Source organism: Bufo bufo, chromosome 1 (genome assembly GCF_905171765.1).
Source record: "Bufo bufo chromosome 1, aBufBuf1.1, whole genome shotgun sequence".
Classification (NCBI taxonomy): Eukaryota; Metazoa; Chordata; class Amphibia; order Anura; family Bufonidae; genus Bufo; species Bufo bufo.
The window spans coordinates 626,729,641-626,873,819 of NC_053389.1; the positions used below are offsets into that span (position 1 = coordinate 626,729,641).

Here is a 144,179-nt window from a genome sequence, read left to right on the forward strand (position 1 = left end):
GCTTTGGGGAGTGTTTCCGGAAGTACCACACACAGGTACACTTAGCATAGGGATTGCATCTCACAGGACAGGCACACAGGGCTATTAGGGCCCTTTTACTCACAGCTGCTGCAAACCTCTCCTTTCACCTGGGATAAAGTGCATAATGTACTTCGCCACATCTCTGGGCGATTTGCGCTTTGCACATTGTCCCATGGGGAAGGAGAGGTTTGTCCTATAAAGGTAAAAAAAAACATCGCCGTACTCAGGAGAAGTTGGGCAATGTGTTTTGGGGTGTCATTTTACATATACCCATGCTGGGCGAGATAAATATCTCGGCAAAAGGCAACTTTTCCCATTTTTTTATACAAAGTTGGCATTTGACCAAGATATTTCTCTCACCCAGCATGGGTATATGTAAAATGACACCCCAAAACACATTTCTCCTGAGTACGGGGATACCAGATGTGTGACACTTTTTTGCAGCCTAGGTGGGCAAAGGGGCCCACATTCCAAAGAGCACCTTTAGGATTTCACAGGTCATTTTTTACACATTTTGATTTCAAACTACTTCCCACACATTAGGGCCCCTAAATTGCCAGGGCAGTATAACTACCCCACAAGTGACCCCATTTTGGAAATAAGACACCCCAAGGTATTTCGTGATGGGCATAGTGAGTTCATGGAAGTTTTTATTTTTTGTCACAAGTTAGTGGAATATGAGACTTTGTAAGGAAAAAAAATAAATAAAAAAATCATCATTTTCCGCTAACTTGTGACAAAAAATAAAAAGTTCTATGAACTCACTATGCCCATCAGCGAATACCTTAGGGTGTCTACTTTCCGAAATGGGGTCATTTGTGGGGGTTTTCTACTGTCTGGGCATTGTAGAACCTCAGGAAACATGACAGGTGCTCAGAAAGTCAGAGCTGCTTCAAAAAGCGGAAATTCACATTTTTGGACCATAGTTTGTAAACGCTATAGCTTTTACCCAAACCATTTTTTTTTTTACCCAAACATTTTTTTTTTATCAAAGACATGTAGAACATTAAATTTAGAGAAAAATTTATATATGGATGTCGTTTTTTTGAAAAATTTTACAACTGAAAGTGAAAAATGTCATTTTTTTGCAAAAAAAAATTGTTACATTTCGATTAATAACAAAAAAAGTAAAAATGTCAGCAGCAATGAAATACCACCAAATGAAAGCTCTATTAGTGAGAAGAAAAGGAGGTAAAATTCTTTTGGGTGGTAAGTTGCATGACCGAGCAATAAACGGTGAAAGTAGTGTAGGTCAGAAGTGTAAAAAGTGGCCTGGTCATTAAGGGTGTTTAAGCTAGGGGGGCTGAGGTGGTTAAAATGGTAATTCTACCCCAATTCCTCTATGTCCTTAGGAATACACCTATTTGGATAGAGGATAAATATTTCTAATTAATGGAAAGAATAATCAATAATTTGATTTGGGGAAGAAAACGAGTGAGACTCAAATTAGAATATTTATATAAGCCACTGGAGCATGGGGGTTTAAATCTCCCATGCTTCAATGGCTACTTTATTGCTGCTCAGCTATGGATGTGCAATGAATGGCCAAATAGTACTTTTTTAAGTAGCCTAGTAAGAAGCTCTGCACATAATAATATATTTACGCTTCTGGAATCTTGGCTACTGATTAATAGGGACTGGGGTCATAAAGGGACTACGAAATTACTATCGAAAATGTGGGCTGTTACTAGAGGATGGTTGGGGGTAAAGGGATCACTTATATTCACGCCTCTCTGGCACAATATCCACTTACGTTTGTTGAATTATCACATAGTGTAGAGCGGGGGTAGGCAACCTCCGGCACTCCAGGTGTTGTGAAACTACAACTCCCAGCATGCATACTTGCTCTGCTCTTCTCAGAACTCTCATAGAAATGAATGGAGCATGCTGGAAATTGTAGTTTCACAACAGCTGGAGTGCCAGAGGTTACTGATCCCTGGTGTAGAGAATCTATCTTGGTTTAGGTATTTTCAGCTTCGCTCTGCACTTTTTTGTCTGGATGATAAATCACTGCTAGAAATAGATATATTCAAATATATATAAATTATTAATTAAGTCACGGTTTTCTGAGACACAATCACCAGGGCAAAAGGCCTGGGAGAGGGACTGCCCAAATATACAAATGGTAGCGTGGGGGAGCATTTTCACTAATCCAGATGTACTTTCTAATAACTTTAATCATGTTCTAATACAGTTTAACATTTATCACAGATTATATGTCACTCCTATTTGGTTAAACAAGTGTGGAATAAGAAATACCTCCAAGTGTCCTCGATGTGATACTGTTGGTGCGGATTATCTCCATATGATCTGGGCATGCCCAGAACTCGGGGCATACTGGAGTGGTATTAACAATTTCCTCCCCCGAAAATAAAAAATATGGATCCCTCTTGAGCCACAACTGTTTTTACTGAACGATCTTTCGACATTAAGTAGCCATAAATCCCAAAAGATCCTATTAGGTAGAACACTACTACTGGCCAGGCTCCTGATCAGTCAGAGCTGGTTTGCACGTCATGCCCCAGAGGTAAACAATTGGATAAACCTGGTTAATAAGGTTAAAATTACGAACGGATTCTTTATAAGCAGAGAGGTGGATTTGAGAAATGGGTTAAGATATGGGACGGTTGGTAGTTCTGATAGGACTGTACTTGGATATATTTGTTTACTTATATATACTTTTTTTCTCTCCTCTTCTCTCTTCCCTTCTCCTTATTTCTTTTTGAGGGGGGTTGGGGGGGAGGCGTGGGGTTGACGCATCGCAGGGTGGGGGGGGGATAATGGGATAAAGGAGAAAAATGTTAAAAAAATTTATAATAAGCTTGATTTGTATTTTGTGTCTTTGCTATCACGGTCGGCGTGGCTATCACATACGTGACACAGAGGGAGGGAACGAGGAAGGCCCTGCCCAAGTGAGAGGGAAGATGGTGACCCCTGACTCACCTGGCGGCTGGCACCTGGCTGCCCTGACGTCCCTAGACGGGTTCCTCACCCGTACGCCGATCACGTGCCTAAAGCCCTGGCTTTCCCTGAGCTGAGCCCTAGGTAGTGAACAGGGCGATGGGAACACTAGTCCGCACCACTAACTCTAAGGGAAAACACCAAGGGGAGGACAGACAACACAGACTCAACATATATTCCCAGGTGGGAGACAACAGGAGACAACAATAAGCCCAACAGGGATCCGGAGGGTAGCACTCAGGAACGACAACCAGGATTAACCACTCCAGTGGGTCAGTATAGATGTCCAGGCAGGAAGCTCTATAACTGGCAACTAGAGAAGTGTGAGGGGAGAATATAAGGAGGTAGGGAGTGGCAGACAAGAAACAGCTGAGGAGGAGAAGCTACGGATCCCTGAGAGAGACAAAAAGGATAGCAAGGCAAACACAGAAAACAATCACAAAGAAACAACGTGATCTTTAGATATAGAGCGCGCAGCCACCCGCTGCGACTTCCTGACCCCGGGTATAACGGAGTCAGACGTGGCTCTTGATACCCTCGTGACATTTGCTTTTTATAGTAATAAAGATGTTAAATTTAACCCCTTAAGGACTCAGCCCTATTTCACCTTAAGGACTTGGCCATTTTTTGCAAATCTGACCAGTGTCACTTTAAGTGCTGATAACTTTAAAACGCTTTGACTTATCCAGGCCGTTCTGAGATTGTTTTTTCGTCACATATTGTACTTCATGACACTGCTAAAATTGGGTCAAAAAAGTTAATTTTTTTGCATAAAAAAATACCATATTTACCAAAAATTTTGAAAAATTTGCAAATTTCAAAGTTTCAGTTTCTCTACTTCTGTAATACATAGTAATACCCCCAAAAATTTTGATGACTTTACATTCCCCATATGTCTACTTCATGTTTGTAGCATTTTGGGATTGATATTTTATTTTTTGGGGATGTTATAAGGCTTAGAAGTTTAGAAGCAAATCTTGAAATTTTTCAGAAATTTACAAAAACCAAATTTTTAGGGACCACTACAGGTCTGAAGTCACTTTGCGAGGCTTACATAATAGAAACCGCCCAAAAATGACCCCATTCTATAAACTACACCCCTCAAGGTATTCAAAACTGATTTTACAAGCTTTGTTAACCCTTTAGGTATTGCACAAGAGTTATTGGCAAATGGGGATGAAATTTGAGAATTTCATTTTTTTGCCTAATTTTCCATTTTAACCCATTTTTTCCACTAACAAAGCAAGGGTTAACAGCTAAACAAGACTGTATCTTTATTGCCCTGACTCTGCCGTTTACAGAAACACCCCATATGTGGCCGTAAACTACTGTACGGGCACACAGTAGGGCGTAGAGTGAAAGGTGCGCCGTTTGGTTTTTGGAGGGCTGATTTTGCTGGACTGTTTTTTTGACACCATGTCCCATTTGAAGCCCCCTGATGCACCCCTAGAGTAGAAACTCCATAAAAGTGACCCCATCTAAGAAACTACACCCCTCAAGGTATTCAAAACTGATTTTACAAACTTTGTTAACCCTTTAGGTGTTGCACAAGAGTTATTGGCAAATGGGGATGAAATTTGAGAATTTCATTTTTTTGCCTAATTTTCCATTTTAACCCATTTTTTCCACTAACAAAGCAAGGGTTAACAGACAAACAAGACTGTATCTTTATTGCCCTGACTCTGCCGTTTACAGAAACACCCCATATGTGGCCGTAAACTACTGTACGGCCACACAGCGGGGCGTAGAGTGAAAGGTGCGCCGTATGGTTTTTGGAAGCCAGATTTTGCTGGACTGTTTTTTTGACACCATGTCCCATTTGAAGCCCCCCTGATGCACCCCTAGAGTAGAAACTCCATAAAAGTGACCCCATCTAAGAAACTACACCCCTCAAGGTATTCAAAACTGATTTTACAAACTTTGTTAACCCTTTAGGTGTTGCACAAGATTTAATGGAAAATAGAGATACAATTTCAAAATTTCACTTTTTTGGCAGATTTTCCATTTTAATATTTTTTTTCCAGTAACAAAGCAAGGGTTAACAGCCAAACAAAACTCATTATTTATGGCCCTTATTCTGTAGTTTACAGAAACACCCCATATGTGGTCGTAAACCGCTGTACGGGCACACGGCAGGGCGCAGAAGGAAAGGAATGCCATACGGTTTTTGGAAGGCAGGTTTTGCTGGACTGGTTTTTTTGACACCATGTCCCATTTGAAGCCCCCCTGATGCACCCCTAGAGTAGAAACTCCAAAAAAGTGACCCCATTTTAGAAAGTACGGAATAAGGTGGCAGCTTTGTTGGTACTAGTTTAGGGTACATATGATTTTTGGTTGCTCTATATTACACTTTTTGTGCGGCAAGGTAACAAGAAATAGCTTTTTTGGCACGTTTTTTTTTTTTTTGTTATTTACAACATTCATCTGACAGGTTAGATCATGTGGTAATTTTATAGAGCAGGTTGTCACGGACGCGGTGATACCTAATATGTATACCTTTTTTTTATTTATGTAAGTTTTATACAATAACTTCATTTTTAAAACCAAAAAAAGTTTTAGTGTCTCCATAGTCTAAGAGCCATAGTTTTTGCAGTTTTTGGGCGATTATCTTGAGTAGGGTCTCATTTTTTGCGGGATGAGATGACGGTTTAATTGGCACTATTTTGGGGTGCATATGACTTTTTGATCGCTTGTTATTACACTTTTTGTGACGTAAGATGACAAAAAATGGCTTTTTTTACACCGTTTTTATTTTTTATTTTTTACGGTGGTCACCTGAGGGGTTAGATCATGTGATATTCTTATAGAGCCGGTCGATACAGACGCGGCGATACCTAATATGTATACTTTATTTTTATTTATGTAAGTTTTACACAATGATTTCATTTTTGAAACAAAAAAAATCATGTTTTAGTGTTTCTTTAGTCTGAGAGCCATAGTTTTTTCAGTTTTTGGGCGATTATCTTGGGTAAGGTATGATTTTTGCGGGATGAGATGACGGTTTGATTGGTACTATTTTGGCGTACATGTGACTTTTTTGATCACTTTTATTACCTTTTTTGGGAAGTAAGGTGGGCAAAATTTCAATTTTCTCATAGTTTTTATTTTTTTATTTTTATGGTGTTCACCGTGCGGGGAAAGTAACATGACCGTTTTATAGATCAGGTCGTTACGGACGCGGCGATACCTAATATGTGTAGTGTATTTTTTTTTTATTTTTTTTTATTCAGTGATGAATGTTTTTTTTTTTATCTTAACTTTTTTCACTTTTTTTTAACTTTTTTTTTGACCCAGACCCACTTGGTTCTGGAAGATCCAGTGGGTCTGATGTCTGTATAATACAGTACAGTACAATATATATTGTTCTATACTGTATTTTACTTACACTGAACAGATCTATGCTTTCAGCATAGATCTGTTCAGCACCATGGACAGCAGGACGCCTGAGCAGGCGTCCTGTTGCCATGGGAACCTTCCCCGTCTGCTCAGAACTTCGCAGACGGGGAAGGGTAAGCACGGGGCTGAGGGGGGCTCTCTGGGGGCTCTCTCCCTCTCCATCGGGGGGCTGCAAAGGCACAGCAGCCCCCCGATGGAGAGGGAGGGAGCTCCCTGACCGACGACAGTTAACTTTTTCCATACAGCGGTCCGTACGGACCGCGGTATGGAAAGGGTTAAACGGCTGACATCTTCACAGATGTCAGCCGTTTATACCAGGGTGCCAGCAATGTGCTGGCACCCTGGTATCCCCACTAGACACCAACGATCATTCATGGGGAGGCGGGCGGGGGATCGCGATCCCGCCTGCCGCACCGCCCGCCTCCCGCACCGCCCCCACCGCATGCGACACCCCCCCCGCACCACCCGCCGGCATAAAATCGTGCAGGGGTGCAGGGGGGGGTGAAAAATATTGATTATAGGCACTCAAAAGTTTCTGATCCCCGCGGTCAGGGACCGCGGGCATCAGAAACTGCAAAAAGCGCAGCAAACCGCAGGTCTGAATTGACCTGCGGTTTGCTGCGATCGCCGACACGGGGGGGTCACATGACCCCCCCTGGCGTTGTCACAGGATGCCGGCTGAAGGATTTCAGCCGAAATCCCGTTCCGTTTAACCCCTCGGGCGCCGGAATACTGAGTTCAAGCTAGGACGTACCGGTACGCCCTGGGTCCTTAAGGACTCGGGAAATAGGGCGTACCGATACGCCCTGCGTCCTTAAGGGGTTAAAAAATAAAATAAAATGCATCCAAAGTTCGGGTTATCGAAGAATCCCGTTATGGATTCCAAATTCCATTATGGTCCGTGGTAGCGGAATCCATAACGGGATTCTTCGATAACCCGAACTTTGGACGCAGAACTTAAAACACAAGTTCGCTCAACACTAGTGAGGAGCTGTAGTCTGCAAAAGTCCAGTCGGCCCTTTGGACATGTGAAGGTGCCACAGAGGATCCCGGTGAAGATCCCGCTACGACAGAAACAAATACTGATTCTGCCAGTGAACGACTACTGAATGGTCTGGAGGTCCTGATCGAGCCCGCTTACCAGGGGAAAACGCAGACATGCCCACTGGTAGCCTGGGTCCTCGCTATAGTAATGGATGAATGTGTGCCTGTATGCTGCCTTAGTGTCGACGACTGCGAGTTAACCGTTCCTGGGAATACCTTGCTGGCAATAGTTTGTGTCCAAGGGGGACATTCGACAGAGGAGTTTCATGCTACATACAGAAAGGAGATTGTCCTGGACATATGCCATAGAGGTCCAGCATAGGGAGACCCCGACAGTGGAGTGGAATGGCCGAGTGTTCATGGCCCGGATGGGGGTGGACTGTAAGACCCTGACTCCAGGGCAACAGAAGCCGCTGGGAGACACCCATCAGAATTTTGGTAGGCGTTCTCGAGATATGATGAGGACTTCGGGTGTGCGTCCACCCTCGAACATGAAATCCCGACCGGCGATGCTGCGCCAGTCAGGGTACCGTACTGGCATATTCCAGGAGGTAAAGAACATGATGGTCAGCATGTTGGAAAATCAGGTGATCAAGAAGAGTCAAAGTCCCTTGGCTGCTCCAGTGGTCTTGGTGCGGAAGAAAGACAGGAGTCTCTGGTTTTGTGTGGATTGTCAGAAGCTGGATGCCCAGATCATCCACGATGCCTACCCCCTTCTGCGGATCGAGGAGTCATTGTCCGCCCTGAGTCATGAGAACTTCTTCTCGACTCTTGATCTGGACAGGGAATATTGGCAGGTACCGGTGCCTGAAAAGGACTAAGTGAAGACAGCCTTCATCCTACCTATGGGACTCTACGAGTTCAAACGGATGCCGTTCGGCCTGTGCAATGCCCCGGAAACATTCAAGCGGATAATGGAGCACTGTCTGGGGGACCTCAACTTGATATACTTGGACGATATAATGGTTTGGGACCTTCTTTGAGGATCACTTCCAGAAGCTGCGGCAGGTCCTAGGACAGCTGTGAGACCATGGGCTGAAGATCAAGCCCAAGAAGTGCCAAATGTTCCAACAGCAGATAGAGAAATTTTGACACATGGTCAATCTTGAGGGAGTAAAGCCAGCCCCCAGCAAGGTGGAGGCCATCCAGAAGTGGACCCAGCCACATAAACTACGAGAGGTGCGGGCATTTATGGGACTGGCCAGCTACTACCGGAGGTTTATGCCCAAGTTTGCTCATTTGGTAGGCCCGTTAAATGAGTTATCAAGGGGCACTGCAGGGGGCACAAAGAATTGCCCCATCGAGTGGGAACGCTGGCAACAAGAGGCCTTTGAAGTGGTGAAGGAGGCACTGACCAGTGCCCCGATTCTGGCTCATGCGCGGTTCGACAACCCCATTCCTGCTGTATGCTGTACATGTCTTTGGAATTGGAGGCTGCCCAGGAAGCCCATGAGAGGAGCGACAAAACGTACAAGTGGCTCCAACGGCTGGTATACTGCCCAGACTTGGCAGGCATGGTGGCTGAAACATGTTTCACATGTCAGCCCTGCGGGCTAAGTAAGAGTACTGAACAGCAGGCTGCTCTCCAGGCCATCCGCACATCTGCACCCCTAGAGCTCCTGATGATGGATTATGTACAGATTGAGTACTCTGCCTCGGGACACTTGTACTGCCTGGTTATGACATATCTGTCACGACTGTGACTGATCCAGACAGGTCTGGGAGGAGAAGGTCGCAGCGACTTGCTACTCGCGATAGCTTGTGAGTTTGCTCCGTGGTTCAGGGTATGTCATCTGGGTTTTGCCTTGTGAACCTTTTTGTCCTGGCTGGGAGTTTGTAGGCATCCTTCTCAGGTGAGTCCTGTCTGCCACTCCCAGCTACTATATTAGTTTCAGTTTCACTTGCAGTCATTGCCAGATATAGTCCTTACTTCCAGTGCTACTCTGACCTTGGAAGGAGATCGATTGATGGTGTTGCTGTGGAGCTCTTGTCCGGCGTGGACTGTCGTGTTTGGGATCGCCTTCTCTGCTCGTGACTGGATAAGTCTATCTGCTGTAGATTGTTTGTTGTTGTCTTCCCCTGTTGTTCTCCTAGACGTGAGTGATGGTGACTAGCGCTCCCATCGGCCTTTCCCCAGTCCAGTGTTAGGGCGACTGAGGGTTTAGGCATCCAGCTCGCCGCACGGGTTCACACCCCGTCTAGGGTATCAGGGCAGACAGGTGCCAGCTTAGGGTGACTCAGGGGTGGCCATTCTATTTCCCATCCGTAGATAAGGGTCCCCCTTCCCCTCCGTCTGGTGCGACACGACTGCTGCTGGGATAGCGGTAGTGACAGTATATCTGGCCTTTTTAAAAAAAAAAAAAAAAAAAAAAAGTGACATTTCATTTTTTTTTTCTCTTTTTTGCTTGCTGTTTTGCTTTGTATTTTGTCTGTTCCACTATGGATCCGGTTTCGGTTTTGGCGAAACAATTACAGGGGTTATCCCTTGAAGTGGCAGGATTAAAAGCAACAGTGCTGCAGCAGCAATCCTTGGGTTCCACCGTTGCTACGGGAAACCAAGGTACTCCTGAGCCAAAAGTGGCTTTACCTGATAGGTTCTCAGGAGGGAGAGACCAATTTGTAACCTTCAGAGAAGCTTGCAAGTTGTTCTTCAGGTTACGCCCTAGATCCTCCGGCGGTGAGGAACAACGGGTGGGCATTGTAATTTCTCTCCTGCAAGGAGATCCGCAGGCTTGGGCTTTCTCCCTACCATCAGACTCTCCGGCCTTACGATCAGTGGAGGAGTTTTTTGAAGCCCTGGGTCTCGTATATGATGACCCGGACAGGGTCTCACTGGCTGAGTCTAAGCTGCGTAGACTTCAGCAAGAGAACCGGTCTGCTGAACTATATTGTTCCGAATTCCGTAGGTGGGCTACTGATACGTTATGGAACGACTCGGCCCTTAGGAGTCAGTTCTGCCAGGGGTTGTCTGAAAAATTAAAAGATGCACTGGCGATATACGAGGTCCCTGGGTCTCTTGAGGCTGCTATGTCTCTCTCCATAAGAATCGACAGACGACTCAGGGAGAGACTATTAAATTTTACAGAGGCCTCTATAGGGCAGGGATCGGTCTGTTATGGTCCAGTCGAACCAATGCAAATAGGGGGCGCCACTAGACGGGTGAATCCTCCTAAATTCCGCCGTAGGTCAGAGGTTTGTTTTCGTTGTGGGGGGAGGGGTCATTTTGTAAAGGTTTGTCCCTCAGACCCCAAGAGACCACAAACAAAGGAGCCGCCGGAAAACTAGAGTCCCCAGACTGTGCGGAGGAGAACAGTCTGGGCGTATTCGTTTCCTCCATACGCATGTCTCAGTTTTTGTTGTCCGCTACCGTTGAGGCGGGCAATAAAACTGAGATCTGTTCCGTCTTTTTGGACAGTGGGGCGGGGGTCAACTTGGTGGATTCACGGTTTGCTCAGGCTCTGGGTTTTACTCCGGAACCGGTATGCAGAACTATTCCTGTTTTTGCCATCGACTCCTCCCCTCTTACTCAGAGAGAGTTAACTCAGATCATCCATAATATCCATCTGCAGGTAGGGGACCTCCATAAAGAGCATATCTCTTGTTATGTCCTGGACGGTCTTCCGGCTCCTATAGTATTGGGGCTTCCCTGGCTGGTGACTCACAATCCAGTGGTGGATTGGCAGGCCGGGGAGATTGTGGAGTGGAGTGAACGTTGTAAGGACAACTGCTTGAGTAGTAGGTGCTCTACACTCTGTAACATCTTTACCTGCCTTTCTGTCAGATTTTATGGATGTGTTCTCTGAGAAGGGTTGTCAGGGGTTACCACCTCATCGTCCATATGATTGCCCGATTAATCTATTACCTGGGGCAAAACTACCTAAAACCCGGTTATACAATCTTTCCGGCCCGGAGAGGAAGGCTATGAAAGATTATATTTCGGAGAGTTTGGCTAAGGGACACATCAGACCCTCTTCTTCACCTGTGGCTGCAGGGTTCTTTTTCGTTAAAAAGAAAGATGGGGGCCTACGTCCTTGCCTGGATTTCCGGGAATTAAACCGGATAACTATCCGAGATCCCTATCCTCTTCCTCTCATTCCCGACCTCTTTAATCAGGTTGCTGGTGCTAAATGGTTCTCCAAAATGGATCTCAGAGGAGCCTATAACCTGGTTCGCATCAAAGAGGGGGATGAGTGGAAGACGGCTTTTAATACTCCGGAAGGGCATTATGAAAATCTGGTCATGCCATTTGGTCTTACTAATGCGCCTGCGGTATTCCAACATTTTGTCAACGATATTTTTAGTCACCTTATCGGGAGATTTGTTGTGATATATCTTGATGACATCCTGGTCTATTCCCCAGATCTGGATACACATAAGATCCATGTGAGACAAGTGCTGCAGATATTAAGGGCCAACAAATTGTTTGCTAAGTTAGAAAAATGTGTGTTCGCCGTAAAAGAACTGCCATTTCTGGGGTATGTGTTGTCAGATTCAGGTTTCCGCATGGATCCAGAGAAAGTCCGGGCGATTATAGACTGGGATCTGCCTGAGAACCTGAAGGCATTGCAACGCTTCCTGGGGTTTGCCAATTTTTATAGAAAGTTTATAAAGAACTATTCCTTGGTGGTCAAACCACTGACGGACATGACCCGAAAGGGATCCGATTTTTCCAAATGGTCACATGCAGCCAAAACTGCCTTTGCGTCTCTGAAGGAGAGGTTCACCTCGGCCCCTATTCTCGTACAGCCAGATGTCTCGCTTCCTTTTATTGTAGAGGTTGACGCATCAGAGGTGGGGGTGGGAGCGGTACTATCTCAGGGCCCATCCCCTGGTGAATGGCGTCCGTGTGCTTTCTTTTCGAAGAAATTGTCTACTGCAGAAAGGAACTATGATATTGGCAACAGGGAACTTTTGGCTATTAAGTTGGCCTTTGAGGAGTGGCGTCATTTTTTGGAGGGGGCGGTTCATCCCGTCACGGTGATTACTGATCACAAAAACTTATTATATCTGGAGTCTGCTAAACGTCTTACCCCTAGACAGGCTCGGTGGTCGTTATTTTTTACTAGGTTTAATTTTGTAATAACCTATCGCCCGGGGGCAAAAAATACTAAGGCGGATGCTTTGTCTCGTAGTTTTCCTGGAGGGGGTGATGTTGAGGTACCAGAGCCCATTTTGCAAAAGGGGGTGGTGGTCTCTGCATTACACTCAGGTTTGGAGGGGAGGGTGTTGGAAGCCCAGGGGGACGCCCCGGCCTCCTGCCCCTCGGGTAAACTGTTTGTGCCAGAAAATTTACGACTGGAGATACTAAAAGAACACCATAACTCCACACTGGCAGGACACCCAGGTAGTAGGGCAACCTCTGAGTTAGTGTCTCGTCAGTTCTGGTGGCCTAAATGGCGCCAGGAGGTGTTGAATTTTGTGTCTGCATGTGCTACCTGTGCTCGTTCTAAGGTAGATCATACTCGTCCGGCAGGGCGTCTTTTACCTCTGGCCATCCCCAACAGGCCTTGGACGCACCTGTCAATGGATTTCATTACGGATCTACCAGTATCAGCGGGGAAGACTGTTATTCTGGTAGTTGTTGACAGATTCAGTAAAATGGTGCACTTTATTGCTCTTGCCGCATTGCCTAATGCTAACACACTGGCTCAGGTTTTTATTGACCACATCGTGAAGCTTCACGGGGTCCCTTCCGATATTGTTTCGGATCGTGGTACCCAATTCGTTTCTAAATTTTGGAAAGCTTTTTGTTCTCGTTTAGTGGTTTATCTGTCGTTTTCTTCATCTTTCCATCCACAGTCCAACGGTCAGACTGAACGTACCAATCAAAACCTAGAGACATATTTGAGATGCTTTGTTTCCGAAAATCAGGAGGAATGGTCATCTTATTTACCGTTAGCTGAGTTCGCCATTAATAATCGTCGTCAAGAATCCACTGATAAGTCACCATTTTTTGGTGCGTATGGTTTCCATCCTCAGTTTTGTACGTTTAGTGAGGGGGGGGCGTCTGGGATTCCCGAGGAGGAACGATTTGCGTCTTCACTTTCTTCAGTGTGGCAGAGTGTGCAAGAAAGTTTGAAGAGAATTGGTGGTAGATACAAACGTGCGGCTGATAGGAAGCGCTCTGAAGGTCCGGACCTTGGGGTGAATGACTTGGTGTGGTTGTCTACCAGAAATATCAAGTTGAAGGTTCCCTCGTGGAAATTGGGTCCGAGATTTATTGGTCCTTATAGGGTAATTAAGATCATTAACCCGGTGGCTTTTCGTCTGGAGCTACCTCAGACTCTAAGGATCCATAATGTCTTCCACAGATCTCTGCTTAAGAGATATGTAGAACCTCCTGAACCATTGCCACTACCGCCTCCACCGGTGGTTGTTGATGGCAGTCTTGAGTTTCAGGTAGAAAAGATTGTTGATTCACGATATGTTCGCCGCTCTCTTCAGTACCTGGTGCACTGGAAAGGTTATGGTTCCGAAGAGAGAATGTGGGTTCCAGCATCAGAGATAAAAGCGGACAGACTCATTCGGGCTTTTCATAGCTCCCATCCGGAGAGGCCTGGTCTTGAGGGTCCAGGGGCCCCTCGTAGAAAGGGGGGGTACTGTCACGACTGTGACTGATCCAGACAGGTCTGGGAGGAGAAGGTCGCAGCGACTTGCTACTCGCGATAGCTTGTGAGTTTGCTCCGTGGTTCAGGGTATGTCATCTGGGTTTTGCCTTGTGAACCTTTTTGTCCTGGCTGGGAGTTTGTAGGCATCCTTCTCAGGTGAGTCCTGTCTGCCACTCCCAGCTACTATATTAGTTTCAGTTTCACTTGCAGTCATTGCCAGATATAGTCCTTACTTCCAGTGCTACTCTGACCTTGGAAGGAGATCGATTGATGGTGTTGCTGTGGAGCTCTTGTCCGGCGTGGACTGTCGTGTTTGGGATCGCCTTCTCTGCTCGTGACTGGATAAGTCTATCTGCTGTAGATTGTTTGTTGTTGTCTTCCCCTGTTGTTCTCCTAGACGTGAGTGATGGTGACTAGCGCTCCCATCGGCCTTTCCCCAGTCCAGTGTTAGGGCGACTGAGGGTTTAGGCATCCAGCTCGCCGCACGGGTTCACACCCCGTCTAGGGTATCAGGGCAGACAGGTGCCAGCTTAGGGTGACTCAGGGGTGGCCATTCTATTTCCCATCCGTAGATAAGGGTCCCCCTTCCCCTCCGTCTGGTGCGACACGACTGCTGCTGGGATAGCGGTCGTGACAATATCATTTCATGAAGTGTGCAGTGGCTTTATGTACCAGAGACCAGACGGCAGAGTTGGCCGCTGAAGCAGTCTGCAAATACTTTATTCAGATGTTCTGGTGTCCATGGAGGATACATTCAGATCAGGGGGCATGTTTTCCGGGTACTCTAATGAATGAACTGTATCAACTGCATGAAATCGAACATTCCGGCTCCCCCATGTATCACCCCCAGGGGAATGGGGCGTGTGAGCGGTTCAACCACACCTTGCTCCAGATGCTGCGGACTCTGGAGGACAGCTAAAATGCACGGTGGCCAGAGTACCTACCCGAAGGTTCGTACTGAGCACATGTGACAGAGTCTGGAGACGCCGTGGAGAACGTTCTGCTGCCTGCAACATCCTCCAGCATGACCGGTTTGGCATTGGGTCAGTAATGGTGTGGGGTGGCATTTCTTTGGAGGGCCGCACAGCCCTCCATGTGGTCGCCAGAGGTAGCCTGACTGCCATTAGGTACCGAGATGAGATCCTCAGACCCCTTGTGAGACCATATGCTGGTGCGGTTGGCCCTGGGTTCCTCCTAATGCAAGACAATGCTAGACTTCATGTGGCTGGAGTGTGTCAGCAGTTCCTGCAAGACGAAGGCATTGATGTATGGACTGGCCTGCCCGTTCCTCAGACCTGAATCCAATTGAGCACATCTGGGACATCATGTCTCGCTCTATCCACCAACGTCACGTTGCCCCACAGACTGTCCAGGAGTTGGCAGATGCTTTAGTCCAGGTCTGAGAGGAGATCCCTCAGGAGACCGTCCGCCATCTCATCAGGAGCATGCACAGGCGTTGTAGGGAGGTCATACAGGCACGTGGAGGCCACACACACTACTGAGCCTCATTTTGACTTGTTTTAAGGACATTACATCAAAGTTGGATCAGCCTGTAGTGTGTTTTTCCACTTTGATTTTGAGTGTGACTCCAAATCCAGACCTCCATGGGTTGAAAAATTTGATTTCCATTTTTTTATTTTTGTGTGATTTTGTTGTCAGCACATTCAACTATGTAAAGAACAAAGTATTTCAGAAGAATATTTAATTAACTCAGATCTAGGATGTGTTATTTTTGTGTTCTCTTTATTTTTTTGAGCAGTGTATAATAAATATCTAACTTCCAACTGATAGCGCTGTCTGCCATAACACATGTTAGTAAACTGTGATAGCGCCAATATTTAAACTAATATTAGAACATCTAGATCAAGCATATATTGAATATCACTAACAACCAGTAGCTGTGGATAATACCTGTCACCCCGCTGAAATACAGTGAAATACATCGAGACCAGCGCTTCCATTCAAACAACCGCAGCAAACTCCAGTTTAAAATAGCACTATCTAAATAAAGACCTATCTAGAAATACCTAATAAGCAGATATCACTGGGGATAAAGAATATTCTGCAGCCCCCTAACAGTCCGATAGTGAGTCCTAATAAATCGAAATAATGAGTGAACTATGGGAAGATCACAGGGAACGGATTAAATTTGTCCAGTCCTTCTTTCAATTAAAATCTACCCCTGCACCACCAGAAATACCTGAGAATAAAAGCAGGGAAATAATATCAAACATTAAAATTCTGGAAAGACTACTTATTACTGAAATGAGAGACCTATGGGAGGTAGCTACATTAGAGGAATATCTAAAGAAAAATATGGTACCAAAAGGGTTAAAAGTTACCAAAATATTATCAGGCGATCTAGGGGACCGTGAGACCTTAAAAGAGTGGGATAATCTATTTCATGAATTTTCAAAAAACGCAGTATCATTCATATTAGAAAAAAGAAAGAAAGGTCTAATGAGGGCAAATTATGAAATAATGAAACTGTTTGAGACAATAAGGCCATATAAATACCACCCAGAAGTAATTAAAATCTCAAATTCCATTAAAAGGAGAATCAGACAAAAAGAGGATGAAATTATAATTATGAAGAAAAAGAAGCTTGAGAGAGACGCAATCCAGATAAGTATTGTGCAGGAACAAGAAAAGGGAAACCACTCAGGGGTAGGGACATCTTACTATGACACAATAGATAATTCTAAATGTGATGATAGAGTAACAGTACATGATGTTAGTCTAGAAGACTCACCGCAGGAAGGTAGCATCATTAGTAACACGAACTCTCCTCCAATATCACCGATAGTACATATTTTGAGGAAGGAGACTAATGGCTCGATAATTACAGAAAATAGGTATGAGATACTAAATTCACTGGAAGACAAGGGGGAAGGTGAAGCGCTGATCAGTAAAAACACTCAACCAACACAAGGGGGAGCCATGTACCCTGAGGATCAGAATAAGGAAATAAGTGCTGAAGAAGTAATCACTAAAGAACTAATGAATACCAGTTATAGTGACATAGTCAAGAGAAACATTACAACAAAAAGGCATGTGGGAACGAAACACCTATCCACCAGTCTGAAGACCAAGAAGAAGACGGTCAATAAGGATTTTTTCAAGGTAAAATCCCCCACAAAAAAAAAAAAACACAAAGAGGAAGACGGGGGAAAGGATTAACCAAGAAAATTAACAAGAAAAATAATAAAAAGACAGAAGAAGGGATCTTCAACCTGAGTAAATATTCACTGAAAAATGATGAACTGAGATTGCTTGAAAAAGGTCTGAAATTCGCCCCTTCATCTAGATTCTGCCCCTTTGATGCCTTTATTGGTATAAAAAAATTCTTACGAAATCTAGCTCTTAAGAAATATTTTATGAAAAAGAAGCATAGGGAAAATAGTCAGGATAAAAGGACAGGGACTTTTTTGATGGAAAAAATAGATACTTTTACCCATACCGAGCTAAAACCGAAATCCCACTTTAATCCTGAAGGTGAATATTCAGAGGCCCTTTTAACCTTCCAAACCTTGGTAACACAGGATTTGCGAAGGTTTAACCCCAAAATTTATCAAAAAGAGAAAAGGCAGCAATTAAGGCACTACAGATCAACAATCAAATTGTCATAAGACCAGCTGATAAAGGGGGGCATTGTAATCCTCAACCAGGACGCCTATCACAAGGAGGCCCTCAGACTATTGATGGACCAAAAAACATATAAAAGAATACAATTAGACCCCACAGAAGCATATAAAAGGAAATTGAACATATTAGTAAAGAAAGGGAAACTGAGAGGTATTCTTTCCAGTGAAGAGGCATTATTTATAAACAACCAGTGCCCCAGAATACCCATGTTCTACTATTTACCTAAAATCCACAAGTGTCAATCCAACCCTCCGGGAAAACCTATAGTCTCAGGAATTGAGGGTTTGACCTCAAACCTTTCAAAATACGTTGATATCCTACTACAGAAATATGTACAGGAGTTACCAGCCTATATAAAAAACACCAAGCATATCCTGCAACTATTAAATAAAATTGAGTGGTGTGATAACTATATCATGGGCACCTTGGACGGTACCTCGCTGTACACCATCATAAAAAACACAAAGGGTAGGGAGGCAACAGAATATTTTTTAAGGAAGAATGGAAAGCTACCCGATGAACAGGTGGACTTCATAGGACAATGTATCAATTTTATTTTAACGCATAATTATTTGTACGAAAATGAATTTTACCTCCAGACGTGGGGGACCGCTATGGGGACTCGTTTCGCACTGAGTTTCGCTAATCTATATGTGGGTAGGTGGGAGGAGCTTACCATCTGCCCATTTGGCGGACTCGGTGCGGATCTAGTCCACTGGAAAAGATTTATTGATGATGTAGTTTTTATTTGGAAGGGAGGGGAATCTCGTCTGAACCAATTTTTAGATAACTTAAATAAAAAAGAATTTTATTTGCACTTTACATCAACTTAGAGCCAACAACAGATCAATTTTCTGGATCTAACAATTTTTATAGAGAAGGGCAAAATACAAACAAGAACATTCCATAAACCAACAGATTGTAATAGCTTTATACCATTGGAAAGCTGCCACCTGTCAACCTGGTTGACGAATATCCCCAGGTGTCAATTTATCAGGACCCGTAGAAACTGTAGCAATATAGCACATTTTGAGGAGGAAACAGCAGAGCTCAATAGAAAATTCATTGAAAAAGGCTACAGATTAACTGATCTAGAACCAATAGTAGAGGAAGTGAAAAAGTTAGACCGTAATGAACTAATAAAAAATAAACCAATGAACAAAGAACAAGAATCTCCAGTACCAATAAGCGGGAACGTAAAGGACATAAATATAAATATAAATAAAAATATAAATAAAAATACAAATGAAAATGGAGACACTTTACTTAAAATCCCAATTATAACCAAGTACAGTGAAGGAGATTGAGGTCCTTAAACGGATCGTTAGGAAACATTGGGATATCCTAAAACAGGACAAACTGGTGAGAGAATCCCAAAAGCACCTACCTTCATCTTTAGAAAAGCGCAAAATCTTGCATACCTAATAGCTTCATCCGTTAAAACCGTTTTAAAGAAAAATAATACACAAAATGGAACAAAAATAGGTTTCTTCCCTTGCAAAATGTGCAAAAACTGTAGGGTGACTAGACAATATAACCCCATTTTGGAAATAGGAGATGATCTAACTACTTACAAAATAAAAAAAATCATATTACCTGTGACACCAAGGGGGTAATATACTTCATCAAATGCCCCTGTCAGAAAATGTATGTCGGCAGGACTAAACGCCAAATGAAGATTAGAATAAAGGAGCATATTAGGAACATAAATAAAAAATTTGATGGACATCCATTATCCAAACACTATATAGAATATCATGGCAGTTCATTTACAGGTTCAATTTTTGGCGGCATTGAAAGGGTTAAAACAGATATGAGGGGTGGGAATTATGTTCAGCAAATGTCAAGCTGTGAAAGTAAGTGGATCTTCAGATTAAATAGTCTGGCACCAAAGCTTCGTGGAACAACGGGATCACACCACATCTCGGAACGATTATCTATCAGATACAGGTAGAGACCTCATAACCAGTGTCCTGTGTATACATATGTAATCATTTTCACCCTCCCCTACCCTCTCTGTGTGCCAGCGCCGGTATTACATACATATCTATAGCTACCAGCCATTTATTATCGGTGAGAGCAGGTTGGACACTCACCCCTAATACTAGGCAGCGGCAAACAAGGTGAATACATCAGCCTCAGAGATATACCTGACGGCAGCGCAAGTGTCTCTGTTTTTCATAAATTCAGTTGTTACATTATGTTTACACTATTGGTGTCAGGGACGCTGTTTGCTGGGTGCCGGTCTTTTAGGACACTGTGTTCCAATAATTATTGAAGGGCATTATCTGCATGGTACTAGTATTATCAGGGGGACTGCTTCTGCAGTATAGTATTGGGGAGCACGACAGGCACAGTATTGGAGATGGTAGGATGATTTGTTCAGAAGGTGGGAGGATGATGGAAAACTAGGATACTAAGATTTTTTTCTCAAACTGCAGAGACGAGAGATGGTTGAAAAATCATCATGGTGGTCTGGTCTGAATGGAGAACATGAGGAAGGGAACATCTCTATCAAAGGAGACAGCACAAGGAGGCATAACTGTGGGAACATAATTAGGGGGCACTAAAAGGGCATCTTAGTGTGAGTCACAACTAAGGTATAACTACTGAGTGGGGGAATTAGATTGTGAAGGGCACAATAAAGGGGAATAACTACCATGGAGGGGGCGCAACAGGGGCATTACTAATGTTTGGATGCACTAAGGGAGCATAACTACTTTGTGGTGGCAATAAGAGGGTATAGCTACTGTGTGAGAGCACTAGGGGGCATAACTACTATGTGGGAGCACCAAGGGAGCATTCTATTATGAAGGGATGAAGGGGGCACTAAAGGAGAATAATTACTGTGTGGAGGACACTACTGGGACATAACTACTGTGTGGGGGCACTAAGGAGGCATTCCACTGTGCGTGGGCATAATTGTTAGGGCACTAACAGGGCATTCTTACTGTGAGTGTCACTAAAGCATAACTACTGTGGGAGGGAACTAAGGCAGCATTCTACTGTGTGGAAGCACAAAGAGGACCGTGTAGGGACAGTAAGGTGTAATAACTACTGTGTGGGGAACTAAGGAGTCATAACTGTGGGGGTACTAACAGCATTCTACCAGTAAGGGGGGCACTAAGGGAGCATTCTATTGTAAAGAGCAAAAATAATTACTGTGTTGGGGCACAAGGGGAATTCTGTGAAGGGGGCATTCTGTGTGGCGGCACTAAGGAGGCATAATTGTGGGCATTCTTAGGGTCCATTCACACGTCCGCAATTCTGGTTCGCATTTTGCGGAACGGAATTGCAGACCCATTCATTTCTATGGGGCAGCACAATGTGCTGCCCGGATCTGGAAATGCGGACCCGCACTTCCGGGTCCGCAATTCCGATCCCGAAAAAAATAGAACATGTCCTATATTGATTAGGTATTTTCTATTAAGTGCCGGTGATGTGTGGTCCGCAAAATGTGGAACGCATATTGCCGGTGTCCGTGTTTTGCGGATCTGCAAAACACACACGGATGTGTAAATGGACCCTTACTGTGAGTGAGGATTACTACAGGGCATTGTACTTTGTCAGTGCACTTACAGGACATTCTTAGGCCTCTTGCACGCGACTGTATGGCTTTTTCAGTGTTTTGCAGTCTGTTTTTTAAGGATCCGTTCTTCTGTTTTTTTGTTTCTGTTGAGTTTCCATTTTCGTTCCGTTTTTCCGTATGGCGTATACAGTAATTACATAGAAGAAATTGGGCTGGGCATAACATTTTTCAATAGATGGTTCTGCAAAAACAAAACGGATATGGAAGACATAGGGCGTACATTCCGTACTTACACTGTGTTTGTCAGAAGGGATGGGATTGGCTCAGTTTTGTCAGACGGACACTAAAACGCTGCAAGCAGGGTTATGGTGTCCGCCTCCAGAGCGGAATTGTGACTGAATGGAGGCAAACTGATGCATTCTGAGTGGATCCTTTTCCATTCAGAATGCATTAGGGCAAAACTGATCCTTTTTGGACCGCTTGTGAGAGCCCTGAATGGATCTCACAAACGGAAACCAAAACACCAGTGTGAAAGTAGCCTTATCCCAAAATCATGGACAGCCAACATTTTTTACAGACAAATTGGAAAACCATAATGGATGATAAAGATTAGGCCTCATGCATACGACCGTTGTGTGCATCCGTGGCCGTTGTGCCGTTTTCCGTTTTTTTCGCGGACCCATTGACTTTCAATGGGTCCGTGGAAAAATCGGAAAATGCACCGTTTTGCAGCCGAGACCGTGATCCGTGTATCCTGTCCGTCAAAAAAAATATGACCTGTCCTATTTTTTTGACGGACAACGGTTCACGGACCCATTCAAGTCAATGGGTCCGTGAAAGAACACGGATGCACACAAGATTGGCATCCGTGATCCGTGGCCGTAGGTTACTTTAATACAGACGGATCCGGAGATCCGTCTGCATAAAAGCTTTTTCAGAGCTGAGTTTTCACTTCGTGAAAACTCAGATCCGACAGTATATTCTAACACAGAGGCGTTCCCATGGTGATGGGGACGCTTCAGGTTAGAATATACTAAAAGAACTGTGTACATGACTGCCCCCTGCTGCCTGGCAGGTGCTGCCAGGCAGCAGGGGGCAGCCCCCCCCCCTGTAGTTAACACATTGGTGGCCAGTGCGGCCGGCCCCCCCCTCCCTCCCCTGTAGTTAACTCATTGGTGGCCAGTGGGCCCCCCTCCCTCCCCTGTAGTTAACTCGTTGGTGGCCAGTGCGGCCGGCCCCCCTCCCTCCCCTGTAGTTAACTCGTTGGTGGCCAGTGGGCCCCCCTCCCTCCCCTGTAGTTAACTCGTTGATGGCCAGTGGGCCCCCCTCCCTCCCCTGTAGTTAACTCGTTAGTGGCCAGTGGGCCCCCTCCCTCCCCTGTAGTTAACTCGTTAAAATTAATCAAAATTTAACGATTTTTTTGCAAAAAAATGACATTTTTCACTTTCAATTGTAAAATTTTGCAAAAAAAACGACATCCATATATAAATTTTTCTCTAAATTTATTGTTCTACATGTCTTGGGTAAGACAAATACAAAATGTTTGCCCACCTAGGCTGCAAAAAAGTGTCACACATCTGGTATCATCGTACTCAGGAGAAGTTGGGCAATGTGTTTTGGGGTGTCATTTTACATATACCCATGCTGGGTGAGATAAATATCTCGGTCAAATGCCAACTTTGTATAAAAAAATGGGAAAAGTTGTCTTTTGCCAAGATATTTCTCTCACCCAGCATGGGTATATGTAAAAAGACACCCCAAAACACATTGCCCAACTTCTCCTGAGTACGGTGATACCAGATGTGTGACACTTTTTTGCAGCCTAGGTGGGCAAAGGGGCCCATATTCCAAAGAGCACCTTTCGGATTTCACAGGTCATTTTTTACAGATTTTGATTTCAAACCACTTCTCACGCATTCGGGCCCCTAAAATGCCAGGGTAGTATAACTACCCCACAAGTGACCCCATTTTGGAAAGAAGACACCCCAAGGTATTTCGTGATGGGCATAGTGAGTTCATGGAAGTTTTTATTTTTTGTCACAAGTTAGTGGAATATGAGACTTTGTAAGAAAAAAAAAAATAAATAATCATTATTTTCCGCTAACTTGTGACAAAAAATAAAAAATTCTAGGAACTCGCCATGCCCCTCACGGAATACCTTGGGGTGTCTTCTTTCCAAAATGGGGTCACTTGTGGGGTAGTTATACTGCCCTGGCATTCTAGGGGCCCTAATGTGTGGTAAGTAGGTAAATGACGTGTGAAATCCTAAAGGTGCTCTTTGGAATGTGGGCCCCTTTGCCCACCTTCGCTGCAAAAAAGTGTCACACATGTGGTATCGCCGTATTCAGGAGAAGTTGGGCAATGTGTTTTGGGGTGTCTTTTTACATATACTCATGCTGGGTGAGAGAAATATCTCGGCAAAAGACAACTTTTCCCATTTTTTATACAAAGTTGGCATTTGACCAAGATATTTATCTCACCCACCATGGGTATATGTAAAATGACACCCCAAAACACATTGCCCAACTTCTCCTGAGTACGGCGATACCAGATGTGTGACACTTTTTTGCAGCCTAGATGCGCAAAGGGGCCCACATTCCTTTTATGAGGGCATTTTTAGACATTTGGATCCCAGACTTCTTCTCACGCTTTAGGGCCCCTAAAATGCCAGGGCAGTATAAATACCCCACATGTGACCCCATTTTGGAAAGAAGACACCCCAAGGTCTTTAATGAGGGGCATGGCGAGTTCATAGAATTTATTTATTTTTGGCACAAGTTAGCGGAAATTGATTTTTTTTTTTTCTCACAAAGTCTCCCTTTCCGCTAACTTGGGACAAAAATTTCAATCTTTCATGGACTCAATATGCCCCTCACGGAATACCTTGGGGTGTCTTCTTTCCGAAATGGGGTCACATGTGGGGTATTTATACTGCCCTGGCATTCTAGGGGCCCTAAAGCGTGAGAAGAAGTCTGGAATATAAATGTCTAAAAAATTTTACGCATTTGGATTCCGTGAGGGGTATGGTGAGTTCATGTGAGATTTTATTTTTTGACACAATTTAGTGGAATATGAGACTTTGTAAGAATAAAAATATATATTTCCGCTAACTTGGGCCAAAAAAATGTCTGAATGGAGCCTTACAGAGGGGTGATCAATGACAGGGGGGTGATCAATGACAGGGGGGTGATCAGGGAGTCTATATGGGGTCATCACCCCCTTGTCATTGATCACCCCCCTGTAAGGCTGCATTCAGATGTCCGTATGTGTTTTGCGGATCCGATCCATGTATCCGTGGATCCGTAAAAAACATACGGACATCTGAATGCAGCCTTACAGGGGGTGATCAATGACAGGGGGGTGATCAATGACAGGGGGGTGATCAGGGAGTCTATATGGGGTGATCACCCCCCTGTCATTGATCACCCCCTGTAAGGCTGCATTCAGATGTCCGTATGTGTTTTGCGGATCCGATCCATGTATCAGTGGATCCGTAAAAATCATACGGACGTCTGAATAGAGCCGTACAGGGGGGTGACCAATGACAGGGGGGTGATCAGAGAGTCTATATGGGGTGATCACCCCCGTCATTGATCACCCCCCTCTAAGGCTCCATTCAGATGTCCATATGTGTTTTGCGGATCCGATCCATGTATCAGTGGATCTGTAAAAATCATACGGACGTCTGAATGGAGCCTTACAGGGGGGTGATCAATGACAGGGGGTGATCAGGGAGTCTATATGGGGTGATCAGGGGATAATAAGGGGTTAATAAGTGACAGGGGGGGGGGTGTAGTGTAGTGTGGTGCTACATATTACTGAGCTACCTGTGTCCTCTGGTGGTCGATCCAAACAAAAGGGACCACCAGAGGACCAGGTAGCAGGTATATTAGACGCTGTTATCAAAACAGCGTCTAATATACCTGTTAGGGGTTAAAAAAATCGCATCTCCAGCCTGCCAGCGAACGATCGCCGCTGGCAGGCTGGAGATCCACTCGCTTACCTTCCGATCCTGTGAACGCGCGTTCACAGGAAATCTCGCGTCTCGCGAGAGGACGCGTATATGCGTCCAGGAGGAATCAATCAACCACCTCCAGGACGCGTCGCTGCGTTCGGCGGTCCGGAGGTGGTTAATCATATACATAAATATGACAATTTGGGGCAGGGTAATGAGCCCAGTCCTCCACACCATAGAGCAAAGTGTGCAGATACTGCATATGTTTGGAAAATGTCATAAAAAGTTTGTAAAAAAAAAAAAAAAAAAGAAAACCTCCCTGAAATGAGAAGTGCACCTCCCTGAAATGGGTTTTTGCAGGTTGGGATGTCTATGTACATAGCACAACCCTATTTCCTCATGTCTGAAGGGAAACATTAGCAGTTACGTGCAGACACTTTGCACCTGCTCAGAATCAAGCTGCTGAGTAAAGTTTGTTGAAGGGGAAAAAAAAAAGAAAAAAAAGAGCTGTGGGAAGAGAGCCAGACAATAGTAGGAGGAAGTGAGGGAGCTGCTGCCTGCCATGAGGTTTGTAAGAACGTGGGTCGCTGGGGTTAGACTGCTTGGGACATTATGCAGCTGTTCACACCTGCTGCAATGTCTCCTCCTGTCCTGAACTTGTAAAAAAAAAAATGCTCTGAATATTTTTATGATTATGCTGATCAGTAAAGTGTAGCTCTGCAGAGCAGTGGTTCCCTTACCCATGGACTACAACTCCCAGCATGCCCTGGAAGTCCCAGACTGGAAGCTTTTTTTGGAAGACGTCCATTGCTTTAGGTCAGGGATAGTGTTGAGAGAACTTGTGTTTTAAGTTCGGCGTCCAAAGTTCAGGATTGGGTTAGGGTCTATTCACACGTTCGTAGAATGCGGACCCGTTCATTCTCTATAGGGCAGGAATAGATGCGGACAGCACACAGTGTGGTATCTGCATTTCTGGAGCGCGATCCGCGTCTCCGGAAAAAAATAGAACATGTCCTATTCTTGTCTGCAATTGCGGACAAGAATAGGCGGTTCTATGGGGGTGCCGGCCGGGCAATACACTACAGACGTGTGAATGGACCCTTATCAAAGAATCCCGTTATGGTCCGTGGTAGCGGAATCCATAACGGGATTCTTCGATAACACAAACCCGAACTTTGGACGCTGAACTTAAAACACGAGTTCGCTCAACACTAATGAGGGCTGCTCAACCGTTTCTGATCCAGTGGCCACAATGGCATATTGAACCAGTCCCAAGGGCTGCAATAAAGCGTAATGGGGTATCTGAGACATTTACGGCATATAAAAAATAGTGGGGTCATTTATCAAACTGGTGGAAAGTACAACTGCCTTAGTTGCCCATAGCAACCAATCAGATTCCAAAGGAGTTGTCAAAAATAAAAGGTGGGATCTGATTGGTTGCTATTGATAAATGACCCCATAAGTGTCATAAATGTCTGATAGGTGCAATTTCGGGGTCATGTAAACATGAGAATCACGCTACAACTCCATTTATTTCTATGGCTGCCCTGCTACACTCTGATCCCTCGTCACGCCTAAAACCGTCATGTAGACCCCAGCCTTATAGATGATGGGTGTTGTGGTCACAGCCGAGCACTTCACAACTCCCATAACCTTCTATGGAAAGAATGGCATCTCTAACTCTTTTGCTCGTTATCTGGAGTGCTGAATAGGGAAAAGAGATCTCGTTCTCCTGACATATGGAGGACCCTTCACAGAAAAACTGCACGCATTCTGCAACGTGTGCCGGTGGGCCTAAGGGTATGGCCAAATGGGGCAGATTTTATGCAGCAGAATCCCTGCTGCGGATTTTGCCATACTTCTGTGGAACTCTCCAGGGTAAATTTGCAGCTATAGGCCTCATGCACACGACCGTTGTGTGCATTCGCGTCCGTTTCATCATTTTTCACAGTTTAGCGGAGGTCCCATTCATTTCTATGGAGCTGTGATAAAAAACTGATAGTCCTCCGTTTTTTCTCCGTGTCCGTGATTCCAGTCCGTCAAAAAAATATAACCTGTCCTATTCTTGTCAGTGGAAAACGGAGAACGGACCCATTCAAGTCAATGGGTCCATCAAAAAAAACGGATGCCATCCGCGTCCGTGTCCGTTTTTTTTCTACAAGACCTTGGTGCAATAAAATGATACTTTTCATTAGCCTTCCTTTTTTCCCCCCTGTCAGACAAAAAAAAAGGAAGACACAAGGAAACACAACTGAAGCAAAATCGGACACGGACCACTAAAGCCAAATCACTGACAGTGAAAAAACACTGTCGTGTGCATGAGGCCATATCCGCATGTGTTAGGCTGGGTTCACACTTCAGTTATTTCCATCAGTGATTGTGAGCCAAAACCAGTTGAGGGTCTGTAGAGGGAAGTGCCAGATGTGATGTGTGTGTGTATATATAAATATATATAAAACAGGGCTTGACAAATTTCCTTGGAATCTAGGAGCCCCCCTCCCCGGTATTAAAATCATTGGTGGGCAGTGCGCCCCCCAATATTAAAATCATTGGTGGGCAGTGCGCCCTCTCTCCCCCAGTATTAAAATCATTGGTGGGCAGTGTGCCCGCCCCCGCGGTATTAAAATCATTGGTGGGCAGTGCACCCCCCCTTCCCGGTATTAAAATCATTGGTGGGCAGTGCGCCCCCCGGTATTAAAATCATTGGTGGGCAGTGCACCCCCCCTTCCCGGTATTAAAATCATTGGTGGGCAGTGCGCCCCCCGGTATTAAAATCATTGGTGGGCAGTGCGCCCTCTCCCCCCCAGTATTAAAATCATTGGTGGGCAGTGCTCCCTCCTCCCTTCCCCAGTGTTAAAATTATTGGTGGGCAGTGTGCCCCCCCTCCCCTGTATTAAAATCATTGGTGGGCAGTGCGCCGCCCCAGTATTAAAATCATTGGTGGGCAGTGCGCCCCCCGGTATTAAAATCATTGGTGGGCAGTGCGCCCTCCCCCCCCCCCCCACCAGTATTAAAATCATTGGTGGGCAGTGCGCCCCACCTCCCCGGTATTAAAATCATTGGTGGGCAGTGCCCCCCCGTTATTAAAATCATTGGTGGGCAGTGCCCCCCGGTATTAAAATCATTTGTGGCCAGTGTGCCCTCCCCTGTGCCCTCCTCCCCCGTGAGGAACGACGGGGTAGGGAAATTTCACAGCAGAGTTAGCTAGACACCGGCCGACACTGCGCATGCGCTGGGAGCCTCACCAGCTGTTAGGGAAGAGAAAAATTAGGGGCCAGTGCTTTTTCCCTACCCTAACCGCTGGTGAGGCTCCCAACGCAGTGTCGGCCGGTGTCCAGCTGAGAACATCCATCCGATCACCGCGCCTGCGCACTGGCCCGTAATTTTTTCCCTACCCTAACCGCTGGTGAGGCTCCCAGCGCATGCGCAGTGTCGGCCGGTGTCTAGCTAACTCTGCTGTGAAATTTCCCTACCCCGTCGTTCCTCACGTCATGTCCGGTACGGCCGGAAGTGATTAGGGTAGGGAAATCTCAGGAGGTAGGGAAATATAACTGAACACCGGGCGGCCACAGCGCATTTAAGTATATTGCTGCAGAGTAACTGGCCATGGCAGCCAGGACTTCAGTAGCATCCTGGCTGCCATGGTAACCGATCGGAGCCCCAGCCTTACACTGCTGGGACTCCGATCGGAAGTGCCGCTGCCTCCAATGATGGGGGGGGCACTGCCCACCAATGATGGGGGGGAGGCCGCCCCCTATCGTACCGCCACTCGCCCCATTTCTGAGAAGGAGACGCGCCACAGCCATGAGGAGCCGGAGCCAGTAGCGGCCCTCTTCACTGTAGTCTGGGGCGGGAAGCGTGAGGGGCGGGCCTAGTAGATGCGGGCTTCTGCATGGCGCCGCGTCTACTCTAAACTTAAAGTGCTACTGCGCCGGCTGCTGGTGTGCTGAGCCTATTTTCAAGCAGGGGCAAATACCCAGGCACCAGGACAAAATTCCTGATCGCCATGGCGACCCGGCGCCTGGGATTTGTCGAGCCCTGATATAAAAATCTCAACTACTGGGGCACACATACATATACACACACAACTGGTGGAGATATGTGTGTGTTAATCACAGGTGCCCCCACCCCCCAGCTGCTAAATTCTCCTGCAGGCACATACCAGGGCGTCTGCAGGAGAGAGATGCTGCTCCTATAACTGGACAAATGAAATCAAAGAGATCCTCTGTCCTTGTGTGCCACTGGTATGCCGGGGTGGGCGGGGCTGACTGATCACGCGCATAACAAAACACAAGGTGCATATTAAAAATATATAACACTATATAACGACTATATAAACTGACTATGGTTTCTGCTGCACTGGTCTCTGCTGCACTGTACCGTATTTTTCGCCCTATAAGATGCACCTAAGTTTTAGAGGAGAACCATAGGAAAAAAATATTTTTCATTACACCTCAGGTCAGACCAGCAATCAGACCCCCAATGTTAATCAGACCTCAGATCAGACCCCCAATGGCTGAGATCAACCCCCAAACCTTTAGCCATCTATCAGCCCCCCATGTCAGCCATAAGCCCCCCGTGTCAGCCATCCGCCCCCCCCGTGTCAGCCATCCGCCCCCCCCGTGTCAGCCATCCGCCCCCCCCCCCCATGTCTGCCATCCGCCCCCCCCCCATGTCAGCCATTCCCGCCCCCCCCCCCCCCCATGTCAGCCATCCGCCCCCCCCCCCCCCATGTCAGCCATGCCGCCCCCCCCCAGGTCAGCCATCCGCCCCCCCCATTGTCAGCCTACAATCCGCCCCCCCCCTATGTCAGCCATCACGCCCCCCCCCCCATGTCAGCCACCGCCCCCCCCATGTCAAGCCATCCGCCCCCCCCATGTCCAGCCATCCGCCCCCCCCATGTCCAGCCAATCCGCCCCCCCCCCCCATGTCCAGCCATCCGCCCCCCCCCCCCTGTGCAGCCATCCGCACCCCCCCCCCATGTCAGCCATCCGCCCCCCCCCAGTGTCAGCCCATCCGCCCCCCCCATGGCAGCCATCCGCCCCCCCCCATGTCAGCCATCCCCCCCCCCCCCATGTCAGCCATCCGCCCCCCCCCCCTGTCAGCCATCCCGCCCCCCCCCCCATGTCAGCCAATCCGCCCCCCCCCCCATGTCAGCCATCCGCCCCCCCCCATGTCAGCCATCCGCCCCCCCCATGTCAGCCATCCGCCCCCCCCATGTCAGCCATCCGCCCCCCCATGTCAGCCATCCGCCCCCCCATGTCAGCCATCCGCCCCCCCATGTCAGCCATCCGCCCCCCCCATGTCAGCCATCCGCCCCCCCCATGTCAGCCATCCGCCCCCCCCATGTCAGCCATCCGCCCCCCCCCATGTCAGCCATCCGCCCCCCCCATGTCAGCCAGCCGCCCCCCCCCCCCCATGTCAGCCATCCGCCCCCCCCCATGTCAGCCATCCGCCCCCCCCCCCATGTCAGCCATCCGCCCCCCCCCCCCCCATGTCAGCCATCCGCCCCCCCATGTCAGCCATCCGCCCCCCCCCATGTCAGCCCCAAGGTCAGCCATCAGCCCCCAGTGCAAATAAAATAAAATAAAAAAAACACTTACCTCTCCTGCTCCTGGTCACCATTGCGATCCTCTTCATTCTGCTGTCGGCTGTGTATAGCGGTGCACAGTGTGAGGTCACAGAGCGACCTCACTCTGTGCGCAGCCCTGCACAACCAATAGCCGAGCCGTGGACCATGAAGCGGTGAGTACAGATCCTTCACCGCTTCCTGGTCCTTCTGTACTAATGAAGCGCTTCCATAATGGAAGCGCTTCATTAGTACAGCGTTAAAGACTGCTCTGATCGCCGCGGCCCGGCAAACCATCTTCCAGGGCCCGGTCCTGGGCCACGGCCTGGCGGTTGGGGACCGCTGCCCTAGAGTGCCCCGAGTAATAATACCACCCTCTATTGTGCTCCAGGCAATAATTCCTGTATAGTGTCCCCAAAAATAATAGAATTGCCCCTACAGTGCCTCCCCAATAGCAACACGCCCATATAGTAATTTCCACCACACTGCCCCCCCATAGTAATCCCCCCATAGTAATTTCCCCCAAATTGCCTCCATATAGTAGTTTGCCCCCACACAGTAATTTCCCCTACATAGTAATTTCCACCACACTGCCCCCACATAGTAATTTGCCCCCACATAGCAATTTCCCCACACTGTCCCCACATAGCAATTTCTCCACACAATAGTTTCCCCCACATTGCCCCTGCATAGTAATTTGCCCCCACATAGTAGTCCCTCCCATAATAATTTGGCCCCACACAGCCCCCACATTCCCCCCCGATATACTCAATGTCCTCAATGTCTCTTCGCTAATATGTCCTCCTGTGTGTCCCCCCCCCACATGTCCCCCAAAGTAGGCACATAAAATAATAAAATAAAAAATGAAAAAAAATGAAAAGCTAAATACTCGCCTATGTCCAGGGCCAGGCGCTTGCTCGCAGAGGAAGGCGGGATAAGGCAGGCGTGCACACGTCACAGTGCTGAGTCCCGACACAGGCGCGCGATGACGTCATCACGCCCGCCTGCGCCGGGATTTCACTACCACAAAGGCCTCAGGCCTACTAGGCCTGAAGCCTATGGCGGTGATCGGCGACAGGACAGGGAGCTATGCGCTCCCGTGCCCCGCCGCAGTATGTGGGCGTTTGAGTCGGCTGCCGGCCTGAACGTCCCTATTGTAATCCGCCATTGAGTCCGGCGGTGGAGCTCTCGGCAGTTGAGCTGAGCAGCCGCTAAAGAAGAATCATCCTCCAAGACAAGGAGCACAAGCGAGAATCTTCCCCTGGAGACGAGCATTAAACCTTGGCTGGCGGAGTAACACTTTCCCTACCCCCCTAGACCAACGAGCATTATTATTAACCCTTTTATCCCTATATCCTACTGCCACCAATGGTATTAACCCTTTCCCTGTAACCCCTAGTCATGCCATACCCCTACATTGCCACATCAAGCCCTGCATTTCCTTGTACCCCTGTATTAACCCCTGCCTTGCCATCATCCCTGCTTTAACCCCTCATTGCTATATTTAACCCTTTCCTTATCTCCCTACAATACATTCCCTGCCTTAGGAGGTGGTGATGGTGAGTACAATAAAGGAATTCAAGAGGGGCCTGGATGTATTTCTGGAGTGTAATAATATTACAGGCTATAGCCACTAGAGAGGGGTCGTTGATCCAGGGAGTTATTCTGATTGCCTGATTCGAGTCGGGAAGGAATTTTTTTCACCTACAGTCAGGTCAATAAATATTGGGACATCGACAGAATTCTAACATTTTTGGCTCTATACACCTCCACAATGGATTTGAAATGAAACGAACAAGATGTGCTTTAACTGCAGACTGTCAGATTTAATTTGAGGGTATTTACATCCAAATCAGGTGAACGGTGTAGGAATTACAACAGTTTGCATATGTGCCTCCCACTTGTTAAGGGACCAAAAGTAATGGGACAATTGGCTTCTCCGCTGCTCCATGGCCAGGTGTGCGTTATTCCTTCATTATCCCAATTACAATGAGCAGATAAAAGGTCCAGAGTTCATTTCAAGTGTGCTATTTGCATTTGGAATCTGTTGCTGTCAACACTCAAGATGAGATCCAAAGAGCTGTCACTGAAGCAAGCCATCATTAGGCTGAAAAAACAAAACAAACCCATCAAAGAGATAGCAAAAACATTAGGCGTGGCCAAAACAACTGTTTGGAACATTCTTAAAAAGAAGGAACGCATCGGTGAGCTCAGCAACACCAAAAGACCCAGAAGACCACGGAAAACAACTGTGGTGGATGACCGAAGAATTCTTTCCCTGGTGAAGAAAACACCCTTCACAACAGTTGGCCAGATCAAGAACACTCTCCAGGAGGTAGGTGTATGTGTGTCAAAGTCAACAATCAAGAGAAGACTTCACCAGAGTGAATACAGAGGGTTCACCACAAGATGTAAACCATTTATGAGCCTCAAAAACAGGAAGGCCAGATTAGAGTTTGCCAAACGACATCTAAAAAAGCCTTCACAGTTCTGGAACAACATCCTATGGACAGATGAGACCAAGATCAACTTGTACCAGAGTGATGGGAAGAGAAGAGTACAGGGAGTGCAGAATTATTAGGCAAGTTGTATTTTTGAGGATTAATTTTATTATTGAACAACAACCATGTTCTCAATGAACCCAAAAAACTCATTAATATCAAAGCTGAATATTTTTGGAAGTAGTTTTTAGTTTGTTTTTAGTTTTAGCTATTTTAGGGGGATATCTGTGTGTGCAGGTGACTATTACTGTGCATAATTATTAGGCAACTTAACAAAAAACAAATATATACCCATTTCAATTATTTATTTTTACCAGTGAAACCAATATAACATCTCAACATTCACAAATATACATTTCTGACATTCAAAAACAAAACAAAAACAAATCAGTGACCAATATAGCCACCTTTCTTTGCAAGGACACTCAAAAGCCTGCCATCCATGGATTCTGTCAGTGTTTTGATCTGTTCACCATCAACATTGCGTGCAGCAGCAACCACAGCCTCCCAGACACTGTTCAGAAAGGTGTACTGTTTTCCCTCCTTGTAAATCTCACATTTGATGATGGACCACAGGTTCTCAATGGGGTTCAGATCAGGTGAACAAGGAGGCCATGTCATTAGATTTTCTTCTTTTATACCCTTTCTTGCCAGCCACGCTGTGGAGTACTTGGACGCGTGTGATGGAGCATTGTCCTGCATGAAAATCATGTTTTTCTTGAAGGATGCAGACTTCTTCCTGTACCACTGCTTGAAGAAGGTGTCTTCCAGAAACTGGCAGTAGGACTGGGAGTTGAGCTTGACTCCATCCTCAACCCGAAAAGGCCCCACAAGCTCATCTTGATGATACCAGCCCAAACCAGTACTCCACCTACACCTTGCTGGCGTCTGAGTCGGACTGGAGCTCTCTGCCCTTTACCAATCCAGCCACGGGCCCATCCATCTGGCCCATCAAGACTCACTCTCATTTCATCAGTCCATAAAACCTTAGAAAAATCAGTCTTGAGATATTTCTTGGCCCAGTCTTGACGTTTCAGCTTGTGTGTCTTGTTCAGTGGTGGTCGTCTTTCAGCCTTTCTTACCTTGGCCATGTCTCTGAGTATTGCACACCTTGTGCTTTTGGGCACTCCAGTGATGTTGCAGCTCTGAAATATGGCCAAACTGGTGGCAAGTGGCATCTTGGCAGCTGCACGCTTGACTTTTCTCAGTTCATGGGCAGTTATTTTGCGCCTTGGTTTTTCCACACGCTTCTTGCGATCCTGTTGACTATTTTGAATGAAACGCTTGATTGTTCGATGATCACGCTTCAGAAGCTTTGCAATTTTAAGAGTGCTGCATCCCTCTGCAAGATATCTCACTATTTTTGACTTTTCTGAGCCTGTCAAGTCCTTCTTTTGACCCATTTTGCCAAAGGAAAGGAAGTTGCCTAATAATTATGCACACCTGATATAGGGTGTTGATGTCATTAGACCACACCCCTTCTCATTACAGAGATGCACATCACCTAATATGCTTAATTGGTAGTAGGCTTTCGAGCCTATACAGCTTGGAGTAAGACAACATGCATAAAGAGGATGATGTGGTCAAAATACTCATTTGCCTAATAATTCTGCACGCAGTGTATGGAGAAGGAAAGGAACTGCTTATGATCCTAAGCATACCACCTCATCAGTGAAGCATGGTGGTGGTAGTGTCATGGCGTGGGCATGTATGGCTGCCAATGGAACTGGTTCTCTTGTATTTATTGATGATGTGACTGCTGACAAAAGCAGCAGGATGAATTCTGAAGTGTTTCGGGCAATATTATCTGCTCATATTCAGCCAAATGCTTCAGAACTCATTGGACGGCGCTTCACAGTGCAGATGGACAATGACCCAAAGCATACTGCAAAAGTAACCAAAGAGTTTTTTAAGGGAAAGAAGTGGAATGTATGCAATGGCCAAGTCAATCACCTGACCTGAATCCGATTGAGCATGCATTTCACTTGCTGAAGACAAATCTGAAGGGAAAATGCCCCAAGAACATGCAGGAACTGAAGACAGTTGCAGTAGAGGCCTGGCAGAGCATCACCAGGGATGAAACCCAGTGTCTGGTGATGTCTATGCGTTCCAGACTTCAGGCTGTAATTAACTGCAAAGGATTTGCAACCAAGTATTAAAAAGTGAAAGTTTGATTTATGATTATTATTCTGTCCCATTACTTTTGGACCCTTAACAAGTGGGAGGCACATATGCAAACTGTTGTAATTCCTACACCGTTCACCTGATTCGGATGTAAATACCCTCAAATAAAAGCTGACAGTCTGGCATTAAAGCACATCTTGTTCCTTTCATTTCAAATTCATTGTGGTGGTGTATAGAGCCAAAAATGTTAGAATTGTGTTGATGGACCAATATTTATGGACCTGACTGTAAGTGGGGAAAATTGGCTTCTACCTCACTTTTTTTTTTTTTGCCTTCCTCTGGATCAACTTGCAGGATAACAGGCCGAACTGGATGGACAAATGTCTTTTTTCGGCCTTATGTACTATATTACTATGTTACTATTAACCCCTGCCTTGCCATCATCCCTGCTTTAACCCCTGAATTACCTGCATTGATATATTTAACCCTTTCCTTATCTCCCTACAATACATTCTCTGACCATTAACCTTTGTCTTGCCTTCTTCCCTGCTTTAACCAGTGTATTACCATTATATACCCCTGACCCTGGTATTCCTGTATTGTTTTATCCCCTGTAGGGAAAGTTAGGGATAGGTGGTATAACTAAATATATATATATATATATTAGGGGTGGGCGATATAGGTGATTTGCGATATAAATTTGTGCCACGATATGGATTTTGCGCATATAGCCGGACCGCGATATGATCGCGCTCTCGGCGCGCACCATGGTTTCCTGAGCCAGCACAGTGGAGAAGGAAGGAGTCCCTCCCTCCCCACTGTGCGCGGCTGCCGCTGGCCACTAAGAACAGAGTAGGAGGAGGGGAGGGACTGTGGCCACTGCGCCACCAATGAATGCCTGAATACCAATGTGCCGGCCATATCCCGGCCCCTATGACTGCACGCTGTGATCCGCGTGATTAACCCCTCAGTTGAGGGGTTAATCGTGTGGATCACAGCGTCCTGTCAGAGGTCGGGTGCCGGGAATGTTTCTCTTCATTGGTGGCAGTGGGCAGTTCCGATCGGAGTCCCAGCAGTGTAATGCTGGGGCTCCGATCGGTTACCATGGCAGCCAGGACGCTACTGAAGTCCTGGCTGCGATGGTATGTTAGTGAGCAGCATTATACTCACGTGCGCCGTGGCCGCCGGTCGCTCCTTCTTCTGTCTGTGCGGCGCATTGCTAATGCTTATAGCATTAGCAATGCGCCGCACAGACCTATGAGAAGAAGGAGCGCCCGGCGGCCACGGCGTAAGTGAGTATAATGCTGCTCACTAACATACCATCGCAGCCAGGACTTCAGTAGCGTCCTGGCTGCCATGGTAACCGATCGGAGCCCCAGCATTACACTGCTGGGACTCCAATCGGAACTGCCCACTGCCACCAATGATGGGGGGGAGGGGGACCCTGTGGCCACTGCCACCAATGATTAATACTGGGGATGGAGGGGGGGTGGGTTTGTTACCAGATGGGGCTGATAAGAGGGAGAGGCGGGGAGGGGCACATGAGTGGCTGGGGGGCTGATCAGGGGCTGGGGGGGCACATAAGTGGCTGGGGGGCTGATCAGAGGCGGGGGGGGCACATGAGAGGCTGGAGGGGCTTATCAGAGGCTGGGGGGCTGATCAGAGGCTGGGGGGCACATGAGAGGCTGGGGGGGCACATGAGAGGCTAGCTGCCATGGTCAGCTCCCTGCTGTTGTGTGCACAAAAAGCACAGGGCAGCAGGGAGAGTGTAAAGTCCTATTCACCCTAATAGAGCTCTATTGGGGTGAATATGAAAAGGGTTCTAGCCCTTAACCCCTTAAGGACTCAGCCCTATTTCACCTTAAGGACTTGCCCATTTTTTGCAAATCTGACCAGTGTCAATTTAAGTGCTGATAACTTTAAAACACTTTGACTTATCCAGGCCATTCTGAGATTGTTTTTTCGTCACATATTGTACTTCATGACACTGGTAAAATGAAGTCAAAAAAATTAATGTTTTTGCATAACAAAATACCTAATTTACCCAAAATTTGGAAAAATTTGCAAATTTCAAAGTTTCAGTTTCTCTACTTCTGTAATACATAGTAATACCCCAAAAAATTGTGATGACTTTACATTCCCCATATGTCTACTTCATGTTTGAATTATTTTGGGAATGATATTTTATTTTTTGGGGATGTTACAAGGCTTAGAAGTTTAAAAGCAAATCTTGAAATTTTTCAGAAATTTACAAAAAAACAATTTTTAGGGACCACTACAGGTCTGAAGTCACTTTGCGAGGCTTACATAGTAGAAACCGCCCAAAAATGACCCCATTCTATTAACTACACCCCTCAAGGTATTAAATACTGATTTTACAAACTTCGTTAACCCTTTAGGTGTTGCACAAGAGTTATTGGCAAATGGGGATGAAATTTGAGAATTTAATTTTTTTGCCTAATTTTCCATTTTAACCCATTTTTTCCCACTAACAAAGCAAGGGTTAACAGCCAAACAAGACTGTATCTTTATTGCCCTGACTCTGCCGTTTACAGAAACGCCCCATATGTGGCCGTAAACTACTGTACGGGCACACAGTAGGGCGTAGAGGGAAAGGTGCGCCGTATGGTTTTTGGAAGCCAGATTTTGCTGGACTGGTTTTTTGACACCATGTCCCATTTGAAGCCGCCCTGATGCACCCATAGAGTAGAAACTCCATAAAAGTGACCCCATCTAAGAAACTACACCCCTCAAGGTATTCAAAACAGATTTTACAAACTTTGTTAACCCTTTAGGTGTTGCACAAGATTTAATGGAAAATAGAGATACAATTTCAAAATGTAACTTTTTTGGCAGATTTTCCATTTTAATATTTTTTTTCCAGTTACAAAGCAAGGGTTAACAGCCAAACAAAACTCATTATTTATGGCCCTGATTCTGTAGTTTACAGAAACACCCTATATGTGGTCGTAAACTGCTGTACGGGCACACGGCAGGGCGCAGAAGGAAAGGAATGCCATACGGTTTTTGGAAGGCAGATTTTGCTGGACTGGTTTTTTTTGACACCATGTCCCATTTGAAGCCCCCCTGATGCACCCCTAGAGTAGAAACTCCCAAAAAGTGACCCCATTTTAGAAACTACGGGATAGGGTGGCAGATTTGTTGGTACTAGTTTAGGGTACATATAATTTTTGGTTGCTCTATATTACACTTTTTTGTGCGGCAAGGTAACAAGAAATAGCTTTTTTGGCAATTTTATTTTTTTTTTTGTTATTTACAACATTCATCTGACAGGTTAGATCATGTGGTAATTTTATATAGCAGGTTGTCACGGACGCAGCGATACCTAATATGTATACATTTTTTTTATTTATGTAGAGTTGTTGCGATACCAAATTTTTGATTCGGTTTCGATACCATGAAAAAGTATTGCGATACTCGATACCATTCGATACCACGCGAAAAAAATAAACAAAAAAAGCCACGTGCATTCCTCATTTTTAAAAATGGCGAATCGCGCAGTTTTTATTTTATTTTTTCTGTTCCGGCATTCACCACCTAGATTTTTTTTTTATATTTTAATAGTTTGGACTTTTCTGACGTGGCGATGTAATATGTTTATTTATATATTTTATATGTGAAATTGGGAAAAGGGGGGTGATTTATACTTCATATTTTAGTGGGTTTTTTTTTTTCACTTTTTATTTAATAACTATTTCCCCCCTTAGGGGCTAGAACCTGGGATCTTTCATCCCTTTTCCTATTCACCCTGATAGATCTCTATCAGGGTGAATAGGACTCCACACTGTCCCTGCTGCTCTGTGCTTTGTGCACACAGCATCAGGGATGTTACCATGGCAACCAGGGCTTCCTGGCTGCCATGGTAACCGATCGGAGCCCCAGGCTTACACAGCTGGGGCTCCGCTCAGAAGCTGCCACTGCACCACCAATGAGGGGGAGTGGAGAGGTCCCTGTGGCCACTGCCACCAATGATTTTAATACTGGAGGGTTGAGAGGGGCCGGCGCACTGTGCCACCAATGATTTTAATGGGATGGGGGGGATTGAGGGGGGGGGGGGGCACACTGCACCACCAATGATTTTACCCCTTTATACAGGAGGCGGGTACTAGCAGATCAGCGGCAGTTAACTGCCGCTGATCGCAGCTCCCTGTCAGGGGCAGGGTGCCGGCAATGCGATTCTGCTGCCGGCACCCGCCTCCTGTATGTGTTAAAGACTGACTACTGTATATGAGTCCAGACTTTCACTATTAGGCCACACAGAGCGGCGCCCAGCGATGTCTCAGCACTCACCATTTAGTCCTGGGCGCCGCTCCGTTCGCCCGCAGTGCCCCATTACTGTCTCCTCTCCTGCTCCACATGCTGCTGATTACTATCGGAGCGATGGGAGGAGACATCAGCTTCACTAGTGGGCGTTCCTTCTCCCTGGCTGTAGCGCTGTCCAATCGCAGCGCAGGGAAAAGGAACGCCCACTAGTGAAGCTGATGTCTCCTCCCATCGCTCCGATAGTAATCCTATCATTGGTGGCGCAGTGCGCCCGCCCCTCCTCCGCCCCTCTCTTCTCATTGCCGCCCCTCCTCCACCCCCTCTCTTCTCATTGCCGCCCCTCCTCCGCCCCTCTCTTCTCATTGCCGCCCCTCCTCCGCCCCTCTCTTCTCATTGGTGGCAGCGGCAGCAGCACAGGGGGAGGGAGGACAGCTTCCTTCTCCCCGTGCTGCTGAGAGAGAACATGAGCGCGCCGATAGCAGCGCGCTCATGTTCAGAGATACTAGACTGCGCAGAAGCGCAGCCCAGTATCGAAAAAACGGAAATCCCGGTATCGTATCGATACCGGGACAAAAGTATCGATTGGGTATCGAAATTTCGATACCCGCAACAACCCTATATTTATGTAAGTTTTACACAATGATTTCATTTTTAAAACAAAAAAAATGTTTTAGTGTCTCCATCGTCTAAGAGCCATAGTTTTTTCAGTTTCTGGGCGATTATCTTAAGTAGGGTCTCATTTTTTGCGGTATGAGATGACTGTTTGATTGGCCCTATTTTGGGGTGCATATGACTTTTTGATTGCTTGCTATTATACTTTTTGTGACGTAAGATGACAAAAAAAGGCTTTTTTTACACCGTTTTTATTTTTATTTTTTTACGGTGGTCACTTCTATGGGGCCAGGGCTGCGTGAAAAACGCTGAATATAGAACATGCTGCGATTTTCACGCAACGCAAAACTGATGCGTGAAAAACAACACTCATGTACACAGACCCATTGAAATGAATGGGTCATGATTCAGTGCGGGTGCTATGCGTTCACGTCACGCATTGCACCCGCGCGGAAAACTTGCTCGTGTGAAAGGGACCTAAAAGCCATAGTTTATTCAGTTTTTGAGCGATTATCTTGGGTAGGGTATGATTTTTGCGGGATGAGATGACGATTTGATTGGTACTATTTTGGCGTTCATGCGACTTTTTTGATCACTTTTATTACCTTTTTTGGGAAGTAAGGTGGGCAAAATTTCAATTTCCTAATAGTTTTTTTTTTTTATGGCGTTCACCGTGCGGGGAAAGTAATATGACCGTTTTATAGATCATGTCGTTACGGACGCGGCAATACCAAACATGTGTAGGGAATTTTATTTTTTTCATTTTTAATCAGTGATAAATGTGTTTTTTTTTTTATTTTTACTTTTTTAAAATCTTTTTTTTACTTTTTTTTTGACCCAGACCCACTTGGTTCTTGAAGATCCAGTGGGTCTGATGTCTGCAGAATACAGTACAGTACACTATATAGCAGGCATCCTTAAAACTGCGGCCCTCCAGATGTTGTAAAACTACAACTCCCACAATGCCCTGCTGTAGGCTGATACCTGTAGGCTGTTCGGGCATGCTGGGAGTTGTAGTTTTGCAACAGCTGGAGGGCCGCAGTTTGAGGATGCCTGCTATATAGTGTTTTGTACTGTATTTTACTCAGGCTAGTTTCACACTTGCGGCAGGACGGATCCGACATGCTGTTCACCATGTCGGATCCGTCCTGCGGCTGTTTCGCCGTTCCCCCGCTCCGTCCCCATTGACTATATAGGGGATGGGGGCGGAGCTCCGGCGCAGCACAGCGGTGCACGGAGAAAGCCGCCGGACTAAAAAACCTGACATGCAGTAATTTTAGTCCGGCGGCCTTAAGCCGTGCACCGCCGTGCTGCGCCGGAGCTCCGCCCCCATCCCCATTATAGTCAATGGGGACGGAGCGGCGGCCCGGGGGCACGGCGAAACAGCCGCAGGACGGATCCGACATGGTGAACAGCATGTCGGATCCGTCCTGCCGCATGTGTGAAAGTACCCTTACACAGATCTGTTCAGCACCATGGACAGCAGGATGCCTGAGAAGGCGTCCTGTTGCCATGGGAACTTTCCCCGTCTGCACAGTTGTGGACACGGGGAAGGGTAAGGAGGGGGGCTGTCTGGGGGCTCTCTCCCTCTCCGTCGGGGGGCTGCAAAGGCACAGCAGCCCCCCGATGGGAGAGGGAGGGAGCTCCCTCTTACTGTTAACTTTTTCCATACAGCGGTCCGTACGGACCGTGGTATGGAAAAGGTTAAACGGCTGACATCTGCACAGATGTCAGCCGTTTATACCAGAGTGTCAGCAATGTGCTGACACTCTGGTATAACCACTGGCCACTAACGAATTTTCAAGAGGAGGCGGGCGGGGGATCGCGATCCCCCCTGCCGCACCGCCCACCTCCCGCGGATGCTAGAGGTCAGAGGAGAATGGGCCGACTGATTCAAGCTGATAGAAGAGCAACGTTGACTGAAATAACCACTCGTTACAACCAAGGTATGCAGCAAAGCATTTGTGAAGCCACAACACGCACAACCTTGAGGCGGATGGGCTACAACAGCAGAAGACCCCACCGGGTACCACTCATCTCCACTACAAATAGGAAAAAGAGGCTACAATTTGCACGAGCTCACCAAAATTGGACTGTTGAAGACTGGAAAAATGTTGCCTGGTCTGATGAGTCTCGATTTCTTGGCTACTTCCAGCAGGATAATGCACCATGTCACAAAGCTCGAATCATTTCAAATTGGTTTCTTGAACATGACAATGAGTTCACTGTACTAAAATGGCCCCCACAGTCACCAGATCTCAACCCAATAGAGCATCTTTGGGATGTGGTGGAACGGGAGCTTCGTGCCCTGGATGTGCATCCCTCAAATCTCCATCAACTGCAAGATGCTATCCTATCAATATGGGCCAACATTTCTAAAGAATGCTATCAGCACCTTGTTGAATCAATGCCCCGTAGAATTAAGGCAGTTCTGAAGGCAAAAGGGGGTCCAACACCGTATTAGTATGGTGTTCCTAATAATTCTTTAGGTGAGTGTATATCGCATATCGCACATGCTTAACCACCTCCGGACCGCTGTACACACAGACGCGTCCTGGAGGTGGTTGATTGATTCCGAGTGGACGCGCCGGCGCGTCCTGACGCGAGATTTCCTGTGAACGCGCGCACACAGGCGCGCGCGCTCACAGGAACGGAAGGTAAGAGAGTGGATCTCCAGCCTGCCAGCGGCGATCGTTCGCTGGCAGGCTGGAGATGTGATTTTTTTAACCCCTAACAGGTATATTAGACGCTGTTTTGATAACAGCGTCTAATATACCTGCTACCTGGTCATCTGGTGGTCCCCTTTGTTTGGGTCGACCACCAGAGGACACAGGTAGCTCAGTAATATGTTGCACCAAGCACCACACTACACTACACCCCCCCCCGTCACTTATTAACCCCTTATTCACCCTTGATCACCCCATATAGACTCCCTGATCACCCCCCTGTCATTGATTACCCCCCTGTCATTGATCACACCCCTGTAAAGCTCCATTCAGACGTCCGCATGAATTTTACGGATCCACTGATAGATGGATCGGATCCGCAAAACGCACACGGACGTCTGAATGGAGCCTTACAGGGGCATGATCAATGACTGTGGTGATCACCCCATATAGACTCCCTGATCACCCCCCTGTCATTGATTACCCCCCTGTCATTGATCACACCCCTGTAAAGCTCCATTCAGACGTCCGCATGAATTTTACGGATCCACTGATAGATGGATCGGATACGTAAAACGCACACGGACGTCTGAATGGAGCCTTACAGGGGCGTGATCAATGACTGTGGTGATCACCCCATATAGACCCCCCTGTCATTGATCACCCCCCTGTCATTGATCACCCCCCTGTCATTGATCACCCCTCTGTAAGGCTCCATTCAGACATTTTTTTGGCCCAAGTTAGCGGAATTTTTTTTTTTTTCTTACAAAGTCTCATATTCCACTAACTTGTGTCAAAAAATTAAATCTCACATGAACTCACCATACCCCTCACGGAATCCAAATGCGTAAAATTTTTTAGACATTTATATTCCAGACTTCTTCTCACGCTTTAGGGCCCCTAGAATGCCAGGGCAGTATAAATACCCACATGTGTCCCCATTTCGGAAAGAAGACACCCCCAGGTATTCCGTGAGGGGCATATTGAGTCCATGAAAGATTGAAATTTTTGTCCCAAGTTAGCGGAAAGGGAGACTTTGTGAGAAAAAAATAAATAAAATCAATTTCCGCTAACTTGTGGCAAAAAAAAAAAAAATTTCTATGAACTCGCCATGCCCCTCATTGAATACCTTGGGGTGTCTTCTTTCCAAAATGGGGTCACATGTGGGGTATTTATACTGCCCTGGCATTCTAGGGGCCCAAATGTGTGGTAAGGAGTTCATAGAACTTTTTATTTTTTGTCACAAGTTAGTGGAATATGAGACTTTGTAAGAAAGAAAAAAAAATAAAAAATCATCATTTTCCGCTAACTTGTGACAAAAAATAAAAAGTTCTATGAACTCACTATGCCCATCAGCGAATACCTTAGGGTGTCTACTTTCCGAAATGGGGTCATTTGTGGGGTGTTTGTACTGTCTGGGCATTGTAGAACTTCAGGAAACATGACAGGTGCTCAGAAAGTCAGAGCTGCTTCAAAAAGCGGAAATTCACATTTTTGTACCATAGTTTGTAAACGCTATAACTTTTACCCAAACCATTTTTTTTTTTTTACCCAAACATTTTTTTTTGTTATCAAAGACATGTAGAACAATAAATTTAGAGCAAAATTTATATGGATCTCGTTTTTTTTGCAAAATTTTACAACTGAAAGTGAAAAATGTCATTTTTTTGCAAAAAAAATCGTTAAATTTCGATTAATAACAAAAAAAGTAAAAATGTCAGCAGCAATGAAATACCACCAAATGAAAGCTCTATTAGTGAGAAGAAAAGGAGGTAAAATTCATTTGGGTGGTAAGTTGCATGACCGAGCAATAAACGGTGAAAGTAGTGTAGGTCAGAAGTGTAAAAAGTGGCCTGGTCTTTCAGGGTGTTTAAGCACTGGGGGCTGAGGTGGTTAAAATTATATCGCAATATAGATTTTAGGCAATATCGCCCACCCCTAAAATATATATATATATATATATATATATATCAGTAATAATTGATGGTGAACTGTAATATTTTAATAAATATAGTTTTATCAATATCGCCCACCCCTAAAATATATATATATATATAGATCAGTAATAATTGATGGTGAACTGTAATATTTTAATAAATATAGTTTATTTTTTATAGTTAAAATAAAGTACATAGAGTCTTTTGTCGCCGCCATAGTCCAGGGCACGCAGTTCAGGAAAGTTAGAGAAACCGAGAGAGAGAGAAATAGGCACAGCTGGTTACGTCTATTTATTAATATTAATCCCAAATATTAATAATTAATATTTCCTTTAACCGGGTAGAAAACACAGAACAGGACTAAATCTTTACATTATACTTTATATCTGAATAGCAGTGCTCCAGACTTTGGCTCCTGAACTGAAAAATTTAGGAGCCAAATTTAAAATGTAAAATACATATAATTATAATAAAGACTTGAAGGAGGAGATTAGATGCAGGTCACAGTAGTGAGCCAGCACTACATACAGCATACTGCTTGCCAGCACTATGAAACATATAGGAGAATACAGCGCCACATACCTGTGGTGTAGATGTTCTCCTTCCTCATCTCCTCCGTTTGACCCAGATCGCCATGACAAATTCTTTCAGCCACATCTCGTTTCTGCAGAGTTTGTTACACAGACACGTTAGATTTCTCAATTTTACCATCACCCTCCTCACCTCTTCAACACAAAATCCCATGCTGGTGTCCCAACAATTTCATCTTGGTGCCATTTCCAGTACTGTGCCCACTGTGCTCCCCAATGCCCCCAAATAACATACTGCTGAAAAAATAGTGACCCCAGTAGAAATAATTGGGGTCATTCATCAAACTGGTGTAAAGTAGAACTGGCTTAGTTGGCCATGGCAACCAATCAGGTTCCACCTTTCATTTTCCTAAGAAGCTGTCCACAATGAAAAATGGAATCTGATTAGATACTATGGGCAACTAAGCCAGTTCTATTTTACACTGGGGGTCTAGAACCTGGGATCTTTTGATCCCTTGTCCTATTCACCCTAATAGAGATCTATAAGGGTGAATAGGATTTTCACAGCATGGTAACCGATCTGAGCCCACACGGTTTTAAAAATAAAATTGCGGGGGCTCCGATCGAAAAGACAGTGGGAGCCACATCCCTCTGTCTTGCCTCATAGGTGCTGCAATCAGCATTGATCGAAGCCATTGAAGTCAATAAAACACTGGATTTGTTCTTTGCCAACATAAGAGAGGCATATAACCCATCAGCCCTACCGCTCCTGGGAAGATCAGATCACAATCTGGTGTATCTTCGACCTGTATACAAACCACTTGTACATAGAGAACCAAAGGTCGGCTGTACAGTGAGGATATTGTTTCAACACAACTGCATGGGCAAAACTACAGGATTCCTATGGGGAGGAAACGGGCAGGTCTCATACACTGCATAACAGACTACATCACTTTTGTGTGGACAACATGGTACCCACAAAAATGGTGAGGTGCTTTTCTGATGAAAAACCCTGGATTAACCCTGATATAAAAGTCTTTAGGTCAGACGACAAGGAAAAGCTGAGGGATGCGCAAAAGCAGCTGAGGCGTCAAATCAGAGAGGGGGAAGTAAGATATAAGGGGAAGATGAAGGAGCAAGTGAAGAAAAGCATTAATGAAGTCTGGAAAAACACCAAACAACCAAGGCCACTAAGATGCAAGCTGGATCTTGTTGTAGTGGACCACCATCTTTCCAATTGGATCCTAGACTGCCTGACAAACTGACCTCAGTATGTGAGAGTCCGGTACTGTTTGTCAGACACTGTGATCTCTAGTACAGGGGCACCCTAAGGGTACCGTTCTTGCTCCTTTCTTATTCACACTGTACACTGAACACTTCAGGTACAACTCATCTAGCTGCTACTTACAGAAGTTCCCTGATGACTCACCAATAGTGGGCCTTCTCACAGACAAGGATGACATGGAGTACAGACAAATGACTTGGGAATTTGTGGATTGGTGCCAGCAGAACCACCTTAGGATCAATGCTGGGAAGACTAAGGAGATGGTGGTGGACTTCCACAAGCACAGACATCCTCCTAAACCAATGGACATCCAGGGGACGGACATTGAGATAGTCAACACTAATAAGTACCTTGGTGTTCCTCATTAATACGCTGGACTGGGCAAATAACATCGACACACTATACTGGAAGGGTCACAGCAGGCTCGATCTGCTTAGGAGGCTGAGAGCTTTTGGAGTGCAGAGGGTACTTAGAGTCTTTTTCAACTCTGTAATGTCATCAGAAATCTTCTTTGGAGTGGCCTACTGGGGTAGCAAAATCTCAACCAGGGAAAGGAAGAGACTTGAAAAACTGATTATAAGGGCCAGCTCTGTCCTGGGGAGGCTCCTAGACCCAGTGCAGGCGGTAACTGATAGAAGGATACTACCCAAGTTGATCTCCATGCTGGAGAATAACTCCCATCCCATGCATGAGACCATGATAGCATTGGGCAGTACCATCACTGACTGACTGCTTAACTCCAAGTATGAGAAGGAGCACTATCGGAGGTTATTCCTCCCTGTTGCTGTTATAGGCTGTACAACCAACACTGACCCAAGCAAAGATAGACTGCACTCTTCACCTACTATGTTTCTGCGGCTATCATTCTATTCAGAGATTGAATTTGTTAAGCTGTGATATTTATACCCCTTGTTTTTTACTTTTTATACTGTCACTGTAATGTCTTTATATTGGAGTTTGTGTACTCTGTGCTGCTTTGGCTTTCGAGGTGCTGTATCACATGAATTTCCCCACGGTGGGACTATTAAAGCATTATGTTATCTTATAGTGCTGCCAGTAATAATGCCCCTGAACAAAAAATCCTGCTGTAATGCCCCATATAGTGCCCTCAAAAAATGCCTTGGTAATGCCCACTGAGGTGCCTTAGTCCCAAGTGTCAGCAGTAATGTCCCCAGTATTAAAAATTCCCCTAGAGTGCCCTCAATAATGCTGCCACAGTGCCCCTACAGAAGTAATAGTGTCCCTCTAGTGGTAAATGTACCCCACAGTGCTTTCCCCAGTAATATCCCCCACATTGCCCCCCAGTAATGTCCCCCATAGTTCTTACCAGGCTTTTGAGTAATGTCCTCCCAAATTATTTTTTACTGTAAGAACTGTGAAGCTGTGTTATAGAGGACGTCGTCACAGCAGAAACAGTGGACAGTTTTAAGATGGGTTTAGACAAATTCTTAAAAGTAAACAACAATAATGCTTATGAAAATGTGTAGAAATCTTAGTTTCATTTCCTTCTGGGATTCGCGTCCCCACCTATCCCTAATATAAGTTGCCAAAACTCACCCATTCACACATGTTGAGACACTTTAACCATGATTATTTACAAAAGGTCCGGAGGACCACTAATTGTCTTAGCTACATGTGCTACTAATTTGTCATCTTAAAACATAACATTTATTTCTCATCATAAAATCATTCCTCTAATTTTCATGTGCCACCCTAGAGACTACTATTTGCACTATGGAATAGACTAGCGCTATTTGCTTGCGGTGCAATGCAATCTGTAACGGTGAGGAACAATACTGTCTGTACCCTTTTAACTAAAGCCTTCTAGATAATACAGCTATTCTAATGCAGCCACATCAAGGGTGCGCACACTGTTTAAACACTTTTCACATGCTGCCGCCCCGACATGTTTCGCCAACTCATTGGCATCTTCAGGGGTTGCGGGCAGTCTGCTAGTAATGTCCCCCAAGTGGGCATTAAAAAACAAAAAACAAAACTCATACTCGCCTCTGTCGCATTTGCAGTCACTGATGGAAATAACTGACAAATAACTGAAGTGTGAACTCGGCCTTGCATAGCATGTGGTTGAGAATTTGTGAATTGTCATACACTTTGCTGGTACTGTCATTTGCTGAAAATTATTTGAAAAGTCAACATAGAGAGTTTTTGTCATTTTTGCAGTGTTGAGTTTTTTTTATTTTTTTTTCTGGCGTTTTTCTACCCCATAGGTTTCTCTGTAGCACTTGTAAAAGTGCATGTTTTAAATGTTACAAAATAAAAAATGCTTGTAGAATAAAACAGCAGCTGAAAAGGCTTGAAACGCATGGTGTTATTTTACAAGTGTTTAAAACATTGCAAACATAGTGTGTGTGAAGTCACCCATAAGGTATGTTCACATGACAAAATATGCTGCATATTCCCTGGCAGAAACTGCTGTGGTTTCTGACAAGGTTTTTCACATTGAATTCTGTGGACCTGCTCACGGTTCAGCCCCACTGAATGGAGCTAAGCTGTGAACGGACAGCCACCATGGCTTCCAGTGGCATCTGTCCGGGCACGGCAGCAAGAAAGGACATGTCCTTTCTTGGCGCGGTCACGGCTTTAAACTGCCAGCTGCAGGAACGTCAAAGTGGCCTCTCATTGAAAACCGTGGAAGTGGACACCTTGGAATCCACATCAAAATTCCAGCTGCAAAGGATGCAGAGTAAAAGGGATTCACACATGCAGATCTGATTCAGTTTTGGTGCAGATTTTGGTGTGTTTGTGTTGTAGTTGTTCCGCTTTGACTTTGGGAGAACGGCATGTAATATCCTCGGTGCTGTTGTCCATAAACGCAATCCAATGCTGCAGTGGTATTCCAACCTTACAGACCTGGAATTTTTGCAGAAGACAAAAGCTGACCTTTACATGGCAGTCTGCTTCCACCATAATTTGACACTTTTAATAGGTATCACTAATGGAGAATTTTGCACTGTGGGTTACACTGACTCATATGATGGCAGATCGAAATTTACAGCTTAATATTGGCGGTTTTATTTTCCTTTGAAGTTAATGAAAGGCGCTTTATATACAGCAGGAGCCTTCAGTGTTGTAACACTTTTACTTTTAATATTTGCCAGAATGTTGGCAACAGATAACTTACATATTAATTCATGACTCTTATAAATGCTAATTTCCTCCTACTAAGCAGAAAGTAACATTCTTCTGTTTTAGGACCAGGATCAAAAGCTAAAGCCAAATCTGACAAACAGAAGGCTCAGATTAAACTTTAACCCGACTCTTTGATGTGCAACAAAAATCAGCAGAACTGATAAAGCAGGGACATATTTTCTGAGAGGCCATCAGGATAGAGCTATGGCAGCCACAAAGCTGGGTCAGGCTGTGGAGAACCTGTCTGTTGTAGTCCATGGGGTTGGAGATCTTCGTTTGGTAAGCTAACTTCATCCACGACTAGTACAAAGTCCAGTATGATGTATTCAGTTGTCTATGATTAATTTCCATCTTCAATATTTACTGTACATACAGTACTAGAAAGCTGTAAGAAATATCTCAGGGCACTTTTGTCTACCAACGGTAATAGGGGATTTCCTTGTAGGCCTCTGAATGAGTAGAGCTGATTAATGGGTTATATGAAGAGCTTGTCCAGGAACAATGTCCTCTCACCAATGGGCTCAGGCTTTTATCTCCTACACCCTGACTGTTCCTGAGGTGCAATACCAGAAACACGCTTTCTTCTAACCATGTTCACCTCATCTTATTTCTGAAACATTAGAGGGCTTCTTAATATGTTTGTTAAGAAATCCATTCTCTATCCATACAGATTACGTATTCCAGTCATGGCTAGTCACTCAGTTATCATTAACTCGTCTATGTAATAATCGACTTTGTTCAAATGTTGACTCTGGAAGTAACGTTTTAAAGGAATTTTGAGAACCTAGGAGGAGATTTATCATCTCCCTGGGCCAGTAAAGTGGCGTAAAAAAGTTGCAACCCACATGTTTACAACTTTTTGAACGCAACTTGCAACAGATATTTTCACAAGTGCCCTTTCTATGCCACCCTCGTCACTTTCTGAAAAGGGGACAGGACCAGCAGGTTTGCCACATTTTTCTTCAGTTGCTCCTGTTTTCAGGCACAAATGAAGACAGAAATATACTTCAGCTCCCAGCTGCCGTTGATTTCACTCTGGCAAACGGACAGCCGGAGGCGCGTATAATTTATGATAAGGCCTGCTCCTCATCACAAATTATTTGCATCTTCTGGCAATGGAGATTTCAATGGCCAGGGTAAAACACCTGTTTTCGATAAATTTTCCCCATCATTTGTTCGTGGATATTTGATGTCCTCTGTAAAATTTCTTTCATTGCTCAGACTCAGGTCACATTTGAGGCAGAGGTTCTGTTAGGAGATTTTGGCAAAAAAGCAGGACAAAATGCCACTGCATTATAATCAGTGGTGTCTGTAGGATGCTGTTGGTGTCCATCAAGTGCTGAGTTTTTGTGTTCCTACACTGGAACTCAACAGATATGAAGCTTGCCTTAATGGGGTATTCCAGCCTCAGAGTATTGATAACTTGTCCTCGGGATAGGCCCTCAATGTCAGATCAGAGGGGGCCAGACTCTCGGCACCCCTGCTGATGGCTTATCGAAAAGACAACTGCACTCTAAGTGCTGCAGCCTTGTCAAGATTTACCTGTACTTGCATGACCTAGGATGAAAAGAAAGAAAGTACATTGAATTCAAACTGATAAAGCTTTATTTGACGATTTTAAAAACTATTTAAAAACGTCACTAAAGCCTGAAGATCTCATAAAAACATATATGTGAGAACCTTCCCCCACAGCACTGTTTACAATAAAAACTAAGAAAGAGGTAAAATACACCAATAAAACAGGCAAATAAAAGGTATTTCATAAAGAGATTTCATATATAAGCTCCAAATGGAGTTACAGAATAGATACTATTTAAGCCCCATATTCATTGCATATATATTCATAAGTGATGCGACATCACATGAACAAAAACAAATAAAGTACAAGTGCACAAGTTGGAAAAACAGTGAAAACAAATACCATACAGCGCTGCTTTGTCACTGCCATAAATTGTGCAGCTTCATCGGAGAGAGTGTCGCTAATGAGAAAAGCCCATTATATAGCCATTATAATTAGTACAATACACTATATATATATATATATATATATATATATATATATATATATATAAAATCCTGTCTAGAAATACAGTCAAAATATCTCTAAGGACTCATGCACACAAGTGTACTTGCTCAGTGCCCGTGCTGCGGACTGAAAATTGACGTGTGCACTCCGTACCAGGGATGCGAACCCATTGACTTGAATGGGTCGGCAATCTACAACATACAAGAAGGAACATGTGCAGTGTCCTGAAACACACTGCTTAATACTGTGATTGGGTTTCATGAAAATTTGCTTGTGCCTGAGTTCCCATAAAGTTGCACAGGGAGGGGGAGGTTCTAACACACCTCTCAATGCTGACTCTGCCCTGCTCTCTGGAGAAGGAGGAGGAGAAGAATGTGATGTCTGGGGAAAAAGCTGCACCTCAGCAGCCATTTTGCAGAGTTAGCAAAACTCCAGAGTTAGATCTATGTACCAGCCCATAGAAGGGAAAGATTACAAAAGATCCAGGCAACTCGGAGAGTTAGTGAGAATATTGGCAAAGGAAGGTAATTGTCATTTATCAGGCTCTAGTCTCCTTTGCGTTTGGTGGAGAGATTCTAAGCTACCAGCTGCCCACCATACCCAAAGACAGAAAGTCCACCTGTCAGGAGATAATATTCCTAGAGAGGATACAGAAGTATATGACTATACAGTACAGCAGAGATAGTATATCCCTCCAGCCTGGAGAAACAAGGGCGAAAGATTGATTGCTACCCCTTATGCAACTTCTGGGAACTACCTTGAGCCCTTGTAGAAGCCACCTTGCTGTAAATGACTTTTGAGCACATTGATGACCTTTGGATCAGCTTCAGTAAAGTACTGGGAATTTGTTAAGAGAACTGGTCTCCTTATTGTGCAAACTTATCACCTATTTGCACCTTATGGTGCTGGTGTCAAGAACACCAGAGACTCTTCCTCCACAGCACCTTAACCCCATACCACCAAGGACACCTCGACCACTGTCTGGCAGGAGTCCCTAGACAACAGAGTGTGCCCTGAAGGAACTGGTACTGTCCTTCCATTCACTGCACACCGGCCCAGGGAGCGCTACTAACCGGGAGTCAAACTGCTACTACCCCCATCGGCCCCCCATAACTCACACATATTGCCCCTGTGGCCCGGTCGCTGCATATGTCCTATCTTTTTGTGGTGCGGAGGCACAGACCAGAAGCCCACAGAAGCGCTTAGTAGTGCTTCAAATCTGTGCCTTTGCACCACAAAAAGATAGGTGAAGTCCTATCTTCGGTCGTATATGGCGTATGCGGACCCGTTCAAGTCAATGGGTCCGCATCACTGAGACGGAGAGCACACGGCTGATGCCTGTACATTTACAGTGTGCAGCACGCACGCTGAGCAAGTACGCTCATGTGCATAAGCCCTAAAAAAGATACTAAGGTGGATATTTATCAAACCACTTTTTTTGTGCCATTTCTGCAACATTTAGGAGACACACCACTTTTGAAAGTGGTCTATGTTTAAGGCAGAAAAGTGAGATTAGACCTGGATTATGGCACATTTACTGTCTACGACACCGGTGTATTTTTTAGTCATACAACACAATGCAGTTGCACCAAATACATGAAAACTGTGCACCAAATTTGGTGCAACCACACAATACAAAACCAGACTTAAAAGTGACGTGAAAACAATCTGAAATGATAAATGTCCCCCTCAGTGTCCTTAATCTGTAGAAGGTATAAATAAGGTACTGCATATCATGTACCTTGCATATATGAACCAGAGGGGTTAGATTCCAAACATGATAATTACCAGAATATAAAAATTACAAGTAGACCTATGCAGAACCCCACCTCAGCATCTGAGACAGACTAGCGGAGTACACAACAGAGACACGAGCAAAGCCTTCGGGAGTTATGAGCCCAGTACCTCACTGTTGCAGAAGGAGAACGGGTGGGATTGTAAAATACTGGGGGGGAAGGATAGACTGGGGCTTTACAGGTTCAGATTTTTTATGCAGTTTTTGAAGACAAAGCCAGAAACAGATCGTAAGTAGAAAACATGTATAAAGAAAAGACCTTCTGAATCCAATCCTGGCTTTGACTTCAACAACTGCATAAAAACCAGCATAAAAACCTGTAACACCAGTCTAAGCATTCTTATAGCAGTAAGTATTTGGTCAGTGATTGATCAGTGATTTCCATTAGTGATTATGAGTCAAAACCAAGAGTTAAACAGCAGTAAGGTATAAGGGAAAGATCTGCACCTGTTCTGTGTTTTTGACCCGTACCTGGTTTTGGCTAACAATAACTGATCAAACACCGGCTATGTGAAAGTGGCAGAACGCTGCACAATACGCCAAAGGCACAGTCCTCTTAATAAATTTGGTGCGTTTCCAGGCAGTCCGTGCGCCTGACTTTCAAATCTACACAAGCTGGTGTAAATGATAGTAAATCTGTCAGCAGGTGGCCACACCCCTAACACTAATCCCCTCCTACTTTTTTAACACTTTTATAGAAAGTGGCAAGAGAAGTAACATAGTAGTAACATAGTACATAAGGCCGAAAAAAAACATTTGTCCATCCAGTTCGGCTTGTTATCCTGCAAGTTGATCCAGAGGAAGGCAAAAAAACCCTGTGAGGTAGAAGTCAATTTCCCCCACTTTAGGGGAATAAAAAATTCCTTCCCGACTCCAATCAGGCAATCAGAATAACTCCCTGGATCAACGACCCCTCTCTAGTAGCTATAGCCTGTAATATTATTACACTCCAGAAATACATCCAGGCCCCTCTCGAATTCCTTTATTGTACTCACCATCACCACCTCCTCAGGCAGAGAGTTCCATAGTCTCACTGCTCTTACCGTAAAGAATCCTCTTCTATGTTTGTGTACAAACCTTCTTTCCTCCAGACGTAGAGGATGTCCCCTCGTCACAGTCACAGTCCCGGGGATAAATAGATGATGGGATAGATCTCTGTAGTGACCCCTGATATATTTATACATAGTAATTAGATCTCCCCTCAGTCGTCTTTTTTCTAACGTGAATAACCCTAATTTTGATAATCTTTCAGGGTACTGTAGTTGCCCCATTCCAGTTATTACTTTAGTTGCCCTCCTCTGGACCCTCTCCAGCTCTGCTATGTCTGCCTTGTAAAAAAAAGTAAAAAGGCATACATTGTTGCTCAAATATGGCGTTACACCACATTAATGGCGTGTATATTTTGGTAAATGTCTCTCACTATTTATTTCTTTTGAAATAATTAAACATTCTTTGTTTTGGATAATAGGAAAATCGTCCAGTACCTGAACCAGGAGCAAGCGGTGAGTGTTTATTCCCATCAATGTAATAGTATAGTGGAAGATCATTTAATGCTTAAAATAGCATGATGATTAATATATCATTAGACCACCAATTCCCTTCATATATGGCACTAAGATCTAGTTCAGTGAATGGAGCTGACGGGCAGACTCATGTGGCATACATTACTTAAATCTGCCAGCTACATTATACCACTTAATAGAAACAATAAAGGAACATCCACTGGATTTGATATATTCATCCGCTTATTTCTTTTTAGAAACACAGAGCAGACCATCAGTGTTAGAAGCTGGCGGTCCATGGTACTTAAAGCATACCTAACTTTTTAGCAAATGTTGTAGACATCAATAGTACAGTGAGTGTACATAAGAAATAACACTATTTCTGCCCATAGTACGACTTGTATCTGCCATTTTTATCAATTTCCCCTGTGTATGTCGAATATCTAGTTTGCAGTTCTCCTAGATGTGGTGGTTGGAAATTAGCTGCCCTCCACTGCACACAGGAAGTAGAGGAGAATCTGCTTCCTAACCTTATTTTACCCTCTCAGAATAAAGTATTTGCGCTGATATATAAACTTGCTATCTAGCTGCAGCAATCTAGTTGGTATCTCTCCTGGAGTCTTGTCTCAATCTGCTTCTGCTAACTTCTCTTGCCTCCCCTCTCCATAGACTTGTATTGACATGTGTAATATGCTCCTTCTATAAGCTGCTCCTGTCCTGGATATAATCAAAGCATATTTCAGAGAGAAAAGCATTAAGCAAGGGAAGGGGGAGGTAAACAGCTCATAATAACATGAGAACTAGACATTTCTCTCAGATAAGACATATTACAAAGTTTCTTATGATCGCTTGTAATACTGATTTATGTTGTCTGAAAAATTAGTGACCATTTAATGCTAATTTTATTTAGTTTTTCTTTAAAGGAGTTATGCCATGATGTAATGTAAAAAAATGAAAAGCCAATATCATCAGTACTAGCCAACTTAGATCCAGCCCATGAACCTATAAAAATAGAAAATTTGTAGCAGCACTTAAGGAAAAAGTTGCCAATACGGTGATGGTATTCAACTGGATCAATATAGCAAGTGCGTACACAGGTGTACTTCCTCTACATACTCAACTAAACAAAATGAAGTAGCAAAATACCAGTACATATATCAAGATTTATTGTATTATCATTAAAAAACATATATACATATACAAAATGTGGAAACAGAATAAAGTGACAACGTGCGATAGTTAGCATCCCTCTAATGACACCACTAGATGCTAGCTAGAGGGATGCTAACTATCGCACGTTGTCACTTTATTTTGTTTCCACGTTTTGTATATGTACGGTATATATGTTTTTTAATGATAATACAATAAATCTTGATATATGTACTGGTATTTTGCTACTTCATTTTGTTGAGTTGAGCAATACGGTGATGGTGCCAGCGGTGGTGGGTACCAATCTGTAGTTCCTCCAGTGTTCAAAGGAGACCGCAGCACTCTGAATTCTTTAAACATTCTGTATTTTATTCACCAAAATGTGCGACGTTTCGACCCTACGTGGTCTTTTTCAATCCAGAGATCTCCCCGGTCATTGCTTCAATTGTTCTGCTAGATTTATTTCAAGCTGGCAGCTTAGGGGGTGTGCATTTTCACAGAGGGTGTGTCCTTTCTATTGTAGCTGAAGGATGGAACTGAGTATATGCTTCCATCTGCGTGAGCAGGGCAGAGAAATTAGAAAAAGAGCCAACAGTAGGTGGCGCTATACAGATAGATTTCAGTTAATAACTCATTGACTATACTAAATTTTTAACTACAAGCAATTACAAAAGTATTTAAATCTAGGTGCTAGTTTGAATAATATTAAATATTTTTAATGGGACAGCCCCTAGAAAGGGAACCTGTCACTTGTGCTGCCTTCAGTGGTCTGGAATGGCAGTCAGTACTTCTAGACTACTGATTAGTATAGCCCTGCAGGGCATACTAGAGCTGCGAGGGAGAAGAGTCCAATTAGACTCGCAGCCCCCGCCCTTCCCTGCCTGCAGACTATGACTGATGGGTTTCCTACCATGTCAGTCATGCTAAGCGGGGACAGAAAGCCTCATGGGACTCCTCTCCCTCGCAGCACTGCCAGTACTCTAAAAATACTGACTGCCATCCTATAAGTGAAATACTGCTGTAATCAGCAGGTCTGCCACTACACTATACTGCACTCAGATAGCATAGTACAGGTGACAGGTTCCCTTTAAAGGGATTGTCTGGTGGGATATATATATATTTTTTTTTTTAGATATGGGGCAGAACAGTGTTGAAATAATATAAGCATTAGGGTACTTTCATACTAGCGTTTTGGTTTTCCAGTATTGAGTTCCGTCACAGGAGCTCAATACCGGAAAAAAACTGATCAGTTTTAGCCTAATGCATTCTGAATGGAGAGCAATCCGTTCAGGATGCATCAGGATGCATCCGTTCAGTCCCTCTTATGTTTTTTGGACAGAGAAAATACCGCAGCATGCTGAAGTTTTCTCTCAGTTCAAAAATACTGATCACTTGCCGGATCCGGCATTGATTTATATTGAAGTGTATTAGTGCCGGATCCGGCATTAAGTGTTCTGACAAAACGGATCCGGCTGTCCGGTCTGTGCATGCGCAGACCTTTAAAAATGCAAAAAAAAATAATAATACCGGATCCGTTTTTCAGGATGACACCAGAGAGATGGATCCAGTATTTCAATGCATTTGTCAGACGGATCCGCATCCAGATCTGTCTGACAAATGCCATCAGTTTGCATCCGGATTGCTGGATCCGGCAGGCAGTTCCGGCGACGGAACTGCCTGCTGTAATCCTCTGCCGCAAGTGTGAAAGTATCCTAATTCACTTCACTGATCCCCCGCTGCTGCCTTTCTGTTGATTGCTGGATCCCCACTGGTCTCCACTTTCTGGTTTTGGGCTCAGCACATAGGCATTGGCAGGAGGGGCCTGCTCAGCCAACCACTGGCCATAGCAGTTACCTGCCTCAGGGAGAAAGGGATTGATTGGGCATTTCCATCCATCCCTGCATGCTGATCCGTGACCAGTGAGGACCTGGAAAGCATCCCGGCAGCAGCAGGGGACTGGTGAAATGAATAATGCTTCTTTTATTTATCGGTATACAATTTCGCCTCTTATGCAATTATATGTTTTACATTATAATAAATAAATCCGCAATAATATGATTGCTCTAAAAGACCTGCAATAATGTGAAACATTGTTGAAATCAAGCTTTCAGTTTAAACATGGGTAAAGGGTCCAGCACATGGAGATGGGGGCTCAGAGGCCCTTAGTCAGTTGTGTCTCAAGCGGTTTAGTTTTTGTCAGTGTAGACATACACATCATTACTACCATAAATCAGCAGTGGCGTCGCCAGGGGGGGCCAGAGGGGGCCACGGCCCCCCCTACATCACGCTGTGACCCCCCCAACTAAAATGCCCCCCCTAAGTGAGCCGCCGCAGTCGGGCACAGGGAGATGAGCGCTTCCATTGCGCTCATCTCCATAGTCATCTGCCTGTGCTGCGGCGGGGCAGGGGAGGGAGAGGCGTGTCCCTTCCCCTTCCTCTGATAGGCTGCAGGCACTAGGCCGCAGCCTATCAGAGGCCGGCGCAGGCGGCGCGATGACGTCATCACGCCGCCTGAACCATACAGCGCGGGACACAGGCCGGAAGAGGCCTGCATCGCATCGCTGACATGGAGGTAAGTATAAGTGTTTGTTGTTTTTTTTAAATAGTTTTACAGGCACATTAGGGGGGCTCTTGTTACTGGCACATTGGGGGGGCTTATTACTGGCACATTGGGGGGGGTTATTACTGGCACATGATGGGGGGCTCTTGTTACTGGAACATTGGGGGGGCTCTTATAACTGGCACCTGAGGGGGGGCTGGACTCTTATTACTGGCACGTGATGGGGGGCTCTTGTTACTGGCAAGTGATGGGGGGCACTTATTACTGGCACGTTATTGAGGGCACTTATTACTGGCACGTTATTGAGGGAACTTATTACTGGCACATTATTGGTAGGCACTATAGGGGCATCTACTGAGGCCACAAAGAAGAGGTATTTTATATGGGGGCTCTGTACAGTAGCATTTTATACTGGGACACATTATGGTGGGTACTATGGGGAAGGGGGGAGAGGAGTACTAAGGAGTCATCTACGGGGGGCACTAAGAAGGGGTATTTTATACTTGCAAATTATGGGGGACACTGAGGGCATCTACTGGGGCACGATATATGGGGCATTTTATACTGGTACATTATGGGGAGCACTAGGAGGAAGGGGGGAGAGGAGCACTATGGGGGCATTTACTGGGGGCACTATATAGGGGTATTTTATACTGGCACATTATGGGGGACATTAGCTCAACTGGGGGCATTACAAGGGGGGATTTTTTGCATTGTCACATTATAAGGCCGAATGCACGCGGCCGTGTTCCGTGGCCGAGAGCGGTCCGTGGTATGCCGGGCTGGATTCCTGTTCAGAGCAGGAGCGCACGGCGCCATAGCAACAAATGACGCCATGCGTTCTTGCTCTGGACAGGAATCCAGCCCGGCATACCATGGACCGCTCTCTGCCACGGAACACGGCAGTGTGCATTCGGCCTAAGGAGAATTATTTCTACTGGGGGGGCATTATGGAGGGCTTTATTACTCCCCCATGGTATGACCCCCTAGTAGCAGCACCAGTCTCTCCCTGCTCTGCCCCTTCTCCAAATCCTTATTATGAAATCTTTCTCATTAGGATAAAATACAACATCAGCTCCGCCGAGCCCCCGGCCAAAGTGGTGAAGTGGCGTCCGAGATCCCCAAGGGCCAAGCCAAGTAATTGTAAGTTTTCATGTGAAATATGTTTGTTATACACATATAGCATACACTGTGCCACACAATGTATAGTATACCTCTACACTGTGCCACACAATGTACAGTATACCTCTACACTGTGCCACACAATGTACAGTATACCTCTACACTGTGTAGTCTGTTCTATAAGCACCCTTGTTCTGTGGCGGCGGACAGAAAATAATCTGGAAGTGCCCCTCCCGAGACCAGGCTCTTGATCCACCACTGGTCTGGACCGCTCACAGGAGTGTACATTTCTTCTAAACTGTAATCCGTAACCTCTGACCTGCAGAAATCAGCACTCGCTCGGTAACAACTAAGAGGCAGTGCCTGTAGGCTGTAGCTTGGCCCTGTTACCGAAGCTAGCCGAGTGGTGTAAGGTTAAGGTACTAGTAGAGATGAGCGGCCGCTGAATCCTGATTTAAAGTTAAAGTTACTGCAGGATATGGATTACAGTTTAGAAATGTCAAATGTACACTCCTGTGAGTGGCGGGGAGGGAGATCTGTGAATGACACTGTTATAGGGAGGGGGATCTGTGGATGACATTGTTATAGGGAGGGGGATCTGTGGATGACACTGTTATAGGGAGGGGGATCTGTGGATGACACTGTTATAGGGAGGGGGATCTGTGGATGACACTGTTATAGGGAGGGGGATCTGTGGATGACACTGTTATAGGGAGGGGGATCTGCGGATGACACTGTTATGGAGGGGGAAAGGGGGATGACACTGTCATGGGGTGGATCTGTGGATGACACATATAGCATAAGATGCTATATACGGTATGTGTCATCCACAGATCCCCCCCATAGCAGTGTCATCCACAGATCCCCCTCCCTATAAAAGTGTCATCCACAGGCAACTAGGACATGTTGAAATCTGAGTGATTGTTTTTTTTTTTTTTTTTTTTTAAAAACACAGACAGCAGGACTTTTCTTCCCTGTTGCGGTTTTAGGTATTGGGTAAAGTATCGCAGCATTTCTAAGCATACTTGTGTAAATGTATAGTTGTTATAGCTGCCCCCCCTACTTTTGTCCTGGCCCCCAGTGTGCCCCCCCCAAAATTTGAAAGCTAGAGACGCCACTGTAAATCAGTACATGGACACAGTGATGGTTTAGAGATCTACCAAAGTAAACCTATTTTTTAACACCATTCACTTGTAGAGGTCTTACTGCGGATGCATTCAGTTGGAATATGTGGATCAGACGTACATTACTGGCAACACGGTCGTATTGGTGATTTCATAGTGAAAAACCCTATGGTTCTCGGACATGAAGCCTCAGGCACAGTGGTAAAAGTAGGATCCTCAGTGACTCACCTGAAACCAGGTATACCACAATCACAGCTACACTCTTGAGATGTTAGATTATTATCAGTTTTCTGATTTACAAAATGGAATCTGCATATATTCACACCCTCTGGGTACAGTTTGCTAATATGTATTCTTCATTGCACATTTAGCATATGCAAATGCATATCACCCAGTCATACGCCAAGTGGACATTCTTTTGGTATATGTTCCACCTATACTTCTGGAGCACTTCCTGGTGTAGCAAAGTGAACATAGCCTTAGTCATATGTAAAAGCATTGCTTTGAATAGTTCACGTGTTAGTAACCCTAGAAATGTTAGTATGATATCAGACAGTTTTTGCAATACTAAGTTGGAAAACAATGGCAGATCTTTAACCCTTTCAGCTCTGGAGTTTTTTCATTTTTGTTTTTCACTCCCTGCCTTTCCAGGGTCATAACTTTGTTTTCCATTAAAGGGTTTCTGTCATCAGAAAAACCGTCATGTAGCTGACTGACATTAGCGATGTGCTAATGTCAGCAGAACATAACTGTATGACTTATATCTCCCTGCCTGCCACTAATCGTGCTAAATAATGACTTTTATAATATGCAAATGAGCCTCTAGGTGCTAGTGGGGCGTTGCTGCAGCACCTAGAGGCTTCGTCCTCTCACCGTTTGGCGCGCCCTTGCACAGGTGATTGACATCCTCGGTCTCCTCCGTGCCACGCAAACCCCGCGCATGTGCCGTCCATTTTAGTATTAGGTGCAGGCGCAGTGAGTGAAGGACGCTCGCCTGCTGCCGTCCTTCACTCACTGGGCCTGCGCCTAATACTAAAATGGATGGCGCGGGATTTGCGAGGCATGGAGGAGACTGAGGATGTCAATCACCTGTACAAGGGCGTGCCAAACGGTGAGAGGACGGAGCCTCTAGGTGCTGCAGCAACGCCCCACTAGCACCTAGAGGCTAATTTGCATATTATAAAAGTCATTATTTAGCGCGAACCGCGGCAGGCAGGGAGATATAAGTCATACAGTTATGTTCTGCTGACTTTAGCACATCGCTAATGTCAGCCAGCTACATGACGATTTTTCTGATGACAGAAGCCCGTTAACATAGCATGCATGAGTGCTTGTTTTTTGTGGGACAAGTTGACCTATCTAATTCCACCATTTAATATTCCATACGATGTAGTGGGGAGCTGGAAAAAATTCCAAATGAGGGGAAAAAAAACACAATTCCGCAACAGTTTTATGGGTTTTGTTTTTACGGAGTTCCCTATACGGTAAAACGGACATGTTAATTCTCCGGGTCGGTATAATTAAGGCGATAGCACATATGTATTGTTTTTTTTTTTTGCGTTTTCAAACTGAAAAAAAAAAAACATACAAAATAAACAACAAAAATTACTTTTTGATCACTTTCTATTTCATTTTTTGTGGGAGGTGGGAAAACATTGAATCGGCCATTTAGAAATTTTTTTTTTGCCGTATGGGATAAATATTTTTAGATTTAGATTATTTAGAATATAGTGCTATATATTAGTATTCGCGAATAGTGTTGATTGCGAATATTCTTATCGCGAATTTATCACGAATATCGGCACTTAGCAACATCCCTAGCAACCAATAGGAAAGTTGCCTACCCCTTAATGTTTGCGAATATTCTAATTGCAAATTTTTATTGCGAATATATTACATTGCTGATTTTCGCAATCAAGTAAATAATGACTGAAGATCACAAATTCTCCAATTTGCAAATTTATGGTGAATATTCAGCCACAAATGTGCGAAATATCGCAAATTCAAATATTGCATATGCTGCTCATCACTATTCCTGAACATAACAAAGGCTGGTCAATGTTCCCTCCATGAATACCAGACAGAAACAAGCATGGCAACTAATGGCGTCCAGGGCCGGCGCCACCAGTAAGGCGACTTAGGCAGTCGCCTAGGGCGCCATCTAGCAGGGGGCGCCCTTTTGCGGTGTAAAAAAAAAAAAAAAGAAGAAGTTGGTTATATAAGTTTGGGCGGCCGGCCGGCGGCGCCCCTCATGCTGCGCCTCCTGAGCGCTTGCCGCTCTAAAGAATCTCCGGCTCAGTGCTGCGCAGCCTGCTGTGTCTGCTCTGTGCTACTGCTGTTGTTAATGTAGCGTGGCCGAGCTCTGTTCGGTCCGCGGTACAGGAGCTTTTGTTTCCTGTACCCAGCCGGACTGACAGGAAGTGCTCACTTAGTGTGCACTTCCTTTCAGTCCGGCCGGGTACAAGAAACAAATGCTCCTGTACCGCGGACCGAACAGAGCTCGGCCACGCTACACTAGAGGTGACAAGGAAGGGAGGGAGGGGTGTAAAATGAGAGTGAGGGGGGGTGGGGTGTAAAATGAGAGTGAGGGGGGGTGGGGTGTAAAATGAGAGTGAGGGGGGGGTGTAAAATGAGAGTGAGGGGGAGTGGGGTATAAAATGAGAGTGGGGGGGTGTAAAATCAGAGTGGGGGGGTGTAAAATGAGAGTGGGGGGGGGGGGTGGGGTGTAAAATGAGAGGGAGGGGGGGGGGTAAAATGAGAGTGAGGGGGAGTGGGGGGGTATAAAATGAGAGTGGGGGGGTGTAAAATGAGAGTGGGGGGGTGTAAAATGAGAGTGGGGGGGGTGGGGTGTAAAATGAGAGGGGGGTGTGGTGTAAAATGTGAGGGGGGGGTGGGGTGTAAAATGAGAGTGAGGGGGGGGGTGGGGTGTAAAATGAGAGTGAGGGGGGGGTGTAAAATGTGAGGGGGTGGGGTGTAAAATGAGAGTGAGGGGGGGGGGTGTAAAATGAGAGTGACAAGGGGGGTGTAAAATGAGAGTGACAAGGGAGGAGGGGGGTGTAAAATGAGAGTGACAAGGGGGGGTAGAATGAGAGTGACAAGGGGGGGTAGAATGAGAGTGACAAGGGAGGGGGGGTAGAATGAGAGTGACAGGGGGGGTAGAATGAGAGTGACAGGGGGGGTAGAATGAGAGTGACAAGGGAGGGGGGGGTAGAATGAGAGTGACAGGGGGGGTAGAATGAGAGTGACAAGGGAGGGGGGGTAGAATGAGAGTGACAAGGGAGGGGGGGTAGAATGAGAGTGACAAGGGAGGGAGGGGTAGAATGAGAGTGACAAGGGAGGGAGGGGTAGAATGAGAGTGACAAGGGAGGGAGGGGTAGAATGAGAGTGACAAGGGAGGGAGGGGTAGAATGAGAGTGACAAGGGAGGGAGGGGTAGAATGAGAGTGACAAGGGAGGGAGGGGTAGAATGAGAGTGACAAGGGAGGGGGGTAGAATGAGAGTGAGGGGGGGGTGGGGTGTAAAATGAGAGTGAGGGGGGGTGTAAAATGAGAGTGAGGGGGGGGGGGTGTAAAATGAGAGTGACAAGGGGGGGGGTGTAAAATGAGAGTGACAAAGGAGGGGGGGGGGGGTAAAATGAGAGTGACAAGGGGGGGTGTAAAATGAGAATGACAAGGGAGGAGGGGGTGTGTAAAATGAGAGTGACAAGGGGGGGTGTAAAATGAGAGTGACAAGGGGGGGTGTAAAATGAGAGTGACAAGGGGGGGTGTAAAATGAGAGTGACAAGGGGGGAGGGGGTGTAAAATGAGAGTGACAAGGGGGGGGTAGAATGAGAGTGACAAGGGAGGGGGGGTAGAATGAGAGTGACAAGGGAGGGGGGGTAGAATGAGAGTGACAAGGGAGGGGGGTAGAATGAGAGTGACAAAGAGGGGGGGAGAGAGTGACAAGGGAGGGAGGGGGGAGTGACAAGGGAGGGGGGGAGAAGAGAGGGACAAGGGAGGGGGGGAGAAGAGAGGGACAAGGGAGGGGGGGAGAAGAGAGGGACAAGGGAGGGGGGGAGAAGAGAGGGACAAGGGAGGGGGGGAGAAGAGAGGGACAAGGGAGGGAGGGAGAAGAGAGTGACAAGGGAGGGGGGGAGAAGAGAGTGACAAGGGAGGGGGGGAGAAGAGAGTGACAAGGGAGGGGGGGAGAAGAGAGTGACAAGGGAGGGAGGGGGGGAGAAGAGAGTGACAAGGGAGGGAGGGGGGGAGAAGAGAGTGACAAGGGAGGGAGGGGGGGAGAAGAGAGTGACAAGGGAGGGAGGGGGGGAGAAGAGAGTGACAAGGGAGGGAGGGGGGAGAAGAGAGGGACAAGGGAGGGAGGGGGGAGTGACAAGAGGGGAGTGACAAGGGAGGGAGGGGGGAGTGACAAGGGGGGGAGTGACAAGGGAGGGAGGGGGGGAGTGACAAGGGAGGGAGGGGGGGAGTGACAAGGGAGGGAGGGGGGGAGAAGAGAGGGACAAGGGAGGGAGGGGGGGAGAAGAGAGGGACAAGGGAGGGAGGGGGGGAGAAGAGAGGGACAAGGGAGGGAGGGGGGGAGAAGAGATGGACAAGGGAGGGAGGGGGGAGTGACAAGGGAGGGAGGGGGGGAGTGACAAGGGAGGGAGGGGGGGAGTGACAAGGGAGGGAGGGGGGGAGTGACAAGGGAGGGAGGGGGGGAGTGACAAGGGAGGGAGGGGGGGAGTGACAAGGGAGGGAGGGGGGAGTGACAAGGGAGGGAGGGGGGGAGTGACAAGGGAGGGAGGGGGGGAGTGACAAGGGAGGGAGGGGGGGAGAAGAGAGTGACAAGGGAGGGAGGGGGGGAGAAGAGAGTGACAAGGGAGGGAGGGGTAGAATGAGAGTGACAAGGGAGGGGGGGTAGAATGAGAGTGACAAGGGAGGGGGGTAGAATGAGAGTGACAAAGAGGGGGGGGGGAGAGAGTGACAAGGGAGGGAGGGGGAGAGTGACAAGGGAGGGAGGGGGGAGAAGAGAGGGACAAGGGAGGGGGGTAGAATGAGAGTGACAAAGAGGGGGGGGGGAGAGTGACAAGGGAGGGAGGGGGAGAGTGACAAGGGAGGGAGGGGGGAGAAGAGAGTGACAAGGGAGGGAGGGGGGAGAAGAGAGGGACAAGGGAGGGGGGGTAGAATGAGAGTGACAAAGAGGGGGGGGGAGAGTGACAAGGGAGGGAGGGGGGAGAGTGACAAGGGAGGGAGGGGGGAGACGAGAGTGACAAGGAAGGGAGGGGGGAGAAGAGAGTGACAAGGGAGGGAGGGGGGAGAAGAGAGTGACAAGGGAGGGAGGGGGGAGAAGAGAGTGACAAGGGAGGGAGGGGGGGAGAAGAGAGTGACAAGGGAGGGAGGGGGGGAGAAGAGAGTGACAAGGGAGGGAGGGGGGGAGAAGAGAGTGACAAGGGAGGGAGGGGGGGAGAAGAGAGTGACAAGGGAGGGAGGGGGGGAGAAGAGAGTGACAAGGGAGGGAGGGGGGAGAAGAGAGTGACAAGGGAGGGAGGGGGGGGAGAAGAGAGTGACAAGGAGGGAGGGGGGGAGAAGAGAGTGACAAGGGAGGGAGGGGGGGAGAAGAGAGTGACAAGGGAGGGAGGGGGGGAGAAGAGAGTGACAAGGGAGGGAGGGGGGGAGAAGAGAGTGACAAGGGAGGGAGGGGAGAAGGGGGAGAAGAGAGTGACAAGGGAGGGAGGGGGGAGAAGAGAGTGACAAGGAGGGAGGGGGGGAGAAGAGAGTGACAAGGGAGGGAGGGGGGGAGAAGAGAGTGACAAGGGAGGGAGGGGGGGAGAAGAGAGGGACAAGGGAGGGAGGGAGAAGAGAGGGACAAGGGAGGGGGGGGGAGAAGAGAGTGACAAGGGAGGGGGGGCAGAGTGACAAGGGAGGAGGGGGGGAGAGAGTGACAATGGAGTCCCCAGAGCCAGACTGCAGCCAGAGACCAGATCATCTTATTGTCCTGGTGGTCAGTAGACAATGCAATATGTTTATTATGTAATTGTTTAGTTATTAATACTACATTGGAAACTAATTGACCTCACATTTAGGGTCCATTCACACATCCGTGTGTGTTTTGCGGATCCACAAAACACGGACAGCGGCAATGTGCGTTCCACATTTTGTGGACCGCACATTGCCGGCACTAAGAGAATATGCCTATTCTTGTCCACTATTGCGGACAAGAATAGGACATGTTCTATTTTTTTCAGGATCGGAATTGCGGATCCGGGTTCGCAATTCCGTTCTGCAAAAAGGGACAGCTACAAGAAGCTAGATTAACCGTAAGGGAAACATAGCAGTTCTTTTAATTTAAAAGCTGAGAAAGGGGTGGAACATATGTGATGTCATGATATGGGCAGATCATCTGATAAGGGGTGGGGGGGGGGCGGCAATTTTTATCTTGCCTAGGGCGGCAAAAATCCTTGCACCGGCCCTGATGGCGTCCCACACAATAAGTGATGTTGGTCCTGAGGACCTCCGCAAAACACATGATGGCAGTAGGCGGTCTCCAGCCCTCCTGAGATGCGGCCATCAATGGTAAACAATAGTGTTCAGTGATGAAAGCAGGTTCTGGCTTGGCACTAATTATGGCCACATAAGAGTTTGCAGGCCATAATGCTCTACAACTATACAACTTTTGGTTTGGTTATGAACGTTAATGTATAGACTGGTTGAATACTGTATCTTACATGTTTGGACACTGCAGGTGACAGAGTGGCTATTGAACCAGGCGTTCCAAGAGAAAATGATGAGTTCTGCAAAAACGGGCGCTATAACCTGTCTCCTACAATTTTTTTCTGTGCCACGCCACCTGACGATGGGAACCTATGCCGATTCTACACACACAATGCCAACTTCTGCTACAAGTAAGGATGATATCCATTTGCGAAATGTTATAAAATGTTGTCTTCAACAACCATTTGGCAAACCCTGGCACCACTAACTCCATACTCTATAGGCAGCAGGCACCCGCCATAGCCACCAGGTGCCTGCTATTTTAAACCGCAGACACCCAGGGCTAATGTACGTTATCCTCGACCACACACATTTAACTCCTCCAGATTCTAGGGGCGCCAAAACCCGGAAGCACGTGCAAAATCCCGGAAGTGCGTGCAGCAGCCTCAGTCCTGAATGATCCGAGGCTGCCGCATGTAGGTTCCTATGGAGACCCTTCCTGTGGAACATAGTGTAATCATCAGATTGCTTCTCTCATAGACCCCAGTGCATTAGCACTGGAGTCTGAGAGAAGCAATCTGATGATTGCTTGTTCAAGTTCCCTAGGAGAATTATAAAAATAAAAAAAAAGTGCTCCCTAGTCTTGTCCAGGCATACTCTGCACTGTGACATGACATTGCTCAATGTCATGGTGCGCGCGCTACGTACTGACGCTGTACCCAGTCAGGACATGTGCAGTGCTGCGCCAGGAGGAAGGTCAGGGAGCGGTCAGTACAGGCAGCTTTAGCAGTGCTAAACTCACCACTCCACTAATATTCGCATTAGAAGACTCACTGCCATCTTCCACTCACTTTTTTGGGGGGAAAAGTGTATCTTACAAAGGGAACAATATGGTAACTTTGGTATCCCTATAATCATATAAATCTGCAGAATAAAGCTATTATATTATAAAAACCGTATGTGGAACCCCATGAAAACTGCCATTTTTGCCCACCTCAACTATACCAGTAAAAACAACAGCTTGTCCTGCAAAAAACAACCCCTCACACAGCTCAGCCAAGAACAAAAAATAAAAAAGTTAAGGCTCCTAAAATAATTTCAGCAAATTCCATGTTACAAAATCCAGATTCTTCTCCTTCCTTTCTGAGTCCTGCCATGTCCCCAAACAGCAGTTTATGACCATATATGGGGTATTTCTGGGGTGCACTTTTTTGGGGTGACCCTTCTAAAAATAATAACATTTTGAGTTAAAACTACATATTATTATTATTATTATTATTATTATTATTATTATTATTATTAACATGTCATTTTTGATGTTTGTGCCTCAATTGTAATAAATTCTATGAAATACCTGTGGGGTCTAAATGTTCACTGCACCCCTATGTTTATTCCTTGAGGGGTGTATGTTTCAAAATGGGACCTTTGGTCTCTGCAAGCCTGAAGTGGTGCCCCAAAAACTTCCTAAGAAAATGGAGACCCAAAATTGACAAGGTGCTGCTTCAGTTCTCAAGCCGATATTTAAGTGACATAGAATTGTAGGGCCACCTATGGGATATTTCTAAAAACTGCAGAATCAGGGTAATACTGTAAATTTGGTGTATTAGTATCATTTTATCACCTTTTGTGTTCCAAATAAATGTAGTAAAATTGTAAATCTGCAAAAAAATTTAACTTCTAAATGTCACCTCCATTTTGCATTTAAGAGGTTACAGTATCTGATTTTACTGTGCTCCTGGTCCAATAATATGCATTGTGTATGTGATGCCAGCCTGGTTACAACTCACTGCTTGCTGGAGAGTAAATCTCTTGCTAGCGCTGTTGACAGATCCTTTTTAACAAGCCTTGGAACAAAAGGTAAAATAGCAAAGCCATAATCCATCTGCAGACAGCTGTTTTGGAGTGTTTGGCCCTCGTCAGTACAGAGTAGGATTCTGGCTGGCTGAGTGAGATGCCTTGAATGCAGCTTAGCTGAGGTCCTGGCTCTCCTTGTGGGGACGAGCTGTTTATGGAGACTTAGTTGCAATTCTCCATGGGAAATTAACGGGTGTCATGTTTTTTGTCCGGATAAGACGCGGGTGCGTTGTGGGAAAATGCGCTATTTTTCCGCACGAGTGCAAAACATTGTAATGTGTTTTGCACGCGTGTGAGAAAAATCTGCATGTTTGGTACACAAACCCGAACTTCTTCACAGAAGTTCAGGTTTGGGTTAGGTGTTCTGTAGATTGTATTATTTTCCCTTATAACATGGTTATAAGGGAAAATAATAGCATTCTGAATACACATGGTCCATCACATGGTCCGTCAACTGCGCTCATCACATGGTCCATCACATGATCTTTTACCATGCTGATGGATCATGTGACGGGCCATGTGATGAGCGCATTGACGTCATCACAGGTCCTTTACCCAGGTCCTGAAGAAAGAAGACAGAAAAGAAGCCGGGCTGCGTGAACAAGTGGATTAAGGTGAGTTAAATCATTTTTTATTTTTTTTTACCCCTCCAGCCCTATTGTACTATGCATTCTGTATTCAGAATGCTTTTATTTTCCCTTATAACCATGTTATAAGGGAAAATAATAATGATCGGGTCTCCATTGTCTCCTAGCAACCGTGCGTGAAAATCGCACCGCATCCGCACTTGCTTGCGATTTTCACGCAGTCCCATTCACTTCTATGGGGCACAAAATGGAGCATGCTGCAATTTTCACGCAACGCACAAGTGATGCGTGAAAATCAGCGCTCATGTGCACAGCCCCATAGAAATGAATGGGTCCGGATTCAGTGCGGGTGCAATGCGTTCAACTCGCGCATTGCACCCGCGCGGAAAACTCGCCGGTGTGAAAGGGGCCTAAGAGTATTCTGTCAATCTTTGTGCATTGTGGCATTAGGAGGTGTGATATACTATTGTGTTGCTATTGCCACATACCAGGTTATAGCCTGGTCTCCTCCCATATATTTGTTTTAGGTAGATTTCTGCACAATTTTGGACAGATTATTATTATATACTATTGTGTTCATTTACTTTTTATATATGTGCCCGTTGTGACATGAGTGTAGATCGCAGCGCTAGGTGCATTCTGCATTATTGGGGTTATCCCCAATAATATACAGCAATATTGGACATTTTTTATATTTATTTGTGATTTTGGACCAATAAAATGTGATATTTTTATATTTTGGCTCGCGTTGCTTTTTCTTTTGGTGGTTTATGCCTATGAGTCAGTGTCTGACTTTTTAACAAGACTTTGAATGTGACAAATCCCCGTACACTGCTGATCTCTGAAAGGAAAATGCCGTACCTCCCCTAAACTGCATCCATGGTATCTCATTCAGCCAACCAGCATCTTACTGGTGAGGGGAACACACCCCAAAACAGCTGCATGCAGATGGATATACTGCTTGGCTATTTTCACTTGTCCATGTTCAAGACGTATTAAAAAGTTAGACATGGACTCTTAGGGAGCCACTTCCAGAAGGTGGCACTAGCAAGACTGTTTTCTTTCTCTCGGAGATGCCTTTTTGCATATTCTTGCCACTAAGTCTCCAATACAAATATGGTCTCTTAAAGGACAGCCAGTAGCTCTTTTTGAAAAGTTTTAAACTCATTTCACTGGAAAAGAAGAACAGAGATAAAATAAAGGAAAGTCGGATATTCACGTGTAAAAATAAGGTGCAATGTACACAACCACACCTTCGTCTCTAAAAGATATGACAAATCCCCATAAAATTGAAATTGTATTCAAATACAAACAACTGATAAGATATACAGCAAACAAATACATTATTATAGCAATAGTAAAAGAAAAAATGGAACAGGAAGAACCACTGCTAGGTCAAATTCCTGGGTATAAACATTCAAACACGCAAAAGGAAGAGCGAGGGGATGGGAAGGTACATTTTGCATAGATAAATATTACGTAGTAACAAGAGTATTTATAGGTTACCTCTGATGATTAACTGAACAGGATGTGGTTTTCTCTATCGATTACCTAAATAAGGGACAATCCCAGGGAGATGCTCTAAGCCAGAAATTAACAAATCTTTGCCACGTCAGTGAGCCAGCTTCCAAACTAAGTTGTCAGCAGTGATACATTGCAGGTCAACACTATCAATGGGGATGGGCAAGCTAGTTTTTTTCCACCAATAGAGCTTTCCTTGGTCACTGCAGTGATTTTCCTAACCTCTGAAGTCTGAAATGCATGTGGTTTTTACTGCTCCAGTTGTGATAAAAATGCACAAATTTACATTGCCATGGTGCAATAAGGGGAGAGTTCTGTGAAGCCATCACCATTCCATATGAAATAACCCCACACAATTGTGTCTAGCCCATTCCCCCACTTTGTTAGTACTCGCAGAAGTTCCCCAAAGTCCATTGTCTCAAGTAGCCAAAGCAAGCCCACACATCTACATCCCATCCACTGTCTAATAGTCACAGCAGCACCCTCCCCAGAATACCCCCTAGCCCACTCACTCTCACCCACCAACAACAAAGTCCCCCCACCTATCCACTCTCATTACATAAGTTATTTGGTAACAACTCCAATTTACGGTATTTGTGCACCTTTAGCTTCTGATTTTTTGCTTTCACTAGACTGCTTTAATCATGGTTGATATCTGAACAGAAGTGCGTATAATTGCAAATGTACATACCGTATTTTTCACCCCATAAGACGCATTTATTTTTTCACCAAAAGTGGGGGGAAATGCCCCTGCTTCTTATGGGGCGAATACTAATGAGCGCTTCCATAATGGAAGCGCTCATTAGTACCGGAGGACCGGGAAGCGGTGAAGGCTCTGTATTTACCGCTTCCTGGTCCTCCGCTGTCGGCTGTGCAGTGGCTGCGCACAGCGTGAGGGCGCTCTGTGACCTCACGCTGTGCGTGTTAGATCACAGCACAGCCGACGGAGGAGGAAGAGTACTGGAGCAGAGGAGCTGCGTCCGGAGCAGGAGCGGTAAGAGGTTTTCTTATTTTATAAACCATGAGGCAATATGGGGCTGTCGGGGGCTGTTCTGAGACAATATGGAATTGCTGGGGATAATCTGAGGCAATATGGGGCTGCTGTGGGATGCTCTGAGGCAACAGAGGCTGCTGGTGGCTAACATGAGAGGCAATGGGGGCTAATATGAGAGGCAATGGGGACTACTGGGGGCTGTTATGAGGCAATCGGGCTGTTATGAGGCAATGGGGGAGATATAAGGCTATGGGGGCTGATGAAAGGCTGCTGGGGGCTAATGATAGGCATATGGGGGCTGATGAGAGCCATGGGGCTCTTATCTGAGGCCTGATTGGGGGTCATTCACATTGGGGTCTAAGCTGTGGTCTTGTTGGGGTCTTATTAACATTGGGGTTCTAATTGGGGCTGTTAGCTGAGGTCTGATTAACATTGGGGGTCTGTTTGGTTGTCTGACCTGAGGTCTAATGCAAAATATTTTTTTCTTATTGTCCTCCTCTAAAACCTAGGTGTGTCTTATAGGCCGGTGCGTCTTATAGGACAAAAAATGGTATGTATGATGTATTTTCTCTTATATTTCATTTCTTGTTCCAGGCTTCCAGACAATGTAACATTTGAAGAAGGTGCTCTTATAGAACCCCTCTCTGTTGGGATCCATGCCTGTAGACGAGCTGGAGTAACACTTGGAAGCAAAGTGTTCATCTGTGGTGCAGGTACAAATAAAAGTTTAGTATTTTACTAGAGTTTGTGCTACATTTATGCATATGTAAAGATTAAAGGCTGTGTCCACCTGCACAATCATCATTATTGCTCCTGTACATCTAAAATTAAAGAAAGCATCTAAAAATAGTCTTAAAGGGTTTGTCTCACTTCATCAAATGGCATTTATCATTTAGACAAAGTTAATACCAGGCACTTACTAATGCAATGGATTGCAGGGTGGTCATAACCCCTGCAAACAAGCAGTGTATAATGTGATGGAAAAATGAATGAAGCCAGCATAGGAAGCAATATGGACAATACATTAGTAAGTACCTTATAGTAACTTTCTCTACATGATAAATGTCACTTGCTGAAGTGAGACAACCCCTTTAATTAAGAATTTCCTTCCATTCTGTATCAGCAGTGGAGACCTGTGTGTTTCCAATCTCTGTGAACAGTTTGATTCTGCCGTCGTTCTCTGTTTCATCTATCACCTACTTCTTTTTAACATTAATTTGGAGGGATAAGGGATTATGACTGTAAGATCATATACAGGATTTGCTTGTCGTCTATAACCATAGAGACACATAGGTGCTCTTGAAACACAGTGGTAGGGAATTTTTAATTAATTATTTTGCCAAGTTTCTGCATTATATACCATGTTTTTAGGATTTAGGACCATAACATGTACCAATAATTAGAAGCCTAAAAAGAGGAAAATTTTTTTTTTTTTCCTTTTGGGTAATATTACAGGGGTTGTGTCATTTCAGCAAGTGGCATTTATCATGTAGGGACTTACTAGTGTATTGTTAACCATATTGCTTCCTTTGCTGGCTGGATTAATTTTTTCATCAAATTATACACTGCTTGTTTCCATGGATACGACCATCAGTGGTTCTTGTGCTTGCACACTATAGGAAAAAAATGGTGGCCTCTCTGGTGATCGGGACCGTGGGAACTGATGTAGCCTGGTGCTTTTTGTCTGTAGTGTGCAAGCATGGCCACCGCAGATGGAATGCAGGATGGTCGTAACGGTGGAAACGAGCAGTGTGTAATGTGATAGAAAAATGAATCCAGCCAGCAAAGGAGGCAATATGGATACCAACAATACATTAGTAAGTGCCTTGTATTTATTTCTCTACATGATAAATGCCATTTGCTGTAGTGACAAAATCCCTTTAAGCAATCATGCATCTTGTTAACATATAGAAAAGGAGAACATTCTGGCTGATTCAGTTGTAGCTTTAGGACACTTAAGGTACTTACAAAGCAGAACCTGGACAGATTTAGGGTCCATTCACACGTCCGTTGTTTCTTTCCTGATCTGTTCCGTTTTTTGCTGAACAGATCTGGACCAGATCTGGACCCATTCATTTTCAATGGGTCCTGAAAAAAAATCAGACATTGAGCTGTCCGTTTTTTTTCAGGACCCATTGAAAATGAATGGGTCCAGATCTGGTCCAGATCTGTTCAGCAAAAAACGGAACAGATCAGGAAAGAAACAACGGACGTGTGAATAAGGCCTTACTAGGCTGGTTGTACCAATGTCTGTGTTACCTATCTGCTTAGGTAAAACAGTTTGTGGGAGAGATTTTTCAATTAATAGGTGACAAAACAAATAGGGCAAAATGGGCCAAGATCTGGTTAGCGCCAAATTTATCACATGTCAACGTCACTATTCAATCCATGAAGCAGAATTCCTGTTGAAATAGAAATCTGCAGAGAAAAGTGGGCTTGTTGAACACAGTGGCATTAGGGCCGTCACATTTATGAATGGGTTATCAGATAAAAAGGCACAAATATAGGTTGTAAGACCAGGCTAAACTCCTGGAAAGTTGCACGCAGTAATCCAAATTTTTACATTCCAAATTTCCACACATTCCGTCCTTCCTTCTCTTCCCTCACAGACTGGCGTAAAAATGTCTCAACTGTCGCAATATCCACCAAAAAGTCACAAATGTGCGCTGTGTCTCATTTATTATGCTCTTTAAGACATCAGATAGTTATGGAGTAAACTATGCCAAAAATTGATAAATCTCCCCCTGAGAGCTGGAAGTGAAAGTGGTGAAAGTTTAGATCAAATGTCGTACAGACCATAATAAATGAGACGTAGGGCATATCCACAACATTTCCATGACAATTGCAACATTTTCCAGCAACTGAGACATTTTTATGCCGGTTTGTGGGAGAAGAGCAGGAAGGACTGAAAATGGCTATTCTCCTTCCCTTGTATTCCCCTGGCTAGTGACGAGCACGTCTTCACACATCCCCCTCTCCACCCTGTACATGGGATATTGTGCCGAGCCTCTCACATTAGTCCCCAGTGATGACGCCTAGCACTCGAACTGAGCATGCTCGACCAGCACCCTGAGATTGAGCTACAGGTCGTAACCCTAGGCAGCGAGCTATAGACGCCACATATTGGGGCAATAAGTAGTTAGTGATTATGTGGGTAACTACTGAAAAGGTTTAATGACTATGTAGTGAGGAGTTTTGCTTTGTACTGCATACTTTACATAGGAGACAAGTTTTGCATACTGGAATTTCCCTTTTGAATGAAATCAACACACATAAAACATTGTCATGTAATAAATAAGGTTATACGAAAAGTTACCAAGTCTTTATTGCAGAAAGAAGAGCTCTACAAAATGTACTGTGTATTTACTAAAAGAATTGCTTCAGGGTAGTGTTTTGATAGCTTTGTGGTATGATAGTAATGTTTTATTTTTTTTTATGTAAAAACCTTGTTTTAGGACCTATTGGCCTGGTTTCTCTAATTGTGGCAAAGATGATGGGAGCTTCACAAGTAGTTATAAGTGGTAAGACCAATAAATCATTGTTTTACTCTTTTTATATATTTAGTTACTACATTTAAAAAAAAAATAGCAAAAGCGGTTAACCCCTATCTACACCACTTGTCTGTCTTTGTCAATCCCTATGAGAATGAATGGGCTACTAATGCACATGTACGACCCCCGTTCCATTCAGATAGGGGATACAGGATCGCCGTTCTTGAGGTTAGTGCCAGTCTCAGTAGTTGAAGACCCGGCGATCAAATGAACAGGCATGATTCCATCCTCAAATATGACGCAAGTTGATGCTTGGAAAGCTGGTCCTGTGAGTGAGCATTGACCCGCTAAAGCCAAGTATACTGCAGCGGGCATCAATGCGCAGGTGCCGGAAACACGATCATACGGTGCATGCGCAAGATCTAAGGTTGAAATGCAAATGGTTGGTTAGGGGGCACAGTGAGTCTGACTGCAAGTGAGAAAGCCGCTGCCCCCTTGACTTCAAGAAGCTAATTTACATATGGCCTGAGGGGGAATAAGCTGTTTTTCACCGATCATGCGCATTGGTTATCGAAGACAAAAACATCTTTAGAAGCATGATGACAACATCTGTAAGGTAAAGCTTGCGGTTTATAGTGCATATAGTCCTTTCATACAACCCAAGAAACACAACATGATGGATACTTGTTTAAGACTAGGGCTACACGGCGACATGTCTTGCAACATTTTTATAATGACAGTCAATGGTGCCGCACTGCGACATGCAGCGACTGTGAAACTACATTTGCAAAAAGTAATGTTGCAGTTGCAACACGTCGCATGTTGCAGTGCAACACTATTGACTATTAGTGTTGCTGCTCGACATTGATGCAACACATGTCGCATTGTAACCCTAGCCTAAAGGTGCTCATACACCTGAACGTTAGCTGTAACTGCTGATTTCAGCTGGAGCTGTTGACTGTAGAATTTTCTTGACCCTCTTCCAGCAGAGATGTTGAGAGAAGGGATGATTAGGCATGCTGGATTTTAATATGCTCAATGTTTTGTTCTCACAGAAGATAAGACACTTTAAAAGGGTTTTGCAGGGTCCTAAAAAATGTCATTTAAGTGTGTAAACCTTGTCTAGTCTCCTACAGAGCATAAAAGTGTTTCCTAAGCCTTCATTGCATTCTCCATGCTGCTGCTGCTCTCCATTGTTTACAACTCGAACATCTGGGTTGTGGGGGTAGATGAGCTGCAGCCACAACACTTCCCATAGTGTTGTGTGCTGCAAGACTAGCCAGAAATGTACATGCCTACTACACCCTTCCCTGGACTGATAACTCTGCCCACTACACCCTCCATCATCACCTTGCTGTCTCTTCCTAATGTTTCCTCCCACACAGCCTCAATATGACAAGCAGTGTCCTACTCTGCTTGTGGATTGAGAGCATCGACCAGGCCTCTCCAAGATCACATGGGCCCAATGGGTGTGCCTAAGGTGTTTTGCACCCAAGGCAGGTCCTTTCTCTTGCACCTCCCAATACTTAAAAAAATTGTGCCACCTCACAAAAGCATTGCCCTTATTGTACAACCTTCACAATAGTTATGTCCAGATATGTGTCCCCTAATAAAATCTACGTTGTGCTCCCTCACAGTAGTTATGCCCTCTCTGTGCCCCCTTTACAGTAGTAATGCACTCTGCACCTCCTTCACAGTAGTAATGCACTGTGTACCTCCTTCACAGTAGTAATGCACTCTGCGCCTCCTTTACAGTAGTAATGCCAATTGTGCCTCCTTCACAGTAGTAATGCCCATTGTGCCCCCTTCACCGTAGTAATGCCCACTCTGTGTCCCCATAAAAGTTATGCCCCTTCACAGGAGTAATGCCTTATGTGCCCCTTCACAGTAGTAATGCCTATTGTGCCCCTTTCACTGTATTAATGCCCATTGTGCTCCTTCACAGTATTAATGCCCATTGTGCCCCTTCATAGTATTAATGCCAATTGTGCCCCCTTCATATTAATACTGCCTATTGTGCCCCCTTCATAGTAGTAATGCCCAGTGTGCCTCCTTCACAGTAGTAAAGCTCCCTGTGCCCCCTTTATAGTAGTAATGCCCTCTTTGCCCCATTTATGGTAGTAATGCTCACTGTGCCCCCTTTATAGTTGCAATGCCCTCTTCTCTGTACCCCCTTTGTAGTAGTAATGCTCTCTCCTCTGTGCCCCCTTTGTATCAGTAATGCCCTCTCCGTGCCCCCTCTGTACAAAAAAAAAAAACACTGTACCTACTCACATTGTCCCGTTCCTGTTGCTCACATCCAGCTCTCCCCTGCAGACACAGATCGCTCTGCAGCCCTGTGTAGGTGGAGCTTAGTCAGATTCCTAGGCTGCAGGCTCCTCCCACACAGGCCGCCAGCGCGATCTGTGCCTGCAGGCTGTATAGTGGAGCAGGAAGAAGTCTCCCTGCTTCACCATTGTGCGCCGCCGGCCTAACAGAGAGAAAGAGCCCAGGGAGCTGAGCTGTCAGTGAGTGACAGGCGCGCTCTAGCAATGAGCGCTTCCATCTGTATTGATGGAATCGCTCATTGCTTCTGGCACCCCCCTGGCAACGGACACCCGGTGCGGATCCCCCTCCCTCACCTTAGCACGCCACTGCATGGGTCTGACATTGCGACCACATGACATCACGTGACTCTGTCAGAGGGCATCATTGGAAGCATTGTCGTGATGTCAGAAGAAATACAGTCTCCACAGGGGGCGCAGTCATGTGACCACTCTCCATCTCTCCAGAGTGAGACAAAAAGTCTATTATAAGTTGCAAGGCCTGGCAGGGGAAACACAGGGAAAAAGAAAATATTAGACCCAGATAACCCCTTTAAGGCTACTTTCACACTAGCGTTTTAGTTTTCCGGTATTGAGATCCGTCATAGGGGCTCAATACCAGAAAAAAAAAAACGCTTCAGTTTTGTCCCCATTCATTGTCAATGGGGACAAAACTGAACATAACCGGAATGCTCCAAAATGCATTCTGTTCCGTTTAGTTGCGTTCCTATACCCGTTAGCAAACCGCAACATGTTGTAGTTTGCTTTCCGTCCTGGGATGCAGAGCGAGACGGATCCAGCATGCCCCCCAATGCAAGTCAATGGGGACGGATCCCTTTTCCCTGCCACAATCTGCCACAATAGAAAACAGATCCGTCCCCCATTGGCTTTCAATGGAGTTAATGACGGATCCGTCTTGGCAATGTTAAAGATAATACAACCGGTTCATAACGGATGCAGACGGTTGTATTATCAGTATCGGAAGCGTTTTTGCCGAACCCTGCCGGATCCAGTAAAACGCTAGTGTGAAGGTAGCTTATTGGCAGCTTATTCCCCTCCCCCTGTTGAGAACATTCCCACTCTCAGGTAAGTCAAGTCTGAATTTGTATGTAGAGGTAGGTCAGGAGGGATAGCTGGTGGCTAGTGTTTGGCCGACAGCTAACTAAAGTGTATAGCTAAGTGAACGTTTGGCCCACAGCTATCTAAGGTGCTTGGCCACCTTAAAGTTTAGGTCAGTGAGATTGTTGAGATCTAGTTGGGTGCCCTGAAGTAACTGCAGTTGTTAGTCCAGATGTTTTTGCACTGTGTACATTTGACAGATCTGGGCTAATGGCTTTTCTATTTATGTTTCAAAGGGGTTTTATGTTAGCACTTTTTACACTTTGCATTTGATAGCACTTTTTTTTACACTTTGCATATGGCACAGTTTACCCTTCTGTCTCTCCATTGCTCATGACTATGGAACCTTCCTCCCAGATTTATCGCCATCAAGACTAGAAAAAGCTAAAGAAGTGGGAGCAGATTTTGTTTTGCAAGTTGCCAAAGAGCCAGCTCAGCAGACTGCTCAGAAAGTTGAAGAATTCCTAGGATGCATGCCGGAGATCACCATTGAGTGCACCGGAGCTGAAGCATGTATTCAGACAGGAATCTATGTAAGTAGTGGTAAGCAGAAGAAGCCACATCTTTGCAATGTGGATTTTGGCATTGCAATGCTTTGAATAGAATGTACCTCCACCCTAAATTCTTAATCCATTTATACCCCTGGATGGATGTCACTATCTCAGGCATGCTGTACCAACAATGTAATTGAAGAGGTATCAAATCAAAGCTTGTTTGTAGCCATGGTTTCTGGGTAACAGATGCAACACAACAATGTGTCATATCACAGGCCGTGAGAAACTTTTGATTACAGTATTACAATTTTTGATTTTCTCTTTAAGTCGAAGTGGAGATTGACCTTGTGATCATTTTAAGTGAACCCTGTCATTTAAAAGTGTAATAGATTACTATGTGTTTAAAGTCAGCTGATAAAAAAAAAAAGTTGGACTTGAAGTTGAAATGACTTCCAAAGAAATGATTTAACTAGACTAGAAAGTGCGTCATAATAAATGTGTTGTCTTAGGTGTGTTTGGAATGTTATATGTGACACTTCATCAGTTTATCCACATGGCACTTCTACTCCTTCGTTTGCTTTTGCTTTATTTTTTTCGTTATTCCCATATGTGACTTTTTAACAAAATCTCCCAGAAAATGTTTTGTCTTTTTTGCTCCGTTTGTAATGACTGTTCGGTAAATAGTGCTGCAGTTATTTTTTTTTAACAATCGCCTTCTTCCCAAATTGTTAATGTTTGCTCTGTTCCCTCACTTGTACCACTGGATCGCACTCTGACTTGCTGAATCATTCAGCTTAATAATTGTGGACTGGGCGTCGTTCTGTCTATGCTTGCCTATGAAATTCGCAACGTACATCTCAGTGTAAACACTAAAGCCACTCAACAGATGTGGACTCTTCTGCACAAACGTTGAAAGCTTTAAGGACACAAGCAAATACAAGAGATCCTGTGGCCTGGTATCTTCACATGTGTCGCTGGGGCCTCTCCCCAGGGCCCTTTAGGAGTCTAGTACTTGTTTTGTGACACCAGTTGCAACGAGGCGACAAGGGCACTGGGCCCATCTTAGTGATATAGTGGATGGTACCCATGTGTAGGAATGGCCTAAAATGTCCCTTTAGGTTGTGTGCACGTGTCATGTGCTCCTACCTGGATATGATGGACCCCAGGCATTGGCCCCGAAGCAATAAAAAGGGGGGTAGTTGAATTAGGGGGTGAAGAATAAATTGAGTCCAGACCTTGTGATGAAGTTGAAAAGCAGCTTTACTTTGCATAAACGTTTCTCCAAACTGTTTACAGACTTTATCTTGGTCCCAGCAGGCTTTAGCATTAACTCTGGCAGGCAAACAAACTCAACTCTGCTACATATGTTGCTCTCTGGCTCTGCTGTGCTGTCAGGGTAACTGTATAACTTGGCTTCCTCTGGATGCTGAAACTTCTCTTTGTAATCTGACTCTAGATTAGTTCAGGGAACCCTTCCTCCTGGCTTCAGAGGCCCCAAGCTGTGGCCTCCACATCCAGCAGAGCTAAAGGTGCTCTAGCTGGCTTAGGCAAGGCACGTCCTTGGCAGGGGGTACTCTCCACACACTGACCTCTAAACTGAACCCCACCCTTCCTGCAGCAAGTGGAACACGCCCACCACACCACAGAGGGGGGTATTAGAATGGAAAGGGAGGCTCCACTCTCACTTGTAAAATCGCTATATTTCCCTTATGGTGTTAGGATGTGGTGTTTTATTCAATAACTCAAACAAATGTCCAATTGGACTAACTTACACCTATTATCCTACACCTCCTAGATCCTAAAACATAACCTTTAATAGTTGATCTTTAATATCATCTATGATAATTTATTAAAATGATCAGCGGTCACTCAGTCTTATATTATACTAGTACTAGCCTCCTGCCTATGATATCTATCTGGAGTGAGACTAATTGGCTTAACTGGCTGCGCGCTGCCAGTATTGGTATAAGCACAATGTGATATGTCTTCCTATATAAATAGGCTTAGCCTATTTATATAGGAAGACATATCACATTGTGCTTATACCAATACTGGCAGCGCGCAGCCAGTTAAGCCAATTAGTCTCACTCCACTCTCACTTGTAGCTCTGCCATGCTTGCTGCCACCTTCTGGTGAACCAGGTAAATTACACTATAACATAACAGTTTCAAGAAATAGTGTAATGAGTAGACCGCGCTGACTGTCCAGTGTGCAATCGTAACTGATGATCAATATCTCAATACGTAGCGCATAAGGTGGTTGCTGTGTCCACCTTAACTTATTAAGGTAGTGTCCGGAGTTACTGCCAGTAGATTATCCCAATAAATCATCAATTTCTATAGATGAAAAGGAGTATATGTGTATATATATAGTCACTTGCCTGTATTGCGCTGGCTTTCGGACTCCTTCCTAATCTTCCTGGTGCTTGTGTTGGAGGGTGGTTGTAACGGCTGTATCTTCAGGAAACCTGAAGATACAGCCGTTACAACCACCCTACAACACAAGCAATAATAAGTTAAGGTGGACACAGCAACCACCTTATGCGCTACGTATTGAGATATTGATCATCAGTTACGATTGTACACTGGACAGTCAGCGCGGTCTATTCATTACACTGTTTTTTGCCTTGACTCACTTTCTTTAGCGTTTAGGCAATTTATTCCCTATTATAGACCTGCAACGGCGCACTCCTTGGAGTGTTATTCAGTGTATCCTATATTACACTCTGTTTCAGTTAGTAAGGCAGCGCGGGTTCCCTTTGATTGTTTTCTGAGTTTCAAGAAATAGATATGCACAGTGTAGTGGACCCAAAATAAATACACAGGATGACATGACATTAGACCAGAGGAGACAGTAGCAGGGTGTGGAACTGTCACCAAGCTGATACACATGAAACCCTTAGGTAGTAGATGGCATGCTGTACTAAGGAGTGGGGCTTTCCATGCCAGTAGAAATCATTTTCTGTCATTTTAGAATTTCTTCCAAATGTTGACTTATAAGTATGGAAGACATTAGTACAGCTAAGACCTCCACCGCCCGTTATCTACTGATATTAACCAGGCAGAGACTGACTTCAGCGAAAGGTTGTAGCAGCCATATTTATTACCAAAGCCAATTTGTACATACATTATTAAAAAAAATATTTTATGTAAATAACTTTACATAAAAATATAAAGTGCAACATATGGTACATTTTATCAAGCATCATAATCCAAGAATAAGGGAAAAGGATCCTTGAGATCAGTCTCAATTACCATCAACTGTTATCTCCAACTGCAACTTCCATTTCTGTTTTACGCCTTAGGCTACTTTCACACTCGCGTTTTGGCTTTCCGTTTGTGAGATCCGTTCAGGGCTCTCACAAGCGGTCCAAAACGGATCAGTTTTGCCCTAATGCATTCTGAATGGAAAAAGATCCGCTCAGAATGCATCAGTTTGCCTCCGTTCAGTCTCCATTCCGCTCTGGAGGCCGACACCAAAACGCTGCCTGCAGCGTTTTGCTGGCCGCTTGACGAAACTGAGCCAAACGTTTTCTCTGGCACAATAGAAAACGGATCCGTCTCCTATTGACTTTTAATGGTGTTTATGACAGATCCGTCTTGGCTATGTTACAGATAATACAAACTGATCCGTTCATGACGGATGCATGCAGTTGTATTATTGTAACGGATCCGCCCAAAATGCGAGTGTGAACGTAGCCTTACCCTTAGCTGGACTTACCAACCCAAGGTCGCCATGTCTTGTAGGCATTTTGGCCAAAAAGGAGGCACAAACATTGACTTGTATAGCATAAAATCATGCATGGCCATATGGTATCCTTTCATTATAACCTTTTTGCCTGCAAGAATCACATTTTACCTTGCCAATCTGCTATGACTCGCTCCTCTGCTTTTTGAAAAGTGAGTGGAAGGAAACTTTTTTTATAGTCAGCACCACTGGGAAATATACTATACATCCTCTTACCTCATAAACTAACTTTCCTGTCCCTATCCAGCTAACTTTTAACATTCCCCCAAGTCAAGCTGCATTTTGTTATAACCCTGCCTCACTCCATTGTGCTTCTTAAGATCCCACATTAGTTTAATAAGGTTTGAAGTTTGGACTTCAATTTAGCCATATTAATGCCATACATTTTTTTTTTCTTTAGCCGTTGATTTACTGAAGTAGTTGAGATCATTACCCTGTCACATAACCTAGTTTCCACCTAGCTTAACCACCTCCCGTCTGCCCATAGAGATCCACCACCCAGACGTTTATATCCTATCTCTGAATGGATGTTTCTGAATGTCCATTCAGAGATTTCAGCTGCACGCTAATCGTGCAGCTGCAGAGCGGGGGGCCTGCTGTGACAGCCAGAGAGAAGGCAGGGACAGTTCCCAGGTGTCCCTTCCTTCTAGATCGCTGTATACACAGCACTCACCGAGCGCTGCGTATACAGATCAGGAAGCACTATGCGCTTCCTGTCCCGGCCCGGCGGCCGGGAGAGTGCAGGAGCTGTCGGGTCTTCTACAGACCTCGATCAGCCCTGCTCTACAGCCTCTCTGGGGGGTGTATTTCCCCTGTAACTGGGGCTACTATGTCAGCCCCAGTTAAAGGAGAAATCAATAGTGAAAAAAAAAAGTGAAGTTAAATGTCCCCCAGAGGTTTTGTATGACCTTATCGGGGACGCAATGTGTGAAAAAAAAATAAAGTGTTTTTTAAAAAAAATTAAATAAAATAGACATATTTGGTATTGTCGCGTCCGTAACGACCGGCTCTATAAATATATCACATGATCCACCCTGTCCGATAAACACCATAAAAAAATATATATATAAAAACTGTATCAAAAAAAGCCATTTTTGTCACCTTACATCACAAAAAGTGCAACTCCAAGTGATCAAAAAGGCATATGTCCCGGGATGACGTGAGGACGTTGCGCTCGCCTCTCCTCCCCGATGCTCGGCTGCCTCGCTGACCGCTGATTGCAGCGTCTCTCCCTCTGCCTCCTGCTCAAACGCCCGGATAGGGGACCTGCAGACCTGAACAAGCGGTGCTGGTGCTTTTGCTCCTCCGTCGGGCCCCTGCTATCCGGTGTCTCCTGAGCTCCTGTGTGAAATACCGGTGGTGAATACTGGTGGTTGCCGATGTTTTGAGGTGATATCCCGGCGCCTCTGGATGGTTTCTGCTGCTGCATGCGGTGTGCTCCGGTGGCTGTTCCTCTCTGGTATTCCAGATTCTTCGTCCCTCCTGCAACTTGCGATCTACCTGATCTCCCTGAGTGTGTCCCCCTTGTTCTCTCCAGCTGGGCCTTTCAACAGTGAACTGAAGATTGGTGAGATTGTTCCTTTTTTTCTTCATCCATTAACATTAACTTTTACTAACTGAGTAACCAACTAATCCTCTAACCAGCTAACCTTCTCAACTTTAAGGACATTTATGCAGCCTCAACTTACATCCATACTCTTTATGGGATATTGTATCCATAGGAATTGAGGTACTCTGTACTCTGTCCCAAAAAAAAAAAAAATCTAACTGTTTGTGGGGAGAGAGAGAGAGAGAGAGAGAGAGAGAGGGAGGTGGTTGGTGAGGAAAATATTATAGAGGAGAAAGACAAGCGGAAGAAAAAAAAGAAAAAAAAAAAAGAAAAAGGAAAACCAAGTAAGAAGGAGAGAAAGAGAAAAGAAAAGAGAAGAAAGGGGGAAAAAAAGAAGAAAAAAGACGAAAGGGGGAGAAGGAGAAAAATAAAAAGATGAAAAAATAAAAAAAAGGGGAAATGGCACCGAAGGTCAGTAGGCTCTCTGTGGACCTTTGTGGTCAGAAACCGACTATTAAACCCTCTGAAGGAGGGAAAATAGACCAGCTTTTAAAGGTCTCCAAGAGTTAATACCAGAGGTGGGCAAAAGGATACCAGCTCTAAAAAAAATGAGAATCCCGAAGTGATGGAACTCGAATTACAAAAAGCTCCTGGGTATCCCCAAGGAGAGGAGGGAATAGATGGAGAAGGTGTGACCAACCCCAACCCCTCGCCGTTAAATGAAATTATTTTGGCAGTAAAACAGAACGGGGACCTAACACAGGCTATTACAACCCAGCTTGGTGCAATTCGATGTGGGACTGATTAGAGAGGATCTGTCTAAAATCTGTGATAGTCAATTATGTGGAGAGCTCTATGGTTACTATACAGAATGAATACAAAGAAATAAACACTGAGATGTCCACGTTAAAGACAGATTTTAATCGCCTTAAAAAAAAGGTGGTGGATCTGGAAGACAGATCACGAAGGTACAATGTAAGAATCCTGGGATCCCAGAGGGCGCGGAAGATAAGAACCCTACTCAATTCATACAGGCGATGATTCTTGAAAGTTTTGGGAGGGAGCACTTTTTGCCCTTGTTTCTAGTAGAAAGAGTCCATCGGGTCCCAGGTGGTAAATTAATTCCGGGGAGACAACCACGGACACTCCTCGCTAAAATGCTGGCTTCAAGAGACAGAGATATAGTACTAAGACGGGCGAGGGAATGTCCCCCTGTTTTATATGATGGAAATAGACTGGCCTTTTTCCCGGATTTTTCCAAAGATGTCCAAGAAAAGAGATGCTTATTTATTACTGTTAAAAAGAGACTAAGAGAAAGGGATATTAAATACTCACTTGTCTTCCCAGCCAAACTCCGGATTATTTTCAATGATACGACTTTATTTTTTGATACGCCGGAGAAAGCTGCGGAGTGGCTTGAATGAAACAATATGTGATCTAACTGCTTAAGGTTTTGCCGGGATCAATAGCTGGCAGATTATGCTCTATATTGTTCCCTTTCTTTGGTTAACTAGCGGTGAGGTGTCGAGCGGAGGGGTGGGGGATATGGTCATAGGCGAGGGATTCGTTGATTTATGCGGTGGATTAATTGGATATGGGGGGTTGGACTGGGGCCGTGATGTGTCTAGGGTGGGGAAGAGTTGTGTGTGTTTTTTTTTTTTTTAATTAATTTTTATAATGTCAATCAGAATTCTTACCTGAAATGTCAGTGGCCTGGGGGATAGAAGAAAAAGACAAGCGGTTTTTTGATTTGATGCGTTCACATCTCCCAGCCATTATATGTTTGATAGAAACACATCTTACGGGGGAGACCTCCAGGGTCGTCACCAGGGGCTGGGCTGCTCACACATACCATTCTACCTTCTCTAGTCATTCTAGGGGAGTGACTGTCTTTATTCATAGAACGATTGATTTTATGTGCGAGGCAGCCTCTGTTGACCACCAGGGGAGATTTGTCTTCCTATATTGTAAGCTGGCGGGGAAGATGTGTATTCTGGGCTTTGTCTATATTCCACCTCCATTTTCTTTCTTAGTACTTAACTCTCTGCTAAAATTTATGGATAAATGGCCAGAATGTCCTACATTGATTATGGGAGACTTCAATTGTGTCATCAATCCCGCGGACAACAGGGTCTCTAGTGGTGTCAAGGGGGACGCCTCTGTTCAGTGGTCCCCATTGGCACGTTTCTGTTTGGAGGCCGGGTTCGAGAATGTTTGGGGAAGTCTGGGACAAGGGAGAAAGGTCTTCTCATGCATTAGTAAATTAGGTAGATCTATGTCCAGAATAGACCATGCTTTGATTAATAAAAAATATCTGCAATATGTAAAACGAATGAGGTACGAGACTAGGTCACTCTCGGACCATCTGCCCCTACTCCTCGAACTCTGCCTGACCCAGGATAAACATTTAGACTTAACCCCTATTGGTTATCAGTAATAAAAAATCATGAAATAATACAAAAGGAAATTAACCAATTTTGGGAGGGTAATTATACCTCAATTTACAATAAGGAAAATATTGGCGGTACACGTTCAACGGAAAAATAAATTCTCAGCCTGAAAGAACGTTAAATATGAAAATAATAAATATTTTAATGAAACGAATTAAGGGGTATCGATAAAATCAGGCATACAGAAACTCAGAGATGCGGAGAGGGATCAAGTAATAGTCCATCCAGCATTCTGTGAGCCTGACTAGTAACCTGTGTATATGTCAGCGTCCAGTGTTGGGGCACACTGATAGACGTGTGACCTAAATCCACAGGGTATTATAAACGCACCACTAAGTGCAGGGACTGACACTATTGATCAGCTCCACTGGTCATGTGCATTTGCTCTGGATCCCTAGCAATGCTGTGGACAATCAATACAGTAGGAGCAGCTCAAGTGGGTTATGGTGCACCCTAACGCTGCTACTTGAACACCTAACTGATGCGTCTGCTTGAATACACTCACATGTGGATAGTTCTAGTGACAAGGTGACCACTTATTAAAACTGCCCAATTGGGTGAGCGATAAATGACACGGCAATCGCTCTACGGGTTTCGACATGCAGAATGCATCACATGTCTCATCAGGAGTGAAACTGCTGTATTACAGTGTCAATATTAGTGAAGCAGCTGCACTGTGACGTGCCTGCATTTGCGCTGTGATGGCCGTGTGCGGCCAGCTACACGCCGGATATATATAATCTAAGCCCCACCCCTCGAGAATGGATGCCGGCTCTGGTCTCCTATCAGGGACGGAGGCGCGTCCTCTGACGCACTCCCTGACCAGACCGTCGCACAATGCGGCATCATACATTCGCGAGGAGGAGCAAAACGAGCAGAGTTTTGCTCCTCCTCGCGAATGTATGATGCCGCATTGTGCGACGGTCTGGTCAGGGAGCGCGTCAGAGGACGCGCCTCTGTCCCTGATAGGAGACCAGAGCCAGCACCCATTCTCGAGGGGTGGGGCTTAGATTATATATATCCGGCGTGTAGCTGGCTGCACACGGCCATCACAGCGCCAATGCAGGCACGTCACATTCTATAGAGAAAGTTTTATTGGACTACTTTTCAGAACATTATAGAGCTGATGCTTGTTGAACGCGGATGTAAAGCTCCTCGCAAGGATTTTGGCCACAAGACTCTCTGGGGTCATCTCCTCCATTGTCCACCCGGACCAGAACGGTTTTATCCCAAATAAGGGCACTCACCATAATCTTCATCGGCTTTTTGCTAATATACAGGCCCCTGGGGGGTCTGCTCGCTCCATCCTGTCACTGGATGCCTCTAAGGCCTTTGACAGGGTGGAGTGGCGATTCCTGTGGAGGGTCCTGGCCAGGATGGGCTTTGGGGAGAGATTCATAAATATGATTAAACTATTGTATAGATCCCCCACGACTAAGTTGAGTCTCAACGGGCGCCTTACTACCAGTTTTGATTTAAGATAGAGGTACTCGCCAGGGCTGCCCATTGTCACCACTCTTATTTGATATTTATATTGAGCCTCTGGCTCTGGCTATTAGGCAGGACACTCAAATTAAAGCATTTGGAATACTAGGCGTGGAGGATCGGATTTCCCTATATGCGGACGATGTCCTTTTTTTTAATAGATAATACAGAAATAACCGCCCCAAGAATTATCCGGATGGTTAAACTATTTGGTGAGGTATCAGGCCTAGATATAAACTGGACGAAGACAATTCTGATGCCAATAGATCTGTTGCCCCAAAAGGAGTCCTTGATAACCCAGCTAGATGTTGCTGACACTTTTCAATACTTGGGTATGATGATATCTCCCAAGGTTGAAAATTGTGTACAACTCAATTTGATCCCATTGATAACGAAAATTAGGGCAAAAGTAGGGACTTGGCTGAGACTTTCTTTATCCAAGGCAGATCGACTTTCACTGGTCAAGATGGTGATTCTACCTCAAATCCTCTATGTTCTTAGGAATATACCTACCTGGATAGAGGATAAATATTTTAAACTCATGGAAAGAATAATAAATGATTTAGTTTTTGGAAGAAAACGTGTGAGACTCAAATTGGAATACTTGTATAAACCTTTGGAACAGGGGGGTTTAAACCTCCCTTGTTTCAAAGGTTATTTTATTGCTGCTCAGCTATGGATGTGTTATGAATGGCAAAATATTACATTTTTGAGTAGGTTAGTGAGAAGCTCCTTGCATAATAATATATTTACGCTTCTGGAATCCGGCCTACTTATTAATAGAGACCGGGGCCATAAAGAGACTACAAAATCACTACTGAAAATCTGGGCTACTACTAGAGGATGGTTGGGGGTGAAGGGATCACTTACATTCACGCCTCTTTGGCACAATATTCACTTACAGAGTTTAGAGGGTATAGCTACGGATCAATTTTGGCAAAAGAATGGGATTCTTTATATCACACAGGTTGTTAAGAATAGAGAGATTAAGTCGTTTGTGGAACTATCACATAATATAGTGAACCTCTCTTGGTTCAGGTATTTTCAGCTTCGGTCAGCACTTTTTAGTTTGAATGACAAATCACTGTTAGAAATAGATAATACATCTCCGCTAAATGGGTGGCTAGGGAAGATATCACAAAGAATGAAGATTTCTAATATATATAAACTATTACCTAAATCACGTTTTGGAGATACACAATCGCCGGGACAAAGTGCCTGGGAGATGGATTGCCCAAATGTACAATCGGTAGGGTGGGGAAGCATTTTTAATAATTTTGATTTACTATCTCACAACTTTAATCATATTTTAATAGAGTTTAATATTTATACTCAACATTTGCTGCCATAATTGAGGCTACACATTAGTAGATGCTTACATCTGACATCTTTAACTAAAACCAATACAAAACATGTTCTATAAAAAGGTTTACTTGGCTCATATGTTTATCCATGCAGGTGGGTACAAGAAATACAGACTTTTTGGCTCCTGCTAATCTTGGGTGTAAAGAGCAGCAATTGGCTCAAAGCCCACCAATCTATATTTGCTTTCTTATCATTCAATCAGGGTAGTCTGATGTCTCATGTAGACACTCAATAGTAGCCTAATCCTTACTTCCTTATTGTCTGTATCTTTATTTACCCATATTCCTGGAAAATGGCTGCTTGCTAATTGCAAGGTAAATTTTACTTTTTTATGAGGTTTTTATGATTACAAATATTTGTTGTTGCCTCAAGCATTGCACCCACAAGTAAGGGCTGTATTACATTTAGGAACCATTCACACGTCCGCAACTGTTTTGCGGTCCGCAAATTGCGGATCCCCAAAACACGGACACCGGCCATGTGTGTTCCGCATTTTGGTGAATAGTGGTATACCGACCGTGGTGTCCCACGTGATGTTACTGCCACTTACCGCTTCCCTCCACCTCTGTTACATGCAGGTAGTCCTGCTGTCTGAATCGGGATGTCTCACGTGGTAGAGCCGCTTAGTGTCGGCGTCCTACGCGTTACATGGGATCACGTCCAGGCTGATCAAAGGCTTTCAAAGTTCATATAGTTGTAGATGGGTAATCCGTGGAGAGCTCCACAATTGGTTTTATCTTCTCCAAGATCTTCCGCAACTCCTTAGCAAGATAATCAATATTTTAAGATAGTTTTTGTTTTTCAAACGATGTCCTGGTTAAACCATTAAACCAAATGCGTTTCGGAGTCTCTCCAACTCCTTCTTTAGTGGCCATCTTAATCCAGGAGATCCTGCCCATTTATATACCCATTGTTTCAGTTCCATATAAAACCCAAAACGGACTGATGTTTGTGTCGTTAGTACACCTCATTTTCATTCTTGTATTTATAACTCAATATATATCTTATTCATTTTAGAGTATCACAGTCTCCCATATTATTGTCTTCTTTATATCTATTATCTTCATTTATATATAAATTCATCTAAAAAAAACGCATTGCGGTTTTGGTGCGTTTTCGATGCATTTTTGGGGAAATAGTTGCCTCCCATTGCCTTTTTAATATGGGTATATAATATTTTACCTTTTCAATAGTTATAACATGTAATATACATAAAAAATATTATTAAAAATGACACCAAATAATAAAATAAAGGGATATTTCTCTTACTTACTTTTTTAAATACTTGATTTTGTCTATATCTTCAGTGTATATATATATATATATATATATATATATATATATATATATATATATTCATCAAAATATCCAGAGCTTTTACATATCCAGACGTCTGGGGTGTGGGCCTCCTGCCAAAGGGAGATCAGAGTGCTGGTAAAACAGCCTGGCTCAGATTTCGCATCAGCGACGGGCACCCACCCCAATTCCGACACCCGGGACCCCTGCCGATCAGCTGTTTGAGAAGGTAGCCGTGCTGGCAGTAGTGCCGCGGCCTTCTCGCTGTTTACCGCAGGCCCAGTAACGTCACGACTAGTATCAATGGCCTGGGTGATTGGGAGTTGTCCCGGGTGTCGGACCCCCGCCGATCAGATGCTGATGATCTATCCAGAGGATAGATCATCAGTTTAAAAAAACTGCAGAACCCCTTTAAAGTTTGCTGCCTTCGCGAAAGTTGCAAAACATTGGAGGAATTCAATGAAACCCTCATTAAATACTGCAATAGGGGATTGGAGAGTAATATACTTTTAGAGAGGGAATACAAGTTCATATTGGGAACACAACAGAGACTTCCGGTATTTTACTGCATTTCAAAAATACATAAAAATCTGAAAGAACCACCTGGTCAACCAATCATCGTAGGTATAGGATCATTGACCTCTAACTTATCACAATATATTGATAGAATTTTACAGCCAATAGTAAAAAACACTTTTGCATATATAAAATATACTACACAATAGGGCTGCACGATATGGGAATTTTGTGCGATTGCGATTAGGGCCCTAAAAATTGCGATAACGATATGCGATGCGATGCTATATTTTAAGAGAATTGTGCTAGAGGTCTATTTGCTTGGATTTTCCCATATGAGCCGCTGACGCGGCTGGGTATGACATAGTTATGGGGGATCTGTGGATGGCACTGTTATGGGGGATCTGTGGATGATGCACTGTTATGGGGGATCTGTGGATGATGCACTGTTATGGGGGATCTGTGGATGATGCACTGTTATGGGGGATCTGTGGATGATGCACTGTTATGGGGGATCTGTGGATGATGCACTGTTATGGGGATCTGTGGATGATGCACTGTTATGGGGATCTGTGGATGATGCACTTATGGGGGATCTGTGGATGATGCACTGTTATGGGGTATCTGTGGATGGCACTATTGTGGGGGATCTGTGGATGACGCTGTTATGTGGGGGATCTGTGGATGACGCTGTTATGTGGGGGATCTGTGGATGACGCTGTTATGTGGGGGATCTGTGGATGACGCTGTTATGTGGGGGATCTGTGGATGACGCTGTTATGTGGGGGATCTGTGGATGACGCTGTTATGTGGGGGATCTGTGGATGACGCTGTTATGGGGGATCTGTGGATGACACTGTTATGGGGATCTGTGGATGACGCTGTTATGGGGTGGATCTGTGGATGGCACTGTTATGGGGTGGATCTGTGGATGGCACTGTTATAGGGGATGTGTGCTATGACACATAGGGCCATGAGGGGGGCCAGCATAAGACACACATATAGCATCTTATGCTGGTCCCCCTCATGGCCCTATGTGTCCCCTCATGTGTCCTAAACTGCGCACATAACTGGCTTTGTGTGTAAAGTATTTTACTACTGTCTGAAACCAGCTCTCTCCTATTGATAAAATGGCCAGCCTCTGTACTCACTTTCACTTTGAATGCACTGCAGCGAGCTGGCAGGCGTCCTCCCACTTAATTCAGGAAGCAGGAGCGTGACTAAGTGACGTCAGTCACGCGCCGGCCGGCCCGCTCGCTACCTACCGCTCGCTGCAGTGCATTCATAGTGAAAGTGAGTACAGAGGCTGGCCATTTTTATCAATAGGAGAGAGCTTGTTTCAGACAGTAGTAAAATACTTTACACACAAAGCCAGTTATGTGCGCGGGGCCCCTTCATATATAATCACAGCATTTTCGGGTCGGCCAAATCGCCATATCGCATTTTGCGATTATCGCGATTCGATTATTTTTTCAATATATTGTGCAGCCCTACTACAGAGATCATAAAGATCATAGAGAATTTAAAATATGAACCCTATTGGATTATGGGTACATCATACGTCAATTCATTATACACTATAATAGATCATAATCAAGGGATAACTGCCATGAAAACCCAATTAGAGATGAGTGGTCGACTTCGAGCTTTATAGCAGTATACCCCCTGTACGATATAATTTAACACATAACTATTTTTATTTTGATACAGAATATTTTTTACAGACAAGGGGGACCACCATGGGCACCAGGTTTGCCCCCAGCTATGCAAATTTATTTATGGCACAGTGGGAACAACAGTACATTGTGCCTAAGCTGGGGGCGGGCCTGGTAGACTGGCGGAGATACATCGATGACATTATTTTTGTGACAAAAAAAAGTTACATCCTATATTCAAGCTACCATCTACCTAGATGGCTCTTGAATATACCGATGGGACAGTTCCGGAGGATAAAGCGGAACTGTACGGACAGTCAGTAATTCGAAGAGGAGGCAGAGGAATTAAGAGAACAGTTTATAACAAAAGAATACCCATCGATGCATCTCTCACTAGGGTGAGAAATATGGACAAACAGACGCTTTTTGAAAATGATACGGCTGATATAGAAAGGGAAGTAAAGGATGATGACATAAGGATCATTTTACCTTTCAATACACATTACAAAAAAATTTAATATAGTATAAAACGACATTGCCATTATATTTTGAAGGATAAGGTCATTGGTCTGTGGATAAACAATACCCCCAAGATAACTTACACGGAGGACCCAAATTTAGGCCTGGAAAAATCGTTCTGTCCATTAAAGAAAACAAAAAAGCAAAACAAAAAAAGGAGAACACTTAAGGTCAGTTCTACACAGAACTCTTTTTCTTATGACAAAGGAATTTTTGACATGCAGTACAACTGAAGTGATATACAGGCGAAACTCGAAAAATTGGAATATTGTGCAAAGTTCATTTATTTCAGTAATCCAACTTAAAAGGTGAAACTAACATATGTACGGCATACATATTAGGACATCGTCAGACATCATCCACAACTCCATCCTTCGTCAGGCAAAACTCCCTTCTACCTCAGACTTTAGACAAAACTCCGTCCTCCCTCATCCAAAACTCCATCAGACCTCAGACAAAACTCCGTCCTCCCTCATCCAAAACTCCCTCCTCCCTCAGACATCAGCCAAAACTCCATCAGACCTCAGACATCAGCCAAAACTCCGTCGTCCCTCATCCAAAACTCTGTCGTGCCTCAGCCAAAACTCCGTCGTCCCTCAGCCAAAACTCCGTCGTCCCTCAGCCAAAACTCCGTCGTCCCTCAGCCAAAACTCTGTCGTCCCTCATCCAAAACTCCGTCGTCCCTCATCCAAAACTCCGTCGTCCCTCATCCAAAACTCCATCAGACCTCAGACAAAACTCCGTCCTCCCTCATCCAAAACTCCCTCCTCCCTCAGACATCAGCCAAAACTCCATCAGACCTCAGACATCAGCCAAAACTCCGTCGTCCCTCATCCAAAACTCCGTCGTCCCTCAGCCAAAACTCCGTCGTCCCTGAGACAAAACTCTGTCGTCCCTCATCCAAAACTCCGTCGTCCCTCATCCAAAACTCCGTCGTCCCTCATCCAAAACTCAGTCGTCCCTCATCCAAAACTCTGTCGTCCCTCATCCAAAACTCAGTCGTCCCTCAGCCAAAACTCCGTCGTCCCTCAGCCAAAACTCCGTCGTCCCTCAGCCAAAACTCCGTCGTCCCTCAGCCAAAACTCCGTCGTCCCTCAGCCAAAACTCCGTCGTGCATCAGCCAAAACTCCGTCGTGCATCAGCCAAAACTCCGTCAGACATCAGCCAAAACTCCGTCAGACATCAGCCAAAACTCCGTCAGACATCAGCCAAACCTCCGTCAGACATCAGCCAAACCTCCGTCAGACATCAGCCAAACCTCCGTCAGACATCAGCCAAACCTCCGTCAGACATCAGCCAAAACTCCGTCAGACATCAGCCAAACCTCCGTCAGACATCAGCCAAAACTCCGTCAGACATCAGCCAAAACTCTGTCCTCCCTAACTCAAAATATGCCCTACTACACACACTCTTCATCTGACAGAGCTGCTAGCTGCTGGAGAGGCAAAGGACCTGTGATGATGTCATGACCATGTGACGAGTCACGTGTGTGGGAGGGGTCAGATGTGCACAGCAGCTGGTAGAGTGTACAGAACTGTAGCCATCAAATAGAGCTGTGTACTAGAGATGTGTGTGTAACCTGCATGTAGCAGTGTTGTGTACTGTGTAGCCGAGCTGTATGTGTAACCTGCATGTAGCAGAGTGGTGTACTGTGTAGCAGAGCTGTATGTGTCACCTGCATGTAGCAGTGCTATGTACTGTGTAGATGAGCTGTATGTGTAACCTGCATGTAGCAGAGCTGTGTACTGTGTAGCAGAGCTGTATGTGTAACCTGCATGTAGCAGAGCTGTATGTGTAACCTGCATGTAGCAGAGCTGTATGTGTAACCTGAATGTAGCAGAGCTGTGTACTGTGTAGCAGAGCTGTATGTGTAACCGGTATGTAGCAGTGCTGTGTACTGTGTAGCAGAGCTGTATGTGTAACCTGCATGTAGCAGAGCTGTATGTGTAACCTGCATGTAGCAGTGCTGCGTACTGTGTAGCAAAGCTGTATGTGTAACCTGCATGTAGCAGAGCTGAATGTGTAACCTGCATGTAGCGGAGCTGTGTACTGTGTAGCAGAGCTGTATGTGTAACCTGCATGTAGCAGAGCTGTATGTGTAACCTGCATGTAGCAGAGCTGTATGTGTAACCTGCATGTAGCAGAGCTGTGTACTGTGTAGCAGAGCTGTATGTGTAACCGGTATGTAGCAGTGCTGTGTACTGTGTAGCAGAGCTGTATGTGTAACCTGCATGTAGCAGAGCTGTATGTGTAACCTGCATGTAGCAGTGCTGTGTACTGTGTAGCAAAGCTGTATGTGTAACCTGCATGTAGCAGAGCTGTATGTGTAACCTGCATGTAGCCAAGCTGTTTACTGTGTAGCAGAGCTGTATATGTAACATGGATGTAGCAGTGCTGTGTACTGTGTAGCAGATCTGTATGTGTACCCCGCATGTAGCAGAGCTGTGTACTGTGTAGCAGAGCTGTATGTGTAACCTGCATATTGCAGTGCTGTGTACTGTGTAGCAGATCTGTATGTGTACCCTGCATGTAGCAGAGCTGTATGTGTAACCTGCATGTAGCAGGGCTGTATGTGTAATCTGCATGTAGCAGAGCTGTATGTGTAACCTGCATGTAGCAGAGCTGTTTACTGTGTAGTAGAGCTGTATGTGTAACCTGGATGTAGCAGTGCTGTGTACCGTGTAGCAGATCTGTATGTGTACCCTGCATGTAGCAGAGCTGTGTACTGTGTAGCAGATCTGTATGTGTACCCTGCATGTAGCAGAGCTGTGTACTGTGTAGCAGAGCTGTATGTGTAACCTGCATGTAGCAGTGCTGTGTACTGTGTAGCAGAGCTGTATGTGTAACCTGCATGTAGCAGAGCTGTATGTGTAACCTGCATGTAGCAGAGCTGTATGTGTAACCTGCATGTAGCAGAGCTGTGTACTGTGCAGCAGGGCTGTATGTGTAACCGGTATGTAGCAGTGCTGTGTACTGTGTAGTAGAGCTGTATGTGTAACCTGCATGTAGCAGAGCTGTATGTGTAACCTGCATGTAGCAGTGCTGTGTACTGTGTAGCAAAGCTGTATGTGTAACCTGCATGTAGCAGAGCTGTATGTGTAACCTGCATGTAGCAGAGCTGTATGTGTAACCTGCATGTAGCAGAGCTGTATGTGTAACCTGCATGTAGCAGAGCTGTATGTGTAACCTGCATGTAGCAGAGCTGTATGTGTAACCTGCATGTAGCAGAGCTGTATGTGTAACCTGCATGTAGCAGAGCTGTATGTGTAACCTGCATGTAGCAGTGCTGTGTACTGTGTAGCAAAGCTGTATGTGTAACCTGCATGTAGCAGAGCTGTATGTGTAACCTGCATGTAGCAGAGCTGTGTACTGTGTAGCAGAGCTGTATGTGTAACCGGTATGTAGCAGTGCTGTGTACTGTGTAGCAGAGCTGTATGTGTAACCTGCATGTAGCAGAGCTGTATGTGTAACCTGCATGTAGCAGTGCTGTGTACTGTGTAGCAAAGCTGTATGTGTAACCTGCATGTAGCAGAGCTGTATGTGTAACCTGCATGTAGCAGAGCTGTTTACTGTGTAGCAGAGCTGTATGTGTAACCTGGATGTAGCAGTGCTGTGTACTGTGTAGCAGATCTGTATGTGTACCCTGCATGTAGCAGAGCTGTGTACTGTGTAGCAGAGCTGTATGTGTAACCTGCATATTGCAGTGCTGTGTACTGTGTAGCAGATCTGTATGTGTACCCTGCATGTAGCAGAGCTGTGTACTGTGTAGTAGAGCTGTATGTGTAACCTGCATGTAGCAGAGCTGTATGTGTAACCTGCATGTAGCAGGGCTGTATGTGTAACCTGCAGGTAGCAGTGCTGTGTACTGTGTAGCAGAGATGTGTACTGTGTTACAGAGATGTGTGTGTAACCTGCATGTAGCAGAGATGTGTACTGTGTTACAGAGATGTGTGTGTAACTTGGGAACTATAAAAAAGTGTAAAAAAAAAATCAGATCACCCCCCTTTTCCCAAAATGAAAATAAAAGAACTAAAAAAATACACATCATGGGTGTCACAATGTGTAAAAACACCCATTGTATAAAAATATATTCCCCATACGGCAAAGAGCAAAACAGAAAAAAAAAAAGAGTCCAAATGTCCGATTCACCGTTTTTGGTCCCTTCATTTGCTACAAATTTTTTTATAAAAAGTGATCAAAAAGTCTTAAACACCCCAGAATGGTATCAGTGAAAAGTTCAGATTGCCCTGCAAAAAATGAGCCCCACCCAGCTCCGTACACATAATTACAAGAAAGTTATAGGGGTCAAAATATGGCGACAAAAAAAATAAATCAGATTCTGGAAATCTCCTGTCACTCCGAGTTACTCAGAATTGGTAGCCCTAATTAATAAATACATGCAACATGAATGCATATATGCCGCTTCACACAAAACTAGATCACAAGTGTTAGGCCTCTTGCACATAAACGTTGTTGGTCCATTCCGTGCATTGGGGACAGCAATTTGCAGTCCCCAATGCACGGGCAACGTGCGTGCAGCGGCCAGGACAGATCCAGACCTATTCAACCTGAATGGGTCCGTGAGCATGTTCTACTTTTTTGCTGTGCGGAGGCACGGCCAGAAACACCACGGAAGCACTCTGTAGTGCTTCTGTGGGGATCCGATCCGTGTTTCCGTTCCGTTCAAGTGAATGGGTCGACATCACGGATGCGGGATGCACGGATGTGGTCCACAATACAACCACAGGCACACAGCGGCCATGTGCAAGAGGCCTTACAAAGATGGGATTTATGGTGCACATCCTCTTATGCTTCCCATATTCCACAGATTTATATCACGCAGCTACTTACAGTTGTGCTGATAAGTTTACATACCCTTGCAGAATTTATGATTTCTTAAAGAGGTATTCTCATCTTCCCTTTTCATACTTACCTTCCTTGAGCGCGACTTTCACTTCCTGGATTCTTCTCCCGGCCGGGCCGCGCTTGCGCAGAAGACTGAAAATTTTCTCCCGGCCGGGCCACTCAATGTCCTGAACGCGCACGCCGCCGCGCATGTGCCATGGTGACTTATTCCTGGCCTGTATAGTACAGAGTCGGCGTGCGCGTTCGCGGCTCTGTACTATACTGGCCAGGAAGAAGTCATCATGGTGCATGCGCGGCGGCATGCGCTTTCAGGACATTACGCGGCCCGGCCGGGAGAACATTTTCAGTCTTCTGCGCAAGCGCGGCCCGGCGGGATTCGACAGGTGAGGTGGCCGTAACCAGGGGAGACCAAAGACAACATCAGGTAAGAGGTGACTTATTTTCTAAAAAAGGGTGGGAATTGGGTAATAAAATGTATTTAGAAAAATTATCACTGTCAAATCATTAACAGATTTAACAGTGATCATTAAGATGAGAATACCCCTTTAACCATTGTTCAGAGAATATGAATGATAACACGGACACTTTTCTCTCGCTCATGGTTAGTGGTCGGCTGAAGCCATTTATGTCAAACAACTGTGTTTACTCTTTATAAATCATAATCACAACACAAACTCCCCAAATGACCCTGATCAGAAGTTTACACACCCCAGTTCTTAATACCATGTATTGCCCCCTTTAACATCAATGACAGCTTGAAGTCTTTTGTGGTAGTTGTGGATGAGGCTCTTTATTTTCTCAGATGGTAAAACTGCCCTTTCTTCCTGTTGAAAAAAAAAAAGCAATTCCACCACAGTTTTACAGGATTTTTATTTATGACATTCGATGTGCGATAAAGCTGACTGGTTACTTTTATTCTACAGGTCAGATCGAATCCGGCGATACCTTATATGTATAGTTTGTCTTGCGTTTTAATAGTGATAAAAAAATTTAATAAAAATCAGATTTATTTTTTTGTCGCCATATTTTGAGCCCTATAACTTTTTTGTAATTATGTGTACGGAGTTGGGTGGGGGCTCATTTTTTGCGGGGCAATCTGAACTTTTCAGTGAAACCATTCTGGGGTGTTTAAGACTTTTTGATCACTTTTTATTAAAAATTTTGTAGCAAATGAAGCGACCAAAAACAGGTTTTTTTCTGTTTTGCTGTTTGCCGTATGGGGAATATATTTTTATACAATGGGTGTTTTTACACATTGCGAAACCCATGATGTGTATTTTTTTTAGTTCTTTTATTTTCATTTTGGGAAAAGGGGGGTGATCTGAATTTTTATGGGTTTTTTTTACACTTTTTTTTATGTTTTTTTTTTACACTTTTTTATAGTTCCCAGGTTACACACACATCTCTGTAACACAGTACACAGCCCTGCTACATGCGGTTAGACACACTGCTCTATATACACAGTACACAGCTCTGCTACATGCAGGTTTTACACATACAGCTCTGCTACACAGTACACAGCTCTGCTACATGCAGGTTACACATACAGCTCTGCTACATGCAGGTTACACAAACAGCTCTTCCCCACAGTACACAGCTCTGCTACATGCAGGTTACACATACAGCTCTGCTACATGCAGGTTACACATACAGCTCGGTTACACATACAGCTCTGCTACACAGTACACAGCTCTGCTACATGCAGGGTACACATAGAGCTCTGCTACACAGTACACAGCTCTGCTACATGCAAGTTACACATAGAGCTCTGCTACACAGTACACAGCACTGTAGATGCAGGTTACACATACAGCTCTGCTACACAGTACTCGGCTCTGCTACATGCAGGTTACACATACAGCTCTGCTACACAGTACACAGCTCAGCTACATGCAGGGTACACATACAGCTCTGCTACACAGTACACAGCTCTGCTACATGCAAGTTACACATACAGCTCTGCTACACAGTACACAGCACTGCTACATGCAGGTTGCACATACAGCTCTGCTACACAGTACACAGCTCTGCTACATGCAGGTTACACATACAGCTCTGCTACACAGTACACAGTACTGCTACATGCAGGTTACACATACAGCTCTGCTACATGCAAGTCACACATACAGCTCTGCTACACAGTACACAGCACTGCTACATGCAGGTTGCACATACAGCTCTGCTACACAGTACACAGCTCTGCTACATGCAGGTTACACATACAGCTCTGCTACACAGTACTGCTACATGCAGGCTACACATACAGCTCTGCTACATGCAAGTCACACATACAGCTCAGCTACACAGTACACAGCTCTGCAACATGCAGGTTACACATACAGCTCTGCTACACAGTACACAGCTCTGCTACATGCAAGTTACACAAACAGCTCTGCTACACAGTACACAGCACTGCTACATGCAGGTTATACATACAGCTCTGCTACATGCAGGTTTTACATACAGCTCTACTACACAGTACACAGCTCTGCTACATGCAGGTTACACATACAGCTCTACTACACAGTACACAGCTCTGCTACATGCAGGTTACACATACAGCTCTGCTACACAATACACATCTCTGCTACCTGCAGGTTACACATACAGCTCTGCTACACAGTACACAGCTCTGCTACATGCAGGTTACACATACAGCTCTGCTACATGTAGGTTACACATATAGCTCTACTACACAGTACACAGCTCTGCTACATGCAGGTTACACATACAGCTCTGCTGCACAGTACACATCTCTGCTACATGCAGGTTACACATACAGCTCTGCTACACAGTACACAACTCTGCTACATGCAGGTTACACATACAGCTCTGCTACACAGTACACAGCTCTGCTACATGCAGGTTACACATACAGCTCTGCTACATGCAGGTTACACATACAGCTCTGCTACACAGTACACAGCACTGCTACATACAGGTTACACATACAGCTCTGCTACATGCAGGTTACATATACAGCTCTGCTACACAGTACACAGCACTGTTACATGCAGGTTATACATACAGCTCTGCTACACAGTACACAGCTCTGCTACATACAGGTTACACATACAGCTCTGCTACACAGTACACAGCACTGCTACATGCAGGTTATACATACAGCTCTGCTACACAGTACACAGCTCTGCTACATGCAGGTTACACATACAGTTCTGCTACATGCAGGTTACACATACATCTCTGCTGCACAGTACACAGCTCTGCTACATGCAGGTTACACATACAGCTCTGCCACATGCAGGTTACACATACAGCTCTGCTACACAGTACATAGCTCTGCTACATTCAGGGTACACATACAGCTCTGCTACATGCAGGTTACACATACAGCTCTGCTACACAGTACACAGCTCTGCTACATGCAGGTTACACATACAGCTCTATTACACAGTACACAGCTCTGCTACATGCAAGTTACACATACAGCTCTGCTACACAGTACACAGCACTGCTACATGCAGGTTACACATACAGCTCTGCTACACAGTTCACAGCTCTGCTACATGCAGGTTACACATACAGCTCTGCTACACAGTACACCACTCTGCTACATGCAGGTTACACATACAGCTATGCTACACAGTACACAACACTGCTACATGCAGGTTACACACACATCTCTAGTACACAGCTCTATTTGATGGCTACAGCTCTGTACACTCTACCAGCTGCTGTGCACATCTGACCCCTCCCACACACGTGACTCGTCACATGACCATGACATCATCATAGGTCCTTTGCCTCTTTAGCAGCTGGCACATATAGCTCTACTACACAGTACACAGCTCTGCTACATGCAGGTTACACATACAGCTCTGCTACACAGTACACATCTCTGCTACATGCAGGTTACACATACAGCTCTGCTACACAGTACACAACTCTGCTACATGCAGGTTACACATACAGCTCTGCTACATGCAGGTTACACATACAGCTCTGCTACACAGTACACAGCTCTGCTACATGCAGGTTACACATAAAGCTCTGCTACATGCAGGTTACACATACAGCTCTGCTACACAGTACACAGCACTGCTACATGCAGGTTGCACATACAGCTCTGCTACACAGTACACAGCTCTGCTACATGCAGGTTACACATACAGCTCTGCTACACAGTACACAGTACTGCTACATGCAGGTTACACATACAGCTCTGCTACATGCAAGTCACACATACAGCTCTGCTACACAGTACACAGCACTGCTACATGCAGGTTGCACATACAGCTCTGCTACACAGTACACAGCTCTGCTACATGCAAGTTACACATACAGCTCTGCTACACAGTACACAGCACTGCTACATGCAGGTTGCACATACAGCTCTGCTACACAGTACACAGCTCTGCTACATGCAGGTTACACATACAGCTCTGCTACACAGTACACAGTACTGCTACATGCAGGTTACACATACAGCTCTGCTACATGCAAGTCACACATACAGCTCTGCTACACAGTACACAGCACTGCTACATGCAGGTTGCACATACAGCTCTGCTACACAGTACACAGCTCTGCTACATGCAGGTTACACATACAGCTCTGCTACACAGTACACAGTACTGCTACATGCAGGTTGCACATACAGCTCTGCTACATGCAAGTCACACATACAGCTCAGCTACACAGTACACAGCTCTGCAACATGCAGGTTACACATACAGCTCTGCTACACAGTACACAGCTCTGCTACATGCAAGTTACACATACAGCTCTGCTACACAGTACACAGCACTGCTACATGCAGGTTATACATACAGCTCTGCTACATGCAGGTTCCACATACAGCTCTACTACACAATACACAGCTCTGCTACATGCAGGTTACACATACAGCTCTGCTACACAATACACATCTCTGCTACATGCAGGTTACACATACAGCTCTGCTACACAGTACACAGCTCTGCTACATGCAGGTTACACATACAGCTCTGCTACATGCAGGTTACACATATAGCTCTACTACACAGTACACAGCTCTGCTACATGCAGGTTACACATACAGCTCTGCTGCACAGTACACATCTCTGCTACATGCAGGTTACACATACAGCTCTGCTACACAGTACACAACTCTGCTACATGCAGGTTACACATACAGCTCTGCTACATGCAGGTTACACATACAGCTCTGCTACACAGTACACAGCTCTGCTACATGCAGGTTACACATACAGCTCTGCTACATGCAGGTTACACATACAGCTCTGCTACACAGTACACAGCACTGCTACATACAGGTTACACATACAGCTCTGCTACATGCAGGTTACATATACAGCTCTGCTACACAGTACACAGCACTGTTACATGCAGGTTATACATACAGCTCTGCTACACAGTACACAGCTCTGCTACATACAGGTTACACATACAGCTCTGCTACACAGTACACAGCACTGCTACATGCAGGTTATACATACAGCTCTGCTACACAGTACACAGCTCTGCTACATGCAGGTTACACATACAGTTCTGCTACATGCAGGTTACACATACATCTCTGCTACACAGTACACAGCTCTGCTACATGCAGGTTACACATACAGCTCTGCTACATGCAGGTTACACATACAGCTCTGCTACACAGTACATAGCTCTGCTACATTCAGGGTACACATACAGCTCTGCTACATGCAGGTTACACATACAGCTCTGCTACACAGTACAAAGCTCTGCTACATGCAGGTTACACATACAGCTCTATTACACAGTACACAGCTCTGCTACATGCAAGTTACACATACAGCTCTGCTACACAGTACACAGCACTGCTACATGCAGGTTACACATACAGCTCTGCTACACAGTTCACAGCTCTGCTACATGCAGGTTACACATACAGCTCTGCTACACAGTACACCACTCTGCTACATGCAGGTTACACATACAGCTATGCTACACAGTACACAACACTGCTACATGCAGGTTACACACACATCTCTAGTACACAGCTCTATTTGATGGCTACAGCTCTGTACACTCTACCAGCTGCTGTGCACATCTGACCCCTCCCACACACGTGACTCGTCACATGACCATGACATCATCATAGGTCCTTTGCCTCTTTAGCAGCTGGCACATATAGCTCTACTACACAGTACACAGCTCTGCTACATGCAGGTTACACATACAGCTCTGCTACACAGTACACATCTCTGCTACATGCAGGTTACACATACAGCTCTGCTACACAGTACACAACCCTGCTACATGCAGGTTACACATACAGCTCTGCTACATGCAGGTTACACATACAGCTCTGCTACACAGTACACAGCTCTGCTACATGCAGGTTACACATAAAGCTCTGCTACATGCAGGTTACACATACAGCTCTGCTACACAGTACACAGCACTGCTACATACAGGTTACACATACAGCTCTGCTACATGCAGGTTACATATACAGCTCTGCTACACAGTACACAGCACTGTTACATGCAGGTTATACATACAGCTCTGCTACACAGTACACAGCTCTGCTACATGCAGGTTACACATACAGCTCTGCTACACAGTACACAGCACTGCTACATGCAGGTTATACATACAGCTCTGCTACACAGTACACAGCTCTGCTACATGCAGGTTACACATACAGCTCTGCTACATGCAGGTTACACATACATCTTTGCTACACAGTACACAGCTCTGCTACATGCAGGTTACACATACAGCTCTGCTACATGCAGGTTACACATACAGCTCTGCTACACAGTACATAGCTCTGCTACATTCAGGGTACACATACAGCTCTGCTACATGCAGGTTAAACATACAGCTCTGCTACACAGTACACAGCTCTGCTACATGCAGGTTACACATACAGCTCTATTACACAGTACACAGCTCTGCTACATGCAAGTTACACATACATCTCTGCTACACAGTACACAGCACTGCTACATGCAGGTTACACATACAGCTCTGCTACACAGTTCACAGCTCTGCTACATGCAGGCTACACATACAGCTCTGCTACACAGTACACCACTCTGCTACATGCAGGTTACACATACAGCTATGCTACACAGTACACAACACTGCTACATGCAGGTTACACACACATCTCTAGTACACAGCTCTATTTGATGGCTACAGCTCTGTACACTCTACCGGCTGCTGTGCACATCTGACCCCTCCCACACACGTGACTCGTCACATGACCATGACATCATCATAGGTCCTTTGCCTCTTTAGCAGCTGGCACATATAGCTCTACTACACAGTACACAGCTCTGCTACATGCAGGTTACACATACAGCTCTGCTACACAGTACACATCTCTGCTACATGCAGGTTACACATACAGCTCTGCTACACAGTACACAACTCTGCTACATGCAGGTTACACATACAGCTCTGCTACATGCAGGTTACACATACAGCTCTGCTACACAGTACACAGCTCTGCTACATGCAGGTTACACATAAAGCTCTGCTACATGCAGGTTACACATACAGCTCTGCTACACAGTACACAGCACTGCTACATACAGGTTACACATACAGCTCTGCTACATGCAGGTTACATATACAGCTCTGCTACACAGTACACAGCACTGTTACATGCAGGTTATACATACAGCTCTGCTACACAGTACACAGCTCTGCTACATGCAGTTTACACATACAGCTCTGCTACACAGTACACAGCACTGCTACATGCAGGTTATACACACAGCTCTGCTACACAGTACACAGCTCTGCTACATGCAGGTTACACATACAGCTCTGCTACATGCAGGTTACACATACATCTTTGCTACACAGTACACAGCTCTGCTACATGCAGGTTACACATACAGCTCTGCTACATGCAGGTTACACATACAGCTCTGCTACACAGTACATAGCTCTGCTACATTCAGGGTACACATACAGCTCTGCTACATGCAGGTTACACATACAGCTCTGCTACACAGTACACAGCTCTGCTACATGCAGGTTACACATACAGCTCTATTACACAGTACACAGCTCTGCTACATGCAAGTTACACATACAGCTCTGCTACACAGTACACAGCACTGCTACATGCAGGTTACACATACAGCTCTGCTACACAGTACACCACTCTGCTACATGCAGGCTACACATACAGCTCTGCTACACAGTACACCACTCTGCTACATGCAGGTTACACATACAGCTCGGCTACACAGTACACAACACTGCTACATGCAGGTTACACACACATCTCTAGTACACAGCTCTATTTGATGGCTACAGTTCTGTACACTCTACCAGCTGCTGTGCACATCTGACCCCTCCCACACACGTGACTCGTCACATGGTCATGACATCATCACAGGTCCTTTGCCTCTCCAGCAGCTAGCAGCTCTGTCAGATGAAGAGTGTGTGTAGTAGGGCATATTTTGAGTTAGGGAGGACGGAGTTTTGGCTGATGTCTGACGGAGTTTTGGCTGATGTCTGACGGAGTTTTGGCTGATGTCTGACGGAGTTTTGGCTGATGTCTGACGGAGTTTTGGCTGATGTCTGACGGAGTTTTGGCTGATGTCTGACGGAGTTTTGGCTGATGTACGACGGAGTTTTGGCTGATGTACGACGGAGTTTTGGCTGATGCACGACGGAGTTTTGGCTGAGGGACGACGGAGTTTTGGCTGAGGGACGACGGAGTTTTGGCTGAGGGACGACGGAGTTTTGGCTGACGGAGTTTTGGCTGAGGGACGACAGAGTTTTGGATGAGGGACGACGGAGTTTTGGCTGATGTCTGAGGTCTGATGGAGTTTTGGCTGATGTCTGAGGGAGGAGGGAGTTTTGGATGAGGGACGACGGAGTTTTGTCTGAGGTCTGATGGAGTTTTGGATGAGGGAGGACGGAGTTTTGTCTAAAGTCTGAGGTAGAAGGGAGTTTTGCCTGACGAAGGATGGAGTTGTGGATGATGTCTGACGATGTCCTAATATGTATGCCGTACATATGAGATAGACTCATTACATGCAAAGCGAGACATTTCAAGCCTTTATTTGTTATAATTTAAATGATTATAGCTGACAGCTTATGAAACCCCAAAGTCACAATTTTGAGGTACCCTTTGCTCAGGGGATATGGATTATTTAGCTGACTAGAGTGTGACACTTTGAGCCTAGAATATTGAACCTTTTTTACAAAATTGTAATTTTAAGCTGCATTAATGCAATTCCTTTTAATTTGCATGACTGAAATAAATGGACTTTTGCGCGATATTCAAATTTTTCGAGTTTCACCTGTATATTATTGAATGCCCCTTCAAGAAACAATGTATGATTTCATGGAGGACAAAATGCTGTTGAAAAAAAGAATATTTGAGCACATGGTAAATATAAGGAATGGATATGAAAAACATTCCTTATCTAAACACTTCAAACAATTCTACAATCAAGATCCAAAAGGTTTAAAGTTTTCTACCTTCGAGGAAGTTACACTGGATGGGGGGAAATCACTTCATTAGGAAGTCACGGCAGGAGCTTTTCGGTTTCCTGTAGAATTGGGGTGGGTGCCCTTCGCTGATGGGAAATCGGAGTCGAGCTGTTTTACCAGCACTCCGATCTCCCCTTGGAGGGAGGCCCACACCCCAGACGTCTGGATATGTAAAAGCTCTGGATATTTTGATTGTTGCTGCAAGAAAAAGCCTGTAAATCAAATATAGAAACATAGAACAAAAAAGAGAAAAGTGTAAAAGAAAAAAGAAAGATAAACAGATGAGAAAAGAATTCAGTATGAATGGCGTCATACAGTCCTGATGAAAAGTTTAAGACCACTTGAAAAATGGCAAAAAAATCATATTTAGCATGGCTGTATCTTAGGCTACTTTCACACTAGCGTTCGGGTGTCCGCTCGTGCGCACCGTTTGAAGGGGCTCACGAGCGGCCCCGAACGCATCCGTCTGGCCCCAATGCATTCTCAGTGGAGGCGGATCCACTGAGAATGCATCCGCCTGCCAGCGTTCAGCCTCCGCTCCGCTCAGTGAGCGGACACCTGAACGCTGCTTGCAGCGTTCGGGTGTCCGCCTGGCCGTGCGGAGGCGAGCGGATCCGTCCAGACTTACAATGTAAGTCAATGGGGACGGATCCGCTTGAAGATGACACAATATGGCTCAATCTTCAAGCGGATCCATTCCCCATTGACTTTCAATGTAAAGTCTGAACGGATCCGCTCAGACAACTTTCACACTTAGAAAATTTTCTAAGTTTTAATGCAGACGCATCCGTTCTGAACGGATGCGAACGACTGCATTATCGGAGCGGATCCGTCTGATGAAACATCAGACGGATCCGCTCCGAACGCTAGTGTGAAAGTAGCCTTAACAAGGTTCCAAGTAGAGCTTCAACATGCAACAAGAAGAAATGGGAGTGAGACAAAACATTTTTTGAGCATTCAATTTAATGGAAACAACGAATAAACTGAAACAGGCTGTTTTTCAGCTGATCAAAAGTTTAGGACCACACCTCCAAAAAAAAACTAAAGCCCCCAAAACAGAAATCCAACTTCCAAACATGAACTCAGTAATGAGTAGCTCCGCCGTTATTGTTTATCACTTCAAAAATTCGTTTCGGCATGCTTGATGCAAGGGTTTCAATGAGGTGAGTGGGAACATTTCTCCAAGTGGTGAAGAAAGCCGCACGAAGGCCATCTACTGTCTGGAACTGTTGTCCATTTTTGTAAACTTCCCTTGCCATCCATCCCCAAAGGTTCTCAATTGGATTTAGATCAGGGGTATACGCAGGATGGGCCAAAAGAGTGATGTTATTCTCCTGGAAGAAGTCCCTTGTCCTGCGGGCATTGTGTACTGTAGCATTGTCCTGATGAAAAACCCAGTCATTACCACACAGACGAGGGCCCTCAGTCATGAGGAATGCTCTCTGCAACATCTGGACATAGCCAGCGGCCGTTTGACGCCCCTTCACTTCCTGAAGCTCCATTGTTCCACTGAAGGAAAAAGCACCCCAGACCATTATGGCGCCCCCTCCACTGTGGCGCGTAAAAAACATCTCAGGTGGGATCTGCTTGTCATGCCAGTAACGTTGGAAACCATCAGGACCATCAAGGTAAAAAAAAATTCTCATCAGAGAATAAAACTTTCTTCCACCTTTGAATGTCCCATGTTTGGTGCTCTCTTGCAAAGTCCAAACGAGCAGTTCTGTGGCGTTCAAGGAGACGAGGTCTTTGAAGACGTTTTTTGTTTTTGAAGCCCTTCAGTCTCAGATGCCGTCTGGTGGTTATGGGGCTGCAGTCAGCACCAGTAAGGGCCTTAATTTGGGTTGAGGATCGTCCAGTGTCTTGACGGACAGCCAATTGGATCCTCCGGCTCAGTGCTGATGACATTTTTTTGGGTCTTCCACTTGACTTTTTTGTTCCATAACCCTCTTCATCATTTAAGAAATTCCAAATGACTGTCTTACTGCGTCCCACCTCAGCAGCAATAGCGCGCTGTAAGAGACCCTGCTTATGCAGTTCAACAACCCGACCACGTTCAAAAAGGGAGTTTTTTTGCCTTTGCCATCGCAATGTGTGACTACCTGACAGAAAATGACAATGAATCCACGTCTTTGCACAGATTTGGCCTTTTAAAGGCATGTGGCCCTAAACTTTTGATCAGATGAAAAACAGCCTGTTACAGTTTATTCGTTGTTTTCATTAAATTGAATGCTCCAAAAATTTTGTGATACTCTAAAATGAATAAGATATATATTGAGTTATAAATACAAGAAGAAAATGAGGTGTAATAATGACACAAATGTGAGTTCGTTTTGGGTTTTATATGGAACTGAAACCATGGGTATATAAATGGGCAGGATCTCCTGGATTAATATGGCCACTAGAGAAGGAGTTGGAGAGACTCCGAAATGCGTTTGGTTTAATGGTTTAACAGGACATCTTTTGAAAAACAAAACCAATCTTAAAATATTGATTATCTTGCTAAGGAGTTGCGGAAGATATTGGAGAAGATGAAACCAAAGTTGAGCTGTCCACGGATTACCTATCTACAACCATATGAACTTTGAAAGCCTTTGAGCAGCCTGATCGCGGTCCCTTGTACCACGTGGGACACCGACACTGAGCCGCGCTACCACGTGAGACATCCCGATTCAGACAGCGGGACTGCCCACATGTAACTGAGAGAGGTGGAGGTAAGCGGCAGTAACATCACATGGGACGCCACGGTTGGTATACCACTATCCACCAACAGTAAATACATGAACTTTGCAAACAAAGAATATGTTATTAATGGAGGGATGTGAATAATTAAAAGACGAATTGTGGAAACAACATAAGTGGTATTAGGCGTGGTCAAACTCCCATCACTGAACAGAAATACATGTTTATGGACATTTATAAATGCGGACTATCTGAAATCACAAGTGTATAAATAATATAGTCATAAATACGGACAATCTGAATCTAGCCAGCGGACTCTGGAAGTAGGAAATACTGATTTATGGTAGAATTACAGTCAGGTCCATAAGTATTGGGACATCAACGCAATTCTAACATTTTTGGCTCTATATACCACGACAATGGATTTGAAATGACACGAACAAGATGTGCTTTAACTGCAGACTGTCAGCTTTAATTTGAGGGTATTTACATCCAAATCAGGTGAATGGTGTAGGAATTACAACCATTTGCATATCTGCCTCCCACTTGTTAAGGGACCAAAAGTAATGGGACAATTGGCTTCTCAGCTGTTCCATGGCCAGGTGTGTGTTATTCCCTCATTATCCCAATTACAATGAGCAGATAAAAGGTACAGAGTTAATTTCAAGTGTTCTATTTGCATTTGGAATCTGTTGCTGTCAACTCTCAAGATCAGATCCAAATAGCTGTCACTATCAGTGAAGCAAGCCATCAATTAGGCTGAAAAAACAAAACAAACCCATCAGACAGATAGCAAAAACATTAGGTATGGCCAAAACAACTGTTTGGAACATTCTTAAAAAGAAGGAACACACCTGTGAGCTCAGCAACACCAAAAGACACGGAAGACCACGGAAAACAACTGTGGTGGATGACAGAAGAATTCTTTCCCTGGTGAAGAAAACACCCTTCACAACAGTTGGCCAGATCAAGTACACTCTCCAGGAGGTTGGTGTATGTGTGTCAAAGTCAACAATCAAGAGAAGACTTCACCAGAGTGAATACAGAAGGTTCACCACAAGATGTAAACCATTGGTGAGCCTCAAAAACAGGAAGGCCAGATTAGAGTTTGCCAAACGACATCTAAAAAAGCCTTCACAGTTCTGTAACAACATCCTATGGACAGATAAAACTAAACTTGTACCAGAGTGATGGGAAGAGAAGAGTATGGAAATGGAAAGGAACTGCTCATGATCCTAAGCATACCACCTCATCAGTGAAGCATGGTGGTGGTAGTGTCATATCGTGGGCATGTATGGCTGCCAATGGAACTGGTTCTCTTGTAATTATTGATGATGTGACTGCTGACAAAAGCAGCAGGATGAATTCTGAAGTGTTTCGGGCAATATTATCTGCTCATATTCAGCCAAATGCTTCAGAACTCATTGGATGGCGCTTCACAGTGCAGATGGACAAAACCCAAAAGCATACTGCAAAAGCAAGCAAAGAGTTTTTTTAAGAGAAAGAAGTGGAATGTTATGCAATGGCCAAGTCAATCACCTGACCTGAATCCGATTGAGCATGCATTTCACTTTCAGAAGACAAAACTGAAGGGAAAATGCCCCAAGAACAAGCAGGAACTGAAGGCAGTTGCAGTAGAGGCCTGGCAGAGCTTCACCAGGGATGAAACCCAGCATCTAGTGATGTCTATGCGTTCCAGACTTCAGGCTGTAAATGACTGCAAAGGATTTGCAACCAAGTATTAAAAAGTGAAAGTTTGATTTATGATTATTATTATGCCCCATTACTTTTGGTCCCTTAACAAGTGGGAGGCACATATGCAAACTGTTGTAATTCCTACACCGTTCACCTAATTTGGATGTAAATACCCTCAGACTAAAGCTGACAGTCTGCAGTTAAAGTACATCTGGTTCGTTTCATTTCAAATCCATTGTGGTGGTGTATAGAGCCAAAAATGTTAGAATTGTGTCTGTGTCCCAATATTTATGGACCTGACTGTATACACTGTGGGATAATATACAGGAAAACAACTATGGATATCCCATAACCATATATATCCAATAGCTATATTATATATGAAAATATATGCTGCACTATAATTAACAACAACACAAATAACTTAAGAATATACAGGTCTCTGAATTATTACAGATGAAGTTTGCTTATTATTATATTAATTATTCAACTTATTACATTGTGACGCGGTGAAGTCCTATAGATAGAACACCTTATCCAGCGTAATCAGAGGGTGAGCCGCTATTTTATAAATATTGTATATCTACTGGTACACTGATTGTTTCCTATCTCATTTGTTCCCTGGATTATATTAAACAGTATACTTACATTATGGGCAGTGGTTAAAGATAACAGTTTATTTTTAAGTGAGCTATCAGCAGCCTGCAAACAAAAAAAACCTAGGTTCACCTCTAACTGGAACATCAGTTCACCTTTGGTTAAGCAAATGTACTTAAAGGGCAAGTGTCATCAGAAAACACCCTACTGTTTAAATCACTTTTTTATGTTTAACATATTTTTAAAGAATTTTTGATGTTTTTAGTTATTCTCGTATTTCATATACTTGCCGTTTCTACACTGGTCACTATGTCTAATAATTGGTGCCACTTCTTGGTTTATACAAATCACTTTACTGCAGTTAACTCATTCTAATCCTACATGTAATGATAAGGAGATATCACCTGTGTATAGATAAGATAGGGTCCTCCGTTCACAATAGGTTATTGTCAAAGCTTGTCTAGTCTTTCCTTCTACAATGAACTTTGCACAGGTCACAGAACATGCCTAGAAAACTCTCCCATAGAAGACAATGAGGTCTTCTCCTGACCATTGTGTCCATGGCCCAGGGAGCTGCCGTAAAACAATTTTCTTAATGATTTCGAAATGCTGTTAAGAAGAGCTAAGGCAAGATGGCAGCCTCCATAATCATGTTTAGGAAATTAGAGACAATTAGAACGTAGCAGCTATTGATGGCTACCACAGATTGACAAGCTTCTGGGGAGGTATTTTGTGCTGCACTATGGTATTGCTCACCCTGCCAACTTTTATTGGCATCATCTACTTCTGTTGCCCCACTTTAATTTGGAACCACCTACAACATTGGGGCCACTTTTAGTTTTTTTTAGGGCCACTTTTAGTTTTCAGTCTGCCACTGAAGACACTCATACGGAAAACTGATGATAGTGTATTCTGGCAACAAGCTAAGGATTCTTTGTTACAGATGTTGTTCTTCCATTACTGATCCAGATCTATATTTCGGGTTTAAGTATGATGTTATACCTTATAAAACTACTGAAATAAGAAGATTGCACTGAAAGAGAGTACTGAAATTTCTCCAAAATTGTAAAATATCATGCTGATCCCAAAATTATAAGGTTGCATAGCGTCCCCTCTTTTCAGCGATGATTAGGTTGAGTAGAATGGTTTTCCTATTCTGTTTTATGTAATTTGTTTCATTGTCTGCTTTTCCACAGGCAACACGCTCTGGTGGGACTTTAATACTTGTTGGTTTGGGACCAGCAATGGTCAATGTGCCCATTGTGAATGCCGCTGTGCGAGAGGTTGACATCAGGGGTATTTTCAGATACTGCAATACGTAAGTTCTTGTACAACAGTGTACTATACATTAATTAGAAGGATATGGTTTGTTTTTCTATGAGACTGTACACTCTGGGTGTTTATTTTTGCAGGTGGCCAATGGCTATTTCTATGCTGGCATCCAAAAGAGTGAATGTGGCTCCTTTGGTTACACATCGTTTTCCCTTAGAAAAGGCACTAGAAGCGTTTGAAACTACAATGAGAGGAGAAGGTGTGAAAGTTATGTTGAAATGTGACCAGAATGATCAGAACCCATAAAACAAGTAATGTCACCTGTACTATTCTGAGATTCATCTTAGGATAACTAGTTGTAATTTAGAAAAAAAAACAGAATCTTATGATCATGTGCATTGATTTTTTTTTTTTTTCCTGTTAGAAAGTATTAAATCCCAAAAATCATGTTTTTCTGGTTTAATAAACTGTTAAAAAAAAAATGTTTTTCTTTATTTTTCAGAACAAAAATCTATTGCCACACCATAAACAGAGATGTAGCTACATTTTATGGCACCTAGGGCAAAGATTCAGTCCCCACTTCTCCCTAGTAGTAATACAAGTTTTGAAGTTCGGGTATATGCTGAATTGCGTTATGGATTCCGTTACCACGGACCATAACGCAATTCCATGAAGTAATGCATAAAGGCACCGTATTTTTCGCCCTATAAGACGCACCAAAAGTGGGGGGGAAATAGCAGTGTGTCTTATGGGGCGAATGCTGCAATTTACAATGATACACGGCCCCCGCGATGCCGCACAGCGTGGTTGGCGGGTGTATCAACTGAGAGGGAGGAGGGGCTGGGGGCCGGCATCTGGATTAGGAATGACAGCGGGGACCGGTACAGTCCCTGTATTCTATTGCACCGACCCCTCTCACTGTTGTATAATCTTATCTAACCTGTAGGCATTGTTAAGATATAATAATAATGTGTAATCCAGCTGTATTACTTACAACTAAGTTCCGTAGCAGAGAGAAGGGAGAAGGCAGGGCGGGTGGGAGGCGTGTCACTCACTACGTCATGCGCATACGTCGCCCACTTTATGAATGAAGCAGGCGGCACGGGCGCGTGAAGTAGTGAGTGATGCGTCGCCCGACCAGCCTGCCTCCTCCCTCCTCTCTGCTACAGAACTTAGTTGTATGTAATACAGCTGGATTACACATGACTATTATATCTTAACAATGCAGGTTAGATAAGATTATACAACAGTGAGCGGGGTCTGTGCATTAGAATACAGGAACTGCACCGGTCCCCGCTGTCATTCCTAATCCAGATGCCGGCCCCCAGCCCCTGTATTGGGGGTCATTCACACTGCAGAGACACTGTTATGGGGGGGATCTGTGGATGGCACATAGCATAAGATGCTATATATGTGTCATCCACAGATCCCCCCCCATAGCAGTGTCATCCACAGATATCCCCATAACAGTGCCATCCAGAGATCCCCATAACAGTGCCATCCACAGACCACCATTAGTTCAAAAGCACACCGTTTGGTTAAAAAAAAATTTTTTCTTATTTTCCTCAACAACCTAGGTGCGTCTTATGGGCAGGTGCGTCTTATAGGGTGAAAAATACTGTAATCCTTTAGAGGCATTCCATTATGCATTCCGTCATAATAGAAGTTTGTGGCCAGCATAACGGATCCGTCCGGTTTCCATTATGCAGGAGTCCTCTAAATTGCGTTATGGCCCGTGGTAACGGAATCCATACTGCAATTCAGCATATACCTGAACCCCAACTATAACTTCAAAACTTGCAGTTCGCTCATCCCTAGTCACCACCTTTTCCATTAAAATATATTAGCCAGGTTAATGTGTGCGCAAAAGGTGTGATAATTTGGGACATGGCTTCACATGTGATTCAGTAGTTGGTAGAGTTGTAAGTGGAGGGTTCTGTGGGAGATGCCTGGACCATGTGCATTACAGGCTTTATATCATCAGATATCTAGATGAAGCATAGACCTATGGGTTATGTTTGGAGGCCCAGAGAACTCATTTTTTTTATATTTGCATCTGCATGTACCAGCCAGGTATGGAGTGCTGGATTATAGCATCACAAATGATCATTGCCTGTCCTACGGATTATGTATAATGAGGAGGAACTGTCTCCTGCAAGGTGTTGCACTACCATGGCAGCAAAAATGATGATATTGTTGATTATTCATACAATATTTTGTCTTAAAGGGTTTGTACTTTAAATTTGAGAAGTCTGCAGATCGTCTAATTTTACAAGCGGTCAAATAGGTCTGGAAGTACTCTAGTTCAAAGAAAAGCTGTATGTTGCCACCTAATACTGTAATGTTGCTGAAAGGGCTAGCTGAGTTCAGTAGCTTTTACTTGAGGTCTGCTTCACTGAATCAAGAGCTGACACATGGTTTGTAGGTGGCTTGCTCATTGCTAGATATTGCATTTCCCTGAACTACAGTACTTCTGGTGATCTGTAAACATAGCAAAATTAGTGTTATCAGGTCATCTTTATACTCCAAAGATATCATCTCCCAGAGATGATTTTACAATATAATGATGATCTACTACTATGGTTGGCACAATTACTCTATATAATAATGAGCTGAAGGTGGATTTAACCTTTGTTGGGAAAGGTTAGAGCAAAAGTGGTGTGTGGGATGAACATATAGGGGGAGATTTATCAAAACTGGTGTAAGGGAAATCTGGCTTAGTTGCCCATAGCAAACCACTCAGATTCCACCTTTTACTTTTCAGAGCTCCTTTGGAAAATGAAAGTAGGAATCTGACTGATTGCTATGGGCAACTAAGCCAGTTTTCCCTTACATCCGTTTTGATACATTTCCCCCATAGTATCTAAATCGGGGAGGAAAGCATCCTTATCTTACATCTGGTGGCATCAGGGGTTCAGCTTTCTTTTGTTGTTGGATAGAGGGCTATTTTAAATGCCTTTTCCCCAGAGGAGCATTGAATGGCCTATAAGACTCCTTACTTCTGGCTTATCGATTATCTAAGTTATCAACAACAACAAAAAAAGAGACAAACATGGATCACACTTCCACATGGTATGCATTGATCTATAAATATCTATACATTATCACATTAAAGTGTCCGCATATTAGTATAAAACACAGACATGTTACAGCCATCATCCTAGGTTGAATAGGGTAATACATGATGTATACGATATGATATTTAATCCTGTGGATATGGTAACCGGCTTCCCGTGCCTGCGATTCTGTCCCCACTTTCTGACGCCGTGCTGCCAGGTGCGGGCGGCGGGGTTTTTAACAGTAGTCTGCACTGCTGCTGCCGGCATCCCCCTCCTGGCTCTGAGCAGAACTTGCACTCTGGTTCAGAGTTCCTTGTGTGCATATCGGGTATGTGCTGGTATGTCTCTCCTTCTTATGTGAGGCAGCACGCACACGTCTTCTATCTTCCCCAGCCCATGGCTGGTCTGTAGGATGTATTTAAAGGCGCCTAATTCTACAGGAAGGCATCTGAGCAACTTTGGTTCCTAGCGTAGTATAGTTCCTGTTTAGTGAAGGTGTTTCTGTGATCCTTACCATTACTGTGTACTGGACCTTGCATCTTGTTTAACGAACTCTGCCTGTCTGCCGCTTGCGTGTCCTTGTACCTTGTTTGCAGACTTCGCTATATTGGTGCATGCTCTGACCTAGTACCTCGTGGCCATACTGCCACCAGCCCTGTGGACCTTGGCACTGCCTGATCAGCCTCTGGCCTTTCAGTGTCCTCTGGGTGTACCATACCATCTGGAAGTCAGTCCAGTGGGTCCACACCCAGGTTACGTTCCCTCATGTTCCAGCCCTCCTCAGCGGTAGCACCTGCTGTACCCACGGGAAAGTCTATCCTCGCCTTCAGAGGTATTGTGAAGAATGAGGGACGCTCTTAAACATTGCCCTCGGTCACGTGGGACAGCAGATTCACACTCGCTGATCATTACAGTTTGCCCAGACCGTGGAACCCGTTGTTCAGAACCCTCCCAGCCTCAACAAATTATAGCAAAATATGTCCCGATAGGGTGAGCGCCAGGATCAGATCTTAGCTTATCTGTGTAATGTGAATGAGCGCATAAATGACTGGACGTCCACAAACCCTGCTCCACTAGCTCCCGCTGCATTGGCTTACCTGGCCCTGGCTCCTCCATCTCTCTATGTGCAAGGATCTGGACCTAGTCTATCAGCCCTTCCATGGTTCAGTGCAGACCCTAAGCATTGTTGGGGGTTCATAAATCAATGCACCCTGCATTTAGAACTTTTGCCTCATCAATTTGCCTCGGACTGAGCCAAAGTGGCGTTAATCATGTCACACCTCACTGGAGAGGCACTGACATGGATCAACCCACTCTGGGAGAGGAATGACCCAGTAATCATGGATCTTCAGGCTTTCCTGGAGGCCTTCTGCAGGGTGTTTGATGATCTATACTGCGTCAAAGGAGCCAGTCTGTGGGTCAGTATGCAGTCCAGTTCTGTATGCCGGCCTCTGAACTGGGCTAGAACAGCGATGCACTCGTGACCACCTTTTGGGAGGGTCTCTCTGGGAGAAATGAGGATGCGCTGGCCGGATGGAATGTTCCTTCTTCCCTGGATGACACCATCTCCCTGGCCACTTCGATCGATTTGCGGGTTCAGAAATGTGCCAGAGAGGTAGCGTGTGAAAGGAGACTTTCCATGTCTTCTGCTTCTCCAGAGCCCATTCAGGTCGACCGAGTCAGATTAACTGTGCAAGAGAACTTTGTTTTTATTGTAGTGGTGCCAATCATCTTCTCCGTTCTGGTCCCCCGAATCAGGGAAACTCCTGAGCCTATTGGAGAGGTGGCCCTAGGTGAAGATGATTCCTCTATACCCCTGACTCTGCCGGCAACTTTGTCGTTTGGAGATAATAGATTCATGGAGACAGCAGTTCTGGATTGCAGATCGGCTCGAAACTTCCTGAAACAAGCCATAGTGGATTGATATCATATTCCAGTCCGATGCCTGCAGAGACCATTGATGCTGTCATCCATCGATGGAAGGGCTCTATCTGAGTCCATACAATTAACTACTGAACCTGTGAAGCTGCAGGTGGGAGCTCTCCATATTGAAGAGATTTCGTACTTGATTCTTCCAAGTTTGTCTCATCTTCTCCTTTTAGGATTATCATGGCTCCGTATCCATGAACCTGTTCTTGATTGCAAGTCCAGAGAGGTGCTTCATTGGAGACAGTCCTGTCTTGGCAAATGTCTTTCTCCTGTTCACCTTGCTTGGTCATCTAGGGGACCGCAAAATTTTCAGGATCAGTCTGCGGTGTATCAGTTGCGGGTGTCTTTGATAAAAAGGAGACTGAGACGTTACCTCCACACAGGCCATATTATTGTCCAATTGACCTGGTTCCTGGTTCTACTCCTCCTCATGGCTGTATTTATCCCCTGTTGCCAGCAGAGACTCAAGCCATGTCGGTGTATATTAAAGAAAACCTAGACAAGGGGTTCAACCGGAAATCCAGCTCTCCGGCTGGTGCTGGTTCCTTCTTTGTGAAGAAAAAGGATGGAACACTCCGCCCTTGTATCGGTTACAAGGGTCTCAATAAAATCACGATCAAGAATAAATACCCTCTACAACTTATTAGAGAGTTGTTTTATTGCCTAAGAGGGGCTAAAATCTTTCCCAAGCTGGACCTGTGGGGAGCGTACAACTTGATCCGTATTCGTCAAGGAGACGAGTGGAAGACCGCATTCAATACTCGTGATGGTCACTATGGGTGCCTAGTAATGCCCTCCAGGCTAAGCAATGCCCCTGCCATATTTCAAGAATCCATCAATGACATCTTCTGAGACCTGCTCTTTTCATGTGTTGTATTTTACCTTGACGATATTCTAATCTTTTCCTCGGATCTGGTCTCCCGCCCATAACAAGTCTACCTGGTCATAAAAAGACTCACCTGTACGCCAAATTAGAGAAGTGTATCTTTCAATAATACTCTCTTCCTTTACTTGGATACATAATTTCGGATACTGTCCTGAGAAACTGTATGTGATTCTAAAGTGACCTCGTCCTTCTAGTCTGAAGACAACTAAACGTTTTCTGGGGTTCGCAAATTACTACCGCCAATTGATTCCACAATTCTCTTCCTTGACAGCTCCCATCTCTGCCTCGACCCGCAAAGGAGCGAAACCCAAGAACTCGACTGCTGAAGCAGAATCCGCCTTTCATTACAGGCCTTCTCTGCTCCAGTACTTCATTGTCCGGATGACAGTAAACAATTCTATTTTGAAGTAGATGCATCATCTACTGGGGCAGGGGCAGTGCTTTCTCAGATATCTTCGTCTGGAAAAAGAAGAACCTGTGGCTTCTTCTCTAAAGCCTTCTCCACTCCTGTGTGCAATTACTCAGATGGTGACAAAGAGTTATTGGCAATTAAAATGGCTCTGGAGGAATGGCTATACCTTCTGGAGGGAGCTACGTATTCCGTCGTGATTTATTCCGACCACAAAAATCTCACGTACCTACAGTCTGCACAGAGACTTAACCCTTGCCAAGCAGATGGTCTCTGTCCTTCACTCGTTTTGAATTTGTCCTCCATTTTCATGCTGCTGACAAGAACAAGAACATCAAGGCAGATGCTCTCTAGAGATCTTTTGATCCCACTGACCAAGAAGATACTCCTCAGCAGATCATCGATCCCGCCAAAATTATCACCTGTCCTGTCAAGCTATCAGCGATTTCACCAGGAAAGACTTTAGTTTCAGAATTGGCCAGGAAGCAGTTCTTGCTCTGGGGCAATTTCTCTAAAATGGCAGGTCATGCTGGTCAGCAAAACCCCTTTAGATTAATCTCTTAACATTACTGGTGGCCATTCATTGGGTGAGCAATTCAAGAATTTGTCATTGCTTGCCCTTCATGTATACAGAATAAGACTTCCAAACAATGTCCAGCTGGCCTTCTACTTCCTCATCCTGTTCCTGAGGCTCCATGGCAACATATAGCCATGGACTTCATTACGGATTTACCCACTTCCTCTGGTTGCATTGTTATTTGGGTGATGCTGAATCACTTCCTAAAAATGCCGGATTTCACTCCTCTGCCAGGACTCCCATCTTCTCCTCAGCTTGCCAAGAAATGTATTCAACATATTTTCCGTCATCATGGTTTCCCTCTTTGTATTGTGTCAGAGGCATACATTTTACATCAAAGTTCTCTAGAGCTCTCTGGAAGTTGTTGAATGTATCCCTGGATTTCACTTCAACATACCATCCACAATCCAATGGTCAAGTGAAACGTGTCAACCAAATTCTTACCACCTTTTTGCGCCACTTCACTAATCTTCTTCATGACAACTGGGTTGAACTTGTGCCTTGGGCAGAATTTTCTTTGTTGTTTATGGCCAGCAACCTAATATTCCTCTTCCAGCGTTGTCTACCTCTGGTATTGCTTCGGCGGATGTGGCTATTAGAGATTTCTCTAAGAACTGGTATGGAACAGAGACCTCCTTGAATGAAGCATCTGTACAGATGAAGCGGTTTGCCAATAACAGATGCAGGAGTTCTCCTCAGTTCTGCCCTGGTGATAAGGTGTGGCTTTTGTCCAAGTACATCAGGCTTAAAGTACCCTCCAACAAATTTGGTCCACAGTTCCTTGGTCCATTTGAAATCATCAGGAGAATCAATGTTGTGTCCTACAAGCTAAAGATGCCTGCCTCTCTCCAAATACTGAATTCTTCACCAGTCACCCTGCCTAAAGAAGACCTTTCACGGGTCCGGACATTATAATATAACTAGTGGATTCTGTGGGGCATACTTGTGGCATATGACAGCTCATACTATTTTCTGTATACACTGCTCTGTTCGCCCTCTGTGCCCCCCGTTCACTTTTCCTGCCTGGTATGTAAATTCATTCCATCGGTACAGAGAGGAGGAGACGGACCTATTTGTCAATGGGCGTCTCCTTCTCCCTGGCTGTGAACTGGGAGAAAAATAGCTCACCTTCTCCTTAGCTGTGATGATCTCCGCTGCAATTGGACAGCTCATAGGCAGGGAGAAGGAGATGCCCATTGAGAAATGGGGCCGTCTCCTCCTCCCTGTACCGATGGTATGAATTTACATACCAGGCAGGAAAAGTGAACGGGGGGGCACAGCGGGCGAACGGAGCAGCGCACACAGAAGATAGTAAGTGCTAGAATATACCATAAGTATGCCCCACAGAATCCACTAGTTATAATGCCCGGACCCGTGAAAGGTCCTCTTTAAGCCGGTCACCCACAATCGTTTCTTCAAGAAACCTGCTCCTGTCAGTGAAGAGAACATATATACAAAGTTAAAGATATTCTGGGCATGAAGAGGAGTAGAGGTAGGACTTCTTCTGTTATTGGTAGAGTGGAAGGGATTTGGCCCTGAGGAAAGATCATGGGAGCTAAGAGAGAACATCAATGCTCCTCTTGTTCTGAAATAGTTTGTCTAGTCATGCCTGAGGAGAGGGGGGTACTGCTAACCCTGTGCCTTCAATTCTGTCTCCCCATGCAGGTATGGGCACCAGGCTTTCTCACTCCTACCCGCTACTGCACGCCATGCTGACAGGTGCGGGCAGTGGAGTTCTTAGCGTTGTTCTGCGTTCCAGCCGCTGGCATCCTCCCCCCCCCCCGGCTCTGAGCAGAGCTTGCTTGTGTGCATATACAGTGTGTGTGGGCATGTCTTTCTGTCTTTCCTGCTTATGTGAGGCAACAAGCACTCTCCTATCTTCCCCAGCCTATGGCTGATCTGTATTGCCCTCATCATGTGTGGCAGAGGAAGTAAGTTGTGATAGGCCAAAAGAGGAGGTTATAGAAAGAAAGTGAGAAGCTGATGGAGAGATAGGATCATCAATGAGGATTTTAAAATCACCCATAATAAGAGTTGGTGATTCAGAAGGTAGGAAGTGAGGAAAACAGGCAGCAAAGTGATCCAGGAATTGGTGAGGGGGAGCCTTGGGGACGATAGACAACAGCATCTTGCAGGGGGAATGGGTGGGAAAGTCTGATACTATAGATCTCAAAAGAAGGGGAATGTGAGAGAGGGTACAGAGGGAATGACCTGAAATGTCCACTGTGGAGAAAGTAGCATGCCTACTCCTCCACCATGCTTGTCGTCAGGTCTGGGGGTATGGGAGAAGTGTAGTCCACCATAGGATAAGGTGGTAGGGGAAGCAGTGTCAGAATGTTGAAGCCAAGTTTCTGTAAGTGGCAGCCAGTTCAGAAATTTTGAGAAGAAGTAGTCGTGGATTGTGAGGAGTTTGTTACACACTGACCGCACATTCCAGAGTGCACAATTAGAGACTGAAAAGAGATGGAGAAGATGTACAGTGAATATTAATTAGATTTTCAGGGTTTCTATGTGTGGCAGGTGAGAAGCAGAAGTTGGCAAAAGACTTCCCAGCAGGGTGAAGTACTGTATGCCCTATATCTACACCAGCCAAACAATAGCCAATATGGCCGTCATAGTGCCGGAGGCTTTTGCTGACCGCATATTACCAGTAGCGGTAAACATATACTTACCATAATTATATAATCACCACTCGTACGCCAATGACATGCTATGACTATGGCAGTACAAAGATGTATTGAGTGGTGAGCATTTTCTTTAGTATATTGAGTCTTTACATAAACTTGATGTACAGTATTTGTCAGTAAAAGTAAAAACAAAAAACAAAAACATGAAAAGCATGAAACTGGCCGAACTGTCGCTGACTATTACTGAGAAAAATTTTGTTTTAATACATGCAAATGAGCCTCTAGGAGCAACGTGGACATTGCTGTACCTAGAGGCTCTTCACCTTGATTGACAGGGCTACATGTGATCATGTTGACACTGCCTGGCCCTGTCAATCGAAGTGCAGAAGACTTGGCAATTGCAGAGAGAGCAGAGCCTCTATGTGTAATCGCAATGCCTCTGTTGCTCCTAGAGGCTCCTTTGCATATATTAAAACTTTTATTTTTCTCAGCAATATTGGCACATATGAACATATGACCAACACAGATGCCTTCAGCTGCCAAATGCACATGCAACAGTTCACCCAGTTTCATAGGTACAAATCTGCTGACCGATGTCTTTTAACCACCTCCCGTCTGCCCATTGACTATAAACGTCCAGGAGGTGGATCTCTATTTCTGAAAGCACATTCTAAAACGTCCTGCAGCTTTCCCCCGTGTGCTCCGCCCCTGTACATAGAAACTCCGTGACTAAGCTCCCTCCTGACAGCCAAGAACATGGAGCTTTACCCTGAGACCTTTTTTGCTGGTCTCTGGGCTTTTGATCGCTCTGACAAGCAGTCAGAGCGATCACAAATGCATCTACCATCTCCCTCTTATTACTGCCAGTCAGAGAGGGAGATCGGTATTTAAACTAGGCATCGCGATTGTAATGCTAAACTGTAAGCCCTGGAGAACGATCAGCATGGTCTCCGGGGCATGTGAGCGCTGTAATTTCCAGTTACAGCGCTCAGAAATGCTTGTCCCTCTCTGTAGCGCTGGCAGGAGAGGGAGATCGGTACATTCACACCCCACCAGCGATCCCTCAGTAGCTGTTTTCACTGGAGACAAATCAGCATCGTCTCCAGAGCATGTGTTGTGAGAGCTGTAATTTCCAGTTACAGCGCTCAGAAAGGCTTGTACTGTCTCCCTCTCATTAGTGCTGGCAGGAGAGGGAGATCGGTACATTTACACTCCACCAGCGATCCCCCAGCAGCTGTTTTCACCTGGAGACCAATCAGCATGATCTCCAGGACATGTGACTGCCTGAGACGGGTGAGTGCAGGAGTCTTTTTAGAGACCTCGATCAGCCCTGCACTGAGGCTGTACAGCTCTGTATTCTGCTGTACAGCCCATCTGGGGGGTGCATTTCTCCTGTAATTGGGGCTACTATGTCAGCCCCAGTTATTGGAGAAATCAACAGTGAAAAAAAAAAAAGTGAAGTTAAATGTCTTGTATGACCTTATGGGGGACACAAAGTGTAAACTAAAAAAAATTTAAAAATAAAATGTTCAAAAAAAAATTAAGTTTTCACATGTAAAAAAAAAAAAAATCCCTAAGTAAGGAATAAAAAAAATAATTAAAAAATAGAAAAAAAAAAATAGACATATTTGGTATTGTCGCGTCCGTGACGGTCGGCTCTATAAATTCACTGCTCAAAAAAATAAAGGGAACACAAAAATAACACATCCTAGACCTGGACTAAAGCATCTGCCAACTCCTGGACAGTCTGTGGTGCAACGTGACGTTGGTGGATAGAGCGAGACGTGATGTCCCAGATGTGCTCAATTGGATTCAGGTCTGGGGAACGGGCGGGCCAATCCATAGTATCAATGCCTTCGTCTTGCAGGAACTGCTGACACACTCCAGCCACATGAGGTCTAGCATTGTCTTGCACTACCTGAGCCACTTGTGTGGGTTGTACAGTCGTGGCCAAAAGTTTTGAGAATGACACAAATATTACTTTTCACAAAGTTTGCTGCTAAACTGCTTTTAGATCTTTGTTTCAGTTGTTTTTGTGATGTAGTGAAATATAATTACACGCACTTCATACGTTTCAAAGGCTTTTATCGACAATTACATGACATTTATGCAAAGAGTCAGTATTTGCAGTGTTGGCCCTTCTTTTTCAGGACCTCTGCAATTCGACTGGGCATGCTCTCAATCAACTTCTGGGCCAATTCCTGACTGATAGCAACCCATTCTTTCATAATCACTTCTTGGAGTTTGTCAGAATTAGTGGGTTTTTGTTTGTCCACCCGCCTCTTGAGCATTGACCACAAGTTCTCAATGAGATTAAGATCTGGGGAGTTTCCAGGCCATGGACCCAAAATGTCAACATTTTGGTCCCTGAGCCACTTAGTTATCACTTTTGCCTTATGGCACGGTGCTCCATCGTGCTGGAAAATGCATTGTTCTTCACCAAACTGTTGTTGGATTGTTGGAAGAAGTTGCTGTTGGAGGGTGTTTTGGTACCATTCTTTATTCATGGCTGTGTTTTTGGGCAAAATTGTGAGTGAGCCCACTCCCTTGGATGAGAAGCAACCCCACACATGAATGGTTTCAGGATGCTTTACTGTTGGCATGACACAGGACTGATGGTAGCGCTCACCTTTTCTTCTCCGGACAAGCCTTTTTCCAGATGCCCCAAACAATCGGAAAGGGGCTTCATCGGAGAATATGACTTTGCCCCAGTCCTCAGCAATCCATTCACCATACTTTCTGCAGAAGATCAATCTGTCCCTGATGTTTTTCTTTGGAGAGAAGTGGCTTCTTTGCTGCCCTTCTTGACACCAGGCCATCTTCCAAAAGTCTTCGCCTCACTGTGCGTGCAGATGCGCTCACACCTGCCTGCTGCCATTCCTGAGCAAGCTCTGCACTGGTTGCACTCCGATCCCGCAGCTGAATCCTTTTTAGGAGACGATCCTGGCGCTTGCTGGACTTTCTTGGACGCCCTGAAGCCTTCTTAACAAGAATTGAACCTCTTTCCTTGAAGTTCTTGATGATCCTATAAATTGTTGATTGAGGTGCAATCTTAGTAGCCACAATATCCTTGCCTGTGAAGCCATTTTTATGCAATGCAATGATGGCTGCACGCATTTCTTTGCAGGTCACCATGGTTAACAATGGAAGAACAATGATTTCAAGCATCACCCTCCTTTTAACATGTCAAGTCTGCCATTTTAACCCAATCAGCCTGACATAATGATCTCCAGCCTTGTGCTCGTCAACATTCTCACCTGAGTTAACAAGACGATTACTGAAATGATCTCAGCAGGTCCTTTAATGACAGCAATGAAATGCAGTGGAAAGGTTTTTTTGGGATTAAGTTAATTTTCATGGCAAAGAAGGACTATGCAATTCATCTGATCACTCTTCATAACATTCTGGAGTATATGCAAATTGCTATTATAAAGACTTAAGCAGCAACTTTTCCAATTTCCAATATTTATTTAATTCTCAAAACTTTTGGCCACGACTGTAGACTCCGTCTCATGCTACCACTAGAGTGAAAGCACCGGCAGCATTCAAAAGTGACCAAAACATCAGCCAGGAAGCATAGGAACTGACAAGTGGTCAGGTCACCACCTGCAGAACCACTCCTTTATTGGGGGTGTCTTGCTAATTGCCTATAATTTCCACCTGTTGTCTATCCCATTTGCACAACAGCATGTGAAATTGATTGTCACTCAGTGTTGCTTCCTAAGTGGACAGTTTGATTTCACAGAAGTGTGATTGACTTGGAGTTACATTGTGTTGTTTAAGTGTTCCCTTTATTTTTTTGAGCAGTGTATATTACATAATCGACCCAGTCCAATAAACACCATAAAAAAAAATAATAACTGTCAAAAAAAGCAATTTTTGTCACCTTACATCACAAAAAGTGCAACACCAAGTGATCAAAAAGGCGTATGTCCCACAAAATGGTACCAATAAAACCATCACCTCATCCCGCAAAAAATGAGCCCCTGCATAAGAAAATCTCTCAAAAAATAAAAAAAACTATAGCTCTTAGAACATGGAGACACTAAAACATAAATTTTTTTGGTTTCAAAATGCTATTATTGTGTTAAAGTGAAATAATAAAAAAAAAGTATACATATTAGGTTTTGCCGCGTCCGTAAAAACCAGCTCTATAAAATTATCACATGACCTAACCCCTCGGGTGAACACCGTAAAAAATAAAAACTGTGTCAAAACAAGCAATGTTTGTCACCTTACATCACAAAAAGTGCAACGCCAAGTGATCAAAAAGGTGTATGTCTCACAAAATGGTACCAATAAAACCGTCACCTCATCCTGCAAAAAATGAGCCCCTACATAAGAAAATCTCAAAAAAAAATTAAAAAACTATAGCTCTCAGAACATGGACACATTAAAACATATTTTTTTTGTTTCAAAAATGCTATTATTGTGTAAAACTTTAATAAATAAGAAAACATATACATATTAGGTATCGCCACGTCCGTAACAATCTGCTCTATATAAATGTCACTTGACTGAACCCCTCAGGTGAACTCTGTAAAAATAAATAAATAAAAACTATGCTAAAACAACAAATTTTTTGGTCACCTTGCCCCATAAAGTGTTATAATTAATGATCAAAAAATCATATGTACCCAAAAATAGTACCAATAAAACTGGCACCTTATCCCCTAGTTTCCAAAATGGGATCACTTCTTGGGAGTTTCTACTGTAAGGGTGCATCAGGGGGGCTTCAAATGATACATGGCATCTAAAACCATGTGGAGTTCCTTTTTTTCTGCGCCCTGCCGTGTGCCCATACAGCAGTTTATGACCACATGTGGGGTGTTTCTGTAAACCGCAGAATCTGGGTAATAAATATTGTTTTGTTTGGCTGTTAACCATCGATGTGTTAAAGAAGAAATTGGATTAAAATAGAAAATCTGCCAAAAAAGTGAAATTGAAAAATTTTATTTCCATTTTCCTTTAAATCTTGTGGGTTAACAAAGTTTGTAAAATCGGTTTTAAGTAACTTGAGGGGTGTAGTTTCTACAATGGGGTCATTTATGGGGGTATCCACTATGTAGGCCCCACAAAGTGACTTCAGACCTGAACTGGTCCTTAAAAAGTGGGTTTTGGCAATTTTCTTAAAAATTTGAAGAATTGCTTCTAAACTTCTAAGCCTTCTAACCTCCTAAAAAAATAAAATGACATTCCAAAATGGTGCCAACATAAAGTAGACATATGGGGAATGTTAAGTAATAAATATTTTATGAGGCATCACTTTCAGTTTTAAAAGCAGAGAAATAGAAATTTATAAAATTGCGAATTTTTCAAAATTTTGGATTTTTTCATAAGTAAAGGTGAAATATATTAACTCAAATTTATGACTATCATGAAGTACAATGTGTCACGAGAAAACAGTCTCTGAATGACTTGGATAAGTAAAGGCGTTCCAAAGTTATTACCATATAAAGTGAGATATGTCAGTTTTACAAAATTAGGCCTGGTCAGGAAAGGGGCAAATGGCCCAGATGGCAAGTGGTTAACATTCTAAATGTTTGTCATGGCCGAATGAACTGTTAACAAATAACAGAAAGATCAAATTTTTGGACTGTAATATGTGAGTTAGCAAATATTTATGAGTTGTGACTCAAAACCCCTCCCTAGTATAAGTTGTTGATATGCTATCTACTGTTTCTTGTAACCCATTCAATGTAGATAAGACAAGTGGCAGACTTTATATAGACAACAGTTTCCCCAAGTAGAAATGTTAATGATCACTCTTCTGTGTCATGAATCGATCAGGGCTTATTGTTCAGTATATCCCAATGCTTGAGTACATTTTGTTTAATGGCCTTTCAAACTGGCTTTTTGGTTAAAGGAGCACTCATAGAAACGGATCAGCCAATAAAATGTTTGTTGGCTGAATGCATCTTTTATGCAGTTGAAAAAAATTATCACCTGTTGGCAGCACATCTTCTCACACTATCAATATAATGTAATTGTATGGGGGGGGGGGGGGGAGAGGTACGAGCGATTCCAATCATTGTAAGTTAAAATAAAAGTAATATTGTACACCAATGGATGTGCATATTGTTGCTTATTATTGGCAAAAAAACACTGGTTTAAATGGATCCTAAGTCAAATTATTAGACTTTCACACTAGCGGCAGCCTTCTCCGGCATGCTGTTCCGGCGGGTGAACAGCCTTCCGGATCCATGCTGCCGCTAGTGCAAGCGTGCCACGTGACTATAATGGGGGCGGACCGGAATTATGGCGGCAGCACGGCAAATCTGCCCAGAGGCGGCCGGAATAAAACTCTGACATGTCGTAGTTTTATTCCGGCTGCCTCTCGGCATGTTTGCGTGCTGACGCCGGAACTCTGGCCCATTCCTATTGACTCACGCATGCACTAGCGGCAGCACGAATCTGGCAGTCTGTTCACCCGCCGGAACAGCCTGCCGGAGAAGGCTGTCGCTAGTGTGAAAATAGCCTTAAACTAGAGGTTTCAATTATAATGCACCAGGCAAAAAGTAAATATGTGGTTTAAAAAGTGCCCATGACTTGTAAGAGAATCAAATTAATTGACTTCGATCCAAATTTTAGCAAAAATTAGATTCAACACGAAACCAAATTTCTTTGCACTTCGCGGTAACAAATCTATTTTTCCTGAAATGGCAGCCACAAAAAAAAAACTACTCGCCTCATCCAGAGAGGCTGCTGCAGCCATCTTGATTGAAGATACCGTGCTAAATCTTGCGCATCAGTGATGACTTCACCGCACCCGGCCAATGTGATGACGTCATCACGTCACCACGTGAGATTTCGAGCAGTGTCTACTTCGTGAATAACGGACTTCACCTCATCGGAGGCAGTACATTCTAATGCTGTACAGAGAAGGATCTCTGTACAGCATCATAACAATTTTTTTTAAGTATTTGCTGTTGTGTGGTGAAGTGAGAAAATTACAGCCCTTTTTGGCGTGTATTAGTTGCAAAAAAATATATATTTGCCGTTCAGCGGTGCAGTTATATGTTCTAAAGCCCTTTTTTGCATATATTAGAGGCACAAAAATATATATTATTTGCCTTAAGTGGTGCAGTTATACAGTGGATATAAAAAGTCTAGACACCTCTGTTAAAATGTTAGGTTTCTGTGAAGTAAAAAAATTTGACAAAGATAAATCATTTCAGACCTTTTTCCACCTTTAACCTCCCTGGCGGTACAATATTTTCTTTAATTTTGTACCCGGAGCAGTACAAGCTTCCGGAGCTGCGGCTGGAAGTTCGCGCCGCGCTCCGGAAATGCGGATGCGGACAGCACACTGTGTGCTGTCCGCATCCATTCCTGCACCATTCAAATTAACTCATGGCGGTCTTGCAGTGTAATGTGACCCCCCGAGCCACACTTGGGATTACCGCTAAGGAGGTTACCTATAAACTGTACCACTCAATTGAAAAACAAACTGAAAACTTTTAGGTGGAGGGAAGATAACAAAAAAAACTAAAATAATGTGGTTGCATAAGTGTGCACACCCTCTTATAACTGGGGATGTAGCTGTGTTCAGAATTCAGCAATCACATTCAAAATCATGTTAAATAGGAGTCAGCATACACCTGCCATCATTTAAAGTGCCTCTGATTAACCCCAAATAAAGTTCAGCTGCTCTAGTTGGTCTTTCCTGAAATTTTCTTAGTTGCATCCCAAAGCAAAAGCCATGGTCCACAGAGAGCATCCAAGGCATCAGAGGGATCTCATTGTTAAAAGGTATCAGTCAGGAGAAGTGTACAAAATAATTTCCAAGGCATTAAATATACCATGGAACACAGTGAAGACAGTCATCATCAAGTGGTTAAAATATGGCACAACAGTGACATTTCCAAGACCTGGACGTCCCTCCAAAATTGATAAAAAGACAAGAAGAAAACTGGTCTGGGAGGCTACCAAGAGGCCTACAGCAACATTAAAGGAGCTGCAGGAATATCTGGCAAGTACTGGCTGTGTGGTACATGTGACAACAATCTCCTATATTCTTCATATGTCTGGGCTATGGGGTAGAGTGGCAAGACGAAAGCCTTTTCTTACGAAGAAAAACATCCAAGCCAGGCTACATTTAGCAAAAACACATCTGAAGTCTCCCAAAAGCATGTGGGAAAAGGTGTTATGGTCTGATGAAACCAAGGTTGAACTTTTTGGCCATAATTCCAAAAGATATGTTTGGCCCAAAAACAACACTGCACATCACCAAAATAACACCATACCCACAGTGAAGCATGGTGGTGGCAGCATCATGCTTTGGGGCTGTTTTTCTTCAACTGGAACTGGGGCCTTAGTTAAGCTAGAGGGAATTATGAACAGTTCCAAATACCAGTCAATATTGGCACAAAACCTTAAGGCTTCTGCTAGAAAGCTGAACACGAAGAGGAACTTCATCTTTCAGTATGACAACGACCCAAAGCATACATCCAAATCAACAAAGGAATGGCTTCACCAGAAGAAGATTAAAGTTTTGGAATGGCCCAGCCAGAGCCCAGACCTGAATCCTATTGAAAATCTGTGGGGTGATCTGAAGAGGGCTGTGCACAGGAGATGCCCTCGCAATATGACAGATTTGGAGTGTTTTTGCAAGAGTGGGCAAATCTTGCCAAGTCAAAATGTGCCATGCTGATAAACTCATACCCAAAAAGACTGAGTGCTGTAATAAAATCAAAAGGTGCTTCAACAAAGTATTAGTTTAAGGGTGTTCACACTTATGCAACCATATTGTTTTATTTTTATATTTTTTTCTTTCCTCTACCTAAAAGATTTCAGTTTGTTTTTCAATTGAGTGGTACAGTTTATAGGTCACATTAAAAGTGGAAAAAGTTCTGAAATGATTTATCTTTGTCAAATTTTTTATCTGACATCACAGAAACCTGACATTTTAACAGGGGTGTGTAGACTTTTTATATCCACTGTATGTTCTAAAGCCTTCTTTGGCATGTATTAGTGGGAAAAAAGGGCTTATTAGCCGTTCTGTAGTGAAGTGAGAAAATTACAGACTTGTTTGGGGTGTTTTAATTTTTTATTTATTTATTTGATCTAACAGTATGTCAGACAGAGAAGTGCCAGGTCCTGCACAGGGGAGTGGCAGAGGCCTAAATGTTTTTGGCGCAGGCAGAGGTCGCAGCAGAGTAAGTGAGCGTGGCAGCAGGAGTCACAGCGAGAGGCCTGAGCTCCTGGTGTCAGCTAGAGGTCGTGTCTTGACCAGCAACCCATCGGTTCTTGAATGGTTGACATCAGACACCCCCAGCCAAGAGTCGGTGGGTTCATCAGACACAACCCTTAGTTGGCATTGCCCGGGTGCAGGCCCTGTGTCCTCACATGTCCTCATCCTGCCTCTGTCCTTTTCTGTTCGCTCAGCCAGACAAGTATGATGTCACGAGTTAGAGATCCAGCGACAGACCTCTGCGTCATCAAGCAATAAACAAACGGAAATCAGGTACAGACACACAAGAGTTTATTGCACAAACAAAAAGCCAGGGAAGGCAGCACTGACAAAACATAAACTCTATGTACCGTCAGCACAGTGGGAGACGGTACATAGTACTCCAGAGGGGCATGACTAAGCAAGTCCTGGTATTCGCTAGGGCCCCAGATGGTAGGGTTAGGCTTTGCAGCAGGAAGTTGCCAGGGTCCACTTCAGAGCGTGAACTAGACAGTGACAGCAGGAAATACTGGACAACAGGTACCGGCGGTACATAGGCAAACATAACATAGACAGACACATCTAAACAAGGCAACTAATAACACAAGCAGGAGTACATCGCAAGGAACCAGGAGTGGCAATGAGCAGAGAAGGACTTGCTCCACCAGTAGTAAACTGCATGGCCTTGCCCATGGCACTCTGCAACAAAGAAAGTTGCCACAAGGGCTTGTAGAGACAGAACCCTCCATACAGAGGAACGAATATGAAATAGGGGAAGACAGGTACGAAACAAGGCAGACAAGACAAATCAGGGCAGAGGAATAAAGACATAATAATACACACAGGGGAACTCAAACATAACTGGCAACCCTGATAACAGAAACACAGGAGAAAGGACAACAATGAGCAAGAAGGCGAACTCACAGAACATAAACAGACACGGATCCCATGGGTCAGCAGCATGGGAGACAAAGTACAAACCAAGAGAAGGACAAGACAAACACATACTAGAAGAGCTGAACCAGATCTAAGGGAAACTCAGCCAAATATACAGATTCCGTCAGTGCAGCAGAGAGACCACACCCATGGAGCAGACAGAGAGGATTAACTCCTAATAGGGACACAGGGGAGTTAACCCATAAAGAACCACAAACAATACACAGGAACAGAACTGCAGCGAGAGCTAAGACAGAAGGTCACAGCCAGAGGTAACAGCTGTGACATATGAGCTGTGGGCGCAGCTCCACTATACAGCGAGGATGAGCTACTAGAGGACAGTCAGCAGCTACTGGCCAGCCAAGATGTGAAGGAGACATCCACTGCTTTCTCCGGTAGGCAGGCAAGTATGATGAGGAGAGTGGCGTGGGAGCTGGTGTTACGAGCGATCAGGCTCCTGACCCAGAGATCGTTGAGGAGGACATCAGTGACATGCAGACAGTACTCGATGATGATGATGTAGCTAATCGCACTTGGGAGCTGGCTAAATTAGGGGCTTCATCATCATCATCGGGAGAAGAGGGTGGCAGCTTGCCCGTGAGGCAGCGGCGGAGCCAGCAAGTCGCTAGAGTGGCCGGGAGTCAGCAGGATGGCAGCAGTGGGAGGTCGAGAGCCATACTTGCCTGGGGTAGACCTCACGCCTCGCAGGAGCCTACCTGCCTGGAAAGTAGTGGTGCAGGGGTTCACGGAAGCAGCAGCGATAGCAGTCAATCAGTGCGGAGTCTTGGGGGTAAATTCACAGAAGGTGAAGCGCGGCCAGGGTTCCAATGTTGGCACCACGGCCCTGCCTCAACATATGCAGCGTCACCATAAAGTGGCCTGGGAGAACCGTGGATCACCCAGTGGCACGCACCAGATTTCAGGCAGTCAAGGCTCCACCACCTCAGCTGAAGAGAGCTGTCTGTCCTTCCCATCATCTGCTGAATCTGATGCTACTGCTCCTCCTCCTACTCCTCATCAGTCATTCCGTCAGCAATAGATCACTGAAGTGATTGCCAAGAGACAACAGGAGCAGAAGCTGAACGTGCATCCAACGGAGCAGAAGCTGAACGTGCTCCTGGCCAAGTTCCTGGTGCTGCAGTCCCTCCCTTTCCAAGTGGTGGACTCTGCACCTTTCAGAGCACTGATTGCTTGTGCCGAGCCAACGTGGAGAGTCCCAAGCCGTTATTTATTTTCCAAAAAGACAGTACCAACCCTGCACATGTATGTAGAACAGAAGATGGGCCACTCCTTGAGCCTGTCTGTGTCTGCCAAAGTGTACGGCAGCGCCGACGTGTGGAGCTGTTACTATGGTCAGGGACAATACATCTCCTTTACGGGCCACTGGGTAAATGTGGTTTCTGCACCAGCAACTTGGCCAGGTGACGCCGCTTCTGCCTCCACATTCTCACTCCATTGGTCCTGCGACAATGTCCTCCTCTGCCACCTCATCCTCCACCGTGTCCTCAGCCTCCACTGCAGGGAGGGACAATTCACAGTGCCCCTCCAGCATACCACATGTGCAGGGCACAGTGGTGTAACGCTCTTCTGCACCTCGTTCCCCTGGACGAACGGAGTCACACAGGGGAGGATTTGCTCCGTGTCCATCATCAAGAAATCGAATCCTGGCTTTCTCCGTGACAACTCAAAATCGGAACCATGGTAACCGACAACGGGAAGAACATAGTGTTGGCGCTGCGTCAAGGAGGGCTGAGCCATGAGCCCTTCATGGCACACGTGTTCAATCTGGTTGTCAAGCGGTTCCTGAAGTCTTCCACCCATCTGCAAGACATCCTAAAAATGTCCAGGAAACTTTACATGCAATTTAGCCACTCGTACAGCGCAAAGCACACCCTCCTTGAGTTGCACCGGCAGAATGGCATCCCCCAACATAGGCTGATATGCGACGTTTCCACCCATTAGAATTCCACCCTCAATATGTTGGACCGACTATACGAACACAGAAAGGTCATAAACAATTTCTTAATGATCCAAGCGGACAGGAGTACTCCCCTGTGTAACTTCGATGTCAGACAGTGGTAGCTCATGCGTGACACCTGCCGTTTTCTCATGCCCTTTGAGGAGGCCACATTATTTTTTAGTCGCCAGGACTATGGGATGAACGTCGTCATTCCACTGATTCATGTCCTGGAACAGATACTGGTTAGGGTAAAAGTTCGGGTTCGGTGTTCAGCGATTTCTTAGCGTTTTTTGATTGGCTGCAATGCAGCCAATCAACAAGCGTTTAACTGTGTGACCTTAGAAGCCATCACAGCCATGTCTACTAATGGCATGGCTGTGATTGGCCAGTGCAGCATGTGACCCAGCCTTTATATAAGCTGCTGTTACTAATGTAGGGAGAGGATGCTGCTGGTGATTTCAGGGAGAGAATAGGACAGAATCTGTGATCAGAATTACCTCAGAGATCTACATAGATTTAGTTGTGGGGCTGCAGTGCACAATCTTTTTACCCTGCCCTGAGCCCAGTGACAGAAAAAATAATCTTTTATCCGTCTATTAGTTAAGTGGGCGGCGGCCGCCATTTTATGCAAGCTCAGTGCACCAGCACTGCATCTGAGCTTTTGTGACATTCAAATCCAAGCTTGGAATTCTGCACCAATAATATGGTTTTAAAAAACACCCTTTTTTGGCAATATACATCTGGCGCATTTGCAGGATTAGTCAATGTGCAATTTAAGCTAGAAATACAGCCATAATTTTCTGGGTTTTTACAAACACCCTTTTTTTTGCTAAATACACTATTTTACAGCCCTTGATGCATCTGCACGTGTGAAATTCAAGCGTTATATACAGCTTTCATATTCTGTTATTAAAAAAAAACACACTTTTTTGGCAATATCCAACATCTCGTTCCTTTGCAGGATTAATCAGTGTGCAATTTAAGCTAGAAATACAGCCATAATTTTCTGGGTTTTTAAAAACAGCCTTTTTGTGCAAAATGCACTATTTTACAGCCCTAGCTGCATCTGCACGTGTGAAATTCAATCGTTATATTAAGCTTTCATATTCTGTTATAAAAAAAAAAACATTTTTTAGCGAAATACTTAATATTGCAGCCCTTGCTGCATCTGTGATTGTTAAAAACAAGATTAAATTTTTTTTATAATTTTCTGGCTTTGAAAAAACACAAATTTTTGGCAATATCCAACATCTGGTGCCTTTGCAGGATTTTTCAGTGTGCAATTTAAACTAGAAATACAGCCATAATTCTCTTAGTTTTTAAAAACACCCTTTTTTTGCAAAATACACAATTTTACAGCCCTTGCAGCATCAGCACGTGTGAAATTCAATGGTTATATACTGCTGTCATATTTAGTTATTAAACAAACCCCCGTTTTGGGCAAAAAAAATAATTTTGCAGCCTTTGCTGCATATGTCATTGTGAGATACACACTTTAGATACTGTGGTTCTATTCAGATATTTGAAAAACAGCCATTTTGGGCAAAAAACTTAAATTCCGGCCTAGTCTGCATCTGTACGTGTGAGATACACCCTTTAGATACTGTGGTTCTATTCAGTTATTTGAAAAACAGCCATTTTAGGGAAAAAACTTTAATTGCGGCCTGGTCTGGATCAGAACGTGTGAGATATACCCTTTAGATACTGTGGTTATAATCTTCTATGAATAAAACACCCTTTTGGGGCAAAATACACAATTTTACAGCCCTTGCTGCATCTGAACATGTTAAATTCAAGGTTTATATACTGCTGTCATATTCTGTTATTAAACAAACACCCATTTTGGGCCAAAAACTAAATTTTGCAGCCTTTGCTGCATATTTCATTGTGTGATACACCCTGTACATACTGTGGTTCTATTCAGTTATTTGCAAAACAGCCATTTTGTGCACAAAACTTTAATTGTGGCCTAATCTGGATCAGGACGTGTGAGATACACCCTTTAGATACTGTGGTTCTATTCAATAATTTAAAAAACAACAATTTTGGGCAAAAAACTTTAATTGCGGCCTAGTCTGGATCAGGACGTGTGAGATGCACACTTTAGATACTGTGGTTATATTCTGTTATTTGAAAAACAGCCATTTTGGGCAAAAAACTTTAATTGCAGCCTAGTCTGGATCAGGATGTGTGAGATACACCCTTTAGATACTGTGGTTATATTCTTCTATTAATCAAACAACCTTTTTTGTGGTCAAAAAACATTAATTGTGGCCTAGTCTGCATCTGTACGTGTGAGATACAACCTTTACATACTGTCGTTCTATTCTGCTATTAATTAAACACCCATTTAGGGCAAGATCCTTTGAAAAATATGAGGAAGAAATAGGAGGAGAGCGTCAAATAAGGGACGTGGCCCAGGTCGTGGTGCTGCTGGTGGAGCTCCTGTTGCAGGGAGAGGACGTGGTCGATCTGTGCCAGCTACACGCACAAGTGAAACCCCTTCCTCAGGTGCGAGTAGGCGACAGAACCTGCAGCGGTATTTGGTCGGGCCTAATGTGGCTCTACGAATGGTGAGGCCAGGACAAGTACAGGCAATAGTAGATTGGGTTGCTGACAGTGCCTCCAGTTCCTTCACATTGTCTCCCACCCAGTCTCCTGCTGAAAGATCAGAGTTGGCACCTGCAGCCGATGTCCATCAGTCTTTCACCTCACCCTCTTGCAAATCAGCCAAGCAGTCTGAGCCCCAAGTCATGCAACAGTCTCTTCTGCTTTTTGATGACTCTGTTAGCAGGGTTTCCCAGGGCCATCCACCTATCCCTGCCACAGAAGTGGAAGAGATTGATTGCACCGATGCCCAACAACTCATGTTTCAAGATGAGTGCATGGGAGGACCATTGCAGCACGTCTCGGATGATGACGAAACACAGGTGCCAACTGCTGGGGCTTTCGAAAGTGTGCTGACTGACAAGGAGGGCAGGGGCGAAGACTGGGTGGAAGATGATGTGGAGGACGATAAAGTACTCAACCCCACATGAAATCAAGGTCATGTGAGTGACCTATGTAGTTCGGAGGAAGAGACGGTGGTCGCACAGAGCCACCAGCACAGCTGAAGAGGGAGCAGGGTGCAAAAGCGGAGCGGCCGTCCCCTAGACAGTACGCCTGCTACTGCCCACCACAGCAAGGGACCGAGCACACCAAAGCCAGCTCCAAGGAGTTCCCTGGCGTGGCAGTGCTTCAGACAATGTGCTGATGACAAGACACAAGTGGTTTGCATGCTGTGCAATCAGAGCCTGAAGTGAGGCATAAACGTTCTCAACCTGAGCACAACCTGCATGACCAGGCATTTAAGTGCAAAGCACGAGCTGTAGTGTAGTAGACACCTCAAAAACCAATAAAGGTCTCTGGCTCCTCCTGCTTCCTCTTCTGTTGCAGTCTCTGCCTCTTAATCCACCTCTGGAGTGACAGTGCCACCTGCCACCCCGCAAACAGAGGATCTGCCAGCAACACCACCACCTGGGTCACCAAGCATCTCCACAATGTCCCACGGAAGCGTTCAGCTCTCCATCTCCCAAACACTAGAGAGGAAGTATCCCCCTACCCACCCGCGATCCCTAGCCATGAATGCCAGCATTTCTAAATTACTGGCCTTTGAAATGCTGTCATTCTGTCTGGTGGAGACGGATAGTTTTAAAGGCCTTATGGCGGTGGCTGTCCCACAGTAAGTCGTGCCCAGCCGCCACGACTTTTCCAGGCGAGCCATCCCTTCCGTGCACAACCAAGTGGGGGACAAAATCAGGTGTGCACTCTGCAACGCCATGTGTAGCAAGGTGCACCTCACTACAGATACGTGGACCAGTAATCACGGTCAGGGCCGTTATATCTCCATAACAGCACACTGGGTAAATGCAGTGGTGGCTGGGCCTGAGGCGGATAGCAGTTTGGCGCATGTCCTTCCACCACCGAGGATTGCAGGGCGCTTCAGTTTGCCTCCTGTTGCTTCCTCCTCCTACTCAGCTTCCTCATCCTCTACCGGCTCCTCATCTGGTCAGCATAACACCTTCACCACCAACTTTAGCACAGCCAGGAGTAAACGACAGCAGGCAGTTTTAAAACATATCTGTTTGGGGGGAAAAAACCACACCGCGCAGGAGCTGTGGATGGGCCTTGAACAACAGACTGATGAGTGGTTGGTGCCAGTAAGCCTCAAGCCCGGCCTGGTGGTGTGCTATAATGGGCAAAATCTCGTAGCAGCTCTGGGACTAGCCGGTTTGACGCACATGCCTTTCCTGGCACATGTGCTGAATTTGGTGGTGCAGAGATTCCTTAAAAATTACCCCGATATGTCAGAGCTGCTGCATAAAGTGTTGGCCGTGTGTGCGCGCTTTCGAAGTTCTCACCCTGCTGCTGCTCGCCTGTCAGCGCTGCAGCGTAACTTCGGCCTTCCCGCTCACCGCCTCATATGCGACGTGCCCACAAGGTGGAACTCCACCTTGCACATGCTGGCCAAACTGTGCGAGCAGCAGCAGGCGATAGTGGATTTTCAGCTGCAGCACACAGTGAGTTGCTCTGCGGAACAGCACCACTTCACCACCAATGACTGGGCCTCCATGCGAGACCTGTGTTCCTTGTTGCGCTGTTTCGAGTACTCCACCAACATGGCCAGTGCCGATAACGCCGTTCTCAGCGTAACTATCCCACTTCTATGCCTCCTTAAAAAAAATTGCTGCTGGCGATGATGGAAGAGGATGTGGCACAGGAGGACGAGGAGGAAGAGGGATCATTTCATAGGGTTTCCGGCCAGTCATTCACAAGTGGCTCCGAGGGTGGGTTCCTTCACCCACAAACGCCAGGTACACAATTGTCCAGCCAGGGCGCAGTTCTGGAGGATGACGAGGTGGAGGATGAGGAGGAGGAGATGGAGGAGGAAGAACCATGTTCACAGCAGGTTGGCACCCAGACCAGCTCATGGCCATCACTGGTGCATGGCTGGGGGGATACAGAGGACACAGACAATACACCTCCCACAGAGGACAGCTTTTCGTTGCCTCTGGGCAGCCTGGCACACATAAGCGATTACATGCTGCAGTGTCTCCGCAACGACCGCCGAGTTGCCCACATTCTAACTTGTGCTGATTACTGGGTGGCCACGCTCCTGGATCCCCGTTAAAAGGACAATGTACCATCCTTAATTCCCTCACTGGAGCGTGATCGTAAGATGCACGAGTACAAGCACACGCTGGTAGACGCGCTGCTGGTGGCATTCCCATCTGACAGCGGGGGCACAGTGGAAGCACAAGGCGAAGGCAGAGGACAAGAAAGAGGTCTCCAACGCAGCTGGGGCACTGCCAGCACCTCAGAAGGCAGGGTTAGCATGGCCGAAATGTGGAAAAGCTTTGTCAGCAAGCCACAACAATCAGCACCACCAGCTGATATGGAACGTCTTAGCAGGAGGCAGCATTTCACCAACATGGTGGAGCAGAATGTGTGCACACGCCTACACGTACTGAATGACGGGTCTGCCCCCTTCAACTTCTGGGTCTCCAAATTGGGCACATGGCCTGAGCTTGCCCTTTACGCCTTGGAGGTGCTGGCCTGCCCTGCAGCCAGTGTATTATCTGAACGTGTGTTTAGCACGGCAGGGGGCGTCATCACAGACAAGCGCAGCCGCCTGTCCACAGCCAATGTGGACAAGCTCACGTTCATTAAAATGAACCAGGCATGGATCCCACAGGACTTGTTCGTACTTTGTGCAGAATAGGCATGTATACTGGCCTTAACCAGCCATTGTTATACTGCAGTGCAATTGCTCATTGTTGTATTTTGGATATTTCACACTCTTTTGGAGTGTACCCTAATTAAAATGAAAAATTAAAACCAAAAACCAGTGTTGGCTACCTTGTCCTCCTCCACCGCCACTTCCATCTACACCGTTACGTCCAATGCCTCCTCAAACTCCTACTCCATATGGAACTGCACCTCATAAATCAATAATTTTATTTTTTTTGTACGTATTTTATTTTATTTTATGTTATTTCAGTTAGTTAGTAGACAGGTAAAAAAAAATAAAAAAATTGTCAGCTACATTTTCGGGTGAAATTCACCTATTTTTGGGTGTGAAGTTACCACTGCTATACCTAGTAGACAGGTAAAAAAATATATAAAAATTTGTCTGTTACATTTTCGGGTGAAATTCACCAATTTTTGAGTGTGATGTACCACTGCTATACCTAGAAGAAAGGTAAAATAATAAAAAAAAATTGTCAGTTACATTTTTGGTTGAAATTCACCTATTTTTGGTTGTGATGTACCACTGCTAGACAGGTAGACAGGTAAAAATAATAATAATTTGTCTGTTACATTTTCAGGTGAAATTCCCCAATTTTTATGTGTGATGTACCACTGCAATACCTAGTAGACAGGTAAAAAAAAATATTATAATTTGTCTGTTACATTTTCGGGTGAAATTCACTAATTTTTGGGTGTAATATACCCCTCCTCTACCTAGTTGACAGCTTAATAAACTTCAATAATTTTTCTTTTACATTTTCGGGTGACAATAAACAATTTTTTTCTGTCATAGACCCCTGCTCTACAAAGTAGACAGGTTAATACATTTCTGTAATTTTTCTGTTACATTATTGGGTTGACATTTTACAATTTTGGACGTGAATAAACCCCTGCTCTGCATATGTGACAAGGAATAACATTTCAGAAATTCTTCTTTAATTGATGCACGCTACCTCCTTTCATTTAATGCTTAAACTTTAACAAGTTGTACCACATTTGCGCTTCAATAATTTGTCCCACAATTGCGCTTTACTAATTTTTCCCACAATTGCGCTTTACAAATTTTTCACACATTTGCGCTTTAATATTTTGTCCCACATTTGCGCTTCAGTAATTTGTCCAACATTTGCGCCTCAATAACTTTTCCCATATTTCCGCTCGATCCAAAAAAATTATTATACTTGTATCTCCCTTGGATATGGTCTCTCTTTCTCACGCTCTCTCTCCGGCGTGGAACCCTGATTCGCCGATAACCGTGATCACCATGGTAGGCTCAGAAAAGAACATCGAAAGTTTATAGAGAAGATATCCAAATGGATGGTGGACGTCACAGGGACGTGCGATCAGGTAGAAGTTATCTAGAGTCAACAAAGCGGCAGCAGGGCCTTTCCTGGCTAACGTTTCCAAATCCAAAATACCACAGTGACATTCCCTATAATTTTTTATTAATCATTCCAATAACAGGGCATTTTAAGAGTCCTGTATTGTTATTTATCGTCACTACCTCCCCGAGTCGTGAGTGAGTAATTGCTGCGCGCCCC

General features: G+C 44.9%; 1 protein-coding gene across 1 annotated transcript; it reads left to right on the forward strand.

Moving 5' to 3' along the window:
- Window positions 1-25,709: 25,709 nt before the first annotated feature.
- On the forward strand, window positions 25,710-115,769 carry SORD (sorbitol dehydrogenase). Its single transcript, XM_040413825.1, has 10 exons — window positions 25,710-25,726; window positions 49,881-50,096; window positions 55,107-55,140; window positions 61,169-61,333; window positions 67,812-67,971; window positions 73,331-73,449; window positions 76,192-76,257; window positions 80,007-80,182; window positions 115,218-115,339; window positions 115,434-115,769. The coding sequence occupies exons 2-10, from the start codon at window positions 50,022-50,024 to the stop codon at window positions 115,597-115,599; spliced, it is 1,083 nt and encodes a 360-aa protein (XP_040269759.1). The 5' UTR covers window positions 25,710-25,726; window positions 49,881-50,021; the 3' UTR covers window positions 115,600-115,769.
- The last annotated feature ends 28,410 nt before the right edge of the window (window positions 115,770-144,179 follow it).

Coding starts and splice junctions, on each gene's coding strand:
- SORD (XM_040413825.1), top strand. CDS start 50,022: ATGGCAGCCACAAAGCTGGGTCAGGCTGTGGAGAACCTGTCTGTTGTA. Junction 55,141..61,168: donor ACCTGAACCAGGAGCAAGCG/GTGAGTGTTTAT, acceptor ATTCACTTGTAG/AGGTCTTACTGCGGATGCAT. Junction 76,258..80,006: donor TTCACAAGTAGTTATAAGTG/GTAAGACCAATA, acceptor CCTTCCTCCCAG/ATTTATCGCCATCAAGACTA.